The sequence below is a fragment of the Ctenopharyngodon idella genome, chromosome 15, assembly GCF_019924925.1.
Source record: "Ctenopharyngodon idella isolate HZGC_01 chromosome 15, HZGC01, whole genome shotgun sequence".
Classification (NCBI taxonomy): Eukaryota; Metazoa; Chordata; class Actinopteri; order Cypriniformes; family Xenocyprididae; genus Ctenopharyngodon; species Ctenopharyngodon idella.
In genome coordinates, this window is record NC_067234.1 from 7,823,317 (window position 1) to 7,948,358 (window position 125,042).

Here is a 125,042-nt window from a genome sequence, read left to right on the forward strand (position 1 = left end):
GCTCCCTCACGCGCAGCAGCTGAGTCCCGCCACGGCTGCACCCCCTCCTGTGTCCACCGGCAACGGGACGGGGCTGCAGTTCGCTTGCTCGCGCCAGCCCGCAGAACTCTCCATGATGCACTGCTCGTACTGGGATCACGAGAGCAAACACTCCGCACTACACACGCGAATTGATATATAGCTCGGGCGTCACGAGACCGACGACAGACCAACATACTCGCTAAAAGACAGTAAAAACAAGGTCCAGCGATCTCAAAAACCACATAAAGGCATTTCATAAATTGTGCGTGGTCTAGGGACTTACAAGAAGGAAAAACTTTTACGGGAGCCTCAAATTATGGAAGCACGGTCATTCACGGCGAGTGCCTGATGCAGGGACTAAAGATTTCACATTTTTCTTCGCAGGCAGGAGACTCATGCATTTGTGTTCTGAATGTGTATAAACGGTTCAATCATAGCCAATAAGAAGATGGCCAGCAGATCGAAGAATCGCCATGGAATTACAAATTATGTTTACCTGAATCCGTTCATAACGTTCTGTCAATGACTTTGGAGTGAAGTAATGGGTTCTGAACCCTTTTTTCCCAAATTAATATTTTTTATTCTCTTTGCTTTTGAATGTTTAAGGATACAGTGGAGCTCTGGACAGGTAGATAAGCCGAAGTTCTGTGGAGACACAAACACAACCTGTACACACCTGTGTTTTGGCCTTTTGTTTCCGTGATTAAGGGTCTCATAGGGGTCAGATCACGTGACTGCCAGTTTGGACTGTTTTGTATGTACTTTGTAAAAAGTAAAAAAAAAAAAAAAAAAAAAAAAAAAATATTTTTAATGTCTATGACACATTGGGGCCATGTTTAACTAGCACTTTTCAATATTTTTTTAATTAGATCTACTTTTTATTCTTTAATAAACTCTTTGTCAACATGACACTGATTTTGGATTTTATAATTTATATAGGCTATATAATTCTGATATCATTATTATCATTATTATTATTATTATTATTATTATTATATAGCCTAACAAGATCATCTATTTGTATCGGAGTCCTGCAACTGTTTAGCCAACTACATTTCTGGCCTTCCACTAATATTGTAACGTGTGTAAGTAGCCTACTTCTAAATAAGTTACCGCATGAAAATAATTTCCAAATAGGACTGCGTCGAAAAAAAAACCTCTAAAATTATTCTACTTCTTAAGTTTTTCGTGTATTGTAAGCGATTCGTGATTCCTAAACCGATGAAAATAGTCAACTTTATGCGAGTACATATTAAGCAACATTGGGCCTGTATGGGGAGAAATTATTTAGATGAAACATTTAGCCCTGTCAAATCAATGTATTCATAACGATTGCCCGGATTTGGTGTTTTTAACATGAATTTGTACAACTTTTTAACAGGCTATATTAATAGTTTCGCCTTTTGTCGCTTTTTATTCCGTGTCCTTAAAACTCATTTTGCTAAAAGTACACGATTGCTTTAAAAATACAATGCAAGTGTATCTCTTTGCATTTCTTAATTATGAATCTGAAAAACGTGTCAAAATGCGAAAGTGATTTTTTTTACCAAAGCCCCATACTACAGTTAAATAAAATGCATATTTTTGCACGATTAATTTTACATAACATAAAGAAAAGTCTAAGCAAACATTAAAATACCCTCTTTAGATAACTGTCCTTAATAACATTAAGCTAAAGCTTAATAAATCATAGTTAATCTACTTAGCAATGCAGCCTTACGAAACTTTAGTAAATATATTTTACGATAATGTTTGTTAATGGTGTATTAAATAAAGTTATTATAAACCGACTTTTTCTGTTTGCGTGCCATAAAGCTGGAGCGTCGGGAGTGTGTCTGACACCTTCATCTTGTCAATGGAGAACTTCAGTGTTTCTGCCAAACATATTTTGTCGTGTAGGCCAATAACGTAAGTAAACAATGTTTTCAAGTTACCGGTTTAAATAATTATATTTTGCCTATAGTGGATTCGTTGAGTTAATGATAGCTAAAGGCCGTTATTTGAGTTTGGAGAGGAATTTACTGCACGAATATTTGAACATTTATATTAATAAAACACTGAAGACATAATTCATTTTTAAGAAAAAAGCAAAAACAACAATAATAGCCTGTAATAATAAGAAGAAGAAGAAGAAAAAGAAGAAGAAGAAGAAGAAAACGAAAAAAACATTATTATACTGAGAAGTTGGTTTTCATTGTTTGAATGTATCGGCCTATTCTTTATTTTTATTTATTTTTAAACATTAGAGATATAATCTTAAACATTTTGTTAGATATTTGGATGATCTGCTTCCATATTTATTAGGCTAATGACTGTTTATATTTTCCACACCCATCCGCCAGTCACTATACGGTCCTTTTCAGGTGCCAGGTGCGCGTCACATAATGCGCCCGCATGCAGGATGCTCAGGGCCAGTGGGAGTTAAAGGTGGGCCCCCTGGTAGTTTGTGTGTCCCAAAAAGCGCATCGGGGAATGTTGTCACAAAAGAACTTTTCCCCTCCTTAAATATATTTAATGGGGTTGTTCACAGCTGAATTGTTCACCCTTAAGGAAGTTCATCTACAGGACACATTCACGAAAAATGTTTTTCATTTAATTTAGTTTTGTTAGTTCATTTGGTTTCCTAGGCTATAATCTACTTTAGCCTTTCCTATATCTACAATAGCCTATCTTAGAAACCAATTATTATCCAGTTATATTCGAATAATACAACAACAATAATAATACTAATACAACAGGACTAATAATAATAATTGAGAGTCAACTTGAGAATCTCTGTCTGTTAATGAAGTGATGAATTGTTAATCGCTTTTCATTTTAACTTCATTGGGGCTTATACTTTTTGCTTAACGTTATAAATAGGCCTATTCATTTAAAGAAATGTTAAAGTTATTTTACTAGCCTATTTTAAACATTCATCCAAATGTTTAGCATAAATAGATTCGTGTGATTATTTCGTGCAGATTATAGCCTACTTTTACACAATCGTTGCTCGATTCATCTGAGCCGCGTTTCCCAAATGCATCGTATCAAAAGTAGTAGCCTACGTGATAATCGTCGTTGATCTACTAGCGCTTTGGAGTAATCGTAGACTGCGGAAGTGCATCGTAAGAAGATGGACACGTGCAGCCACCTGCAGGACAACTGCACAATTACATTTGACTATGTTAGAATATATGACGTGATTAGAAAATAGTTATTATTATTCTATTTAGATTTAAATAAATAATAAAAAATAATAATTCAGAAAAAAAAATACGACTAGATAAATTAATAGGCTATGAAATTGAGTAGCCTACACAGGTTAGGCTACACTGATTTCAGTGAACCTAGTTAGGCCACCACAAACTGGTATGATTGTTGCAGAACATGAAATTCAGAGTAAGTGGAAATCTTATATTTAAGGGGGAAATTATCCAAAATGGCTCTGCAGTCAAACATGTCAATGAACCCCGTCAAAGCAGTAGGCCTAGGCCTAATTGTGCAGGATAATCGTTCAGCACAGAAACAATAACACAATTATAGCCTAGTATGTAAAACTGGGTTGATTAATATTAGGCCTAGATATAGCCTATAATAATAATAATAATAATAATAATAATAATAATAAATTATTTAAAAAATAATAGGCCTTCTCCATCCAATAGCCTAAATGACAAGTAGCCTATTTAAATCCCGTTTCAGGACTTCCTGACAGTCAGTGACTCTTAACTAGAACCTCAAGCCAAAAACACATTGGCCTAAAAAAAAAATATATATATATATATAGCATCTCAATTCCCTACGAATTTCAGTTGTCTGCTTTGTTTGTAGCAACTTTGTCTCAAACGTGTAGGCCTAATTTATTTACTTATTAATTCATTTAGCCAATATAGGCTTATTCAAGATGACATTAAGTTAAATAGGCATAGGTACATAATGTATAATTGTGTGGTTGTGTTAGATTATGAGATGAACGAGGCTGCCTCCTTCCGTGTCCTTTGTCGCAGAATGAGCGGAGGTAAGCGGGCGTCTCTATGGGAGCTGAGCGACACACTCGCACGGGGGGATTGTGGGATTTGCTGCGGAGTCGAGCGGTAACGTTGTCAAAAAGTTAATAAATGCTTATATTTATGCTAAATTGGCGATAAACGCCGGACGGTCGGTAGTCAACCGCTGTGAGGTGCAGGCAGTGGTGTCTGTCCTGTTGTAGCGTTTCTGGTGGATTTATAGTACTAGGCTATACACATACATAACTGTTACATATTACTACTTCGAATTAAGATTTCAAATACAGCCTGGATGCTTTTATTGTGGATAAACTGTGGCTAGGTCAACAAAAGTGTAATAGGCCTATGAGTTCTTGCGCCCACAGTTTCGCGAATGTATGATGGTCCTGAGGTTTCCGCTGGCTGACCTGGCCTCTGGTGTCACAACACAGGTTGTCGGTTTCCCAGTGCTCGGGCACACAATTGAATTCCCAAGATTCTTGGGAGAGGTTTAAGCTGGACAGCAGTGGTTTTCACGAGCTCCCTCGCGCACCTCACCCCGCGCCCGCCTATTGAAAAAAAAAGAGGGGTCAGCTGTGTTTGCCATACACAGGAAAATAGCCAAAGATTTGATTTGCACAAAATCCGGCAATTGTTACGAAGCACATAATTTTTGTCTGAATCCAAAATAATTTGGTCAGTGGAGCTGAGTGATTTCATTTTATCATTTTCCTCCTTTTACATTTGGACATGAGTGAAGATTCACCCTACGTGATGTTTTCTGTTATTGGCTTTGATGAACAATAGATGATACTAAATAATCATCTCTATGCCAGAATTATTATTGGGGTGCATTATGATATACCACAGTCATTTATAAATAGGAAATGTACACAAAAGTTTGTATGGGCGACCTCTTGACCCGAGAAAGGACATGCAGATGTCCATAAATGAGGTTAAAAAATGGTCAGCTAAAAATAAGTGATGCGTAATTTTCCTTTAGATAATAATGAAAGCAAGAGATTCTTGCTAAATCACGCAGGGACCTCAGAATGACCTCGGGTTTCCAATGTCACTCAGATGTTATCATGCAATTGTATACTATTTAACAGCATGTTAATGCAATAATTATTATTTTTTTTTTAGAAAAACAGAAGAAATGTAATATAAACAATGACATCTTTAAATATATCTCTGTGTGCTTGTAGATAATCAAAGGTCATGCTGATCACAAGGCTGGTGTCTTTTGTCTTTTCAACTACATTTAGCGAAATAATTCAAATATGATAACTGACACAAATTCAAAATTATTCTTAGATAGCAGATTATGTTTATCCATAGTCAACGGCAAAATGAAAAAGCAAAAGGATTGTGATCCCATTAACATCCTATGAATTTGAATCAGCAAAACATCCCTCACATTTGACTTTTACATATTGAGCGGTTCAAATCTGCAGCAGACAACAAAACAAAATCCCTGACCCAAACCGCAAAAAAATCCAGGTGTATCAGCTGAAGGCGAATGCTATTGAAGGTCAATTGGGAAGATGTCATGCTCTTTATTTCAGCTTCTACCTTGTCTGTCTCTTTTCACTCTTAAATAAAGCAGTGAAAGTTTCAACAGCCTCCAGATTTTCTTCCAACTACCCACCTATAGTTTAGCACCTCAGCACCGCCCTTTCTGAGACTGAGATCTTAAAGTTTTGCTTCTAAATCTAATTTAGAAGCAAAAAATGCCCTTTCAAGCAATTACATACCTCTTGGCCCAGGTTCATAATTAAACAAATGATTATATTATGATATCCATAATTATACGCCTAGGCATGGGGGCTCCTTTCAAGTGTCATGTGTGTCTAGTTACAGCTGATGAGATCAGGAGTTAGGCTGGTTTGGATCCTGTTAACAGAATGCTTAATGGAATAAGAATGGAATGGGTGAATAATGGAAGCATGCTGTTTGCGGCTTCACTCCTTTAATGTGAACCAGTGTGTGGCACATTTCAGCCTAAAACTTTCAGACATTAACAACATAATAATAATACTATACTACATATGATCATTCCCTAAATAAATACCAAACACCTTCCTTCATGTATGTACAAGCACAACCACACACATGTATAGAGTCATCTGTGTAGATGACCAAAAGCGAGTTTGTGCTTTGAAACCTGATCTCATCCAACAGTACTATTCCTGCCTCTGCTCACCACAGGAATGACTGGAGAATGTTCTGGGAATGTTTGGAAATGCTTATCAGGAAAATTCAGATCTGATCATTTCTAACTGAAACATGACAGACAGTGACTGTATCAGTAAATCAGCCTGTAGGATTTAAATGACTTCAGCACCAGAAACACCATGATAAGCAGTAAGGATCTATTACTGCTGGCTATAAGGACCTTGGGACACGTCAAGATGATTGCAGAAACAGGGGAAATGCTGATCTCTGTAAATTGTTTCAGAATGAAAAGGTTATTTTTGAATGCTGGAAACTACACAGTAAAAAAATATTTTCATGATTTGTTATCACAACATTTTTTCTTTTAACTTAGATAATTAATGTGGTTCAGATAACATAATATTTTGAGTTTGTTGATTAAACCAATCTCCTTCATTGTATTAACTCAAATTTTTAATTTCAATGAACTCAAAATTTTAAGGCAACCAGGTAACTTACTTTTTTTTTTAAGTTCAAACCAACAATTCTTTTTTACAGTGTACTTAATAAAGTTATTTCATTCTGATATTTGTACATGAATCCAAAGACCAAATTTTTCACAAAAAACTACAACACTTCATATTGCCCGAATGCTTTAAAAATGCCATCTTACTTTTATGAGGGAAAGAATGAGGTTCTTTTCTCTACTACTGGCAACCCAGCCAGATTCTGTACCAAGAAGGACATGCTGTAAGATATGCTATCTGCCAAAGAGCTGCCTTACTCAGTTTGTCAAACGCTGCATTATTCATGTGTCAAGAGCTGAGTGAATGGTGATTGAAGCTGCCATTTTATGCCACTTTTATATTCCAGAGAAGAAAGAAAGTTATGCAGGTTTAGAACAACGTAAGGGTAAACAAATGACATTTTATTAGCCCAAAATGACACAGATGCTAACTTGTAATATCCGCCATCACCACTAGATGTCTGCAAATACCACTGAACTACACACTGGACCTCAAGCGTAACAGGTCCTTTATAAGGAACTAAATAAGGAAGGAAAACATGCATGGATTAAAATAACTGAGTGGAACTTTAGAGTAGTTTTCCCTCATAATAGTGTAATTTCCATTTCCCTCATAAATCTCCGGATCATTAAATCCCTTTTTTTTTTTCTTTTTTTTTTTTTTTTTTACAAAGTAGCCTATTGGCTATAAGTTATGAGTTAAATATAACCTATTAAATAACACTAGAAAAAGACAAAACCCTTAAAATCGCCGTGCCTTAACAAAATACGAGTGTTGTTAATAAAAACGGTGGAACAATTAGACCAAGCTAGTACATGTATGTATAGCGTTTACGTCCCGTAAACCCTCCTCATCCTAGTGGAATGCGTCAGTTGAGTGAGTGAGAGAGAGAGAGTCATGCATGCAGTTCGCCGGGCCTAGTCTGCGTGGAGATATTTACACGACGTTAAAAACATTCCAGACTGCCTAAGTTGTTGTTATCGTATTACATTATGTCTATTTCCGGGTGAAATCACGGCTCAGAAGTTCGGGTGTCTGTGAACTGTTGACAAAATAGCGGTTACGTGTGGAAAGGGAGGGAGTGCGAAACTGCAAACAGGGAAAAAAAAATCGAGCGATCGCTTGTTTCACTCAGCCTGCTGAAAGAAGCAGGAAGCGGACTAGAGCTGTTCACCTCTCGAATGAAAGACTGCATTGGACACTTGATGGAGAAGAACGCTCTGCTTTTGCCTTCTTACTGTGATTGAAACCTGCCCGGTGTTTTGGAGTTCAACCCGAGCCACATACAGTTAACTTTGAACATTCAGTTTCCGTGAATCCAACAGAACTGGCGTCGGACATTCCATTCCAGTGGAATAATCTGTTCTAAAGGTGAGCGTTTTGTTCTGTTAAATGTTTCGTTTTCGGTGATATGTGTTTTGCTGTGAGTGGCGTAGATTTTTGTTACATAGCATTGATCTTGGCCGACGGCTTTTCTGATCCCAGGCGCTGCCCGCCTCAATGTTATTTTTTGTTAATCATTTGCCGTTGAATAAATTGGATGGTACGCTTAGACTGCACAAATGACACATTCGTGGAGAAGTGCTTTAGTGCTCCAGAACGGTTCATTTATCATTTACTTCTTTTGACATAAAAACACAGAATTGCGTTTCTGTCTAAAAGTTTCAGACTTGTAAATTCATTCTTCACATTTGGAGTATCAAACCGAGGTGCTTGACTTTCAGTGTTATTCAGTTGGAACTGTTGATATCTATTTGGTTAATATTGAATGCTTTCACTTGCATTATTAAACAAGGCTCTTGAAGTGTTAAAGTTAGGAATCACAATTTTATCATCAAACAATCGTAATAGATCCATTACGGCCACTTGTTAAAATGTAGGACGGCTTGGATGACACTCGACCACAAGTTTACCTGACAGCACATAAAACGGTTGTTTATCGGACAAGGGAGGCACGACATTGGCTGTTTGTGTCGTAGACGGATGCGATGGCATAATACTGGACTAAACTGTGAGTCAAACCCCATACAGACGTGAGTAATGAAGGCTGAACACACTCAGCCTCAGGACACGCCCACAGGCCATTTACCAACTCTGATGTATATTGTACATAAAACTGAAAAGCACTTTCTGCATCTAGTTATGCGTTCCAGACAATTTAGAACTTGGAATTCTCAAAGCTCCCTCTTGAAAGTAAGCACCGTAGAGGCTCTCTGTCTCCAGGTTGGACATTCAACTTGGAAAAACAAGGCAGATCAGTCAACACCGTCTTCAGTTTGACGTCATCCCCAAGGTTGTGGTGACTAAATCAACATTCCACTAGTTATTTCCCATTAGAGAAGAGAAAATTATGATTTCGGTATTGTCTGGAATGCAACATAAGGTCAGAAGTGGGGCAAAATTTAAACCCAAATATTCCAACTTCCGGCTTCACCTGGAACACGGACAGAGTTTTTACAGTTTTTAGTCACAGATTTGGTCTTTTAAGCAACCTTAAATGGCATCTAATTGAAAAAATAAGTATAGGGTAAATAGCTAAGTATAACTTTTCACATGCGCACTAGCGTATGAATACAGTGCGCATGGTGTACATTTCATTATCAGCAGGGTACTCGCACGGTCCAATTTTTCTAACCATGTGTGCACTGTAAACATAATGGCCCGGTTTCACAGACAGGGCTTAGCCTAAGCCAGGATTAGGTCTTAGTTCAATTAGGATATTTAAGTAGCTTTTATAAACAGAAAAAAACATTACTGGTGTGCATCTTGAGACAAAACAATGGCAGTGACATTTTAAAATATGTCAGTACAAATTTCTTTCAGTTAAAACAGCTCAAACATGCACTTTAGTCTAGGACTAGCTTAAGCCTTGTCTGTGAGACCGGGGGAAGATGATCTTAGAAGAGTAGATGCAAGCTTTTCAACTGCCGCTTTTCCACTCTCAGATTAAACCATTCTCATTGCTTAACTGTTCGATTCCATGTCAATCCAGCCCAGCTGGTATGGATATGGTTTCATTAACGTTGCTGATAACAGAGCTGATTGGAATATTATAGACATTTGCTGCATCCGAAATCGAATACTTCCCTACTATGTATGTAGTATGCGAAACCACAACGCCAAAAGAGTAGTATGTGAAAACAGTGGGTGAAAAGTACCCGGATGACCTACTACTACTGCCGAGATTCTGAAGTGTGCATTCAATGGACACTTTACTATACCATGAGGCCATGGGAGAGGATTTATGAATGCTAGTGAGCTACACAACTGATGCTGGTAGGTCACGTGACAGTAACAACATGGCGAATGTAATAGTCTGAATTTCATTCATACTACCCGTATGCAATAAAATAAAATCAATAAAATGATCTTGAACATGCAACTGAATGTTATGTTTAATGTTTTCACATGAGCCATTAGTCATATTTTTATGCGCATTTTGGGATATCGCATAAAAAACACTGGATGGAAACACGTAAATGTGCATAAAAATTTCTGTGCTTGATTGAGGCAGATCATTTTTTATCTGATAAGAAAAGTGCTTAAACTACAATGAAAACACATTTACCGAATAAATCCCTCCATGCTGCTCAAAAACCTCAGGTGACTTTGCCTCAACAGATGATGTGATTGATAACTAGACTAACCAGCGAACCAATCGGATCACACAGCATCTCAAATGTTGGTTTGGTCATTTGGAAATGCCTGAGCCAAAGACCGTCATCAAAATGATTTGGTTTAATTCCCTTCTAGAAGCGTCTCACACGATTGCGTCCCCAAACACCAGCATTCAGACGCAAGATAACATGACAGCGTTTAATGTGTTTCGTCTGTGTGCTCTGAGACGCAAGTCATTTCTGATATAGGAAAAAGAACCTCAGTGGCTTCCCTGATTATAGCAATTTCCATTTTTATTACAGATATTTTCCCAGGAAGTGATGATTTTGATCTCCTTAACACATGAAATGTCATCTTTAGTCAGATATAGTATATTAGTGTGTGTAGACACGTGTTTTTTGTGAGTTGAGCTTCTTGGCCCTCACCCAAATACATGTGACCGGAGCTTCAGAGAGACTTCGGTGGCAGACTGTGATGTCATCAGTCAGGGGACACAAACACTTTGGGATGCCCACACACACTCGCTTATAGTCAGAAGAGAGGTCACTGTGGTGACAGGGGCCATGAATGGGCTGATTCTCTCAGTCATGTGAGAGCACAGTGTGTGTGTTTGTTTTAGAGGCGCAGGAAAACATTTTTCCTTAGAAATGGGGACAAACACACACATACACACCCCCAGGGCTGACTGTATGGTTTAAAGAGCAGATTATGTATCGGAGAGCCAGTTAGCATTGAGAATTAAGAATCTTTAATGTTGTAATGTTTTAGAAATAATAACAATATTGTTTTTTTTAATGTCAATAAAATTGACTCTTTTTACTTAGTACATGTTTGAGGTCATATTGTGCGTGTTATTGTAAAGAAAAAGGTTTGTCTTCGTACTCTTTCATCAAAATGTAATAACTTGATCTGCCTTTGAATCAAGTTACCTAGGCTGTGCAGGCTGTTAGATAATGGTAGGGTTTGTAGTCATTGAAGATAATGCAGCCTTTCTAAAATCTTGCCAATAGTTAGTAATTCAAAGCTGATTAACTGTAATGTAATACTGGAAGTGACCCAACTACACCTAGTCTATGTGTCCATGTCCAGTAATAGAAATAAAAACAAGATGGTAAAGATGAAGATAACTAAGTGACTCCTTTCAGCCCAATAGCCATAAAAGTGTAACCAGCTAATCTAAAACTCTAGATCACAGAAAGTGAACTACTGTCGTGACATGCATTTCATTTTATTTCTTAGTACATTAGCTCATAAATACTAAATAAAAATACGATGTAACAAACGTGCATTTGTTGTGAAACGTTCTCTTTTGTCACAAGAAGTGGACATAAACGCTACATAGGCAAGGTTCACTTTCCTGAAAGATTATGTAATTGTCAAAATGCAATAGGGTCATTCTGTGTCATCATTTTTTCATTTTGATTATTACTTTTCTGGTGAAAGACATGCAAAATGAAGACAAAAGCCAAAATATTAAATGTCATGGATGAATATTTACTAAGTAATCCAATATTTTGGGGGTGAAAATGACTTTAGAAATCTGTTGACTTTAGCATTCTTTGTTGCATTATATGGCAATGGTGATGGTTCAAAAATGGGAAAAAGAACGGGAATCTTTAAAACTTCTAGACTTACAGGCACGCATACTTGGGGAAAAAGAATACTTATGGCATTAAGACAGGAATGTTCTGTGCGATTGTTTTTAAGAGGGAAACAAGATACATTTCTAGTTTCAACATTATTTGTTCCTCAGACATTCCTCTTTAAAAAAAAAAAAAAAAGTATCAGCTGTATGCAAAGTGGCCCACATTTGGTTTTTGACCACTTAAAATGTGTACAATTTAACAATTTCTTAGGGCCAGAGCACCGATGGTGTGAGGACCCTATTGTAATTGCTCAGTCAATTCTTCTTCTTCTTCTCCGAAATGAATCACATTTTTGAGGGCCTAAACATGCTCAAACTCATGAAACTTTGCACACGCATCAGAAGTGGTGAAAATTTACGTCTGATATGGGTTTCAGAATTAGGTGTGGCAAAATGGCTCGATAGCGCCACCTACAAAATTTCAATTAAGCACCCTTCATGCTACGTTTCACGTACAGGTATGAAATTCGGTAGGCACATGTAATAGCCCAATACCTACAAAAAAGTCCTTGGGTGCAAAATCTGAAAACCCAACAGGAAGTGAGGTATTTTGAATTTTCTCTGCAAATCTTTTGCAGTTTTTGCCATTTCCAGATGTTGTAATTTAACAAACTCCTCCTAGAGCTTTAATTGGATCAACATCAGTCAGTCTAATCTAAAGGCCTTTGCGACATTAAATTGCGAAGATCTAGAGTTTTCGTTGAATGGTGTGTCCGTGGCGGCCTGACAAAATTCGATGTTTCGCCATGAAAGAGGAAGTTGTTGTAACTCGGGTATACAATGTCCGATCTGCCCCAAACCCACATTCGAGTCCTGGCCTGAAGACATCTACATGGCAATATTCAGTTACAGTCATAGCACCACCTGTGGGCAACAAGAAATGACATGTTTTACACTGTGATTAACTCCTCATAGAGACTTAACCAGATCAACATCATATTTGGTCAGTCTAATCTTAAGGCATTAACGATGTTAAATTGCAAAGATCTTGAGTTTTCGTTGAAGGGCGTGTCTGTGGTGGCCTGACAAAGTCTGATGTTACGCCTTGAAAGAGGAAGCTGTTGTAACTCAGGCATACAGTGTCCGATCTGCCCCAAAGTTCACATGTTTGATAAGAGTCCTGGCCTTAAGACATCTACATGCCACATTCAGTTAGTCATAGCTCCACCTGCTGGCAACAGGAAATGGCATGCTTTGCACTGTAATTCACTCCCAGAATCACATTTATACATGCCATGAAGTACCAAACATGCTAGAAACACGTTAAATCATGCAACACTTGGCTAAGTGCTAAAGTATGCGATTAACGCCACGAAACAGGAAGTTGTTGTAACTCAGGCATACAATGTCTGATCTGCTCCAAACTTCACTTCTTTTTTTTTTTCTTTTTTTTTTTATAATAGTCCTGGCCTAAAGACATCTACATGGCAATATTCAGTAATAGTCAAAGCACCACCTGTTGGCAGCGGGAAGTGTGGCACGTCGAAATGACTGCCATATTTCTCCTGTATTTACTCACTTACATGCATGTCACCCACTATTCACAGTTTTCCTAAGGCCACCGGGTGGCGGTGGCCCCAGGTGCGAGGGCACTTTTATCGCTGCTTGCAGCTTTAATTCACATTGAGATCCCCATGTCTTTGGAATTGAAGCATATAGAGCCTTCAAAAAGTAGATGCCAAAAAGAAAAGTTTAAGAACCAACATCTAAAAGGATATTAAATAACTTTAAATAAACTTTGGGGGAAAAAAACATAAACAGCTTTTTCCCATTTTTAAACTGTCACCATTGGCATATAATGCAACAAAGATTGCTAAAGTCAACAGATTTTACTAATAGACCTACCTATCTCTGTGTAAAAATAAAATAATGCTGCCATCTTTCTACAGACATTTTTTACCCCTCTGTAAAAAGTCACTCTTTGCTCTTGACTGAATAACTTTTCTAACTTTTAATTGTAAGCATTACCACTGTCAGACTCGCTGCTTGATGCTACTTTTTGACCGACTGTTTACTTGTCTTTTTTTTTTTTTTATATTTAGTTTAAAGTTTCAAACAAAGCCTCCCTGTGCTGTGTGCAAGCTATTGCAACAAAATGACCCAAAATTATCAAAAAATTATAATAATAATAAAACACTAGTTACTATTGGGTTGAATTAAGATGTCTTCAGTAGTCATAAATCCTCGATAGAAGTGTGTGTCACTGATGTTTCAGGAGGGGAGGTTTTCACAATCAATTGCAAATATATTCCGCTCTGGTCTAGTGTTTTTATCTGTTTCTTAATCTGTTTCAGTAAGAGCATGTGACTATAGATTTATTCAGCACATGGTTGTGGCTACCAGGTAGCCTAACATGGATCTTAGTTTTTTTTTTTTTTTTAATTCTACAGTGCTATCTTTTCTTAGAATGCCGTTTTACAGCCATTTGTGGAATGAAATATAGACATTTGTAGATGAACTTTATTTCTGTCATGACAACTCTCTGAGAGATTAGCATGGTAATGGATATGGCAATGTAATGTATTTGGACTTGGTGGAATAGATCTGCTACGCTGCTGCTGCAGAGCAAGTACAGAGACTTGCTACTGCCAATACATTCACAGACATTGCTGTGAGCGTGTAAGACATGCTGTTGATGCTGCACATATAACATGCATGATATAAACCCCGTAGCAAGGTGGAGGGTTTCTGAAAGCATGCTTCAGATTGCTAACAGCAAACAATACCAAGTATTTGAATGACTTAACAGCAAGCTCATTGGCTGCTGATAGCACAGCAACCAATCAGTTGCGCATTATGTAGATAATGATGTGATCACTATCAAATGAGTTAAGGACCTATCTAGAGTTTCATGCCAGAACTTTGTATTTGAACAAAAGCGCATGATTTTTACTTTTTTAGAAGTGTCTAAACATTTTTTCTATTCGAGTAATACAAGTGTCAGAAAGTGGTTAATGAGGAAAAAAAAAGAATCATGGTTCCTCTTTCTTTTTACATTGTCTCTGCACCAGTGTGTTTGTGACCATAATTTGATCAGTTAGTGTCAGGACAGTCAGTACAAGACATCTGCGCTCATTTCCTGTGGAAATGAACTGAGATGTATGATTGGCAGTTTTAATTGAGTCACACAAGCCTTCACACCACGCTTTCTTAAATTCGCACGCGGCCTCACATTTGCACAGTTGTCTCTTCTCTTTCATGCATTTACGTAATAGCTGAATTGCATTCTCATCTACAGACCTGATTTCCATGCATATGCATACTCAAACACCTGTATGCACACCTGCGCACTTGTGAGAGCTGTTACAGTGAACAGAGCACTAAGCGTGCCTGCACTTGGAATCCTGCATACGAGTCAGGACACGCCAAAGAATTCAGTATCGAGGAACAGGAAAGGAGGGAGTGAAACATTCCAAGAGAAATAGATGGATGAGAGGAAGAAAGTGAAGCAGGAAAACTGTGTTAGAGCAAATAGAATTGATTAACAAATTTACAAAGTCTTTAAATATGTTGAATTTATGAATATACATGAATATGTTCATATTTAGTCTGAAATGCTTTGGGAAGTGATTACAAGGGTGTGTGTTAAGGTGCTTTTGTAAATGCTTATTTTGCGTGTGTGTTTGAAGGATCAAGAGGCTGATCTTTGTAGCTTGACCAAGTGAGACATTTGAAAGTGTTCCAATACTTCACACACACTTGCATACTTTGCTAGCTATTTAAAACCCTGGTCAAACCCAATTTTTAAGCAATATAGGTATTATTACTTATTTACTGATTATATACTTATTTATTGGTTTGTTTTGACACAGGCTTACATAAGTTTAAAATATCCACTTAAATCAAGTTAATAATAAACTTTTAACCCTTTTTTAAATGGCTTGATGTTAGGGATGTCCTGATCAAGTTTTTGTGCCCCCCATCTGATCCTAGTCAATGAGTATTGAGTACATGTCGATATCAAGTTGTTCCTATTCCTAGTGCTTGGTGCACACTTCAAGTACATTAAAGTTATAAAAATCAATCCATTGTATACAGGGACGTACAGAGTTTGAGAGAATGTACAGAGAATGTAGTGGAATATATTTATAGGCCTATATTATACATGCATGCGGGACCAAATGTGGGACTAATGGTGTAAACTTCTTGTATTTTATATGTACAATAAGCAGAATAATTCCAAGAAGGGGGGGGAATTTAAGGTTAGAAAGCATGAAGCTTGCGGTATCAGAATGCCAGTCTGTCAGTCAAGTGAGACGCATCCCATAGCAGCGCGTTATGGCAATGACATCTCTCTTTCGAGTGATTCGTTATAAAAGTGCACATCAAATACGTGTGACACGCTAGAACAGACCTCGCGTATCACAAATGCACATTTGATCTTCTTCTTTTCTTTTTAATGACAGTTGCCAAACCCACTTGAAGGTGCACACCGACACCTGTGTGACAGCTGACGTAAAATAAAGGATCGGGCTTGGATAGCTGATAACGATCAGTTATAAAAATACTTAATCATCCCCGATACCGATCAATTTGATGTCCAAGTCCAATGTAAAATTTGAGTCCTCATGAAAAACCCAATAAAAAAGATGTGACACGTAATCGCACAAACAAACAGATTTCTCGAGAGTCTAAACTAAGTGAGAAACTGCACTGCAGTCATCAGAAGCGGTGTGACAGCTGCTTTCTCATTCACACTGTATCTTTTTGTCTCTCTCGCGTGTGTGTGCATGCGGTGAATTGTTAGTTAGTTTGTAAAGTCTATGCTTTCCATCTGTCAGCTCTTGCATAACTTTCTCATGTAGACGCATATCACAGCTTTATTCAGACATGCACATACAGTTAGTCGTACAGGAAGAGAGAGAGAGAGAGACACTTGTGTGCTCCACCCACAGCTAAAATGGGACCTTTGTTCAGTCAGGCCTCAGTAGGTAACTGATTAACGTCTTTTTTAGTATGTGCTTGTGTGTTTATTGACATTTTGCCACCGTGGCACAGCATTGAAAGGGCATCTGCACAATGGACTCTATATTTAGAGGTTAAAGGAATAGTTCACCCAAAAATAAACATTTTATCATCATTTACTTTCATTAAAAGTCACCATGAAATCAAAATTCACAAATCTTTTTTTAACAGAATGTTTCACTTTTTATTATAAATGATTTATCCATGCACTTTTTCTTTTTTTTTCAAAATTAATGTGCACCTTAATCAAAAAATGTTAACCTCCCCTCCCCCTCAAAACTCATTTTGACAGATTACACTGAGAATGATCTATTGTAACCTAACTGTAATTCCCCATCCCTGTCCAGTGTGGCAGCAGAACGCAGGTTCATCCTCCAAGATTAAAACTGCCACGAGAAGTAAAAGACGTAAAATGTAATGACAGTTGCCTCTGCTTCAGTCCTCCTTGATGCTTTTGATTACGCACAGACGAGCATCCAGTTTAAGATGATGTGGACCAGGAGGAAGATTTGAGTTCAGGCAGATACAGTGCATCGATTGAGTTTAGTTCTGTATATATTTTTTTTTTGTTTTGTTCATATTATAATCAGAATTGTATCTTGTAATATATTGTGTTGTTCATATTTGCTTGTTCAGGCACAAAAGGTTGTGTTTTAGTGGCCTCCGCTGTCACTGTATTGAAAAAACATTGTTCCTCCTGTTGTTCCAAACTCAAAAAACTTTCTTTCTTCCATGGAACACAAAGATGTTGATAATTTGAAGATTAGGTCTTTCAAGCTCCAAAAGTGTTTCATAAAAGAGGTCAGTATGATTTGTACACTATGTCCCAAGCCTTCTGAAGCCATACAGAAGCTTTTGTAAGAAACAGAAATTAAATTTAAGTCTGAAAATCTTGAAATTGACTCTTATCTTCTGCAATAAGCATTAAAGCCGAGACACACACTTGGTTGAACACACATTTTATAAAAGGGTGTGGATATTTAGCTGGTTGTGTTGTCCTGAGCTGTTACTGACTTGGGAAATGTAAGGAGGAGTGTGGCAGCTACAGCGCTCTTTGTTTATTATGAGGTTGTGGTAAATATTGTACAGATCCTTTTGGCCACCCCAACGTTAGCTGTTTTGTCAAAACACATTTAACATCATAATCACAAATTTAATAATGTTTGTGTCTCTTTGGAGGCTTTACATTTATAATTACAAGTGGCCAACTCTTGAGATCATCTTTAGTTCCTTTAAATTATAATGATGTCAATGGAAAACATGTTGATCATAATTATTATGAGCAAAGTGCGTTCCCCTTTTTTACGCCACTTGAGCTGAATGATGCAACCTTTGGTACAAATCCAGCCTATACTTGTACTATATTAAGTCATCCAAATGAGGTATGTCCTCTTTCCTGCTTCTTAGCTTGTGCCTCTTCATACTTATTAAAATGTGCCTTTTTCGCAAATGGATTAATGTCTTCTTCCAAAAAATACTGTGCTCCATTTAGTATACAGTGCTTGATGATGTCTTATTTTAAATCAGTTTTTCCTTCATAGTCAAGTTTCAAAAGCTTAATCAGCATCTTAGACATTGGGCTAGATTTACTTAACAGGGCAAATTAGCATCAGAACGTAATTCCATAAAAGCGCAGATGGGAGTGGAAAGTTCTGCGCATGATCTACTGACAACGCACAAATTGAAGAACACTGACACAGCCGGATCATTTCCATAATGACCAACGCAATCTACCAAGAGCAGCACAAATTAGTGTCTGGTTTAAGACGAGCTTTTTTGGGGGGCGGTAAGTAATGGCACAAATACCAGTAAATTGACTAGCGCAAACCTTAGTGGATCACACCATGCATGATTCAATTAAATACTCTCCTCCCATAAATTTTGCATCTGAAAGGGAAACTCCAACAAATGCATGTGCAATAAGATTAACTGCAAAACTTTTCAGCACTAATTTTTCACTGTGAGTCTTTAGTAAATTCTGACAGTAGTTTTTTTTTTAATGCTAAAAGAGGGTTTGCACTGATGCAAGCTGTTAGTAAAATCTGTCTCATTGTGCCTTTCTTATTTAATGAAATATGTGACCCTTAGTTTTAGGTCTGAGTGATCAGTGTTGATATTTACATGAAATCATTTAGCAGATGCTTTTATCCAAAGCAACTTACAAATGAGGAGAACAATAGAAGCAATCAAACCAACAGGACAACAATATGTAAGTGTTGTGACTTGTCCCAGTTAGTCTAGCACAGTACAGGTGTTGGTCATATAATTAGAATATCATCAAAAAGTTGATTTATTTCACTAATTCCATTCAAAAAGTGAAACTTGTATATTATATTCATTCATTACACACAGACTGATATATTTCAAATGTTTATTTCTTTTAATTTTGATGATTATAACTGACAACTAAGGAAAATCCCAAATTCAGTATCTCAGAAAATTAGAATATTGTGAAAAGGTTCAATATTAAAGACACCTGGTGCCACACTCTAATCGGCTAATTAACTCAAAACACCTGCAAAGGCCTTTAAATGGTCTCTCAGTCTAGTTCTGTAGGCTACACAATCATGGGGAAGACTGCTGACTTGACAGTTGTCCAAAAGACGACCATTGACACCTTGCACAAGGAGGGCAAGACACAAAAGGTCATTGCAAAAGAGGCTGGCTGTTCACAGAGCTCTGTGTCCAAGCACATTAATAGAGAGGCGAAGGGAAGGAAAAGATGTGGTATAAAAAAGTGTACAAGCAATAGGGATAACCGCACCCTGGAGAGGATTGTGAAACAAAACCCATCCAAAAATGTGGGGGAGATTCACAAAGAGTGGACTGCAGCTGGAGTCAGTGCTTCAAGAACCACTACGCACAGACGTATGCAAGACATGGGTTTCAGCTGTCGCATTCCTTGTGTCAAGCCACTCTTGAACAACAGACAGCGTCAGAAGCGTCTCGCCTGGGCTAAAGACAAAAAGGACTGGACTGCTGCTGAGTGGTCCAAAGTTATGTTCTCTGATGAAAGTACATTTTGCATTTCCTTTGGAAATCAGGGTCCCAGAGTCTGGAGGAAGAGAGGAGAGGCACACAATCCACGTTGCTTGAGGTCCAGTGTAAAGTTTCCACAGTCAGTGATGGTTTGGGGTGGGATGTCATCTGCTGGTGTTGGTCCACTGTGTTTTCTGAGGTCCAAGGTCAACGCAGCCGTATACCAGGAAGTTATAGAGCACTTCATGCTTCCTGCTGCTGACCAACTTTATGGAGATGCAGATTTCATTTTCCAACAAGACTTGGCACCTGCACACAGTGCCATTGCTACCAGTACCTGGTTTAAGGACCATGGTATCCCTGTTCTTAATTGGCCAGCAAACTCGCCTGAACTTAACCCCATAGAAAATCTATGGGGTATTGTGAAGAGGAAGATGTGATATGCCAGACCCAACAATGCAGAAGAGCTGAAGGCCACTATCAGAGCAACCTGGGCTCTTATAACACCTGAGCAGTGCCACAGACTGATCAACTCCATGCCACGCCGCATTGCTGCAGTAATTCAGGCAAAAGGAGCCCCAACTAAGTATTGAGTGCTGTACATGCTCATACTTTTCATGTTCATACTTTTCAGTTGGCCAAGATTTCTAAAAATCCTTTCTTTGTATTGGTCTTAAGTAATATTCTAATTTTCTGAGATACTGAATTTGGGATTTTCCTTAGTTGTCAGTTATAATCATCAAAATTAAAAGAAATAAACATTTGAAATATATCAGTCTGTGTGTAATGAATGAATATAATATACAAGTTTCACTTTTTGAATGGAATTAGTGAAATAAATCAACTTTTTGATGATATTCTAATTATATGACCAGCACCTGTACACATAGCAAGTTTTTTTTTTTTTTTTTTTTTAAATAATTTTACAGAATAGAATAGTAAGTGTCAGTATTAATGGTCTTTAGCCATTTATTGATATTTACCCATGATTTCCTTTTCAATCATGTTCCAAATCCAATCAAATTTAGTAATTTAGTTTCCTGAAGTGTCTTTTTTTATTATTATTTTTTTTAACTTGTTCTTACCTGATTTTTTTTTTCATGGTTGACAAAAGTCTTGAGCAAAGCCTGTGTGTGTTTGTGTGTGTGTGTGTTAGAACTGTTGTGAGGAGGAGGATGTAGTTCTATGTGGAATGTGGATTCCTGACATTCCAGTGTGAGAGCGGGAGGTAGATCAGGGCAGATGAGGAAAAGAGGAATACCTCCGGGTTGGAGGGCTGTAAGGTCTGGACCTCTAACTGTGCCTCTCTCTGTTTGTTCTGTGATAAGGACACAGTGGCTGGTCTGTGTAATGCCTGTACAAATAGTTATGCTCTCCTAGGGCTGCACCATAATGGTTAAATTGATAATCACAATTATTTTGCTCGTCATGCCGTTCAAAAGTTTGGGATCAGTAAGATTTTTACTGTTTTTAAAAGAAGTCTCTTATGCTCACCAAGGCTGCATGTATTTGATTAAAAATACAAAAAAAGTTATATTTTGAAATATTACAATTTAAAATAACTGTTTTCTATTTGAATATATTTTATTCCTGTAATGCAAACCTGAATTTTCAGCATCATTACTCCAGTCTTTTGTGTCACATGATCCTTTCCGAAATCATTCTAATATGCTGATTTGCTGCTCAAGAAACATTTATCAATGTTGAAAATAGTTGTGTACACTTTTTTTTATTTTTTTTTATTTTTATTTTTTACAAGATTCTTTAATGAATAGAAAGTTCAAAAGAACCGCATTTATTTGAAATAGAAAGCTTTTGTAACATGATCTCTACTGTTCAAAAAGGGTCAGTAAGAATTTTTTCAAATAGGATTTTATTCAAATAAATTCATCTTTGGTGAGCATAAGAGACTTCTTTTAAAAAAAAAAAAAAATCTTACCAATCCCAAACTTTTGAACGGCAACGTATTGCTTTGTAATTTGCCTTCACATTAGATATTTTATGAGAAGCAATTCAGTTGCAAATGAGACAAACCACAGATTCAGATCTCTCCACAAATGCAAATTTGTACAGACAGCCCATAAAGAACAATACTCGTCATCTTTTTTGTTTTAGCTATTTTCATCTTTGAAATGGTTAAACACTGCAAATAGATGGTGGCTATGTAGTTTTCAACTGCTTTACATTATGAAAACTGGTAAAATCTCAAAAGCTAAAACGTGAAAAGGTTAAGTTCCTAATATTATTTCCAATAATTCCAAATTATGTTAATTTACTTTGCATTGTAGCACAGAGTTTGCACATTAATGCCATTAGGTTAGCTAGAATAACCAGAGGTGCTGCTGAAATATTAGCTCCATGAGTTGCTCTCAGCTGATATGGGGACACTCGGTGTCCTTCTGTTCTGACTCTCTTCATCTCACATATTCTCACCTGAATTTTTTCTGTGTCTCTCTATCAGATGCAGCATCCTCTTCATCCCATCATGGAGCCGGCTGAGAAATAAGAGACTGCACAGACAGGAGGAGAAGGCACTCTGACAGACCAGAGTACAAGGACTCCACTGTAAGTAGTTGCAGCAGGCAATCATAATATTCTTATTCAGGGAAAAAAAAAAAGCTAAATGTCTTTTTAAAACCTTAGAGGAAAGTATCAGCAATTCCTTGAATTGGGTGATTGGTGTTCCATTGCGATTTTTAAAAATAACTAAATGCACAAATTCCATGCCTTTTGGATAGCATATTAGAATCAAGAAACCTGAGTGTTCCCACAACTGCAAAGCCTCCTTCTCCAGTATCCTGGAAGAGGCCCAGAAAAGGCATCTGTGCCTGTAAAAAGAGTCCCATGGCTAGGACATCAAATGTCTGCAGAATCCAGGGGTTAATTTGTGCCGGAACAAGACAGATACAGATCCGGCACCTCAGATTCTGATCTGACACCTCATTTGGCACCTCATGTGGGGGATCCCCCATCTCATACACCACTGAAAGATATTTATGTACAGATACCTGTGTACATATGTTCAGGAAAATTATGTATAAATAATGATAATGTTGTTAATAACTTGCTATGTTAAATGTATAAAAACAATTAAGAAGTGCATAATGCAGCTGCAAAGTGATCCATGCCATGTTTTGGCGACAATTTATTGTATTTGACCGCTATTCACATTTCCAGCTAATCACAGACATATCCGATGAGCGCTTCAATACAATGGCCAATCAGAGGTGTTTATGAATCCGCTCAACAGTGCTCAAAGCATCACATTTTTAAAAATTCAGTACCAACTTGGTACCGAAGTCAGTACTTTTGACAACTCTACTGACAATCGACATTTTGGCTGCGTGAGATTCTCCAGCTTTGTTATTGAGCAACCGAAGCGCGAGCTGTTAAAGCTCCGCTCTCTTCTGGAAAGCGGGCCGGGAGCAGCAGCACATTTGCATTTATGGGACACACAAAAATAGCATGTTTTCACTCACAAATAGGGGCACATTTGACAAGCTATAATAAATGATCTGTGGGGTATTTTGAGTTGAAACTTCAGACACATTCTGGGGAGAACAGAGGATACTATGTTTGTACACATAAATCCATCTCTGCACTTTTGATCTTAAGAACGACAAACAATTTGCATTGCTCTACACTGCACAAAACTCCACATTTGAACAGTCTATAGCAAGTACATCCACTTTCGGAAGGCCAATTAAAGTACTGCTTTTACTTTCGTATAGAAACACAGCGTCTCTGCGTCATGGTAGCGACAACACTACTACGATAACTGAAGCCACGCCTTGTTTATTTGCACATGCATTTTAGCGGCATTATGCAAATATTTCCACCTTGTGACAGATCATTGAGGGAGAATTGGATCGAGATGTTTTAGCTAGGTCTGGATCTGCCTTCTCTTAGATAGAATAAATCTTTTTGTGGGAGACTTTGAGCTTTGTAACTTTGCAGATCTTATACATGCACAAACAGCTAAATAACACACTGAAGAAAAAGGAAAACATGAAAACACATCATATGACCCTTTTAAAATTATTATCATTATTATTATTATTATTATTATTATTATTATTGTTTGATTATTTACAGCAGTTCAAAGTTACAAACTGTTTTATATGTGTGGAATATGTTTCACTCCCTTTTAAACACTATAGTTAGTCTTACGTGTATGCTAGCATTTACATAGGATGTGGTATCTGGGTTTAATTTAAAGTTCAGGAAGAGAGCTGGTTAACCCTTCAGCTGAGAGCCGTTTACTGTGGGGATTGTGGTGTGTTTCAGCAAAAACCAACCTTTTAGTGCTTTATATTTTGTCCAGGCTTTTTGACTGTAGAACTAAAAAAAAAAAAGGGAAGTGTTGATTACTTTGTATAATATTGCATTGTACAAAAGGTCATGTATGCACAGCAAAATGAAGGTCCCAGTAATTGCAGGAACACTCACAACCAAATTGTATTAAAAAATGGGAAACTGGTTCATCAATGTTGAAATACTCTTTTTCTATCACATTTTTTTTTGTACTAATACATTTCTAACTAAGTTAGTAAGTTTTTTACAACTCTTTTGAAACGTGTTCGCACTGTGGAACTTTCAAAACCTTGGTTGTTTTAGTAGTAACCTACTAACGTGGCAACCAGCTAGACATCATATAGCAGCAGCTAACCAGAACAGCCTAATAACAGGCAAGAATACCCAATTAATTCCTAGCAACGACAGTTCCTAGTTAGCATCTAGTAACCAGAGCGAGGGGCCCAACAACCCCTAACAACTAACCAGAAAACCCTGGCAACAATTAGTAACAAATCAAAATATGCCAGCAATACCTACTTAAACAATACAAATTAAAACACCCTAGCAATATCTAGTAGAACAGCCTGGCATAGTAGACTGTAAACATTGAAACTTTAAGTTTTTAAAGGGGACCTATTATGCCCCTTTATACAAGATGTAATTTAAGTCCCAGGTGTCCCCAGAATGTGTCTGTGAATTTTCAGCTTGAAATACCTCACAGATCATTTAATATACTATGTTGTAAATGCCCATTTCTTCATGTGCCTTTAAATGCAAATGAGCTGCTGCTTCCCGCACCCTTTCCACAATCACAGCTCCTGCATGCATCAGACACTGTGCCAGATACTAACAAGACATCTGCTTGGTTTTAATTATCATCTTGCGATCATGCTCACGGACAGTGCAGTTCTTCTTCATCATAAAAGTTTATTATTTCCATACGTTTTAAAGCAATATCATTTTAAACTTCTAATTTATCGCTTTCTGAGTGCACACATCTGAAGCACATGCACAGAAAGCTGGCTTTCAGATGGTACGTCTCGTGAGTATTAAACTAACTTCTTTCACTTTTTTTTGGTTTTGCTTAAACTGCCAAATACACACAAGGTTATGTCAAAAACACACAAAGTTCACAAACACGGTCGGTTATGTCTGTAAACATAATCAGCAGGGACAGAAATCGCATGTGTATATTAGATCTGTGGCGCATTTCCTTCAAAATAAAATTAATCCACTGCGTCTTCAGCGGCTCAGATGTCGGGAGTGAATGAAGACCGTTATGTTCACTCTTACATCCAACAACAAAACATCTCAATTGCTTACCGGACATTTTTGTCACTACAGCTGCTTCAGCGTCCAGACAATGGCGGACAGTGTACAACTCACTCAGAGTGGAAACTATGCTAATACGGCAGAGTCCGTCAGCAGTCATGGCCGGGGCCTGAGCAAAGTGACATCACATTGTTCAGAAAATGAAAACGACTTGTTCTGTGAGACTATTGAGGTTTTATGGGGATTAAAAAAAGAGTGGGTGTATTTTTATCATTATAAGGGCTGAAACGATTAGTAGACATTATAGTAGACAGAGCAAAGAGGACACAGACAGTGTGCCGACAGATAAGACAGAGCAGGTTACTTTTGATATAAAACAAGGTTTCAGCTTTTAAATTCTGTCAGTTTTACTAAGGAATTCAAAAAATATATGTGGTTTTGGCGCTCTTTAATGTGCCGTGACAGAATGCTGTAACATCTCAGGTCAGGCGGCACGTGAACCTATTATCTCTTTCTCTTTTCTACTTTTACAGCACAAAATAAACATAAATGAATATCAAAAAGTATGTTGAAAGATACAGAACAACTTACTGAAATTAATCCATCTCTAATGTAATCACTTAATCAGAGTTTCAACCCCAGAAAGACATCAATAAAACAGCTTGCAAACAATGTCACAAAACGTTGCATTTACCTAAGGAAAGCCATTCAATGACTTCATAAATTCGATAGTTAGTTAAAAAAAGAACTTTAGAGAGGAACATTTTTCAAAAAAATATGCACTATTACATATTCATATTTTTACTCTTATTAAAAAGTTATTATTACAATTCCCAGACTTAATAAAAACACAGTGCCACATTGTAATAGTTGGACTTTTGATGACTTCTAAGAAAAGAAAACCTAAAGGAGATTGGTCTATTTAGTTGGCTCGAAATTCATTAAAAATACATTTTCAAAAGCTGAAGTGATTTCTTTGTTTTATTTATTAATTAAAATAGGTATAACTCAATATTTTAACTAATTGCAAAAGTGGAATAATGGATCAAAGCCTACTGATTAACCAGTGAAATAATCAACGGTTAGTCGATCAATCATCCCAATAATCATTAGATTAATCGATTATCAAAATTATCATTTGTTGCTGCCCTAATCATTACAGGGTGGTTGTGTACACACACTGCCGACACACATTTATGTTCAAGCACCATATAAAAGTGAATTTTGTATAATAGGTCACAAACTGTTTTTAACTTTCTGATTAGTCTTTTTCTTTATTTACTAGTTTTGTAATATATAGATGTTTATGTAGTTATGCTATATTGTAGGAAGCAATAGATTCAGTGATGACTGATGCCCCCTTGTCAAGTCCATGAATCTGATCTCCTTGACAATAGTTTGTGCATATACAGTATTTGTATGTATGTGTGTGTGTGTTTACATGTTAGTTTTGCTTGTGTTTTCGACATGTAATTAGAGTGATATGTCTCTGGTTGTTTGTTTGTTTTTTTCTGAATGATGGAGTGATAGTGGGAGGGATGTGTAGAACAGCAGAGATTTGGGCATAGAGAATACGGGGTGTTGTCAAAGTGGCTTTATTAATAGATCCTGTTTCGTAGAATCAGAGTGAAATTTTCATGTGGTTTTCCCGTTTGCCTATGAGAGTGCGAAAGAGAGCCTGTAATTTTTTTTTTAATTGTGAATGTGTGAACTCTGTTGAACCCACCACTGTGTGTGTGTGTGTGTGTGTGTGTGTGTGTGTGTGTGTGTGTGTGTGTGTGTAAAGTGGTGTAAAGAGTGTGTAAAGAGATCTTTTGTTCCTCTGTGGTAAAGAAAATAACGCAAGTGTATTCTCTTTCTCTCAAAGAAGCAATTCATTTTCACAACATGATAACATGGGAGGTTTTATATTGCCTTAGCGTCACACTGCATCTGAAATAGAGGAAGTGTCACTTAACTGATATTCTGTTTGATTTCCTACTCTTGACATGGTGAAATAACAGTCATTTACAACAGAAAAACTTGAGGTAAAGTTTTAGATGCATTGTGTTACTAATTCAGTAATGGCTTGTGGTGGTGTCTGAAAGCATGTGTTTTAAACTCACAGGAATATAATAATGGGTTCATGCACAGAGTGCTGTTTTTGTGAGATTTTTTCCCCCCTTTTACTAGTGGCCCAAGCACAAAATGGTGGTATTTGGTCATATTTTTATGTCCCCAGATTCCTTGGCTCATTCTCTCATGTTTTAAGCCTAAGCTTTTTTGTTGTTGGTGGTGGTGGTGGTTTTGTTGTTTTCCCAGCATATCAATATTTTTTAAGACACTTAAGTTTTCAGTCTGATATTTTAACCCACCAATATTACCCTACATTATTGTATCCGTGTTATTCATTTAGATGCTGCTCGCAGCTGCACTGAATTGATTTACTTGTGCATGAAAAGTACTAGTAATACTGATAAAAGGATGAGCAGTTTTAACTGGTTAATAAGCTTGTAAGTTTATCTTTAAATGATGAACTAAATGGATAAATGGACACTGATAATTGCTTGCAGCTATATTAATGGGTTTGTTTTTGTGCTGCTGTAAATAATTTTACATGGCTCTCTGGTTACTTGATGCTGATTGGTCTATTGCTGCATTCTGTGGTCAAATATTTTTTATATAATGACCGACACGGATAATAGACCATTGATTCAGGCAACTGGTTTTCTATAACTCTGCTAGTTTCATGTTTCTCATATCACTTTGTGCCCTCTTTCTTCTCACATAAAATAATTTCTCAAATCAATCGTTCATGATAATGACCAATATATCATTCTGTTTCTTCTGTATTCTCTTTCCTTATTTGCCTATTTTCACTTAAACACATCCAAATTCTGCAGATCCATGTGATGGATCATGTGCTGACCAGGCCTGTATTAAGAGCACATAGGGCCCTGGGGCTATTACAAACCCAAGGGCCCCTTCATAGTAGCCTATCTTGGTGCCACAAAGTTTCCTACCACAGAAATAATTAGTATTTAAAAGATCATACAGAGTATCTATGAAATTTAAAAATATTCCAGGCTACAACACTTTAAAAAGCATAAATGCATTAACACTAGATATGAGGTCAAAGCAAACAGGTTTCCAGAAACGGCAACAACTTTTGTGCATACAACTGCTTTAAGGAGTTTACTTTAAATAGTTAGTTCTAATTAATCAGTAGATGGTCTTCTTTCTGGTTGTAGAAGATGAGAATCATCAGGGCTCAAATTCAGCCCATGCATCCGACCCACACGTTCCCCCATGAATGTTTTGCTGGGGTAAATTGGAATTAATAAATTTATGGGGACCTATTATGCAAAATTCACCTTTTCATGGTGTTTAAACATAAATGTGTGTCGACAGTGTGTGTACACAACCACCCTATAATGATAAAAATCCACCCACTCCTTTTTTATTCCCCATAAAACCTCAAAAGTCTCACTGAACAAGCTGTTTTCATTTACTGAACAATGTGATGTCACATTGCTCAGGCCACGCCCACGACTGCTGACGGACTCTGTTGTATTAGCATAGTTTCTACCCTGAGTGAGTTGTACACTGTCGATGCAGGCAGGAGCTGTGATCATGGAAAGGGGGCGGGAAGCAGCAGCTCATTTGCATTTAAAGGCACATGCATTAAAACAGCATGTTTTTGCAAGCACTCAGAAATGGGTCTTTACAACATGGTATAATAAATGATCTGAGATGTATTTTAAGCTGAAACTTCACAGACACATTCTGGGGACACCTGGGACTTAAATTACATCTTGTATAAAGGGGCATAATAGGTTCCCTTTAATGAATAAATAAAGGACAGAAATAAATAATAGATTTGTTTATGTACTGCTGCAAATGTGCTCAACAATATTAATATGGCATTATATCGCAAGGCTCTTAATTATTGAATTAATATTTTGCAGTTAAAGTTATTAGAACTGAACATAAAAAAGCTTCATCCTGAAAAATTACCATAGTTCTTGCATAGAATCTAGATATAAACTAAGATCATGACACAGGCAAAAACCAAGCTCCTCATTACCATGGTTTTATTGATTATTTAATAATAACAATAATATTACTAATAATAAACTGATATTTGTAATGAAAAACAGCTTAAACACTATAAAACAGACTCTATAAAACCTTTTTTTTGCCCTTATATTACCCAATATTTAATGTAAGGCTAATAATAGTAACATTAACAATAAATACTATCAATAATACTAACAATAAATAATGTCATATTTCTGCAGCTTTAGTAACTGCATGGTAATTTTACAGTGGTATTGTATGTATTGAAAAGCTTGTAATTACCATTGTGTACAGTTTGCCTCGACACTTCAGTTTACATGGAGCTATTCGCTCTGGTTTCAGCTATAGGTTCACCACAGAGCCTTTAATGTTTGCATATGCTGCGCTTGTGTCGAATTCAAATGAGTCAAGCAACTTGTTATCGCTTCAATAGAGCGGCAAAAGCGTCACGTGAGTTTGTCAGCACTGTGCGGGAGACGGTCCAACTGCTCATGGTCTGTGACTGCTGGGTGCACACGTGGTTTAATCAGGTACCCGTTCCATCGCTTGGCTTTTGGTCTTTAGTTCATAATATGACCCATCTTGAATAATATATGGGGGCCTGGTGGGATTTTGGCGATTTGCCCAACAGGAAATGTTCAGGTGCTCCCGATGGCCAGTCAGTCTACTCCACACAGCCAGTCACAGGCCCCCTCCTTGCTTGGGCCCTGGGACTTCAGCCCCGCCTAGCTCTTTTGTTAATGCAGCCCTGGTGCTGACGTGCATTAATATAAAATAATAAAGAACACTTTGACATCACAATTTGTTGACCAGCTGATGCCATAACAGGAGTCAATAAATCAGTTTAGTGCTGAAAGAGAGAGAGAGCTCTAAATCCAATATCCTGCTGAGAACTTTTACAGCTTAATGACCCCCACCCCCCATCTCTGTCTTTCTCTTCCAGGCTTTCTCACGCTACTGTTTTTTTTTTCTTCCTCATTGTATCTGACAAATGATTGCAGCATTGTGTATTTGGTGCCTTCACCATTCTTCAGATTAACACAAAATTGGTACAGTGGCATTACATTAATTGATACAGTAGCCCAAAAAGTATCTGGATGCCAAAGTCAGGGGTCTAGTGGTCATTTCACAAGTGTGGGAGGCAGACTGTTCAGTATAAGACCAGAAAAACTCTTCTTAAGGGTTTGTTTCTCCAATTTGTAGAAAATTGTCATAGAAAAAAAACAGAGAAAAGAGGCTGGTCTCTTCCTTTTTGCCAAATAGGTAGAAAAACTTCAATACCCACTGGGCATGGCCACTCCCAGTCTGTTTCTATTGGATAAGCTTGACCAGAGAACTTGAGTAGGAAACACTTCTTAGCAAACTTTCGGAAATCAGTGAACTTACATTTTAAGTATAGCATTTCACATAGAGCACTTTTTTAGTTTTTAAATGATAAAACAATAGATGTACTATAAAAAAAAAAGTATCGTTTTTTTTTTTTTTTTTTTTTTTCATGTTGCTTTGATTCCCTAAAACCATAAGAAAGAAGAAAAAAAAACTTATAAAAATAGAAGTTACTGAAAATATTCATAAAACACTTTTTACCAAGTTCTTTTAATGACAAGACCACACTTCACATCTACAAATGTTGAATCCTCAAATAAACAAATCATGTGACATTTTTTTTTAGTAAAGAATTAAGGTTACAGGATCATGGGCTTTTCAATCCATCCAAATAAGATTAACCAGCGGAGCTGTGACCATAGTTACGGCATCACTATCCGGAAATCTCCTGGATTCAGTGTTGCCCTTGTCTCCTGTACAGGAATGTAGAGTCAGGGCTTTTTAAACGTGTTTGCTGCACATTTGGTCCCTCAGTCTTTTGTTTTATTTATGCTGTAGCTTTGATCTGCTTTATGTGCTCATTCATCAGTGTTTTGATAAATGTGTTTTGTGTGAAGGGTGGGTGTGAACTCAGTCACTTCGGCAGAATTTTTTTTTAGCATTTGCGTGTGGCTGGGTCATAAGGTCTTCCATTAGTCATGGTACTTTTGAGAGAGAGACAGTGGTGTGTGTGTGTGTGTGTGTGTGTGTGTGTGTGTGTGTGTGTGTGTGTGTGTGTGTGTGTGAGCAAGTATATAGGGAGAGAGAACTTCCTTTTTTTGTGTGTGTGTTAAAAGATTAATCTACACTCCCTTTGTTTAATGTCCTTCATGTCTATCAGAAACAGATTAATAGAATTAAAAGAATTCACAACATTCTATTACAATAGTGCCCCTGTGAGATATATACTGTATATATTTGTAGAATATTTATAGAAATATTTTGGATGCACTTTCTCATTGACCAAAATGTTATTTTATATTGACTAAATTTATACCATTTTAGTCAGAGTAAAACTGACTTAAATTACTGAACAGCACATTATTGATGGATGATGAATGAACATTAATGATATTTAAAGGGGATTTTCCTTTCAGGTAAGGAAAAAAGATAAAATGACAAAGTTTAATTTTCTTTCCAAATATATCTGAAATCCAAAGCTTTAATTCTGTGTACAATTTAATTCTGAAGTAAAATTAGAGACGATGCATTTTATATATATAAAATGTGTGTGTATATATATATATAATATATATAATATGTATGTATGTATGTATGTATGTGCGTGTGTGTGTCTGTGTATGTGTGTTATTTCATGTCTCTTCTGCTTTGATTATAAAATGTTATTTAAAAAACAATGAAACACACAGTATACTCTGCTTTTCGGCTACTTTACTCAACTGTAATTTTGAACTAAACATTGTCTTCAATATTTAGCTGTATGAATTTGTTTTTAGCGGTGCATTTGAAACGTCAACAACAAAACAAACAGCCAAGTCTTTTTTCATAAAGGTTCTAAAGGTTCAACCAAACCACAGCTAAAGGTAAACTAAAAGGTAAACTAAAAGGCTAAAAGTAAACTTAAACATAGCCTGAATATTTTATTTAAAAAGATGGATGAGTCAGTCTATGTGGGAGGTGAGAGCCGAGTGCGGAGTCTATTCTAGAGAATACAGTTAAAGGGATAGTTCACCCAAAAATGAAAAATTCTGTCGTCATTTCTGTCACCCTCAAGTAGTTCCAAATCTGTATGAATTTCTTTGTTCTGCTGAACACAAATGAAGATATTTGGAAGAATGTTAGTAACCAAACAGATCTTGCCCCCCATTGACTAACACAGTATTTATTTTTCCTACTATGGTAGTAAATGGGGGACGAGATCTGTTGTGTGTACTAGCATTTCTGCAGTAGCGGTAGTACAGAGTATTTGCTGAAAAATGCTTTTGTTTGTGTTTGTTTGAGCACTCTCTGAGTATCAAATGTTTCTATTTACAGCCTGTTTTTTTATAAGCGTTAAGCGCTGTAGCCAATCACAATCATATCCGTTGAGGGCTTGAACGCACTGGCCAATCAGAGGTGCTAGTCAGTAAGTTAGTCAGAATCCGCTGAAAACGCACATTTTGTTCAACGCTTCGTGTGCTTGTGAATCCTTTCATTATAACCAACAAAGCATAAACATTATGTAAATAAAGATTCATTGTACAATTAAGACCGCTTTTTTATTATAACGGGGGTTTTCACAAGAGTGCAGAATTCAGCTTTAGAGATTGACACCCTTAGTGATTATAAAGGGAGGCTCTTCTCTTGCTTTCTGTTTATTACCCATTCACAATGTGAAGACAAGATTAGTTTTTTGTGCTGCTCAGTACACTGCAAAGTTTCTGGATTGACAAATGTTTTTAAATGCACAATTGATTCAGAAACTGCGATGATTGACAGTGATAACCAACAGACGCGACAAATTGGGATATACTTAATTCAACAGTTTTTGCTCTGATACCGAAATTGGTACCGAAAACTTTTACTAGTGTTGGTACCGAATACTGAAATGTTGGTACAGACCGTGATAAATCTACTCTGTTTTCTGCCTCTGACAGAGAAGAGATATTTTGCTGCCCATTACTCATTGTTTAAATCCAGATATTATTTCATTCGGCTTTATTTTTTTGTTTGTTCTCTCCTGTGATCTATGTACAGTAAATATCTCTTTGTAGATTCATAATTTCCTTTTAATCTAATAGATTGTTGTGGTGATTTGATATTGGGAGTGTTGTTTGTGAGCTGTAATACTAGCGGGCAGAGATGATGTTTCTGTGGATTCAGTTCTACTGAAACTACTGTAATTTAAGTGCATCCAGAATTTGAATGCTCTTTTTTTAATGTTTAATTTTAAATTTAGCGTTAGACAGTGTAGTTGTCATGCCACATGCATTATTGGGATTTTTTCTGTTGACATGAAGAAAACTTTTGCAGAACTCCTTGACCTTGTTAATGTTTGTCCCAACAATTATGGCTGCAATTACTAGGGGGAGCCCACACCTCATGTGGGGAGTATCACACTATCAAATATTTTTGTCCAAATTCTGATTGGAATATTTATTTTGAATAATTTCATTTAAATTGCATACTGTGAGCTTCCACAAATAGTCTCTTTATTGCCGAATTAAAGTTTCCAGAGGTGGATATAACCAAAAACCAGTCCAAATAAGTGTAAGGTGTGTTGAAGTGTAAAAGGTGGTGTAATCGGGGGTTCCCAAACTTTCATTACAGAACCCTCCTAGACAGGTATAGTCTAGTCTCATCCTCACGTCACGCCCATGGACCATTGGCTGAACGTCTGATGCATATAGCACACTTATCTGAAAACACTTCAGGAGTTTTGAAGGCGTCATCTGGTTGGTTGAATTCTACAGGATGTTCGGGAGATGTGTGTGTCGCGTTCTTTAACGGTCCACCTGGGAACAAATGCTGTGACGCATGCATGTGGAAGAAAGCCGTCGTGTTTACAACTGTGACGTACTAGCGCTTACCAGGATCAACTTGAACGCTGGATTTTCAAAAATATGTAAGGTTCGCGGCTCCATTGTTGCAGTAAACTTGCACAACGCTCTCTAGTGAATAATTTATAAGATGCTGGTCTGTTATTGTAGGGACATCGACTTTACATTTTCATGCCCCTAAACATGACGTGGAACAAAACGAACTGTGATTGGTTGCATTTAGGGCTGAACCAGAATATTCGAATATTCGTTTGGTAGGTTGGTATTCGATTTTCAATTTTGGGATTCGAATATTCGTGTTTTTTTTTTTTGTTTTTTGTTTTTTGCACGTCTGGCATACCCCTCGCGAAACGGTTCTCATTCGCGCTTGAATGTTTACAACACTACAAAATATGGCGAAATACAATACTCTTTTTTACAATTATCTTATATAGCCTAGCCGAATTAATATGATGGACAGTTTAAGGAACCCAACCTCGTTATACTTAATAAATATAAATTGTTTTCTTAGCCCTCTAATGTGTTCCCTGCAACTGGAGTATTCTGTCTGAAGCGCACAACCGAAGAGCTCGTATTTTAGGTTAAGCTGCGCTGCTTTGACATTGTGGAAAATAGAATAGAAACAAAATGTAATAGCCTTTTTACCCGTTATTATCAGTCTAAATGAATCTACTGCGAAGTATGGGAGCTTGTTAAAACTCAATTTTACTGGGACGGCGTGTTCTTTATTTATTACCGTTCGTTCATTTATTTATTACCGTTCGTTCATTTATTTTTCGTTCGTCTTTTATTTAAGCCTATCCTTTACTCTGTCAGTACTGTGCTGCTAATTTCTGATTTGGGAGCGATTTGTTTGTCAGAAAGATGTTAGCATACCTATTTAAAAGTATTGCTCTTAACAGACCTGTGTTTTATCACTAGTGCAGTGTCCGTTCTCGTAGCATTTAAGCCCTGCCCGCGTACGGCGCACCGCTTCCGGCTCGCGCTGTTCTGTAGTTTATTAAAAGTTTATTAATTCTGAACGTGTTCTCGACATAATCAAAATGCAAACAGGCAGACAGACACAAATATTTCTGCTGTTACGCGTTGTATACGAAGCAAATGGGGATAACGTTAGCTCACTTAGCTTGAGTTATTGATACCACACAGACTTGACAGAGGCAATTGACATTTCACAACTGGCGCTTTATTCCCTATGAAACACGTGTAAGTTGACTGTCCGTCGCAAATATTATGCCGTCTACAGCGTTACTTAATAAAGAAAATAACTTTAAATGAGCAACAGAAAAACAGAAATAACCCGCATACATGCGGTGCTCGAGTCGTTCGACACAGTTCAACCGGGAGCGCGCAGCTCTTAAAGGGGCCACACCATATTTCTACTCGTTACACATGCCTTTATTAGAGAGAAGAATATCTTCAGCCTCCTCCCGCCGAAGCTTCAAATATTCGGTGCTGATTACTACCGAGCTTCAAAGCTCAAAAAATGGTATTCGGATCAGCCCTAGTTGCATTACATGTCAGTCAAATGGCCTCTGGGCGGTCCTTGGCCAATGAAAGCTGCGTCCAGACCTTCTGCCGTCAGTCGAAGGTCTGGCTACACGAGACTAGGTATAATCTACCTCATGATCCACCAAAATATGGGAAGTATGGAGAGAGGGGGAAAAAAAACACACACATTTGTTATCTTTTTAGTAGAAAGCAGTTTTTATTTTCCTTGTCATATTATGAATGAAATATATAATAAATAATATATATAATAAATTTAATTGCAATACCAAAAGATAGTTTGAAATCTGTTAGAATTCTTTATTTTTCTGTTGACTTTTATGAAAAGATTTTTGAAGAAGTAAGGCCAGATTTAGTTTCAGAATTTTTACCTAAGATCAAATTTAAAAAAGTAATTTAATTTTTTTCCTTTTTAAAAAAACAAAATCTTGTTCTCGCCATGAATATAGCCGAGGTAGCTTGCATGATGTTAAATCATAAACAAACAATACCAAAAGATGTATGGCACACAGCTCACAAACAATAAGATATATAAAAAATATTATAAGCATTAAATGTCAAAACGGCAGCCTAATAGCTATGTTGAAATATTAATGATTTACTGAGACGCGCAGATTTGTTGAATCAAACTGGTTGATTCAAGGTCTGGTAACTTCTGATTCATAAGTGTTTTTTAAAACAACACATTGATACTAAATGCAACCCAGAATGGGACAGTCTTATGTATTTATTCATTATTTCAATTATTATTTTTCATTGCCATTATTTCATTTATATTTTATCATATTGTTTATATAATATTATTACAAAAAATCTGTTGCGAATATATTCATAAGACCAACCAGTCATTGATACTGACTAGTACGGTGAGCGCAGTACGCTGATTCCTGCTGTATTCAAGCATTTTCACAGAAGGCTGATGCTACAAAACACAAATGTTTAGTCCTTCTGTAGTTGAAATTCTTCTGCTTGATCACTGGCTCTTTAAGAGTGGTGGAAAGCTTTATGATAACTTGATCACATTCTACCAGAGCTCTAGTACATAAAGTGCTCTCTTAAAGGAAGAACTAACATGAAGTGATAAAAAAAACCCCTCAGAGCACAGTAGCTCTTAACAAACAGTGCCGTCAGCAGGGAGACGTCAGAGGTCTGACAACGTCAGTGATATTGAGCCGCGGTGGACGTGGAGGTTGGGCTTCCTGAAGCACTTCACGGCATAGAGTTATTGGAACCTCTTGATATGAGCTGTAATGGATGTGGTGCACTGTGGCCCCTCTAAAAGCAGACAAAGTGCACTTACAGCTGCATTGACACAGCAATTAACTCTTGTTGGTTTGGGTTTGTGTATATATAAATAAACAATAGTGTGCTTGTACAGTATGTGAAAATCTGTGTTCACAGATTGAAAAGCCACATCCTCTGTCCCCTAATGTGGGTATGTCTTTGTGTAACTTGCCATTTCTCACCAGCTTGTGTGGAAGTGAGCCGTGAACCACATCCCCCTCCTCCGACCCTGTGTCTCATCGATTGACATTGTGTGACTGAGTCTCCGCACCTGTCTGCTGGTCTGTGTGAGATGATGTAACGACTGAGACAAATCAGACACAATTATTTGTTATAGGTAACCAATAATTGTTTAAAGCACTCTGGGGCCTGTCCCCCATCCCCCGAGAAGTTCTCAGTTACAAGTTTTATTGCGCTAAAGAATGTGGTTGCCACATGAAAGAGCAGAGAAGAGACACAGAAACGTGCATCTTTCCTGCATTTTCCCCACAGAACACAGACTTTCCTGCATTAATTTATAGACAGACCGTTCTATAAATGAACATCCCTAGGAAATGGTATCCATTATTGCTGTTGTTGTATTGCACTCATTGTATTCGCATGTTTTATGATACATTTAAGGTAACTTCAATTATGCCATGTTTAGTGTCTATGGGTTCGTATCGAGAAGATTTAAATGCTTGTGTATGCGGTATGTCCATACCTGTGCAACACATCAGTATTACAAGAATCTTTAATAGTTCTTCTTCAAAACTCAGCCAGTAAATCTTGCTCGATCATAAAAGCCCTGACATGAGGCATGTTATCGCCCGGAAATACAACATCTTCATTGGTCCGGTCAACAACTAAGAGGTGTGACTTTGACCAGAGGTTAAAAGCCAGTGAACAATGCCACTCCCTCTCTTTCCTTGCTTCTTGGACGACTGAAGAGACCCCCTTCTTGCTGCAGGCCTGTAGGCCTAGGCCTGCAGGCCTCGGCCTACAACCCAGCCATGTGCTCATCTATAAGTTTTCATAGTACTTCATCTAACGCAGAAGATACTGGCAACAACTTCGGACCAAACCATCAAGATTACAACCCAGCCGGCAGATCCGATGCTCCTCAGCCTAAAGGCATCTTGCAAGTATCGTACATTTGAACACTAAACAGTGATTTTAGTATTGATTTGTAAAACTTACCTTTGTCAGCAAAGGTGTTTTATTACTGAGGAAACTGATGATTCTTTTCCAGATTGTCTATGACTTTTTCCTATAGCTCTATCAACAGTTCCACTTCCGGTTCAACTCTCATTATCATATCATTGCTCATTCTTACCAATGTATGTGTGTGACCTTCGTGTAATGTTATGTGTCTGTTAGTTTAGTTATGTGTTTGTGAGTTAGTTAATAAAGATTGTGCACAATACATGTTTGGTTCTGACTCCGTCTGCTAATAAATTGCCTCTTAAGTGATTTAGATCCTGACAACATGCTCTGAGTAGTACTGTACAATACGAATGTTGTTTTTCCATAACCTGGAAATGAACATTTCTTAGAATTAATAAACAATCAACACTGAGTGTTCACTGGACAAACAGGTTAATTGATTGTAATATTAATGTAGCTACATCCAGTTAATCTGATTAACTGATTTACATATTAATAATTAATCATAATTAATAATCATAATGAGTTATGAATAATTATTAATATTTCCCCCTTTGAGTTAATTCGCTACAATGATGTCCTGCTTATGAGGTTTTGAGTTCATTTGTAAGGTGAGAACAGAGATAAGCAGCATCATGTGGTTCAATGACTCATTGTTGTGCTCTTCAAGGAAAACACTGGCTGAAAATAGCAAGTGTTTGTTGTTGGACACACAAAGGGGATATTTTTTAATTGAGGCTATAGCACAGTGTAGTTTAGATATTGTTCACCCAAAAATTCTGTCATCATTTACTTACCCTTATGTCATTCTAAACCCATAAGACTTACATTCATCTTCAAACACAAATTAATTTATATCTAATATTCTCTCTAATATCTAATATATTTTTATAAGTCCATGCGAGCACAAATTTATTAAAGTTATATTAAAAAATATTCTGTCTCTTCCAAGCTTTATACTGGGAGTGAATAGTAATCAAGATTTTGAAGTCCAAAAAAGCACATCCATCCATCATAAAAGTAATCCATACGGCTGGATTTTTTAAAGAAAAATATCCATATTTATAACTTTATAGACTATAATCACTGGCATCCATACGCAAGTTGATTCTGGCGGATGAGTGAACTTTGACTTGACCTGACGCATGATGTATTGACAAACACGGAAACGCAGAGGAGAGAGTGAAACAAAACACTGGTCACGAATTAGAAGTCTAAAACGAGAATTTTTAAAGAGAAATGTCGGAGGAGCTTGAGTTTGTTTCCTAGCCCTATTTGTTTGAACCGCAAGAGGCATCTACTCTCACCTAAGCTTACACTACTCCTACGTCATACGCTGTAACTCGGGTCTCTAGAAACCTAGAGAGTTATAAATATGGATATTTTTCTTACAAAAACGCATCGCTTTGCTATGGATTACTTTTATGATGGATGTGCTTTTTATGGTCTTTAATATTGCAGTTACTATTCACTCCCATTATAAAGCTTGGAAGAGCCAGAATATTTTTTAATCTAACTCTGATTGTATTTGACTGAAAGATGAATATCGTACACTTGGCTTGAGGGGGAGTAAATTATAGGATAATTTTAATTTTTGGGTGAACTAACCATTTAAAGTGCTTTAATGTACTAAAACAGTGAAATTGAAAGATCAAATTCAGTATACACCTTATTGATGATGTATACTATATACAGGCGAGCAGATGAACCCAGAATATAAGCGCAACATGCTAAATGGTTGAAAATTAAATAATTTTAATTTACATTATATTACATTACATTCTATATTCTTGGTCCATCTGCTTGCCTGTACATTGTATGCATCATCAGTAAAGTTTACATTGAATTCAGTCTTTTAATGTCACTGTCTTTCTACATTAGTACTTAGTAGAAACCTGTTAAAAATGACTGGTGGGCAATGGAGGAAAGCCTTGTTTGGCCCTCCAGATTGGCATTCCTATAAGTCTGTGACGTCACATGAAACTATGATTAGCTCATATTTGAGCAAATCCCTCAAAATGACACCACAAATTGCTGAGGAGAAATGTGGCAGTCTGACAGGCGAGACCTGAGCCATTTCTGTCAACCGGAAATATCATACAGAATCCATTCAGCACACCTTTGCAACTGCTTAGTAATGCTTTTGCCATCTCTCAAGCTCAGCAGTGTTCAATTCTGCTCCAGGAAGGGCCAAGTTTTGCTCCAGCCTGCTACGACACACTTGCCTAGAAGTTTGTAGTGTTGTGGCTGAAATCGCTCCTATACCCTTAACCCTTATATGGTGCACTATTTGAGGGGACAGTTATTTGTAGTGGTGTGCGAAATGATAAATGATTATCGAGTGCACTCATTCGATTGTTCCACTGAGCTTGTCTAGGATTATTTGGAGTGCTTAAATAACGAGCCAGTGCGGTGGCAAAATCTGACTCCTCGCCAGATTATGACTCCCCTGCTTCTCCCTACCACACAGCAAAATGAGACATGACAGTGCACATTTGATGGAATTTTTATTAGGCAATTTAATTTCCCTTATGTCAGGTCAAGTCACCTTTATTTATATAGTGCTTTATACAATACAATAGGAAAATGATTAAGGGCCCACTGAAGTGCCTTGAAATGTGGAGCATTATTCAGTGTGTTGACGTAATTTCCACTGAAACAGGAAGACAGGGCATGATATATCAAATAGCTCCTCCCCTTTTTTTTAAAATAGCCAGTAGTGTTTTGTTTATATCACAGCTCAGCCAGAGCTGTTAAGCTTGGTAAAGTCGCAGTTTCCTCCTAATCTCTAACCTTTTCTCTTCCTAATTTCCTCCATCACTTTAAAATATGGCATTCTGTGCAGAATTTAAATGGGTCCGATACATTATGTGGTCTGTGCTATTGTGTTTCTGGAACGGAGCAGACTGTGTCAGTTTGCTTGACACTAACGTGAAACCAGACTTCATTCCCCTCAATGGAAAGCATATTTACACTCTCCGAATTGTTCCCTACCCCCTATATAGTGCACTATGTGCCATTCACCATATAGAAAAATAGTAAATGTGTGAACATGTTACCGATTTCAGCCACAGCTTCAGTCTCTATTTATAATGTAGGGGGCAGGATGCTTTAGATTCTAGAGAGCATTTGATTGGACAGAAAATCTGAAGCTGTAGTGCAAAGTGATGTCATCAAAATCATTGATCCATATTGGAGGAAGTGAGAGACTATAAGTTTTGAATGCTTATCTTCTAAACGCAAATTTTGTCGTTGTTTTGGAGCACACTAGCTTATAGATAACAGAAAGGCTAACATATTCATACTAAGTCAAAAAACTTCAATTTTGATTTCATGGGGACTTTAAATGATGCAGTTGATTTCAGCTGCAGCTCTAAAAGAAAATAGGGTCATTGTTCAGCTGAAGCCTTTTTCTTCATCTTTTTACTTTACCTTTTTGTTTTATTTAGTGGCTAATCTTTGTTTTGATGTGTTTTGAGGTTCCCATGGTTTGGCTCCAGCGTGCTCTCTGCCATGCCTCCCGCCAAGACAGATCAGCTGGACTTGTGGGCGGAGTCAGGGATGGATGGAGACGACCAGGTGATGGTGGACTTCCTGTTGCCCACTGGAATCTATATCCAGATGGAGGTTCCTCGCGAGAGCACCATCCAACACATCAAACTGGTGCGTATGTTTGTTTACAAGCAGATTCTCTCTTTCAGAGTAAGGAGTAACACTTCAGGTGTGAAAACTGGGCTTCAAATAACTATTAACAAAGATATTTTAGCAAACACAACGCATGCCCTGGGTTAACCACCAAAAACAAGCATTCTGGTGGAGTTTTCTATGTGTGAGCACCACACATTTTCTTCTGAAATTGTCATTCTTACCTTTAGATTTTAGTTTAACCATTACCAAGAAAGAATTCAAGGCACTTTAGATCTAAATATAGGGCCTGTCCAAATACTCAAACTTGCGGTCTTGGCCACTTGAAGTAAGACTGTCCCATGTCTTAAAAATGCCAAAGTGCAGTGGCCTTAACGCACACTAAACCCACACTATCTCAAATACTGCAATAAAGCTCTGTAAACACTTGCATTTTTGCAACACTATAAGTGTGTCCCATCGGTTAATCAAAAGTTCTACACACCACTTGTGATCTTCACACCCACTTGAACACTTGAGCCAACTACAGGAAATACGTCATGTAAGTAGACAAGTGGTCAAGTGCAAAGACCGCAAGTGTGGTATTTGGACAGGCCCATAGACTTTAGTCTATAGCAGAGCACTCAGCTTCAGTCCTGGAGGGACAGTGTCCTGCTTAGTTCAGCACAAAGTCCCTCTAAGATGAGTAATTCTCAGTGGCCATCTTTGAAGCACCTCTCGGTGCAGCCTTTTCAGCCATGCAAGTACAGCTCCTATCTCTTTGAATGGGGAAACATCAAATTCTCCCAAGCTGTTCACCAAGCTTACGATTAAGTTTCATATTTGAAATCACCAATGAAATCTGACAACAACTGTCTCATAAATTTTGTTTCTAAATGCTCATATCCATATCTTGACCCAAAAAAAAAAAAAAATTCAGGCTGGACCAGCCGATTGGCTCTTTTATTTAGAAGGCGTGACGTATTCCGCCCAACTGCACTTTGCACTTTCTCCCATTCATAGTAATATGATTGCACCGTCATGGGAGAGGATTTGTGAATGACAGTGAAGCGACGCAACTGATGCCGCAGGTCACGTTACAGTAACAACATGGAGGATGTAGTACGTCCGAATTTCATTCATACTATATCGAATGTACCTTTTAACGGCCGCAAAGTAAATTCAAATTCAAATATAGTACCTACTCAGACAGTATGTGATTAAAGACGCAGTGATGGTGTTCAGAATTACTTGCTAATCAGAGACAGGTGTGTTTAATTAGGGTTAGAATGGAAGTCTGCAAGACACCAGCCCTCCAGCACTGGAGCTGGAGAGCCCTGGTGTATAGTATAGATAGTATTGAGTATTGATATTTAACATGCAGTTTCGATTTATATTATTCACTCTCGACATCTTGTTTTTGTGTTGATGTAGCTGTTATGGAAGGAGGCGCAGACATACCCTCTCTTCTCATTGCTGGGGGAGATGGAGGGTCACATGTTCGAGTGTGTGAACCAGGCAGCAGTGCACGAGGAGCTGGAGGATGAGACCAGGCGTCTATGCGATGTGCGACCATTCCTGCCTGTCCTCAAACTGATCACACGCAACTGTGGACGTGCAGAGCGCCTACTAGACTCTAAGATCGGAGTCCTCATTGGGAAAGGTGACACATATGCATATAATCACATGCATAATGAGAGTTATACGTTTAGCTCATTATATCCATTAGTTAGGATGTGACCATCTGGGATTTTTCAGTGACACTTTCTGCAGGTTACATTTGATACCCCAGTGGGTGACGACAAGCAATGTATTTTTTGTATTATGAGAAGATCATTGAATCATTCAACTCAACCAATTTGTTCAAAAACTGTGATTAATTCAGGAATGAACTATCACTAAATCTTGCTCAGAGGCATGCAACAGTTGATTTCGCTTTGAGGTTTTGTAGGAATATTTTTTGTTTGCAGAGCAAAAATAGACCAAGCAACTAGCAATATTGTCTTAAACTCCATGTGCACATTACTCCATATTAACTTGTTTATTGAACTGATATTTAAAACAATATCACACTCACAATTGAGTTAAAGGATTAGTTCACTTTGAAATGAAAATTAGCCCAACCTTTACTCACCCTTAAGCCATCCTAGGTGTATATGACTTTCTTGTTTCTGACGAAGAAAATCTGAGAAATATTAATAAATATCCTGACGCAGCCGAGCTTTATAATGGCAGTGATAGGGTTCAGTGAGCATGAGCTGAACAAAGTGCTTCCATCCACATCCATCCATCATAAACGTGTACTCCACACAGCTCTGGAGTGTTAACAAAGGCCTTCTGAAGTGAAGCGATGCGTTTGTGTAAAAAAAATATCCATACTTAAACAAGTTATGAAGTCGAATATCGAGCTTCCGCCAGACCACCTTCCGTATTCAACGTACGCAGAAAGTGTAAACCTCTTGCAGTTCACAAAGCTTACGGTACATCATGTGCCTTCCCTATTAAACTTACGGAAAAAGTGTAATTGACGCGACGCCAGTTTACACTTTCTTCGCAACTTGTATACGGAAGGCGGTCTGGTGGAATCTCCATATTTGACTTCATAACTTGTTAAATATGGATATTTATTTTACACAAACACATCGTTTCGCTTCAGAAGGCCTTTATTAACACTCTGGAGCCGTGTGGAGCACACATTTATGATGGATGGATGTGGATGGAAGCACTTTGTTCAGCTCATACTCATTGAACCCTATCACTGCCATTATAAAGCTCAGATGCGTCAGGATGTTTATTAATATTTCTGCAATTATGTTCATCAGAAAGAAGAAAGTCATATACACCTAGGATGGCTTGAGGGTGAGGAAAGGTTGGGCTAATTTTCATTTCAAAGTGAACTAATCCTTTACGGACTGTGTGATGACCTATGGCAAAATCACAGCTGTGCTGATACTAGGAAAAACAACACTTTTGCTTTTGTCTTACAGCTTTTTAAAAATGTGGTAATACCTGAAAATTTTATTTTATATTTAGTGTTTTTAATGTACAATATATAATATATATTTATATCACTGTGCTTTGTTTTGAAAATATTGGCATTAAAAATTAAAACACTTGAGTTGGGCGATTTTTTTTGGAATTGCACTAGTATATAATTAGTTTTTTAAGAGAGAAATCAAATATATATCATATAAGAGCTCTTTGTACCGTTAAAACATCCTGAAAGTTTCATAGCTTAAAACGTCCTTCTCATTATAAAAAAAAAAAAAAACATTTATTTAATCAAGCTCCAAAAATTTCTCATTCTGATATTGAAATCTGTGATGTCACATGGGCAAATTCATTTGCATATGCCTGCCTCCAGAGCAAGTCATCAACGAATAGTTCTACCACAGGCCCCGCCCACTGGCTTTCAGTTGCTTAACGGCTGACACTTGCCTACACTGGATTTCAGTGTTGCGTCACATCAAAAGCAAATAGAACCCATTATAATCACAGACATTGTCTACACTGGATACAGTAAACAGGTGTGCGTTCAGTTTCTGACATACTCCACGCGCTCTATCGACAACAGGACAGATGGAAGAGTGAAAGAACATTCACTTCGATGCCAGTTTAAACAGGTAGTTTGCATCTCTGTACAGACTTCAGAAGAATCCCAGCATCAGAAACAAGTGGATGGTTTAGTCCTGGATCACGTCGTGCAGTAGCGAGTGGCCATTGATACTGTTTCCTATGCCAGTGGTTCTCAAACTTTTTAGAGTGGAGTACCCCCTGAAGCAATTAACATCTTTCTGCGTACCCCCTCTCTTCCACTTGGACTGCAGTCGCACCTTTTCCATTAAGGGACAATAGTTGCCCCCTTAAATTGATTTTCCAGTGTATTTTTTTACCTTTATAAGTACCTTTTTAAAATAAATAATGTTTTAAATAAAGAAGGTTCAATAGAGAAATATGCAATGATGGTAAAAACAAAGTGATACTTTTAAATATTAAACTAAAACCATGAGTAGGTGGCGGTAAGTCACTGTCTTAGTGAGTGAGTCATTGAGTCATTTATTCATTCATTCAGTAACGAAGTAAGTAGCTGCATTTATGAATGGATCATTGAATCATTTATTCTTACAATTCGCTCAGAGCCGCAGATTCATTCACGAAACACCACTGCGTGTTGCAGTTCTTCTGTGGCTTTCATTGGAACTATTATTTCATTGCAAAATTGAGCCACAACACTGACAATTGAGCCACAACGCTGACAATACTCCATTTAAAAATGTTTATCACTTAATATTACCTTTTTTTTTGTTGAACTGTTATATAAAATCAATGTCACATTTGCAATCGTGTGGATATTTGGGGAAAAAATTGCATTTTTGCACGTATAATTTATTATCAACATTAAAAACAAGAGCTCACAGAGTTTTTGTATCGAAGAGAGTTTGGGTCTTATATCGATCTCTATGCACAGCCTGTGTTTATAGGCTATTTGTTTTAAGTGCTAAATCCCCACTTTTACAAAGGTACATTGTCGAGAATGGCAATAATGTAGTGCGATTTGCTAAGACAGCATCTGCACGCAACACATTTGCATGCTGCTTATATGGATGCAGTCAGTTTTGACCGCAAAAGATTGGATGCCATGTATTTATGAAATTTTGCCTCTTAGAAATACGTGCTCGGGTTTAATGTACTTTTATTGTGAGGTAGAATTAAATGAATGGCAAAACTCAGCATTTTGTTTGCGTACCCCCTCGTGTCACCTCACGTACCCTGAGGGGTACGTGTACCCCGGTTTGAGAACCACTGTCCTATGCAATGAAGTTAGCCAATCATAACAGTGGCTGTTTACTGACAAGCCTTAAAGGAGACGCCCCTTAAAAATGGATTGTTTCAGACAGAGAGTCAGAATGAGGGTTGAAAATAGTTTTTCTGCATTTATATTTGTTTTTGTTTTTTTGTGACAAAACTGCAAAACTTTATTAAGATTATAAGTGAATTTTAAGGAACATATTAAAATAATAAAAACAATCCATGTCATGAGCCCTTTAATTTTGTGATCTTTGGCACACTCTTTTGTCTGTTCTTTGGCACACACTTTTGGTGCCAGTAATTGTGCTTGAGACTCAGCAAAGACAGATATGAGAGTGATGCTGATTGTCTGTTTATATGTATGCAAGTATTAATCATCATAAGACTATGATGAGATGTCAGGCACTAAACTTCCCTTGCTCATTCACTGGCTCTGAAACATACACACACATGCAATATGGGTAGTATCTCTTAGTGGAGAGGATCAAATGAATTTTTAATGCTCTTTAAATGTCATCATGTGTGTTATCAGGAAGCCATTTGAAACCTTTCCCTCAGAGCTCTGTCTCACAGCAAAACACACTGATGTCATTCAGCAGAAACAGACACTCATTGAAGGAATAGTTCAGTTAAAAATGAAAATCATTTTCTCATCTTTAAATTTGCAGATCTTAATATTTTTATTTTTTCAGTGAAACATAAAAGGAGAAATCTTGATCCTGAAAGATGAAATCTTGTTTTTTCAATGGAATTACATACAGTGTTCTATATTGCAAGCCTGTTTTAATTCAGTAGTTCACTAGTTTATGTGAGGAACAAACAGAAATTTAAGTGGCCTTATTTTCTGCTTGTTCCACACACAAACCTGGCCAGTGCATAGCTTCACAACTCACAGACTTTAATACAGTGCACATTTCTCTTAACTATTTCTTTGTCTTATCACACACTGTTTTTACTCTTTTATAAAACTTAAAAAAGACTTGATTTTGGACCAGTGTTAAAGTGTGTTGGGGAAGCAAGCATGATTTTGAAGCAGAAATTCACAGCATCATATATGCATAGGTGTTAAAACAACATTTTATCTGTGACAGAGTGGTTCACACTCAGCTGAGTTCACATGATTTTAATTCAGATTCTGTGTTATTCATTGCATCCATGTCTGTCGTGGATGTTGTCGATATTGTGAGAGTGTAAAGTCACTGAACATTATGCCACATGGCACAGGTCTTCACGAGTTGGACGCCCTGCAAGACCAGGAAGTGAAGGACTTTCGTTCCAAAATGAAGCGAATCAGCGAAGAGAAAATGCACCAAATGCAGATGATGTCGTGGGGGGAGTGGCTTCGGAGCTGTTACTCACCTCAGCTGGAGACAGGGTTATTGGAGAATTTGTTTGAAAAGCATGAGGGCGTCATCAAAATTACCATGCACTACGACCAGTCACAGGTGTGTGTAGTGATTTTAGTGTATGGTATTTTGCGTAATTCTACATTAAATGAATTATCAGACTTATCCTCGTATTTCTATCTTTCTTTGTAGGACACAGCTAGCCTGAAAGTGTCATTGCATTGTACAGTATCTGAACTAATGGACCAGGCTCTAAAGAAATGGCAGACCACTCATGGCCCAGAGGAAGATATTGGTGCCCGTAGCGATTATGTGCTGCGTGTCAGCAGCAAACTTGAGTTCCTCTTTGAAGATCACCCTCTTAATCAGTACAAAGTAAGATACAATGGCAGAAATGGCTTTGAAAGGTCAAACTGCATTTTCCAATGTACATTGTTGTTGATATGGCAAAGTATATTTTGTTTAAAGTCAGAAAGCATGATGTTTATGACACCCCCACCCCCACACACACACACACACACACACTGGTTTGACCTACATTAAGGACCAAATTATATTGTGGTGTGTATTCAGGTTTTAGGTCACGCCCCCTATATTATGAGGACGTGCCGATGTCCTCATAACTCAAATCGCTAAATAAACTAAACAATTAAAAAATGTAAAAATGTTTTCTGTGAGGGTTATGTTTAGGTTTAACACGTGTTTGACTCACTGTTCTATATAAATGACATTTAGTGGTTTGACCTCGTAATTTTTAATCAAAACGCTGGTAACATGCCTTAAAATGAATGGGGCCAATAGTCCTAGTGACAAGTGTGCTATGCTCCAAGTCTTCTGGAACTGTAAATAAAAAGAATTACATAATTTGCTAATCACTGAACATCTTGTAACTAAAATATTTGTGTGAACTGTATTACTTTACATAAAGTGGAGCTGGAACATTGGAAGTGAGCACACCGAAGATTACAAGTAATGATTGTTATTAAAATATTTCTTGGGTTCTTGGATTGGGTTCTCCATTTGGACCTGAATTATTTGATCTGTTCTTTGATTGATTTGTGCATTTGTGCTCACATTTAAAATTCAACATGCATCAAATTACCACCGTGAGCTTCAGTGTTGTTCATTGGCATTTTTACTATGCAAAAACTTCCTGAGAATGAGATATACAGTAACGCCCCAGTTGTTTTTCCAAAAAACAATGAAAAGAATTCCGCTTAGTGAAGTGTGTCTAACTGGTAGGTCATGTTCAGACATCAAACAAAAGAGTGTGTGCTTTACTTTAAATTTTGTGTACATAATAGTTCACTTCCATCATGAGCATAAAACCAGTCAGGTGAGTGATCAGTGACAGCAGTCCATTAAAGACACATGTTTGGATCATAAGTGCCGTGTTGTTCCAGGAAATGCATAAAAACTCAAGCCATGCAGACACACAAACACACACTCAGTTGCTCACACAGTTATCAGAAATCACTTTACAACCAAAATTACAAAAAAGAAGCTGTATTATTTTGGGTAGTATCATGGTATTCTTTGAGGTACTTGGTGCCATTTGTAGGGACAGAAGTATGATCAATATTTTCTGTATGAAAACACTAATATAAATGTTTGTTTGTTTGTGTGTATGTAGTACATTAGGGCTTGTTTGTTGGCAAATGAGAACCCTCATCTGACAATGGTTCACTGTAGCGTTGTGAAGGCCATGTTTGAGAAGGAAATCAGCACCATTGGATCAGTGCTTGCGCGGAAGACTTCGAACCCTCCTCTACCACTGCCCCCGAAGAAGAGACAGCCAACGGTAAGGACTTGTCTGTGTCTTTCATTTCAGCTAATCAAAGGTTGTCTTAGTTTTGCGCCTTTAGCAGCACCAAAACAGCCCTGCAAAAATAATGATTTTTTGGAAACGGGTTTCCCAAACACTCCTATCACATCTCCACCTCGCATCTCGTCTGCCATTGCCAGTCCCACCCAAAATGTGCACCTTTGGTTGAGGCAGTTGACAAGTTGTACTGCTTAAACAAACAGAGCATTGTTTTGAAATCGCCGTAGGGTCACAGTGTTTATACTCTTCGGTAAATCTAACTGAATGAGATGCTTGTGGTGCTTTTTGCACATTAAACTGGAATAAGAGAAAGTAGAGGCAATTAGCTGAATAATTGGAATGCATTTATCACAGCAGGCGTTGTATAAATGCATGTGCATACACACACAAGTGCAAGACAGTAGGAAACATGCTACTTGGTGAAACTTGGTGTTTTTCGTTTTCTCTTGTTGTGCAGGTTGCTTACAGTCTTGTGATAAATGTTTATTTGGCTGGTATGTTTTAGCTGATGTTTGCTGCTGTCTGGATGAGTAGTGTTTGTGTATGTATGCGTGTCTGACAGATATATCATGTAAATTGTAATCATGTAGTGTCCAGTGCACAGTACAGTTTTTCTTCACACATGGTTTTGGGCCAGTGAGTTTCAAAAATGTGTTCCAGGAAGTGAGTCAGGCATGTGTGTGTTAGCACTGATCATGTGAGTTATTTTGCAGATGTCAGATTGCTGACCATGTCAAAACTGCTGGTGTTAAACCAAACCCCTAAAGGGAATGTATATGTGCTTTTGTGTGAGTGTGTATGTGTGTTTGTCTATGAGGTCACAGTGTCAAAGGTATAGTAATTTGGGTCCCACTTTATATTAAGTCTTTAACTGCTATGTAGTGTTGTAGTCAAGACCAGCTAAACTGAGACCAGGTCAAGATCAAGTCCAGTGTGTGTTGAGACCAAGACAAGAACGAGACCAAATTCAGGGCAAAACGGAGTCGAGACCAGACTAACACATTTACTGCCTGAGAAATGTCTTATATATTTAATTAATAAATACATTTTAAGACACTGTAGGGCTGTTACCAATCAAATGAAATCACTAACAGCAAAATTCATCTTTGCACTGCAGAGGTGGCAAAAGAGTTGAATCTAAATTAGTACAATTACAACTGCATAAATAATGTTGAGATTAATGTTTTAAAAATACAATTTTGAATATAGGAATATGATAGAAAATTAAAATGATTATTTTAAATGTGAAAATAAAACCGCCTGTAGGTGGCTGCAGATCATTTAATGAATGAGTCACAGAATCATTTATTCAACCAATTCGTTCAAAGCAGCTGATTCATTCAGTAATGAAATACCGCTGTGTGTGTTGCTCAGAAACGCACAACAGCAGTATTTGTTTAGAGTTATTTTTGATGCCAAAATAACCTTGTTCAAAATTGTCTAAAATCTAAGTCACTTAAAATTTAACTTCTTGTTTATTTAACGTGTATATAAAATCAATATCACGTTTGCAGTCATGCTCATATTCATGAAAACAGCTCTCTTACTCTTGTGATATTGCTTAATTAGATAAATCATATGTTATAATATAAAGAACAAGATCTTGTACAAGTAGCTACTTTTTTGCAGTCTTGAATTTTTTGGGCATTTGTATTCATTTTGGTGATATTTTGACACAGTTCCCTGTTCATTTCTGACCCGGCTCAACAATAACAAAAGGAATCAAATTACAAACAAGTTATTGATTGCATTTGAGTTTTACATCAAGTCACGGTAATGATGTTAACAAATAAATCAGACAATGCACTGGCAATTTACCGATATCCCTGGAGTTGTGGTCTTGACCGGTCTTGAAATGAAATAAAATCCTGAGTCCTCTTTGTCTGAAACTAGACCGAGATCTTCAAAAAATGGTCTCAAGACGGGACTCAAGTACTACAACACTACTAATATGTACTAACGTTTAAATTACCTTACTTTTAAATTCCCTTACGCTTAAACCCCCCTTAAACCTGCACATACCACCAAACCTGTCCCTTACCCTACTACTATCCCGCATCAGTAGCAGCAATTGTGTTATGCAACACAACATGTATTAACAACATTGCAATACAAAAAAATCTCATACAGTAGAATACATACATTGTACCTAACAAGAACCATATGCAAAGAAATGGTGCTCAAATGAACTTTTAAAAGATGACTTAATGAATCGTTTTAGAGGATGTCATGTTCATACAAGTGTCCCAGTAGAGAAACCACATATATAATTCATCACATTAACTGTAGGTATGTTCCACTGGCGTTTGACAACCAAAACATGTCCGGCATTTTCTACATTTTGATGTTAAAATCTAATTAAGACATGTAAAATGTTTTGCTTAAACTCACATTTAAAGTTAATGCCACTTGGTTTCATATTTTGTTACCTAATACACTTAAAATACAGTATGTATATGTAACCATAATTTCATAATTTATTTATTTTTATAATTTACTTACATTCTCCTTTTATCTTTCTCTCTCCTCAGCAGTTACATACGTGTGTTTGGAAGGTTCATTCTTTGTTCAAAATTAACCTTGTGAAAGGTAACAAGGTGAACGCTGACGATGCTGCTAAGGTAAACATTGTCAATACCTCTGAATTCAGAATTATCTCACTAACACTAACCTTTATCTGCCTCCTGGTGGCCCAGAATCAGTATTACATTAAAATGAGAACGTTTATTTAAAGGTGCAGTGTGTCTTTGTTCCATTCCAAAGTAATGACAATTTCCAAACATACAAAAGCAGACCTTTAGGGACAGTAAGTGTGAAAGTTCTAGCATGCAACCTTTTACCTCAATCAGTAACGCATCCAGATGTCAGCAAGAAAAGTAGTCCCACCTCTAAACTTACAAATATTAATAAATATACAAATAGCCAAAAACACACATTGTTTTACTGAAGAATTCATGTAAGTGTTTTAACAAAAATCAAACTTATAATTACTGACTTTTAAACCCTCCTGCAAGATTGGCTGCTAGGCATTCCATTGTAATTAAGTTGGATACCTGGAATATTTAAGCTCATCTTTACTTCACATGTTGATCTAAAACTACCCTTTACTTTTTTGACAAACTTTTATATCAATGCTAAATGCATTTTCAGTCAGACAAAGCAAATTAAACACTAACAATAATGTCCGTCAAGTCAGGTCACCTCTATTAATATAGCGCTTTATACAATACAGAATGTTTCAAAGCAGCTTTACAGTGATTAACAGGAAAGCAATGATAGCATTTGAACATGCATTTGATTAATCAAATCCAAGAACAGTTATATGTCATGATGATTTATTTGTGTAACTTGTGTACGTGTAGATCCAGGTTCGAGCAGGGCTGTTTCACGGTACAGAGCTGTTGTGCAAGACAGCGGTCAGCAGTGAGAGCAGCAGTCGATCTGAACATGTGTGGAACAAAACACTGGAGTTTGACATTGCTGTTTGTGACTTGCCGCGGATGGCCCGCCTCTGTTTCGCCATTTACGCCGTCATGGACAAAGTGAAGAAACAGAGATCCACCAAGAACCCCCAGAGCAAATACCAGACTATCCGCAAGGCAGGGAAAGTGGTGAGGTCACCACGCACACACATTATTCATAGCACACATTCTTAAGCAATCACATACCAGTCCTCGAATTTACTTTCCTCTGGGTTATGGGTGGTTGCCAAAACAATCATTGAGGATCCTACACCACCCCCTCACCCCCGATTCTATTTTTTTTTTTTTTTTTTTTTTATCCCACACCCCTCAATTAGAGCACACATACAGACAAAACTAATCATCTGTTTTGTTTGTTATATTTTCTATCTAGCACTACCCAATAGCATGGGTGAACACGATGGTGTTTGACTACAGAGGGCAGCTGAAAACTGGTGACATTATCCTTCACTGCTGGTCCTCTTTCCCTGGTGAGAAAACACACACACACAGACACACATATTCATAGGCACCAAAAATGGCCGAGCACACAAGGAAAACCAATAACCAATCAAAAAATCGATTGAAATTCGGGAACCATTCTTGTTGTTGGATCTTACATTGGGTCCTGACGGGACGTAATACTCACAGTTCTACTGTTATATTTAGTGTTACAACATAACAACCTGACACAAAAGCTTGTGCTTTGTGTTTTTCGCACAATGATAAAAAGGGGTCATGACCTGTATTGTTTTATTGTTTTATAATATTTCCTGGGGTGCACTTATAATGTTAGTATGATTTTTACATCAAAAATGGTCATAATTTAGAAATAAAAGGCATTTTTCCTACCCTGAATTTAGCCCTCTGATTTGAACGTTCTGTTTTAAGGGGCGTGTCTGCTGTGAGACTTCAGTGTAAACGCCCACTGCTGTGATTGGCTAACATCTTTGTATAATATGAAATAGATAAGTATTACATGTGGAAGTCTCTCTCAAACTTTTAGCACGTTTTTACTATTAGAGCTCTCAAGACTAACTAATTGGGAAAAGTGTTGATTATAGCATTACATGTAGATCTGTGGCATTATATTTAGATCGTGACATGAAAGGTTGCAGTGATGAACCGATTACAGACATGTTGTTGAGCTCATGAATGCAGCAACCTCATCATTGCAACTCGATTTCTGCACACTAACGAATGCTTTAATCATAACTAACAATGCAAGCACACTCTAAATAAGAGATTAATTGGTTATTAAAGGAGTTTTGGCATAGGTCCAGAACTCAGTTGCTAATAAACCCTCGCTGTTTGATTGACAGCTGCAGCAATTGTAAAGGGAACATTCTTTGATTGCTTTCTATATATAATTTAATCACAGTTTAAATAACAGATTGTTTTCATCCTACTAAGAGAAACAACTTGAAGTTGACCGTTTAGTCACTGGTTTGATTTACTGGCACATAGACAAAGAACATCTGTCTGTACATGAATCATCACGTATCAGAAATCACTGTCGTCGCATTACTGTCGAGTCCATATTGTAAAAGTCTGTTTGCAAAGCCTGTGCCCAAATTGCGACTGATTTACCAAAGAGTCCACAGTAAAATGTACCGATTACAAATAAATAATGCTCAACTGAGACATTCACATTGTTGAAAATAAATAACCATATTCCTATCCTTTGAAAGGTAATGTTATTTTTAGTCCTGTATCCTGATCCTCTTCTCTCCTAGTCATCTCACTAACACGCCAGTGGGCGGAACTAACGTTGCAATGATGAAGTGGGCCATGGTTTTCAGGTTTGCAGAGGTGGTCTGTCATAGATAGTCACTTTCCACAAGTCATTATCTGGGCTTGGTGACAATAAAAGCTGTTTTTGGACTAACGAGGAAGTTTTCAGTTTTCAGTTACAGGATATTTTTATAGTATTATGATCTCTTATTATTCGCAGTTTGTGTGTTTCTCTTCGCAAATAACTTTTGTGTAATGAATTCATCAAGCCGCACCATCGTACGGAGAAAACTGGGGTGTGATTGTGACTATGTGGTTGTGTAAACTGCTATGTAGATGTGTCATAGGGTGTGTGTGTCTCTAGAGTTAGAAAAACTCTGTGCTAGTTATCAATTCATCTGTGAGTAGTACTTCATTTTGTGTAAGGTTGTGCACTGATGTCTTGTAAAGGAAGGAAATGTGTTCAGGAAATGCCTTTTTTTTTTCTGTTTGTTGCAGATGAGCTGGAAGAGATGTTGAATCCTATTGGGACGATTCAGACCAATCCATACACAGAGAATGCCACAGAACTACATATAAGCTTTCCAGAATACTCAACACAACCAGTTGTATTTCCCGCTTTTGACAAGGTATCCATATCTCCCATATCACACTCACATGTGAGCATGACTAATTACACACATACTGTTTACCCACACATGTGCACATGACTGGTTGCACACATTATTCTTATGTACTTATTATTTTATAGACAGAACTTTGAAAACCCAATATACTGTTTTAGCGTGTATATCTAGTAACTAGTTTACTAGATATTACTAGTTTATAGCCCCATTTACATTATATTTACTGAATAAAATAGCAGAGCTATCAGAAAGATTGGCGTCTACACAGTTTCTGAGACTTAAGATGCACTTAGTCTCTCATAGTCAGGAAAGGACTGACACTTTTGACTTAATGGCTCTAGTCCATAACGCAGCATACTTTTTCATTATTTTTTCCCGCTTAGAAAAAGCTGTCTGAGCATGTATAAACAAAAGTATTTTCACTGGAGTTTTTAATATTGCTTTATAAAACAATATTAAAAACTTCTGTGCATTTTCACTGGCCACAATTTTGACATTGATACCATGGGGAAAAACTGCCATATAGATATTTTTAATATTATCTCATAATTTGGCAGCAGGTATATTAGGCTGTCACTTTAAATTATTAGTTCACCCAAAAATGAAAATTCTGTCATTAATTACTCACCCTCATGTCGTTTTACACCAGTAAGACCTTCATTTATTTTTGGAAATTAAATTTTTTTTTGATGAAATCCAAGAGGTTTCTGTCTCGTCCATAGACAGCAATATATATAATCACCACTTTCAAGGTCCAGAAAGGTACAAGTGCGCATAAAAAGCATTCTCATCGCTTCATAAAATTAAGGTTGAACAACTGTAATCACATGGCCTATTTTAACAATGTCTTTAGTACCTTTCTGGACCTTGAAAAAATGGGGGTTAAATTGCTGTCTATGGATGAGTCGGATACCTCTCGGATTACATCAAAAATATCTTAATTTGTGTTCCGAAGATGAACAAAGGTCTTACGGGTGTGGAACAACACGAGGGTGAGTAATTAATGACAGAGTTTTCATTTTTGTTTGAACTAACCCTTTAAGACCACACACACGGATCCTGTTACTTTTTATTTTTTGGCTGAAAACTGAAAAGCCATTTTATAAGTTGCCAAAATGTTGCCAAAAAGTTACCAGATGTTACCAAATGTTTCAAACAAAAAAATATTGCGCACTCACACCCAAAAAAGCAAGTGTTTACCATTTTTGTGTGTAACATGCATTAGTCAGATAATGGTCCGTGGATGTACACACATACATAATCAAACATGAGGCAACACTTGTCATGTTCTGATATTTTTTTTTCCCCATAGATCCTGGAAAAAGCTGCAGAAATAGCAGGATCCAGTGATTCAATGACAATGGTAAAATGGTGTCATCCATAAACATTCAACATCCAAGGTTATATAAAGTTTAAATAATGCCCCAGCTTCTTGTTTTAATGTAGCCTAATTTTGGATTCTAGTTTTATCAAATCCATTGATGCATTAATGTCATAACCTCCACATAAATACTGTTGTTTCTATGAGATAATCTTACTAATGAATTGAAATCAATGTCTGTAGGGTCGTGGGGGTAAGAAGTTTTACATAGAGCTGAAGGAGATCATGGAAAGGGATCCTCTCTCTCAGCTGTGTGAGAATGAGAAAGATCTGATCTGGACGCTTCGCTACGACTGCAGAGAAAACTTTCCTCAGTCTCTCCCCAAACTGCTGCTGTCTGTCAAATGGAGCAAACATGAAGACATGGCTCAGGTATACGCACAAACATACACAGGCTTATAGGCCCTGTAGATGTGTTCAAACAGTGTTTTTCAAAATTCTCTCTCTTGTACTGCAGCTACAGGCTTTGCTGCAGATTTGGCCCAAGCTAAGCCCTCGAGATGCTTTAGAACTCCTGGACTTCAACTACCCCGACCAGTATGTCAGGGAATTTGCGGTCAACTGCCTTAGAGATATGAGGTGAGGAGTTCAGAGCACCCTGCCATGTCAAAGAAACCTCATGAGAAATGCTGAAATCCTGAATGTTTGTTTTTTGTGTGTGTTAGTGATGATGAGCTGTTGCAGTATTTGCTGCAGCTTGTGCAGGTGTTGCGCTATGAGCCTTACTACGACTGCGCCCTCAGCCGTTTCCTCCTGGAGCGCGCTCAGACCAGCCGCAAAATCGGGCATTTCCTATTCTGGCATCTCAGGCAAGTGTGTGCATGTGAAGAAACCTGAATATGTAAATACTTCAGTTCACCTGGTATTTCAGTATGCTTATGCAGAACTAAAGTTTATGATTGTGTGTGTTGGACGTTACAGGTCTGAAATGTACATGCCAGCGGTATCGGTTCATTTTGCTCTGATTTTGGAAGCATACTGCCGAGGCTGCATCCCACACATAGAAGTTCTCAAAAAACAGGTCCTGTTTTTTCAAGTATTATCTGTTTCAGTCAGAGATAGCATTTGTTCTGTTTAATATAAAATCAGATTGCAAAAATTTAAGAAAAAAAATACAATTGTTGTTTTGCACTGGAGAATCTCTGCTTCATTGATCAAAACTTTGCAGTTCTGATTTCTTTCCTTAATTATAGATTTTCTTAGTTATTATCGCCCCTACGAGTGGAATTTGATTAATTGAGATTGAGATTTTTTAGGTGTTCAAGTGTACCAGTTTTTGTTTGAACATTGTGTCTATAAGATATACAGTGCTGTGAAAAAGTTGTAGTGACGGCTACTGTACAAAGTTTTAAGTCATATTAAAGTTGATTACAAATGAGCGGTTATATAGGACATTTAAAGTGCCCCTATTATGCTTTTTCATATTACCGTTCATGCAGTGTGTAATATAGCTGTTTGTGAGGGTAAAAGGTCTGCAAAGTTTCAAAGATCATAGTGCACGACAAATAAATGTATTGTCTCCTACAAGGAGGAATCGATTCTGAACTGCCAAAAACGAGTTGCCAGTAATTTCAGTCTTACTTCCTGTTACATACTTGCGTAACAATTTAACAAATTTGTATAATGCTTGGCTGCCTGAGAACAACATCTACTTTGACCCTCAAACACTGTAACTGTAGCTGAGACTGGAAGAGTTTGGTTTGTGTTGTTGACATGTGGAGAAGACTCTGCTTTATGCACTGCACTTTATAAGGATCACACTGTAATTGATAAGGAAACAATGACACCATTGTTCATATCCCTGTGCATCAAGCACCAGGGAAAATCCAGAGCTGAGATTCCTGACATGGTAATAGGCATTTGGCTTCCGACACATGCTGTAAGTTGTTGACCAATCACAACAGACTGGGCCATCTGACCAATCAGAGCAAAGCAGCGGCTTAAAAGGCTGAATATTTGAACTAACCTTTTTCAGACTCTTTGAGGTGATATACAATGTATATTATGAGAAAATTTAAAGTGTTTTTGACCTTGAATGCATGAAAACCTATTGTAGGAGACTTCCGAAACAAAATTAGGAACCTTTAAAATAACATAATAGAGGCACTTTAATAATTAGCATTATGAGGAGTGAGTTAAAGCAACATGAGTAACAAGTGGTCAGCTATTGGTCACAATTTTTTTTTAAATGTGTTAAAGGAAACAGTGTCAAAAATAACAAGTGCAAATGCCAGACATGGACAAACTGTATCAGTGAAGAGGAACAGTACTTAACCATCAAGGCTTGCCAGAAATGACAGCTGGACATTTCAAAATTAAATCAAAAGTCACCTCTTCTGTGACGCACTGTCAATAAATGCTGCTACAAAATATTTGATGTTTAATGTGCAGTTAAATCAATGAGATTTCCACCTTCCTGCAGAGTTTGGCCCCAACCTGCTCAAACCTGTCTGGAAGCTTCTAGTAATCTTGCAGAGTTGTGTACTGTCAGAGTATGTGTTACATTTGATGAAGAACTTTGTTAAAAATATATATTCTGTATAGTATGGATGTATTTAATAGTATGGATGCAATCCAGACGTACCTCATCCGTGATGTTGTCGTTGTCATGTGCAGTGTTCACACATTAAAGGTAACGCGAGTTACGTAATCAAATTACTTTAAGTAACTAGTAAAGTAATGCATTACTTTTAAATTTACAACAAAATATCTGAGTTAAATAAGTAACTCAAGTTACTTTGTTTTCCCATTTATTGACTGACAGCTATCCTGTCTCCATGTTGAGAGAAATCATAAGTGCAGAGGTCTTGTGTGCACTGTGTGAACATGATGGTTATTGTAGTTCTAGACTAAATGTGAGTATTTACTCATCTCACTTGCACAAAAACAGATTCAGTATTCCACAAAATAAATGAAAACAGTGAAGTGCAAACTCAGAATATTACTCAAACCTGCAATAATTAAATGTGGTAAGTAATACAAATATACTTTATGTATTTAATCTCACTTTATTAACCAATGTCTTTGCTGCTGACCTTTGATGATCCATTAGAGAATCTCACCGGAAGTAGAAGGTCATCCGGGTACTTTTCACCTACTGTTTTATGAATACTGTAAATTTGAACAAACTGCTCATTTCACGTACTGCTTTTCACCCTGAATAGTAGGCATATTCAGACACAAGACCTGATAAGGTTGTTTTGTTACGTTCGATTAAGGTTGGATCTAAACTCTGCAAGGTGGCCGTTACCAATTGGACGCTCCTGATTTTACATGGAAGATATTAACTTTTTTTAAGCACTTGTTACTTTATGAGACTTTGTTGGATGAATCACTTTTGTTATTGTATTTTTCATTTGTAATTCGCTTTGGATAAAAGCATCTCTTGAGCGATTAAATGTAAATGCGTTAAAAAAAATTCAAGTCAGCAGCCTCTTAACTTTTACATCTAAATATCATTAAACATTTATGGAATTAAGTTCTAGAGTGCGAAGTGTGCGGATGTGCCCAAGAGCAACCAAATGACCAAAGTAACATTTAAGAAGCCATGCAAAGATATTGCTATGCTGCTGACATATTCTCTGTTTAGCGCATTATTCAGTCACATGACTTGTTTAGGCATCAAAACATGATATTGTTTTGATGTGAATCAAGGAATTTTTTCATTCAGGTCAAGTCACCTTTGTTTATATTGCGCTTTATACAATACAGGTTATTTTAAAGCAGCTTTACATTGATAAACAGGAAAATAATGATTAAATGATGCAAACAGAGTTCAATACTGCTGTAAAGCAGATCTGAAAAGACAATAGTGTCGTTGATCAGCTGAGGTCAGTTTAGTGTTGATTCAGTTCAGTTCAATAACTGTGTAAAGTTCATCAATTATAAGATGAGTTTAATTCATCTATAAAGCAGCTCTGGAGAAAACGTCATCATCCAGTTCAGTTCAGTTCTCATCCAATAGTGTCAGTGCAGTCAAGTCAATAATATTTCTGAATATTAAATGTCCCAAACTAAGCAAACCAGAGTCAACAGTGGCAAGGAACCCAAACTTCAAAGTGGCAGAATAGAGAAAAATTCATTAAATGCATTTGCATCATTGTTTTTTGTGCATTTACTTCCTATTTCTGAATAAAATGATCCGTTCTACATGAGTGTATAAGTTTTTATGCACATTAGATTTTACTTGCATCTTGTTGTTTCCATTGCATTTTGTGTGCGTGTGTGTGTGTGTGTGTGTGTGTGCGTGCGTGCGCGTGTGCACGTGTGTGTGTGTGCGCCCGTGTTTTTGTGACACAAGGACACAAATTTGTATAATGACATGGGTATGACATAGGTATTACAAGGAGAAGGTGACTTATGAGGACATTACCCCATGTCCCCATTTTTCAAAAGGCTTATAAATCATACAGAAGTGAGTGTTTCTGAGAAAGTAAAAATGTGCACAGTTTTCTGTGATGGGTAGGTTTAGATGTAGGGTTGGTGTGGGGCGACAGAAAATACGGTTTGTCCCTACTGTCCCTCTTCACACAGTTCAGGATGTTTTAAAGCAGTCTGTTGGACTGAAGCAGTTTTGAAGGCGGGATTGTATGGCCATACAATCTGGAGCTTAACATTATTATGTGTTGTAATTATTTTGTAGGTTGAAGCTCTCAGTAAGCTGAAAGCTGTAAATGAGCTGATTAAATTGGCCACCATAAAAACGAAGGCAAAACAAGCTCATCTTAAAGAAGCCATGATGACATGCCTTCGACAGACGGGATTCATCGAAACTCTTTCCGACCTGCATTCACCTCTCAACCCCAACTTATTGCTCGCTGGAGTCAAGTAAGATTTGTGTGTTTCGTTTTATGCAAACAGTGTTTTCAAAGTTCACTGCACATCAGTTGAATTTTATGGGGCTAATGAACTATATTAGTTGGTGAAGGAATTGTTTATTTTCATTATTATTATTAAAGTAAACATGCAAATGACTTTTTACTTCCAAATGATCAGGTTATGATAAGTTGTCTCTGTATGATGGGTGGCTGGGGGAAGGAGTTGAGAAATAAGTAGGGTTGGTGATGTCAGCTGAAAATAAAAGTGGTTTTAATGACTAATTTTGATGGAAGATTATATACAGTAGTCAAACCATTTTGATGTGTTGAGTGTTCAAATTGTCATTGTCATCATTTTAGAAAAATACCGCATACTAAGAATTTTTCTCCTTCTCTGCCAGTGTTGAGAGGTGCAAATACATGGACTCTAAGATGAAACCTCTGTGGATTGTTTACAATAACAAGCTGTTGGGAGGAGACACAGTGGACATAATCTTCAAAAATGGAGATGGTGAGGGACAGATGGCTGGGATGATAGACAAAAGGCTGTCACAGAATGACATTACAATACTTTTAAAAATCTGTCTTTTTCAGACCTGAGGCAGGACATGTTGACTCTACAGATCTTGAGGTTGATGGATCTGCTATGGAAGGAGGCCAACCTGGACCTCAGGTAGATGGGGAGAGAGAGAGAGAGAGAGAGAGAGTGCGTGTGTCTCTAGTGGGGGGGAAAGGTGAGACTGAGGAAAGGGGCCCAGAGCTATGGCAGCCCCATAGCGATTCCCCCCAAGGGCCCCTGCTATTTCTACAGAAGGGCAGTATGAGTGCAGAGTAGAATTTGATTTACATGTGGTTAAAAGGTTGAATGTTACAGAATGTCAGAAGACACACTCATGTTCGGTACTTCCTTTTACACTGAACGCATTGTTTTTTTAGGTGCTTGTAAATGCTTCTGGACACAAGCCAATCAAAATATTATTGAGTCAATCTTTGATATTTGTTTTTTCAATCTTTGAAACTAGATTTTGACAAGAACACTATCACCTAACCTGTCATTGAATTGTTGTACTTAAATGCCTGTCAACATTGGAAACGGCTTCCTCTAGTGTTCAGAGTTATCTTAGGCCATGAACACACAATTTTGGGAATGTTAACTGTAACTGTAACAGTAGCGAATCCCATAAAAATTATTACATGTTTGTAATATTGTAGTTACTCCCTAAACTGCAATGATTGACAATAATAGTAAAGTTTTTAATAGTTTCAGCCATAAACTAGAAACATGAATGTCAAGAGTTTAATCTGTTTGATTGAGCTGTTTTTCAGTATTATTCTTGACCAGAGACATTTCATCATCCAGCCATTATTAGTAATTTGCAGCGGGCAGAGGCTTTATGGGAGGTGTTCATTAAAATCTGTTGGAGTACCTCTATTTTTGAGGACAAACCACAAAAATTACATATTCAAACTCAGTTCCTGAGCCCTTTGAGGAACAGAAATATGTGGTGTCTTTTAAAAGAAGATAGTTGGGACTTCATTAAAAATAAATAAATCCTTTAAATACTTTCTCCTGGCGTGTGCCCGAGCATCAAACTTTTTTAGACATTTTACCTGCGACAGCTGATCATATTTTTATTAAAGGGTTAGTTCACCCAAAAATTAAATTTCTGTCATTAATTATTCACCCTCATGTCGTTCCAAACCCATAAGACCTTCGTTCAACTTCAGAACACAAATTAAGATATTTTTGATGAAATCCAAGAGCTTTCTGAACCACAAATAGGCAGCAACGTCATTGCACATTTCAAGGCCCAGAGAGGTAGTAAAGACATCGTTAAAATAGTCCACGTGACAACAGTGTTTCATCCTTAATGTTATGAAGCGACGTGAATACTTTTTGTGCACAAAAACAAAACAAAAATAACAACTTAATTCAACAATTTTTTCTCTTCTCTGTCAGTCTCCTACACTGTTCACTGTTGTAAACACAGTGCAGCGCTTCCAGGTTCTACATCAGAACACCGGCTCATAATGCGCTGCACTGTGTTTACAGCGTCGTGGAATTGTGAGAAAATCTTGATCTCTATTTTTTTTTTTTTTTTTTTTTTTAAATAGTAATTCTCCCATTTATCCAGAATTGTGCAGCTCTAATACTCAGTAAATTTAAACCCATCGTAAACAGAGATGTCAGGCTTATGCACGGGGGTTAAAGAGATTCAACAGCTGTTTTTAAACAACTGCTCGCTCTGGACTGTTATTTATAGGTTTCCCTGAAAGAGCAGTTCTGGTGAAGAGAGACATTATCAAAATTTGTTAGATGAGTTAAGACTGTTAACACCATTTCAGTTTTTTTCTAGCATCTATAACGACAACAACTGCCAGTGTCCAAAAAAGTGTGATGTTACTGAATTAAAGGGATAGTTCACCCAAAAATGAAAATTTGATGTTTATCTACTTACCCCCAGGGCATCCAAGATGTAGGTGACTTTGTTTCTTCAGTAGAACACAAATGATAATTTTTAACTCCAACCGTTGCGGTCTGTCAGTCGTATAATGCTTGTCAATGGTAACTCCATCTATAAGAGTCAAAAAAACAAGCACAGACAAATCCAAATTAAACCCTGCGGCTTGTGACGACACATTGATGTCCTAAAACACGAAACGATCGGTTTGTGTGAGAAACCGAACAGTATTTATATCATTTTTCACCTCTAAAACACCACTATGTCCAACTCCCTTGCGCATCCGGTTGGTGAGGTCTGAACGCGCTCTGACAATGGAAGTGATGTCTCGCACTCATTGAAGTATAAGCGCGAGACATCACTTCCGTCATCAGAACGCGCGTTCAGACCTCACCAACCGGATGCACAAGGCAGTTGGACATAGTGGTGTTTTAGAGGTGAAAAATGATATAAATACTGTTCGGTTTCTCGCACAAACCGATCGTTTCGTGTCTTAGGACATCAATGTGTCGTCACGAGCCGCAGGGTTTAATTTGGATTTGTCTGTGCTTCTTTTTTTTACTCTTATAGATGGAGTTACCATTGACAAGCATTATACGACTGACAGACTGCAACGGTTGGAGTTAAAAATCTTCATTTGTGTTCTACTGAAGAAACAAAGTCACCTACATCTTGGATGCCCTGGGGGTAAGCAGATAAACATCAAATTTTCATTTTTGGGTGAACTATCCTTTTAAAACTTGTTCAGTTTGGTTCTATACACATTACACACATTTGTATAAATGTGGTTCTCATTACCTGGAGTGCATTCGGTTGGCACTCCCAAAAGTACTGTATGTGTATATATCACGATTAAGCACAAGGAGTGACTGCTGTATTTAGTTGCAGTTAATGGCTTTAGAGATCATTTCAAATTATGTTTTTTGTTTTTGTTTTTGTCTCATAGAATTGTGCCTTATGGCTGCTTGGCGACAGGAGATCACTCTGGTCTGATTGAGGTTGTTTCTTCAGCTGATACCATTGCGAACATCCAAAAAACAAGCAGCAACATGGCCGCTGCTGCCGCTTTCAATAAAGATGCGCTGCTGAACTGGCTTAAAGACAAGAACTCTGGGTGAGTTATACCTGTCTACTACAGTTATACTTCTAATATCTCTTATTAACAGTATTTGATTATTTCAATACATTTGGTTTTCTTGATTCGAAAGCCTTTGGGTATTGAAATTTACATTGTTTAGGGCCCTGTGATTTCTACTAAAATCAAAAAATCCAATCATCCTGAAAACCAGTCAATCATAAAAATGGAATTTACAGTATAGAGCAGATTGTCACAGAATTTGGCAAATATCAGGTGAATGAATCAAAAGTGGGGCTGTATACTTAAACACTTAATCAAATCGTGATGTAGATTAGAGATCTGCACGGGCTTTAAACTGAAGCCTGAACAGTACCCAAGATTGTTTAACCCAACCCGACCGGTACAGTTAAGCTGCCTTTCCACTGCACACGGCAAACAACAGCCAATGGACCAGAAGTCATTTGCTTGCTATGGAGAGTCACACAGGGGCTGCTTGGGGTGCCGATCATCTGTAGATCCAGGATGTTCGGATCCATTTTGAGCTTTGGATGCATTAAAACATTTGAACTTTTGCGACTACACTGTATGTGACACACCGACCAGATGTGATGTATTCCAATCAGAACGGAGAAATATTAGTACTTTTTGTTCAACTTTATCAAAACACTTGATACATTTAAAAACTTTTAAAAATGCATGGTAATAAATAAGTCATTAATTATTAATTTTATATTTATATTTTTTAATGTTGTCTGGCACCGTATTTTCACTCAAATTATTGGCAGTTATTTGTCCTATATGCATAGCTGTTTATTGTTTGCATTCACTTATTCATTCCACAATGGTGAGAGTTTGGAGGATAAAGGTTCTTGCTTTTGCATTCCTTTACTAGAGATGCAAAATGAAACTACCTGGCTCGAGTATTACCATTTAGTGCAAGAGATGCACCTTAACGGGGAAGATTTCCAAGACAGCGACAGTTTACCCATGTTGCCACACATGATCATAATGAAAGTTAATTTTGTCCGCCACTAGGGGACAAATTCTGACAGTCGTGTCCAAATGTTGTGTGTATTGGAAAAACACTTTCATTTTGAGCCCGAACAGCAAATACCTTCTTGCAATATGCTGTATTTTAGGATTGCATGCAACGATCAGATTGCTAACTACCATTTCATAATACATTTGTATTAAATCAAAATTAAAGAAAAATTAAAACCAACTAAAAAAAATAAAACATTTCATAGGGCCCTGTTATTGTATAAAAAAAATAAATAAAAAAAATAAAAATAGGTATTTTGTTATAGCTTCATTATTTTAATTAATTCGACATACTTTTTGATTACTAAAATTTAATTTAAACATTAATATAGAATCCAGAAAAAAATTAAAACATAAAAACGGAATCTGGGTAAAAATTTAAAAAAAATTGGCAAAAAATGAAATGGATTTCATAGGGACCTAATTGTTGTTGTGTTTTTGCTATTATTTGGCATCTTGAGATTATCGATTATTGATAGATTAACAGAAGGGGGTAGCGCCCCCTTCTGTCATTTCCGAAATCTACATGACACAGTTTTTGTCAATGAATAATACACATTTTTTGTTTTAAAATATTTTTGAGTTGAGTAAATGTGTAAAACTCCTTATATTTTACAATTTTGTGTAAGTCTGATTTGCTTTAATTTTTGCACAATACTGACCTCCAAACCTTTTGATTAGCAGCCTACACTTGATTATCATCTCTTATTGTGAATAGTTTTTTTTTTTTTTTTTTTTTTTAATTCTGTCTTTTTTGATGCAATAATGCTGTCTGTGTCAAAACTGACTGGTGATATGATGTGTTGACATAGAGATGCTTTGGACAAAGCCATTGAGGAGTTCACTCTATCGTGTGCTGGTTATTGTGTTGCCACCTACGTCTTGGGCATTGGTGATCGTCATAGCGACAACATCATGGTTCGCAGTACAGGGCAGGTAGGTTGGGAAACCGTTCTACACATGAACCCATGTGAATGTATCATGTTCCCACAGAATGTATGCTCCTTTAAAATACTATTTTATAGTCCGTTCTATTGATTAAAATGGTAATGAAGTTTGGTTGATTTTAGATTGACAGGATATTTACAAACTGTGTGTGTGTGTGTGTGTGTGTGTGTGTGTGTGTGTGTGTGTGTGTGTGTGTGTGCGTGCGCGTGTGTGCGTGCGTGTGTGTGTGTGTGTATTTCAGCTCTTCCACATAGACTTTGGTCATATCCTAGGAAACTTTAAGTCCAAGTTTGGGATCAAGCGTGAGCGTGTTCCTTTCATCCTCACACATGACTTCATCCATGTGATTCAACAGGGAAAAACAGGCAACACTGAGAAATTTGGAAAGTTAGTGACTGACTTCTTTGTCTAATTCGCTTTATCTCCCTCCCTCTTAATGCACAATTCCATTTCTCTTTTTCATCATTTTTAATGATATAGGACACTAATCTAACATAGTGCTTTGTATATATGTGTAGTTTTAGGCAATACTGTGAGGAAGCATATCTGATTCTGAGGAAGAATGGAAATCTGTTCATCACACTCTTTGCTCTGATGCTCACAGCAGGCCTGCCAGAGCTTACGTCTGTCAAAGATATCCAGTATTTAAAGGTAAACAGACACGTACAGCACAGAATTCCCTCCAAGGATCTCCTTCAAGGGAAAGTACATCCAAAAATGAAAATTGTCATTTATTCATTCTCAAACTGCTCAAAACCCATATGAAATGGTAAGCGAATAAAAATGGGGCTGTCAAGCTCCAACAAGACTGACAAGCACCATAAAAATAATCCACATGAAGTCATACTATAGATTTGTTGGAGGAAAAGAAATTTAACAAGTTCACTGAAAATCTTGGCTTCCACCCTAGCATCCTTGTGCATTATTTATATACATAAAGAAGAAACTTCATTGCTTGTTATGCGTATTGTGAATGCGCCAGATTTAAACAAGTAAACTGTATTTGAGAGCTATGGCAAAAAGAAAGATTTTCTGAAAATAATTACGTTGTCAGTTGTTCACACAAAGCTATTGTATAGCCTCAGAAGAATTGGAAGTCTTATATATCTGCTTGTTAAGTCCTGACGTATTGAATACGGTTTCTGGACACCAATAACGATTCAGAAAATACTGTTTGGCCTACTGAGTTTTAGTATGGAGATAAATGTTAGGATTATGATTTTTCGGTAGTACCACAAGCGCACCATGATTGTATATTAGGACCATTTGTTGTTTGCTTTTGGAAACAGTGGTATGAGACTTAAAAAACTGGATTTATATGGCATTTTTAGGGTACTGCTACAGTATATCCTTTATGGACCTGGGAAACCACTGGTATCCTTCCACTTTTTGTATGCAGGGCCAGACTTACCTCATATTGTGATGTAGACAAAAGACATTTTTAATACATTTAGCTGTGTTGCTATGTGTCATCAGTAAGCAACTGATTAGGCTGAACACACTGTCTAGAGCAAACACAAGCATCTTGCTTATAATAAGCATATCCAACGTTTCTGCACCAGCTGACGTCATGTGGCACAACTGTTTAAGGCTGTCTACACTGGACATATCAAAGTAAACTGTTTATAAACTGGTACATTTGTCTTTGAGGGGGTGCATGATGATATATTGAAGCGTCCATTGTAATGTATGTATATGTACACTAGTCAAGTCAAGTCACCTTTATTTATATAGCGCTTTATACAATACAGATTGATTCAAAGCAGCTTTATAGTGATAATTATGCATTTTGGCTGTTGTTCAGCTGAAGTCAGTTCAGTGTTGATTCAGATGTGATTATGATTCAGACTGCATCAAAAGTCCGAATTCAGATCACGATCAGTAGCATTCAGATATTCATCCAGTTCCTTTTGCTTGAAGATCGGATTCATCACGCCTGTATGGAGGCAAAGCTGTCTATAAGGGTCTGTGCGGAGGACCTGTCTGGTTCTTGTGGTCTTTGCTGAGGATCTGTGCTGATGGCTGTCATGTCGATGAGGCCTTCACAGGGGATTGTCTAGTAGACACTGTCTCTGCTGACATTCATTGCTGCGTGGTCATGTATAGGTGCAAGTCCACCATCTGATCCGGTTATGGACCGGATCCAGCTAACTATGTTAACCTCGGGATACGGATGAGACTGACAGACTAATATTAGCATGTTCTTGGTTCCGGTTGACCTAATTTATGCAGCCTAGCAATCATTTAACTGATTTGAATAATAGAAATTGATGTGTTATGTGTATGCCAGGTTAAAGAGATGTGTTTTTAGTCTTGATTTAAACTGACAGAGTGTGCCTGCTTCCCGAACAAGGCTAGGAAGTCTATTGCAGAGTTTGGGTGCTAAATAGGAAAAGGATCTACCACCTGCAGTTGATTTTGATATTCTAGGTATTATCAACTGGCTAGAATTTTGAGATCCCAATAGACGTGAAGGTCTATAATGTGTTAAGAGCTTGCTCAAGTACTGGGGAGCTAAACCATTTAGTGCTTTGTAAGTAATTAGCAAGATTTTAAAATCTATATGATGTTTAATAGGGTGACAATGCCATGTTGACAGAACCAGGCTAATGTGGTCATATTTCCTGGTTCTATTAAGAACTCTAGCTGCTGCGTTTTGGACCAGTTGGAGTTTGTTCATTAGGCGTGCAGGGCAACCACCGAGTAGAGCATTACAGTAATCTAGCCTTGAAGTCATGAACGCATGAACTAACTTTTCTGCTTTTGTCATTGAGAGCATTTGTCATAATTTAGATATATTTCTAAGATAAAAGAATGCGGTTTTACAGATGCTAGAAATGTGGCTTTCAAATGAAAGATTGGGATCAAAGAGCACACCCAGGTTCTTAACTGACGACGAAGACTTAACAGAGTGTTAGACAGTATTCTAGGTTATTATGTACGGAAGTTTTTGGTTGAATAATTAAAATCTCTGTTTGTTTGTTTGTTTGTTTTTGTTTTTCCCCAAAATTAAGCATAAGGAAATTACTAGTCATCCAATTTTTTGTATCAACTATGCATTCCGTTAATTTTGTGAATTGGTATGTTTCGTCAGGGTGCGAAGAAATGTAGAGCTAAGTATCATCAGCGTAACCGTGAAAACTAACACCATGCTTCCTAATGATATCTCCCAAGGGTAGCACGTACAGAGTGAAAAGCAATGGTCCTAGTACTGAGCCTTGCGGTACTCCATACTGAACTTGTGATCGGTAGGACATCTCTTCATTTACTACTACAAATCGGTAACAGTCAGATAAGTATGATTTGAACCATGCCAATGCAATTCCACTAATGCCAACGTAATTTTTGCGTCTAATCAAAAGAATGTTGTGGTTGAAATTATCAAATACAGCACTAAGATCCAGTAACACTAATAGAGAGATACAACCATGAACAGATGATAAGAGTAAGTCATTTGTAACTCTAATGAGAGCAGTCTCAGTACTATGATATGGTCTAAATCCTGACTGGAAATCCTCGCAGATACTAATTGCAGATGCCACACTACCATTCAAAAGTTTTCGGTAAGATTTTTTTTAATGTTTTTTTAAAGAAGTCTCTTCTGCTCACCAATACTGCATTTATTTGATTGTTTTCTATTTGAATATATTTTAAAATGTAATTTATTCCTGTTGGCAAAGCTTAATTTTCAGCATCATTACTCCAGTCTTCAGTGTCACATGATCCTTCAGAAATTATTCTAATATGCTGATTTGCTGCTCAAGAAACATTTATTATTATTATCAGTGTTGAAAACGGATGTATACCATTTTTTTCAGGGTTCTTTGAATAGAACATCATTTATCTGAAATAGAAAGCTTTTGTGAGATTATACACTACCATTCAAAATTTGTTTTTTTTTGTTTTTTTGAAAGAAATTAATACTTTTATTCTGCAAGGGTGCCTTAAATTGATCAAAAGTGACATTAAAGACATGTATAATGTTACAAAAGATTAGAACAACATTAACTGCTTTGTGGCAATTGGCAAATTAATAAAATTTACCAAGTCATGATCTCAAACCACACATCGTCTCACTCTTGTGGCATAACCCTGACTGGAATATCAACAAATCACCACTTACTATTCTCAGATATCCCAGGTATTACACAATAATCCACTAATGATAAATTCATTACATTCTCACAATTAAGACAGAAATATAAATTAGGTAATGAAACAATATTATTTACAGTAGTTTACAATTACTATTATTTACAAATTAAAATTTCCATTAAAGATGCAATTAAAGGTAGGATTTTAGAACAACCACCACTTTTAGAAAATTAAAAATGTCACATTCATTAAAATTCAGACAAAATTATACAATTTCATCCATACTACTTCAGTATCAGTGAAACAATGCCAAAAGTATCTTAACATCATCAAGAATTCTGGAAACTAGTCTGCAGAAAAACATTCAACATAACTACAAATGCAAACATACAACTGATCCAGTAAATCTCTTACACTGAACACATTACACAACACAAGATGTTTAAAATGGGACTAGCAAGTCGCACTGAATACAAATGCACTCACTGAAACCTTAACATACTGTTAATCAATTTTAGAACAATAGTACCAATAAAAGTTATCAGATTCGCATGTTTTTCTTTTAAAAGACATCTCTCAAATTAATCTCTCTTCAGAACTCACAGTTCCCCTCCTTCTAACTCTGGCAATCGGCAAGAAAACAATATTACTCAATTGAAAAAATTGGCAATCAGCAAGAAAACAATATTACTCAATTGAAAAAAAAGACAGAGTCTCAGTCATACAATGGCTTCACATTAGGAGAGATATGCAGCTGGATTTATGTTACAAAGACATACTCAAACATTCACTCCTCTGATCCTTAAATATTAACCAAAGCTAGAATCAAATTCATGCCTCACATATGCATTTGTATATTAAAAACTTTCAAACACCAGTATGTAAATTCCATTAATCATAAATACAACTAGTATTATTTATGAGATTTGTTTTTTCTCCTTTTCTTCCTCTTGTCTCTTGCTGTCCTTAGTATTATTATTGTTGTTGTTCTTGTTGAAATTATTTATTATTATCGTCCTTCACTTCCTGGCTGTCTCTGGGAGGTTGGGAGGGAGAAGAGATAGAGAGTAGAAGGAGGTAGGGGAGTAAGAAGAAAAGGGGTAAAGAGAGGTGGAGGAAGAAGTGAAGAAGCTAAAAAATGTAAGACTATTGTCCATAAATCTTAAAATGCCTTATCATTTATATTTAATATGCTACTATGTTGATCTGTCTTTGTTTTTATATACCTGTCATGTGAAATAATGTGAAAAAATAAAGATAAGAACATCACACAAAACAGAATTATAACATCAAATTAGGTCAATGCGTTAACTGTGTTAAATGAGATGCTATTTTAAATAAACAAATAAATATGAAGTGACACCAGCTGTATGTTTGTTTTCCAGGACTCTCTGGCATTAGGTAAAACCGATGAGGAGGCCCTCAAACAGTTCCGGCAGAAGTTTGATGAAGCTCTGCGAGAGAGTTGGACCACCAAAGTCAACTGGATGGCCCACATTGTGGCTCACCCTTCATAAACACTAACATCTGGCCAAACAAACATCTCTCTAAACTGAAGTCAGGGTTCACCATAAAGCACCATTAAACTGTCTACTACAGTCAAACCAGCTTATTTATGATCTCAGAAAACTGATGGCCGAATCGCATGGATCTAAATGATCTTCAGAGGTCTAGAGTCTGCAGGTATAAACAAAAAACTCAGCTTCTGCCCCTTTTTGTTGTGTTGAATATCAACTGCCTTTGACCATAGTAGAGCCATGCAAAACCCTGACTTGACATTGGATGTAAAAGCAAGAACTTCAGCATTTTCTTCCTCCACTGAAAAGTCAATAAACAATGAACAACTCCAGTGTGTCCTTCCAGAGAGAAAGAGAAGTTGCCGAACCTTGAAACAACAAGGCAGGTTTTGGCCATCCAGAAATGAGATTTTTTTTTTTTTTGTACAGCCGTGTTTACGTATCGGGACTTTTGAAAATGGACCAATCAGAGCACAAGCTCAGAGGAAGTGCATCTTATCAGACCAAAAGGTATACATGTGCCTCTCTGCACAAGAAACTTTGTTTGTATTTGCTTTTGAATTTTTTTAAACTGTATGTGCCAGACTACTTTATTATGAGAAATAGTCTTAAAAACACTGGAATCATGTTATAGGTATAAATATTTTATGAGTTTTAAACGTTGTAATAGTAAAGCACTGTACCTATATCCCACAGTACTACTTGTACAGTATAGCAGAAATTGCTGTAAAATTGAAGAGGCTTCACACACACATATTTCATTGATCACTTTGAACAAACACTGTGAAGATCGAGGGCCTTCCCCAACATCCCTCCTCTCATGTAGTTTGTTCTGTGGTGCTAGCCATAAAATATATTCCTCATCTAAATGTAAGCACAGCATTGTAGCCAAACCTGTTGTTTAATGGTACATCCCTGAAAATTTCTCATTCTTGATGCCTGTTATTTTGAGAGTAATTCACAGATATAAACGGGCTTACTACTGTATATGCCTGCATATCGAAACTCAAGATTTCAGTGGCCTATTTAGTCAAAATATCTGCACAAAAGACTTAGTAGACCAAAAAGGGTAGCTGTCATGACGGAGACGGTCTACTGACAGCTCAGACAGTAGTAATCACTGATTAATGCCTATATTTTAAAGCACAGACAGTAATTATCAATGTTTTTACTATTGATAACCTGCTGTCTCTAGTGCTGCTTTTCTTGTTGGCTGTGTGACTAGAGATGTATAGATGCACTGAGCATGTTATTTTTACACTGAATATGCGTATGTGTGAATGGGAGGAAATACTGTGTACTGTGATATAGTGAGATTATTAAGAGCAATGCAGAGAGTATAGGACCAACATTCCAGAGAATTATACGTTCATTTCCTGCGCTGTCATGGTATATGAGAGAATAAGAGTTAAGATTTGTGTCTATCAAATAAATTACAATTTATACTAGAGCAGGTTGTACTCTAATGGCCATCTATTAGGGGTGTTTTGATGCCTTGGTGCAATATGCAAATGTAAATGTGCAACTGTAAACCTATTATGAGAGTGTATGCGTGTGCGCTCGTGCTGCTGTATGTTACACTGATGACTTTTGATTTCACTGAAACGTTTAATACAGGCTTTCTGCTCTGTCTTGCCCATTTCATAGGAATAAAAGTTGTTTTCATTGAACTCTCTTTATAATTTCAGTTTAACAATGAAAAAAAAAAACAAAAGAAGAAGAAAAAAGGTGACATCCAAAATCCAGTCTGATGACTTATACCAGTGCAGCTGTGTAAGGTATATGTGCAGCTGTAAAGTATTATGGAATTATTTTTCCTTACCTAATGCAGGTCTTGGATTACCTGCTCTTCACTATGCCAACTAATTGTGAAGCTACGGATTTGAGGATCGTCCTCTGCTACTCATACTGAAATTAATACCTATACATGCACCTTTTTTCTTTTTTCTTTTTTTTCTTTTTTGCCTTTAAATTAAATATTAACATTCTCCATGGCGTCGTTTGCAGGGAAGAGAAGCTATATTAGTGCACTGCATGATTTATGTGATCTTTTCACTGTAGTTTTGCAGAATTCCGTTCACTGGTTACCATGAAAACAGACGCTGCTGCTTCAGCCCTCACACGGTAGAAATAAAAATGTTCAGCAAGCTGAAAGAAGTCGATCCATTTCTTTGTTGGTAACGTTTAAATAACTGATGTTTTATTGTTGTCATTGTAAATATTGTTTCCCATGACCATCTACGGAGGGGAATCAGAGTCTGCCTGTGACAGCAACACCAGGATGAGCTTCGAAGAACCTGACAGTGCTGGATCGTGTCAAATCGTCAACAGTAAAGTCTGAGTAATCCACGTATGAAGAACGCGCCTCCGTCTTGGCCATTAATTAACTAGTAAATGCATATTTATGCTCAAATATAAGGAGAGTTCTCTGCATGAAAGACCCACGACTGGTAGATCAATGTGCTGCTACTTTCATCTGTAATACGGTATAGGAAATTAAATTAAATGTGGACGGTAACTGCGAGAAGATGATTGACAGGCCAGTTTATGGTGACCGGATGCACGGAGATACTCGACAAAGCGTCTGTTAAAGACGCCATTTAATGACTTGTCTCTTCTGCAACACACTTAAAAAATAAGTATGTACTTTTTCTTCACAAAAACTGTATTTTTCAGTAGTATAAGTAGGCGGATTGGGACGCAGATAGTCTTGTGTATGTGTGGGTGTGTCTCATCACTGCCGTTATACAACAATGAATGTGTGCCAAACTACGAAATCGTGTAATAGTAGAAATATGCATCCACAGTTCACTCAAATTCAAAGTGTGTCAGTAAAGAAAGCAGCATAAAACGTGCATCATAAAAATGTATTATTTTTATATAAGGTAGAAACAGTACAGTTGTCTTGAAATGTATATGGTTACTCTACTTTCCGCGATCATAACATCAGCATGGGATTCCACGTGCGGCGCCTTGACAATTTATATAAAGAGACTGGCGGAGCCATACACCAATGAACGCGGATTGACGTCACTCAGTAGTGTTTTCCATGGGAACTCTTGTGCGGCAGCCAATAGGAAGTAGATGGGGAGGGGCCAAGATTGAGGTCAGCGCGTGAGCCACTGCCTTTCGAGTTGATCGGGACCGGTGATGGAGTATTGTACAGTATGCTAGGATTCTTAGGATTCTTGTCTCACTCTGACAGAAGTAACCCGGGAAAACATTGATACTACCAAATAACTGGGATAAAACGTGGATAAAGCGTGCTTTTGCAGGTTTGTGACTTTAGACTACTTCCTTTTATAATATATAGGCGTTCAAAAAAAATGTTGCATAACCTTTCGCGTACTGCGCATGCGCGAACATTTTCTTATCGTTGTTTTATGTAGTATTTCTATATTTTTAAGTTGTAATGATTATAATACGCTATATATACAATATTATATGCGTGAAATGTTCCGTATTACTGCGTGTATGTCAATTAAAAACATCTTGAAACGAATTGTATCGGTGGTAGCACGACTTTTACATCACTGTGTCAGTGTACCGTGCAGTGCATTGCAGGTCAACGTGTGCGAGTGTAGAGAGGCGGACAGGAGGAGTAGTTTTTAGCTGAAAATAAACCAAATGCATTTAAATCTATAAAACCATATTCACAACGGTGCTAATGTTTTTATATTGTCTTTATCTACATTATATTTGCATTGGTATATTAATCATATTAATATAATTCTTTAGTCAAGTCAAGTCACCTTTATATAGCGCTTTTTACAATGCAGATTGTGTCAAAGCAGCTTTACAGTGATAACTGGTATATAATTTTGGCTGCACAGCAGCTCTTAAAGAAAATGGTGTCATTGTCCATCTTAAGTAAATTTAGTATTGATTCATTCGGTTGTAAGAATCAATAGTTATTAATTTAGTTAATTTATCTATACCAGCACTGGAGTGAACAGTGATGTCATCATCCAGCTCAGTTCAGTTCGCATACAATGGTGTCAATGCAGGCAGATCAAAACACTGTTGAATATCAAATGTCAAGTGTTCCTAACTAAGCAAGCCAAAAGGCGACAGCGGCAAGGAACCCAAACTCCAACAGGTGACATCAGGTGGCAAACAGGTGTTAAAATGGAGAAAAAAAACCTTGGGAGAAACCAGGCTCAGTCAGGGGGCCAGTTCTCCTCTGGCCAACAGCGAACAGTGCTTTATTATGATTCAGGCAGCTATCATGAGTCCGATTGGGATCGCAACAGGCAAAGTATTTATTCCAGTTCCATCCAGTTAAGGATCGTATTCATCATGCCGGTATGGACGACAGACCTTTAGTCCACGTACATTGCGGTCTATATCTGAACACAACACAGATAAAGAATACATGCACAAAAATAGTATTATTTTTTAGTTTTACATTCTTACGGGAAAAAGTACAAATATGAGCCCCAAAATAAAGTGAGCAATAGAGTGTTATAGACAACAATGTATCAAATGGAGGTTTGTCAGAGGTTTGTCTTATTACTAGCTACATAAGCCCTAAGAATATGAAATGAAGTTGCATGTTTGTTTATGGTAAAATATCTACCTTGTTGAAATTAATATGTAGTGTTTGCCCTGAAAATGCAAATTAATAATTTTGCTGAAGCTGTACTATTTCGTGTATCCATCAGAAACATTTGTCTGCCATTGTTATACACCACTCAACTTTTTTCCTGATTACCTACATGAAAAACCTGTACATGTGAGCAATAGCCTTTATAACATCATGAATGCTTGACCAGCATTCATTTTTTTATGGTGAGACTATATAGGTCATAATGAACATTGTACATCATACATAAAAAGGTTATTTCATAGTATCAGGTAGGGGAGAACAGAGGCAATTGCTTTTTGTTGTTGTTGTTCTTTGTTTGTTTGTTTTATACTTTTTAAAAGTTTCAAACATCTTTTTTTATTGCAAGATTTTCTTATTAAAGAGTCATGAACCCCCTTTGATAAACTTCGAAATGTCTACTTTTTCTTTAGACACAATACTAACACAACTATCATGAATAAATTAAATACATTTTGATAAACTACATTTACAAGTATTAACAAATGAGCATTTTAATATTTCAGAGATATGAAAAGTAATTCTACAAGTGGTCTTATTAAATAATTGGGGGACCCATCATGTCTTTCACAATATATCACTTTTATGAGCACTACAGACTCTGAACAAATGACATACGTTTAAGCATGAAGTATAAATCCAGTGAGAATTTTCTGTCCATTCTGTCTAAAGAACTAAAGAATTTTAGAGTTTTTGGAACTTTCTAGCAGCTCTTCATTAATTAATACAGTCATGAGGGTCTGTATCACCCTGACATTAACTCATTTTAATTGAAAATTGAATAACTTGCTCATTATAAAAGCGGTGTATTCAAGCCATTGTTTGCATGGATTGAATTTAATGTATTTTTGAATAAATGTATTGATTCAGACAGAAAAATGAACATCAGTTTATTGACTTGCATGCAGATGGACGTGTATTTCAGTTTTATTAGCCAAAGATAACGTTATGAGATTAATTAATGACTTCCATAATCAATAAATATAATTGCTTTTTTTTTTTAAAAAAGAGCGTTCATTCATTTACCTTATCTTACCATATGTCTTTTTCACAGCTACAACAATATGATGGGACCAGGAACCTTTGACCTGAAATGTAAAGCTTGACCTTCTCCATATCAGGTGAGACAGAGCCAAAGCCTTACATGTACAGGGGACCATCTGAGGAGGGGGAGCCGGAGTCCCCGTGTGGCTCCATGTCTCACCTGCACCGCATGGGCGGGGCCTCTGAGGGGAGTGACAGCAGTCATGACCAACCCACGTCTCCCAGACCTCAAACACAGATGCATGAGGACATGGAGATGGGTGGAAATGGCTCCAGTGGAAGTGGCACAGAATCTCACAGTAACGAGTCGCACAGTAATGAATCCCACGGAAATGAGTCTGTGGGGAGTTCCAGTGGAAACGGAAAAGATTATGCCATCATGGCATCATCAGGGAGTAACAAGAGGTGAGATTCATTTAGTGTTAAAGTTTTAAAGGTACAGTAAGCGATTTATGAGAAAGACTGGATATTTGAAATTGACACCCAAACAAACACACCCCTCCTTTCATTGCTCCGCCCCAAAACAGCGAACACACTATGCAACACAGGCGACAACTAACAGCTGGTGCATCGGACAGCTCTCTTAAGTATGGATGAATCCGCTGTGATCCAACAACAGCAGCATACAACCACGTATCTTGGTTCTGTGAAACATCGCAAAAACCAATGTTACTATCGTATCGAGCAGAAACAAAGCAACTTCCTTTTTCAGGCCTTCCCGCTCTCTAACATCTCTCCAGCACTGGAAAGCTTTTCCAACGTTAACACAGGTCCCAAAGCTCTTGCCTGATCACCTAACCTTTCTTTTTCCAGTGATATTCCTCTGACCTGTCCTCTTTATCGCAGCTTTCTCTCTTTCTACAGTCTTTCTTCAAATCTCCCTCTTGCAAACTCTCTCTCCTCCCCCATCATGAGCGGATATGCCCCCTACTGCTGATTGGCTACTAGAGTGTTCTGTTGCTCGGTGGATCGGTCTGAGCCACTTTGTGTTTTCTCCTTTTTACACAACCAGGACTATGTACAAACACAATGTTTTTTTAATTATTATTTCAGCTCACACATAGAACAGACATCAAAGCAAATATTCACAAAATTGTTTGTTTAGGTGTTGATTTAAATTTTCAACAGCGTTTTTTCAGAAACTGACTGAGTCATAGTAAAATGGCAAGGACTGCAAAGCTGAAACTAAAAATTAAGTGGGACCTAATTATTGAATTTTTAGGCAGTGAATCAAAATTGATAGAAAAACAGTACACAACAAAGATATTCTGCTGATGGCCAGAAGGTTGTTGTCAAAAAATACATTCCGACAGGGTGGTCAGGGATAATGTACAATGATCTCATCTATTGCACGGCTTCTCACCAAATAAATTACTATATGTGGACATGCAATACTGATTTAATTTGAAATTGTTTTCAGATCTGAGCTGTATATTACCGTAAAGCATTCTGCTAACAAGACAAACACTACAACGATTACAGTAATATTTCGGGCTTAACAACTAGGACTGCCCAATGCCTCAAGGCGAATGAACCAGTACTGCATCAATTCAGTACTCACACACTGACAGCTGGCTTTCAAAGCGTGTTTCAGGTGCATGAGCCACCTCTCAGTGTGCGCCTTATCACACCTGAACAGACATCAGCATGCTTGCTTGAGTCATATTTCATAATATAATAATTATAATTTCATATAAAACAATAGTCATCTTCATTTATGTAGCGCTTTTTACAATACATATTGTTTCAAAGCAGCTTCACAGTGATAATAGGAAGATTAATGGACAGTTTTGGCTTTACAGCAGCTCTAGGAAAAAGTTATTATCGAGCTAAAACAATATAAAATTGTATCATTATTATTACATTTTTACTATACAATTGTAAAATATTTATATCACAATTTTATTAATACCATGCATCCACTTAAACCAAAGTGAGTGAAGCCTTGAGTTTTGGTTTGTATTTGACAATATAACAAATGAGATGCTAATGTGATTCAAACTGTCATGCAACACTAGTGCTTCTCGTCCTCTCTGGTTGTCTAGAATACAAGTTTACTCTACAAGTTTACTCTAATATTTGTTATTGCTGATCTAAACCTATTTCAGACTCTTTGGCTACAAGAACAAAAACACACAAATGTAGACCCATGCATTGGTCAGTAAGTATGTTTACATGCACAGTTAAAATTGAGCTATAGTGGGTTGTTGTGCAGTCAAGCTGCAGTCCAAGTACACAATGTCAAAATATTTTAATCAACTCTCAGCCCTAATACTAATATATATATAGATATATACACTGATGAGCCAAAACATTATGGCCAGTAACAGGTTTCTTATTATCAACGTGTTAGATGCAGGAGAAATGGACAGGAATAAATATCTGAGCGACTTTGACAAGGGCCAGACTGTTATGGCAAGGCGTCTGGGTCCGAGTATCTCTGAAACGGCAGGGCTTGTTGCTCCCGGTCAGCAGTGATGAGAATTTACCAACAGTGTTCAAGGAGGGACAAACTACAAACCGGCGACAGGGTGTTGGGCTCATTGATGCATGAGAGCAACGAAGGCTATCCCATCTGGTCTGAGCCAACAGAAGGTCTACTGTGGCACAAGTCACACAAAAGTTTAATGATGTAATGGGAAGAATGTGTCACAAAACACAGTGCATCACACTCTGCTGCATATGGGGCTGCAGACCAATCAGAGTGTCTGTAATGAACCCTTTCCACCGTCGAAAGCATGCGAATGTCGGAACTGGACCTTGGAGCAGTGGAAGAAGTTTGTCTGGTCTGATGAGTCACATTTTCTTTTACATCACATGGACCGCCATGTACGTATGCATCGTTCACCTGGGAAAGTGATGGCACCAGGATGCACTATGGGACGACGATGAGCCGGTGGAGGGAGGGTGTAATGCTCTGGACACTGTTCTGCTGGGAAACCCTGAGTCCGGCCATTCATGTGGATGTAAATATGACATGTGCTACCTAACTAAACACTGTTGTAGATCAGGTACACCCCTTCATGACAATGGTGTTCCCTGGTAGAAGTGCCTCTTTCAGCAGGATTATCCCCCTGCCATACTGCACACATTGTTCAGGAATTGTTTGAGGAACATGATGAAGAGTTCAGGGTGTTTCCCCAGCCTCCAAATTCCCCAGATCTCAATTGAGATCCAGTTGAACATCTGTGGGATGTGCTGCACCAACAAGTTCGATCCACGGCGGTTCCACCTCGCAACCTACAGGACTTGAAGGATCTGCTGATCCTTAATGATGTTTAGGTGCCAAATACCACAGGACACCTTCAGGGGTCTTGTCGAGTCCATGCCTTGGCGGGACTATACACAGAGGACCAACAGCTTATTAGGCAGGTGGTAATGTTCTGGCTCACTACTTGCAGAATATGCAAAACTGTTAATCATTTTAACAAAATAAGAAGGATCATGAAAATTGCATGTTATTTTTTATTTAGTACTGTCCTGAATAAACTATTTCACATAACAGATGTTTACATAAAGTCCATAAGACAAAAAAAATGGCTGAATTTATAAAAATGACCCCGTTCAAAATTTACATACCCTTGATTCTTAATACTTTGTGTCGTTACCTGGATGATCCATTCTTTGATTTTCCAGCATCTTCTGCATACTTGAACTCTTTCCAACGATGACTGTATGATTTTGAGATCCATCTTTTCACACTGAGAACAACTGAGGGACTCAAACACAACTATTAAAAAAGCTGCAAACATTCACTGATGGAACGATTTCAGACAGACAAAAACGTTTACAGGAATTTTAACAAAACAAATTATTGTTTTAGTCCAGCTGAATTTGGATTTTTTAATTCCTTGAAAAAGCATAAAAAATGTCATTGTTTAACATTATTTTAAATGCCACATCTAATTTTGCATTCATTTAGGGTCAATGAACTCTTTCTGTCTGTCTTCTATATGAGAGCTCTTTTTATCATTTTTTTTACATTTCAAAGCTTATTTTACACATTAATTTTCTTGCTAAATAAGTAAGCATAGCTTCAGTGACAAAAATGGCATGAATTATTTTTAATTGAAAAAAGCACAAATATTAATCACAGAAGTGAACACTCTATATACTACTTTATAAAAACACTTTTTTGTTAAATAAATACAATTTATTCTAGTATACTTTATATTATATAGGCACAGTGATTTTTTTTGTGTATATTTCAAACAAGATAACAAAAAAGGTAGAAAAGTGAAGGACTGTTTTTATGTCCTTATGTAAACCTGAGGTTGTTTGTCTGTTCTCTCTGTCTAATCACCTCCCCTTTAGTTTGAGATCCTGAAAAAACAAGCAGTCTAATATAGAATAAAGCATTATGTAATATCATGATAATAATGCCCTCTTGTCATAAATTCTTCAGTCGTTTTGTGTGTGCCTCACTTATATTTGTTATTCTCTTCACCTCTTATTTTTCTTCTGTAGCTCAAACTCTCAAAGTCTTTCCCCTCCCAGTAGCAACAATGCTTTCAGCCTGGTCAGTTCAGAGCAAGACAACCCGTCAACCAGCGGCTGCAGGTAACACAACCACAGTCATTAAATAGATATAATACAATATATACAACCACTTAAAGGGTTAGTTCACCCAAAAATGAAAATTATGTCATTAGTTACTCACCATCATGTCGATCCACACCCGTAAGACCTTCTTTCATCTTCGGAACACAAATTAAGATATTTTTGATAAAATACGATGGCTCAGTGAGGCCTCCATTGACAGTAAGTTAATTTGCACTTTAGTGTCCAGAAAGGTACTAAAAACATACTTAAGACAGTCCATGTGATTACAGTGGTTCAACCTTAATGTTATGAAGCGAGGAGAATACTTTTTGTGTGCCAAAAAAACTTAATTCAGCAATTTCCTCTCTTTCGTATCAGTCTCCGACGTACGTCCACGAGAGCACCACAACGCATGCGTGTAGTGATACGAGATACATGTGTCATCTCACCATCTGAATTATCCAAACTTTCAAGCTGTGGCATGACAATATCACAAACAATGCAGCACACGTTCTCCTGTTCAGTAGGCATCGCTTGGCACTGACATCTACACCACCAGCTCTCCATTGCTCTCTGTCTTTCAAAACCTTGTGGCTGTGGTTGTGTTGCAGCCTCTTCCATCTCTTTTAGTTCGTTCTCTGTATATTCTGGTTTGAATAAGTAAGGTTGTGCAAAAAAATGCAGCTTATCCTCTGTGTCGAAATCTACAGACTTAGTTATGAACTGTTTTATGTTGAGTGTACGTCTTCTTCTGTTTGTAAATACAGCCCTGTGTTTCCGGGTCATATGTCAGAATGCCAGCTCCTGCATCATCACCACACGTATGCGTCGTGGTGCACTCGTGAATGTGCATCGGAGACTGATACGGAAGAGAGGAAATTGTTTTTTGGTGCACAAAAAGTATTCTCATCACTTCATAACATTAAGGTTGAACCACTGTAGTCACATGGACTGTTTTAAATGTCTTTAGTACCTTTCTGGGCATTGAAAGGGTAAATTAAATTAAATTGCTGTCAATGGAGGCCTCACTGAGCCATCGGATTTTATCAAAAATATCTAAATTTGTGTTCTGAAGATGAACAAAGGTCTTACGGGTGTACAACAACATGAGGGTGAGTAATGACAAAATTTTCATTTTTGGGTGAACCAACCCTTTAAGTCAATCAGCTCCTCTTTTTGGAGTCTCAATTCTTGTTTTACATTGTAAAACATGCAATTACCCCTGTAAGTATCACAGTAGGTACAGTGGGATTAATAGTTCTGTCATTTTGTATGTGTGTTGTCTCTGCAGTAGTGAACAGTCAGCAAAGGCTAAGACTCAAAAGGAGCTTTTTAAGACCCTAAAAGAGCTGAAATATCACCTCCCTCCCGACAAGCGCAGCAAGGGCCGAGCGAGCACACTTCACACTCTCAGATACGCCATGCGCTGCATCAAACAAGTCAAAGGTAAGACAACCACAAACAAATTCATTTATGCAGTTTTTTCGTGTTTGTGAATGCAAATGTGTAAGACTGACATGTTTTTCTTTGTTTTTACAGCCAATGAAGAGTACTATCAGATGCTTATGATCAATGACAGTCAACCTTCAGGTCTGGACGTGTCCTCATACACTATTGAAGAAATCAACAGTATTACCTCAGAATATACCCTCAAAAATGCTGTGAGTTGCACACACAAACACACACAAGCCTTTAAATGGTTCTAACTTAAGTGCTCAGAAACTCTCAGTGAAAACATATCTTTAAAGCTGTGTCATTGTCAAAATCAATTAAAACACAATAAACATCTTTACATAGCCTTAGACTACATGTGATGGACTGCATATGCAGAACCCAGATCCCAGATTAACAAACAGCAATGTTCTTACTCTAAAATAAGACTTGTTGAGAAGTATTGTATAATTCCTATTCAATAATATTTATTAAAAAGAAATTGGATTCATGTTTTTAATCCATCATAAAACAGAGGTTTTTGCATATTGGTGGTTTGACTTGAACTTGATGGCTGAACATAAACACAGTTTAGTTCCTCACCTCATTATGTGACAGAAGAACATAAAGGAAGTGTCTGAAACTGTTTTGCTGTTTTTGTGTGTGAAGGATATTTTTGCAGTTGCGGTGTCCCTGATTACGGGGAAGATTGTGTACATTTCGGAACAGGCTGCAGGAATCTTGAACTGCAGAAAGGATGAGTTCAAAGACAGAAAGTTTGTGGAGTTTCTGGCACCTCGTGACGTCAGTGTGTTCTACAGTTTTACAACACCATACAGACTTCCATCTTGGAGCATGTGCACCGGAACAGGTCAGTCTGTCAATTCACTGAACTGATTTATTTAAACTACTGTAGTGCTGTCAATGGATTAAAAAAATAAACAAATTAATCACACATTTTCTGTAATTAATAGCAATTGATTGCATCTAACATTACATTTTTTCATATATTTCTATATTGTAATACATAATTTCACATTGAATCTCCAAATCAATGTCAGTGAATAAATACATAGATTCACATTTAATATTCGTGTGTCCTAATGGTCTGGTGGTAGAATATTTCTTATGCTTGCCAGAGGATCGGGGTTCTAATCTGCCCTGGTATACTTTACACCTATGCAACTTCTGCTACTGATATCTCTTTAAAAAAAATTCTCAATTTCTGGGGATGAAATGAGTAGTTATAGCCATTCAACATTACAGTATAAATTGAAAGCCATATTTTTAACATTTAATAGCTTTAAATAAATAATATAACATCTTATAATTTAAGTGAACTTTTTATGAACCAATGAACCAATTATGATAAATGGTACATTTAGCTGTGCCTAATAGAGCAGGGCTCAAAGCTAAAGATTTTTTTTTTCTACTAGCTTAGTCTTAGGTCTAACAGTAGTATTCAGGTACGAAATCCTACAGAAATTGAATAATCAAATGTAAAATAACACTGCATAGTCTTTACTGTTTTAATGTAATATAGATTAATCCTTATTAAAGATACAAAAGTTGATCAGTCAAGAGCAGTGAGCGATTTTCTTGATTAAGATTAATGACAGACAGCAGCAGGTATAGTAGGCTGCTGTCACTTTAAGACCTGATGCGGATCTGACACGCATCCGAAAGTCTTTACGTACGTATAATATTTTTTAACTAATTCAAGACTGTGCTTACAAAAATACTCACTAAACAGGCATTTTGACATAATTTTTGACATAAATAATTTCGTCTGTTCAAGCACAATAAGATGCAAAAGAGAATTTAATTCAGTACTGGCACACTCTCTGAGAGGCGGCTCTCTGTGCGCACACACACCTGAAATGCGCGCACAGAGAGCCGCCTCTCAGACAAAACATTAAAACAAATACATAAAAAATATATATGTGTGCATAGCCAGTGACAAAAAATATATTGTAATGGAGGGAGATTTTCTCATTTATTCACTGTCCTTATCTCTCTCCATTTCTTTCACATTCATTCTGCTAACATTCATCTCTTTCATTTTCACTGTTTTTTAGAGTCATCATCCACTGAGTTCATGCAGGAGAAATCCTTTTTCTGTCGCATCAGGTCAGAGGCATTTATGTTCAGTGTTCATAATTCTAAGTGCAAAAGTAATGTTTCACACTGTCATTATTCAATAGAATTATTACATGCATAGACATAGTGTGATAGGTTTGAAATATATTTTGACATTTACAGGCTGTATGATGCATATTGCACACTACACTGTGGCTGGTAAGAGCTGGACAATAATATTTCAATATGACTGGCTGGCTAGTATGTTAAGAATTGGGTTGCACATGTTTTTATTACTGCACCAGGAAACAAAGTTCTACTGCTAAGTTACTGCTACAATAAGAGCTTTAAAAGAAAGAGTCACTGAATATCATGATGTTTGTAAAATTTGGCCCTTCAAAGAAATTAAATATTAAAAGGATTAAGGGAATAAATAAAAGTAAGACTTGTAAAATAAGTTCTACTGCAGTTGTGAAGTAGGCCCAATCAATTTAAACTGTGTGCAAATAATATTTTGTTTTAAAATATGCACAAGTTCACTCTTATGCACAAGTTCACTGATATCTGAGATGTCGACTCGAAAACGCAAAACGTTTCTTGTCTCGTCACATTCAATTATGAGTTACGTGAATCAAATGTAAATTATACCATATTTTACTTTAAAGACAGTGAAACTTTTTAAAAAGTTGTGTAAGGGTGGACCTCCTACAGGGGTTCAGGCTGTAGGGTTGCCGAGCGACTAAAGAAACGTTATCAGCAAGATGGTAGAAAACCGTACATTTCTTTTCAATTACCACCCACTGCAACTTATACCAACGACAGAAATAAGCGCAGTTACAATAGCAAAATATGTGGGAGAGCGTTGCTATAGTGTGACAATATTGTATTGCAATATGGAGCACATTAATGTTAATACTAAATCAAAACTAGTTAGCGCATCATTTGTAAATGAAAGAGTTTAATGACAATATCTGGTTATGGTTACACTTAACATAGTTACAAAATAGATTTATGAGATGATAAAATCATATACCATTAATCGTACCCAGCATGTATGTCAAAAGTTACCAGAGAAATAGAGAGACAGAGAGTGAAAGAGAAAGAGAGAGAAAGAGAGAGAGGGGGCCAGAGAGAGTGCCCAAGAAAAGCCAAGAATCAAAGACCCAGAGCAACAGTTACAATCCTCTTTTATCCCTTCCTTGACCATGTGACTGAAACCAAAATATGAGACATTCAAACTGACCAATCAGGAAATTAAAACTTCCCCCACTGTACTAAAGGTGTGACCATTTGTAGACCCCCGATGTATACACATCTTGGCCTACAGGGCTTGATCACTGTCAACACCTATTGAGCCTTCCAAATGGCCCTTGTAGCAAGAGAGAGGGGGTTGAGACAGTAAAGCAAATGTCTTTGTTCATTTTAAAATATCTTTAGATATTTTCAATTCTTACAGTTGAGTTGCTTGCATCCCTGGATATTACTCTTGGGCGTTCAGCATTCCTCTCGTAAAACAGTTAAATATTAATGTTAATATTAATATTAACTGCTACTTTCCATGCACTTTTTCAGAGATAAAACTAAATCGTTGTACATACTCGTCTTCTATAAGACCCGCCTTCGGTCTGGCTAATTTGATTAGCCCTCTAACTTATTTTGACATTGACATTTGACATTGACGAGCGCTGTTAGACTATTGAGACAGAGCAACTTAAAAATTTTTAAAACTTTTTTCCTCCAAATAACAAACAGAGCTGCGGATAATGAAGTGCAGTAGAGCAGCATCAAGAATATCAAATATTGAGGGACAATTTGGTAATTTCTCATTTTTGGGGAGTCCCTCTAAATGTCTATGGTGGCTATATATCTAACATATACTCTACATGTCATACAGTAACATGTATCATATCTTCTACATTTAAAATTTATAATGAACGACTGCTATACAAAGAGTCAAAAAACATCTTAGGCCTAACTTACCTAATTCAGAGGAAGCCGCTTCTTTTCCGAGTTAGAGCCCTCTCTCCTTTAGTTGTGGGTTTATTTTAAAAAACGATGAATAAAAAAGTACCACCGCGATATGATTTGCGAGTTGGGACTTGAGAGAGAATGGGTTTTTTAGTATAGTATTTAAAAATGATTTAGCCCTAATTTACTCATTCTACTCACTAAAATAATAGGATAAGACAAATAAAATGAGAAAATGTGAATTCTATAATTTATTTTTATTTTATTCATGGATCCCACCCATTTTTGGGTGAACTATCCCTTTTAAGCTGTAAAGTAGACCAGTCTTATTATGCTGCTAGTCAAAAGTCTGGTGATGCAAGACTAGGTTTGAAATTATCTTTAAAATATGCTTATATGTTTGTTTGTTTGTTTGTTTGTTTGTTTGTGTGTGTGTGTGTGTGTGTGTGTGTGTGTGTGTGTGTGTGTGTGTGTGTGTGTGTGTGTAGTGGTGGTAAAGAGAAGGAAGGAGATCTGCAGTACTATCCCTTCAGGATGACTCCATATCTGATGAAGGTTCAAGACTCTGAGCTCTCTGAGGAACATTTTTGCTGCCTCATACTGGCTGAGAGAGTTCACTCTGGATACGAAGGTAATTACACACAGTGTTGCCCGTGCCCTCATGAGCTTACGTTTCCAACTCTTTTCGGTGGATTAACAAAGATCAATTTGATAAGCATGAATCAAATATTATGATAAAAAAATAAGTTGTCTTTTCATGTGTTTTTCTGATATGCAGCACCAAGAATTCCACCTGATAAGAGAATCTTCACCACAACACACACACCAAACTGTGTGTTTCAGGATGTTGATGAAAGGTTTGAGTCTATATTAACTATGACTGAAGAAAATAGTAGGCTGTGGTAGTTTGTTGTCTGTTCTTTTTATCACCTGCAAGTACTATATCATGCATCATGTAAGACTGATTAAATTGCAACAATAAGGCAATATGTAAATTTGTCAATACATATTTTCATTTTTCCAACTAAAACAAATCCTCTATAGGACACACTTCATGGCCTTGTGGTTGGCAACTTTTGTCAGATGGTGTAATGCAGGGGTGGCGTTTACGTATGGCAGAGTTTGGCAGTTGCCATACCCTGGCATTCAGGGGAAATAAACAGCTCACGATGCTGCTTGTTAGTTCTGTTGCTTGAGTTGGCCTTTGGCAGAAACTGCCTTTTTGAAAAGCAAATTTAGACAGCCTAACAATGTGTCCATTGTTAGGCTGTCTAACAATGTTTGAACATAGTTGTTTCCTTTAATTTATTTTATCCTTTAATTTATTTGATCAAGATCTGAGGTGAATTAGCCTATCCATTGTTGCTTTCAAGGTCACGAAAAATGATGTTCAAACTCAAATTAAATTCTTTTCACATTAAATAAAGCATATAATCAGCGCCTGAGATTATCATTGTCATACTTTGGATGTTGTTCCAGCCGCAATGCCACAGAAATAGAAACTGTTTGTAAAATAGAATAGTTGCAAATCACCCTTACAGGTGGTTAGTAAAAAAAAACTCTGATTAACATGCAAAAGATACATTTTCTTTGTCTGGTTAGGACACGGTGTAGGCTTATAGGGCTGTTTCAGAACTTGCATTGATTTCATATTGTTGTTAAGTAAGTGCATGTCTGTGAACATCCATTCTTTTAGTATGGTGGATTTTTGTCTACATTTTGTTTAGATATTATATGATTACTTGGGAATGTCATTGTTGTATGGTCTGATGGAATCATGCCATACCCTAGGTTCTTGTGAAACGCTGCCACTGGTGTAATTGTACGTTTTTAAATCTCAAGCAATTAAAGAAGCAATTGCCTCAGTTCCAGCAAACCACTGTTTGGGGAAAGGAGGTAACTTGAGAGAGTCAAACAGTATAGGTATTTGGGTACTATTTTAGATAACTGTTTTCTCCAAATACCAAAGTTCTGTCTAACAGGGGACAACGAAGACTGAGATAGCTTTTGTCATTTAATGTGGATAAAGCACTGATGTAAAAATCTTATATGTGATGGATTTTATCTTTTTTCCTTTCTATGTTGGTATCCTGGCATAGATGTTAAGGATAAGGACTGTAAATCAGGGTAGAAGAAAAGCAAAAAGCATAGCTAATACCTGTTTGCATTGCAGGGCGGTGCCTCTGTTAGGGTATCTGCCTCAGGACCTGATTGGAACACCTCTTCTGTTACACCTGCATCCCAGTGACAGACCTATAATGCTGGCGGTGCACCGGAAAAGTAAGGATGCAAAGTCATATGTGTTTATTTTGTTAAAATGTTCTTTTCCTGGTCTTCCACCTGACACCCAGACAATTCTTTTTTGAGCTACATTCATATAATTTTTGTCATGCTATGCACTACACATTCATTTTGTTTGCTTTGAGAGATACATTTTAGTATCAAGTCAAGTCACCTTTATTTATATAGTGCTTTTTACAATGCAGATTGTGTCAAAGCAGCTTTACAGTGATAACTGGTATATAATTTTGGCTGCACAGCAGCTCTTAAAGAAAATGGTGTCAATGCAGGCAGATCAGAGCACTGTTGAATATCAAATGTCAGGTGTCCCCAACTAAGCAAGCCAAAGGCAACAGCGGCAAGGAACCGGTGACATCAGGTGGCAAACTAGTACCACTATGTACTACCTATAAGTGGAATTATGCTGCCCACAGCCAATCATACCCAATATTGTACTTGCTTTCCTAATTGTCTCTCCTGCAGTTCTGCAGTATGTTGGGCAGCCATTTGATCACTCGTCTATCCGATTCTGTGTGAGAAATGGAGAATATGTTACTCTAGATACAAGCTGGTGTAGCTTTGTGAACCCGTGGAGCCGCAAGGTGTCCTTTGTTATTGGACGGCACAAAGTTTGCATGTGAGTTTTCACCAGTGCTTATGTATACAAGAAAGGTCTTTTATTTACTCTAGATCAGTGTTTCCCAACCTTTTTCTTGCCACGGCACAGTTTTGATAAATAAAAAAATCTCATGGCACACCACTAAGCAGTAAAATAACAAAATTGCAAAAACATGCATTGCTTCAAATGGCATATTAAAATTGGATATTATATTAAACTAGTACTCTTTTAAGTTGAAACTTGAGCTTAAGTCAAGTAGGAACACGATAAGGTCATATAGGTAGCTATGTGATGTTGGTGATGATAAAACAACAAATTTACAAATCGTCATTGTCGGGTGGAAACCTTGTATATTAAAATAATTAAACCATGTCGTCAAAGTCTGTATTTTGGCTTTATACTGTATATGGTCAGACACTGGCATGTGTCATTATAATATTAACATTTTATGAAAATCAAGCTCACATGGAGTTGCAAGGTTTTTGACCAGCGAATGACAGAGATTTGTGTTTAGTCTGTCATTAGAACATTCTGGTTTCTTCAACTTACAGTTTATAAAGTTTATTGTAGCTATATGGGCACTCAGTTTTTCTTGTTGTTGAATACATTTGGCCAAAATCTCATGATATAAAAGATAAAGCACTATGCACATGATATATAAAACAGTATATTGGCTACAACTAGATAGCAAATACCTATAAGACTTCTCTCTCCAAATACAAAAAAAAAAAGGAAAACATTAGCTTTTATAGACATAGTGTTTTTGTTGTGTCAAAAAAATGCTGTACTTATTCAAACATTAGTTCTTTAGTTACCTTTGCATTGCAAACAAGCAGCAACAGTCTAAACTGCGTGTAGCACTTCATCCACAATAGAGGTGGGTGGAGTTATGAGGTTTCGCCGACAGTTTGAGGAGCCAATGGAGTTAAGTGGTTTAGTCACAAGCTCTTTTTAATACTTTTCGTTGGTTAATTTTTGTAAAACCCACATACAGGCTAAAGGATGACCAATGGCATTAACTTTTTAAAAATAAAATAAAACAAAAATGACTAAATATAGAGATATGAGGTTTCCGCCCGACAGTGACAATATATTCCTAATTGTAGCATTTATTTTCATTTAATGTGTACGTTTTTGTTTTTGTTTTGTTTATTTTTTGAATTTGATATTCCTCTACTGCACACCTGACAACCTGCTGCAGCACACTAGTTGGGAAACACTGCTCGAGATAACATATTAATATAACATCAATTTTTATTTTTGTGATATAGTTTTTGATATATAGTTTGTGTGTGTATGTGCAGGGGTCCGATGAATGAGAATGTGTTTTCAGCTCCAGCTTTAACAGAGGACAAGATCATTGATTCAGATATACAGGAAATCACTGAACAGATTCACAGACTTCTTCTACAGGTGAAAACTCTGTATTTCACACACATAAACACATAACATGCACACTCTCTCTCTTTCACTCACTAGTAGCATACTGCAAACGAGGATGTCATGCATAAGCGTTTATATGGAGGTTGTAAAATTATTGCATAATGGAGAAAGAGTAATGGTATTTTGGACAACTAAGCTTTCTCTTTGATTTTTTTCTCTTCTTTGGCCTTTTGATTTCTGTCACTTTTGGTAGTTTAAATTTGATGGGTACAGCAAATCAGGTTTAAATGTTCACAAATGCCCTCACATTCTCCACAAACACTTATTGGTAATCGTACCTAAACCAACACTTCCACCACATGCCTCACACTTCCAAACATGACATTTGGAAGTGTTACCAAGCAAATCCACTTTGGCTTATCTGTCCTGTTCCTGTTTCTAATGTCAGTGTTGAATAGCAAACGTCAGTCTTACCTTTACATTCTTTTTTAAAAACCATGTAGATCAGATTTGTCTCTTTCTATTGGTTGACTGGTACACATGCACATTGACTAGTTGCCAGAGTTAGTTGCTAGTTTCAGTTTAAAATCTACAATTAAATACACTGTGTAAATCTGTCTCGTAGCCGGTCCACAGCGTGGGGTCCAGTGGTTATGGCAGTCATGGCAGCAATGGTTCCCATGAGCACCTGCTGAGCATAGCGTCCTCTAGTGACAGTAATGGAAATGCAGCAAACAGTGGTGGGAACAGGAGCAATGGAAATAGCAGAAAGGAAGAGGGGACCAAAAGCAAACCGGTAATTCTCTTTCTCAACATACAGTACACACACTCATCCAAAACTCCCACTCATTTAATGAAGAATTTCCAAAATAGCTGATATTTCTGAAAGAACAAACTGTTTTATGGTCATTTTTGATTTAGCATATTCATTACAGTGGTTTATCATGATTAAGTGGTGTTATTAGGAACTTGAAATGCAGTGCTAAAACCCTCTTAAACAGAGACAAAAATATTGATATATAAAATAGTGATTATTTTTTCTTCCCTGAATACTGTTCTCCTATGCACTGACTTTTAACATATTTTTTCATCTAAAAACTTGTTTTTCAGAGGTCATTTCAAGAGATTTGTAAAGGGGTTCACATGTTGAAGGCTCAGGAACAGCAAGGCTCCTCTTCCAAACCAGAACAGAAAAAGAACTTGGATAGTGAGTATGTGTTTGTGTGTGTGTGTGTGTGTGTGTGTGTGTGTGTGTGTGTGTGTGTGTGTGTGTGTGTGTGTGTGTTTGTGTGTGTACAGTACAGTGCAGCAGGGGCTCTTAACCTTTTTGAACCCTTATGAACTGAATTATTTTCAATTATTCAAATATTTAATTATTATTCAAAAGGGATTTACATAAATCCAGTGTGCTTGAAAAATCCTGACTTGTTTTGGATCCACATATGTATTTGAAAGTACTTTCTCTGTAAGGGAATAATAAAGTCAAAGCAACATTCTCATCTAACTGACAGACATTTGACAGACTGTTCTAAGAGCAGCTACCGGTGAGCAACAGTTGTACCTGAAATTACTTGTGAAAAGAATGCCGACTATGAATAGGACTTCTTAAAGTTTATATGCTCAAGAATGTTTTTCTTTTTCATTTTAAGATTTTTATTATATACTCTTGAGTATGAATGTAATTTTTTGCATTAAGAATATAGAAAGACAAACTATCAATCCACTTTTTTGTTGAAAGGCAGAATAATTTCTTTTTTTATTTTAATTTTAATGAAACTTTAAATTGTACCACCATTAAAGGACTAGCAAGACTTAGCTTGGTAATAACTGCATTTGTAAACTTATGATGTAAGTTGTAATTTGTGGCTCTTTGTATTTTATGTGGATTAAATGTGGCCCTCTTGGCCTCTGAACTTGAGGTCCCCTGCCCTAGAATAACACTTATTTTACAGTATTACAAGGTGTAAATGTTCATGTGATTATGTTTCTGAGTATTTTCTGTGTGTCTTTAGCAGGGCTCAGGTTTCCTGTTGTAAAGCAGAAAGACTCTGCACTGCTGGTCAGAGATGGACCTGCCACAGTGGAGGAACTCAAGGACCAAACAATGTACTCATACCAGCAAATCAGCTGTCTGGACAGTGTCATCAGGTGGGTGTGGACATGTGTGTTGCATGCTCATTGATTTATATTGTCTGGAAGAGAGAAGACATTTCAGATATAAGCATAGTACTGTTTGAATATGTAGGCAATAGTGAATTGTGTATCTTACAGATATTTGGAGAGCTGTAACATCCCAAACACAGTAAAACGAAAGTACCAGTTCTCCTCGAACACCACCTCCTCAAACTCAGACGAGGACAAAAAAGCCTTTGATGCCACTCTTTGGCAAACTGATGGTACAGTCTCATATTTTGTCTTTGTTTTTTTAAACAAAATTGTAAGGCAAATGTTTTGATAAAAATTAAACAAAGATACTTCTTTCGGACCATATTTTCATTTTTCTTTTTTCTTTTTAGATTCTCTAGGTGTAGAGGAGACATCGTCTATGTCTATGTCTAAGACCAATGAAAAGCCTCCGTCGGGTCCTGCCCCAGGTCGTGTTGTGGGAGGGCCTTTATCTCCTTTGGACCTGCCCAGCAAAGCAGACAGTGTGGTGTCTCAGTGTTCCTACAGTAGCACAATTGTACATGTGGGGGACAAGAAAACACAGCTAGAATCAGGTACTAACGCATCACAAAATAATAAATATCTCTAATTAATGATTATTCCTACATAATTGATTTATTCCATTTAAAGGAATAGTTTACCTAAAAATTAAAATTTCTTGAATCTTTACTCACCCCCAAGATGTATATGACTTTCTTTTCTCAGCTGAGAAAACAAGATTTTTGAGGAAAACATTCCAAGACTTTTCTCTATCTCTTAGGCAGCTTCAAAATAATCCACATGACATCACGATGACTGATCATTTCACTAGAGAAGACCCTTATTTGATGGCTGGAGTCGTGTGGATTACTTTGAAGCTGCCTTGGACAACGGACAACTGTGAGCCCCGTTCACTTGCATTACATGGAGAAAAATCCAGGAATGTTTTCTTCAAAAAACTTAATTTCTCTTCAGTTGAAGAAAGAAATTTATAAACATCTTAGATGGCCTTGGTGTGAGTAAAGAATCAGAAAATTTTTGGGTGAAGTATTCCTTTAAGTGGGATATTATAGATTTATTGACATAGCAACAGCTTTCTTCCACAAGCTCAGCTTGCAAATATTTATTGAAATAATAAATAGTAAAGTCTCATTGCAGTGACCCTCTGCAGGCATTGTCACGAACGAATTGTTAGACTTCTGCAAGTAATGACAATATATGGGGAGCCTCTATTGTTCTTTCCATCACAGCAGTGCAGGTGTTGAGAGGAAGATCAAATAATTTTGTGTTAAAATTGTCTGGACGGTGTCATTAGTGTCAGCTAGATGTCATTTGACTGTTATTTGCAGAGATCATTGAAGATGCTGCAGAAAGCCCAGCCCCTTCTGCACCTGTTAGTGTGGTTTCCCCACCCACAGTGGAGCAGGAAGCCTATAAGAAGCTGGGACTCACAAAACAGGTACTGGCGGCACACACACAGAAGGAAGAGCAAGCATTTCTCAGTCGCTGCAGGAAACTCCGAAATGGTCAGGCCCTACAAAAGGATTGCCCACCTAGCACACGAAGAACTCGAGAACAGGCTACCGAGGGTATGTAAACATTAAAACACAAGCATGTTATCACTGGCTGTGATAAAACACATCAGGATCTGCAGTGGATCTTTACTTCTGACAGTTATAACTGATCATGACTGTATAATACCAGATACTATATTTACTAATCAAAGAATCCTGAAAAAATGTATCACGTGTCCACAAAAATAATAAGCACCTCAGCTATTTTCAACATTGATAATAGTCAATAATCAAATAATCAATTAAGATCATGTGACACTAAAGGCCGGAGTAATGGCATCAGGGCTTGACATTAAAGAGTTAGTTCACCCAAAAATGAAATTTCTGTCATTAAGTACTCACCCTCGTGTCGTGTCTTCAGAACACACATTAAGATATTTTTGATGAAATCCAAGGGTTTTTTTTTATCCCAAGCAACGTAATTACTGTCATTCAAGGTCCAGAAAAGTAGTAAAGACATCGTTAAAATAGTCAACGTGACTACAGTGGTTCAACCTTAATGTTGTGAAGCAATGAGAATGCTTTTTAGTGTGCAAAAACAAAACAAAAATAACAACTTTATTCAACAATTTCTTCTCAACCTTCTCAGTCTCCTACACTGTTGACGTAGTGAACGCAGTTCAGTGCTTCCATGTTTACGTACAAACGTCAGCTCAGTATTGGCCGACTCTGTGTCACCATCACACGCATGCGTTGTGGTGCTCACGTGAGTATATTAAGCCGGCATTCAGACGTAAGCACCTAAAATACCTGCTGCCACATTATGAGATAATAATAAAAATATCTATATGGCAGTTTTTCCCCATGGTATCGATGTCAAAATTGTGGCCAGTGAAAATGCTGAGTGGCTAGTAACTTTGGAAAACCACTAGCCACAGTGGCTGGTGAGCAAAAAAGTTAATATTAAGCCCTGAATGGCATCACAGAAAAAAAAATACATATTTTTTTAGAATACGCATATTTTTTAGAAACAGCCCATAGAATATTCTCTACATTACACTAATTTTGCACTCTTTCTTGGTCTCTTTCTCTGCCTCTTCAGCGGCTTCAGGTGCTCATGGATCCAAAGCAGGAACAGGTGCCCCTGTTACAGAGGCAAAAACCAAGAAAAGCTGCCGCACCAAAAAATCGAAGAAACCACGCACAAAACATCCTAATTCATCAGATAATGCTGCGTCCCAACACAGACCTCTCCCACCCTTGCAGGGTTTAAACCAGACCTCTTGGTCCCCCTCCGAGACATCCCAGTCTGGGCTTTCGGTTCCATTTCCCACGGTGGTTCCAGGGTACCCTCTCTACCCTGTAGTTCCCTCTATGGCCCCGGCCCAAGCCCCTACAGGAGCAGCAGAGTCCCAGAGCACTCAGGCCACGCCTCCTGCGGCTGCATATCCTGCCCCATTGGTCACGCCAGTTGTAGCATTTGTTTTGCCCAGTTTTATGTTGCCACAGATGGGCACAGCACCTCGCCCTCCATTCTGTGCTGACACTCAGCAAGCCTACAGTGCTCTCTTTCAAACCCAGCAAGCCTACAGTGGCCAACAGCCCTTTCAGCCCCAGCAATCCTACAATATCCAGCAACCCTTGCGGTCTCAAGTCTATACCGGCCAACAAGCATTTCAGCCACAACAAGTCTATACCAACACACAACACCTTCAAAACACTCAAGGCTGCAATAATCACCAGGGCTTTCAGACCCACACCTCCTTTACTTCCCAGCAGCCTGTGTTTACACCCCAGACACATTTCCAGTATGGATTGACATCTGACCCCAAACCCTCCGTCATTGAGTCTACCGAGTGTCCTTCTCCTTTGCCACCCCCTCACTCCCCTCCACTGTTTGAATCCCGCTGTAGTTCTCCATTGCAGCTGGACCTGCTTCAATTGGAGGAGAAGCAGGACTCTCATACCCAGGGTAACTGCAGTTCAGTACAGGACAAAAACAACACATCCATCAATAGCATTTCTGCAATGGATGACTTACAGCAGGTAAAGAGCTACAAACATATGAACATTTTAGAACACACGCTCTTTGCAAATCATGAACTTAAAGAATTACACCCTTTGCCTGATTTTCTCCGGCTACTCTTCCAGGCATGTTGTTCAGGTAACGGTGGCCCCTGTGGTGACCACTCCTCATCCAGCAGCGTGTTGGAACTGTTGTTGCAGGAAGACTCTCATTCCGGCACAGGTTCTGCCATGTCAGCATCTACTGGCTCCACATCAAATGACTGCAACACCTCCAACAGTGGAACAGGTCACTGCAAATTAAAGCTTCACATTCAACTATTTAACTATTTAAAAAATACTACACACATGCAGGCTGTGATACATTATATAAAAGGAATAATTAACAGTGGACCACTGATTTGACACTAAGTGGTCAGTCTGGACCATTATTCTTTTGTTGTTACCTCTCAAGACATTTTCAGAACTAAAGCACTTGTGTGTAAAACTATTTTCTTATACCAGTGATGAAGTATATTGCTTAATGTGTGGCTTCATTGACCACTAGAGGGCAACAACTATTGATAGGCGAGACCTTAAAGGTTTAGTTCACCCCAAAATGAAAATTCTGTCATTAACTACTCACCCTCATGTCGTTCCACACCCGTAAGACTTTCATTCATCTTCGGAACACAAAGATCTTTTTGATGACAGAATGCTGTCAGATTTCCTTCCATTGACTGCCTTTGTAACTTCCACTTTGATGCTTCAAAAACTTCATAAAGAGATTGGAAAACTAATCCATATGAAACTTACTTAAAGCCTTTATGTATAATGCGTTATAAAGGTATTTATAATGTAAATTATAATGCATTATATATTTTCATAATTAATTGTAACCAAAAACCAAATGCATTATAATATTTGCACAATTCTTGTTACATCTGAAAATGGTTGTTTGTCATGTTTTAATGCATTATACTTTCTAAATGTGTGTTCAATGAATAGATAAGTATTATAATGTGTTATAAATGTGGTTACAATTATTCATAGTCCATACAATGCATTATTAAGGTGCATTACAAGGCATAATAATAACTGCATTAAAAATACTTTTATAATGTATTTAAGGCTTTAAGTAAAGTGTTACCAAATACTATAACCCAAGCCTGTAATACTATAATATTACTCTCTAAATGTAAAAATCTGGGTTGTTTACTATGCATAATTTTGCTCATAGAGACAGCAATAAAGCTTAGAAAAACAATGATTGGAGAATGTCATAAATGACAGTATTCATAGAGCTACAGGCTGGAACATTATTTTCATTTTTTCTTGTGTTGCAGGGAGCAACACAAGCAAGTATTTTGGCAGTGTGGACTCCTCAGAGAACAATCACAAGAGCAAAGAAATAATGAAGGAACAGGAGCAGAATTTTGCCAAGTATGTTCTTCACGAGCCTGAATGGAGACGTATGGAAGATGATGATGACTGTGTCATGATGACCTATCAAGTGCCATCAAGGTATACAAGAAAGCCTATGTCAATTCTGTCTGCTTTTGGGAGAAGAGGGAATTGGTGTTTAAAGGTATAGAAGACCCAAAACTGAAAATTCTGTCATTTACTCACCCTCAAGTCATTTCAAATTCACAAGACTTTCATTCGTGTCAAGTCAAGTCAAGTCAAGTCAAGTCATCTTCATTTATATAGCGCTTTTTACAATACAGATTGTTTCAAAGCAGCTTCACAGTGATAATAGGAAAATTAATGGACAGAGATTGTTTTGGCTTTACAGCAGCTCTAGGAAAAAGTTATTACCGAGCTAAAGTAAGTTTTTGTTTGAATCACTTCCGTTGTAAAAATCGCTAATTATTAACTTAGGGGCCACTTAAATAACACCTTTTTAACTGAAAACAGAAGACTTTTAATGCATTCTTGCCATTCATTTACGTGTTTAGTTTATAAGTATGCGCATTTGAATGTGTCTGTGCGCAGACGCTTAGTCTTTTTTACAAAGTGACATTGCCAAATTACTTGTCTGGTCCGCATAATACAGAATTATTAGTCGCTTCCGCAGATCCATGCGAACTAAAATCATTTTGATAACATTTTATCTATACATAGGGAAAGGAAAGGGAAGGAGACCTTCGCAGGGGATAGTTTAGTTGACACTTTAGGGCTGCATTGTAGTTGTGTCTAGGTGCATCTCCTTCATCTCATCTGGATACGGCCTGGATCTGGCAGACTACAGTAAACCTAGGAATAAACAGAGAGAGACTAATATTAGCATAGACGCCATTCTTCTTATGATGTAGTGAGTACATCAGGTGTTATGGGAAGTGTTCCCGGTTCCAGCTGACCTAATTTAAGCAGCCTAACAATTTACATGATTTGAATTATAGAAGCAGATAATGTGTTATGGGTATGCCAGGTTAAAGAAATGTGTTTTTAGTCTAGATTTAAACTGACAGAGTGTGTCTTCTTCTCGAACAATGCTAGAAAGACTGTTCCAAAGTTTAGGTGCTAAAAAAGAAAAGGATCTACAGTCTGCGGTTGATTTTGATATTCTAGGTATTATCAGCTGGCCAGAATTTTGAGATCGCAATAGACGTAAAGGACTATAATGTGTTAAGAGCTCGCTCAAGTACTGGGGAGCTAAACCATTTAATGCTTTGTAAGTAATTAGCAAGATTTTAAAATGTATACAATGTTTAATAGGGAGACAATGCAGTGTTGACAGAACCGGGCTAATACATTCATGCTTCCTGGTTCTAGTAAGAACTCTAGCTGCTGCGTTTTGTACCAGCTGGGGGCGTGCAGGGCAACCACCGAATAGAGCATTACAATAATCTAGCCTTGAGGTCATGAACGCATGAACTAACTGTTCCGCATTTGTTATTGAGAGCATATGTTGTAATTTAGATATATTTTTAAGATGGAAAAAATGCGGTTTTATAGATGCTAGAAATGTGGCTTTCAAATGAAAAATTGGTATCAAAGAGCACACCCAGGTTCCTAACTGACGATGAAGACAGTGTTCCAGGTTATTACATGCAGAGGTTTTTTGTCCAATAATTAGAATCTGTGTTTTTTCAGAATTAAGTAGTAGGAAATTACTAGTCATCCAGTTTTTTATATCAGCTATGCATTCCATTATTTTGTAAATTGGTAAGATTCGTCATGGCGCGAAGAAATATAGAGCTGAGTATCATCAGCATAACAGTGAAAACTAATGCCATGCTTCCTAACGATATCTCACAAGGGTAGCATGTACAAAGTGAACAGCAACAGTCCTAGTACTGAGCCTTGTGGTACTCCATATTCAACTTGTGATCAAGATCAACTTGTACATCTCTTCGCTTACTACTACAAACTGATAACGGTCAGATAAGTATGATTTTAACCATGCCAATGCAATTCCACTAATGACAACATAATTTTCGAGTCTACTCAAAAGAATGTTGTGGTCGATAGTGTCAAATACAGCACTAAGATCCAGTAAAACTAATAGAGTTTAATAATAGCCAGCTTAAAGGTTTTCGGTTTGTATCCAAATGACAAAGATGAATTAATGATATTAAGAAGAGGATCTATGACCTCTGGAAGCATCTCTTTCAGTAGCTTAGTCTGTATAGGGTCTAACATACATGTTGTTGACTTGATTTAACGAGTTTAGACAATTCTTCCTCTCCTATAGCAATGAATGAATGGTGTTTTTCCTCAGGGACACTACAATGCACTGTCTGATATGATACTGTAGTAGATGGTTACATGGTTATAATTTTCTCTCTAATATTATCAATCTCGTTCATCTTTAAAAAAAAATTTAATGAAACCTAAGAGATTTCTCTCTCTCCATTGAAAGTCCATAAATGGTCAAACTTCCTAAAGTTCATAAAGTTATTGTAAAAGTAATCCATATGAATCAAGTGGTTTAATCTATTCTTCTGAAAAGACACGTTATATGAAGAACAGTTTTAAAGGGGTCATATGTTCAAAGTTACAAAGCACATAGTCTCCCACAAAGGGATTTATTCTATCTAACAGAGAACACTGATCCAGACCTGTTAGCATAAATTCCTGCCCAAAGGCATACGCAAAAAAAAAAAAAATGCAGTGCTGTCGCCATGTCGCGGAGACGCTGTGTGTTTCAATGCAAAAATAAAACCGCTTTGTTTGGCCTTTCGAAAATGGATTAAATTAGGAATCAGTGGTTAAGATTTATTTATAAAGCTGTTCCTGAGCAATACAACCCAAAAGTTTGCTTGTGTACAGCGCATTTTACAGAGGAGAGCTTCCTGACCCTGGGAGTGTACAACACTGGCTGTACACAATGGCAAAACAAAAACAAAAACGTTCTGCTCAAGTCGGGCTCGAACCTGTATGGTAATAACGACAACATTATTAACTGTGGTCTTACAATTGCATAGAAGTCTTGGATGCTGAAGCTTACAATTATGGTAAGGGGCGTTACATTTCTGACACACGCTTGAGGTGTTCGGCCAATCACAACGCACTGGGTCAGCTAGCCAATCAGAGCACTCTAGGCTTTTCTGAAGAAAAAGCGGTAGAAATCAGCACATTTCAGGCAGACTGGGAATAGAGGTGCTGCAGTAATGTACAGTATGCGAAAAGTTTTTGAACTTTAAAGCATGTTAACCTATCCTAGTACACCCAACAAACAAAATAATGAACATCATAATTTAGGCTTTTATTCACATATGAACATTGATTAATGCACATACATAGAGCACATCAAATATGGCATCTAGAGGTCTGCGCGGGACTGTTTTTTTTCGTCCCGCCCGCTCCCGCAATGGTTCTATTCCGCACACATCTGCTCCCGCCTAAAATTCACTCTGTGTTCACCCGCTATCCGCATATAGTGATTTTCTTCCCGACCCGACGGGTCCCGCTAAAGATCGTTTCCAGATCTCGCGTTTAAACTTCCCCTAAAGAAAGAGTGATTGGGGATAACAAATATAAAATGTTGCATATACAAGATTTGTATTTGTTATTTGTCTATGATGCTGTCAACACCCTAAAAAATGTCAGAAAAAATGTCACAAAGAATAATAGGCTAAATATCACAGAGAAAAATAGGCTAAATTAAATAGCCTACAACATGACCCTCAAAGCTATAGGCTAAGCCAAAAATACATACAAAAACTGTTGGCTTACTAGTTATACTGCAAAATTAAATCTTTTTTAACATCCACACAAGAACAGAATGACGCTGACTGACGACCGTTTCAGAACGTCTCTTCTCCAAAATCCGATCACAAAGGTTGAATGTTCTCTGAAGGCGCACTCGCGCAGACCTCTAATGCAAAGAACATATCTTGCCAGGTTTCTCAGGACAGGGAACTGGGGACTGTGTGAACGCCACCACTGCAGAAAGTTTTGTTCACTTCAAGTTCAAGCACAGATGCGCTGATTGTCAAACCGCCCGCTCCCGCCTAAAGTACACTATAGTTTACGACCGCAATCCGCCTTTCATTCAAAATTTAATCCCGCGCAGCAAGAAATCTTATCGGGTCCCGCGGTTCCCGCGGGAGAGCTGCGGGAATGCAGACCTATATCTTGATGTGTGCGAGAACAAATGTCATTGGTCCTTGTTGAAACATGCTAAGAACATCAGAACTTCCTTTTATCATATATGATGTGCTCTATGTATGTGCATTAATAAGGTTTTATTAACTTATCAACTGAAGCTTGAAATTTTTGGTGGAATGGACTTTCAGTGAAGGGCAAAAAAAATTTTCACTGAGCTCATCGTAACTGAGATGATCATTCAGTAATAAATGATGACAGAATTTTCATTTTGGGGTGAACTATTCCTTAAAGTGTATTTACTCATCAGAAAAGCTCTGTCGTAAGAGTGTTGGTGTTCTGGGACAGGGACATGGAGAAGGTTCTGGGGGAAGATCGGGAGCGTTTAAGGCGTATGCAGAAGAACCAGCCCCGTTTCTCCTCAGAACAGCGTCGAGAACTGATTGATCAGCACCCCTGGATGAGGAGAGGAAGCTTACCCAATGCCATCAACGTCATGGTATGTGACTCTAAGATTGAGCGACATGGAAAAATATTGTATCACAATATTTGTTCATGCAGTATCTCAATCCACAATCTTATAAAGATTGTTTTGGTTTCATGTTGGTTTTAAGACTATTTTGCAACTTACTGAGCAGTACAGTCTAACTAATTTTCCTGTTTAAAATTTCTGAAGGACAGACCATATAGGCCAAAGTAGGGGTGGACGATATGACCAAAATCTTGGTACATTTCACTTTATTTCATTATTTTATCTTAGTTATTAAAAAAAATGTCAGATAAAATATAACAAAGATACAAAGATTAAATAAACTAAGAATTAAGGCTGTTGATTTAACATGTTAATTTAATTAATTAGTTATGGGGAAAAATAACTTATTAAAATTATTAACACCTTTAACGAACCTGCCCCAGACCTAGTTCATCTTACATTTCATATAGTTGATTGCTGATAAGCATGAAGCAGGGCAACAACTCACTGCGTGATGAAGCCTATGGAATGCAGTTAGAATGACCCTAAAATTAAAGAAATCAGGGCAAAAATGCCACTGTATGAGTTATTGTCTTATATTTATGTCATGATATAGTATCACACGAGTAATGAGCGCAATATCACTGTTCTGTTTTTGTCCTGAATAGCACGAAGTGCAAATGTGATATTGATTTTATACAACAGTTCAATAAATATTTAGTTAATATTGTGTTATATTTTAGACACAATAGTGTCTGCTTTTGCTCAATTTTGCCAACAGAAATATTACCTAGTGCATACGCAGAACTGTTGTGTGTCTCCGAGCAACACGCGTTTTGAGCGGATCAGTCAGATGAACCAATGATTCAATGACCCATTCATAAAGAGAGCCATTATTTACTTAATTCCTGAATGAATCAGCCGTTTGAGTGAATCAGCCTTTTGAACGAATCGAATGAATTGAATGAATGACTCAATGACTTACTTATTTAGGCATTTGCAGTTTTATTTTCTTATTTAAAGTATCATTTCATTTAAAAAAAAATAATTTAATATTTCCATATTTAAAAAAAAAAATACATTAAAGGTATAGTTGACCCAAAAATAAATAATTAATTTGCCACTTAACAGATTAATTAATTGCCACATTGTCTAAATAATCAGATTAAAAATTTTAACTGTTTGACAGCCCTATTTTAAATGTTTAAGGTTCAGCAGGTCTATTTCACAGCAGCATTCAAATAAGATATTGAATTGTCCAATGTAAAAATAAAATACTAAGTACCGAATAAACTAAACATAAAACAGTTTTTATTAAAGCTACAAAAGACTCAAGAAGTAAGTGATTGTCTGTTTTCTTGTGAAGCTTGTGTGTTTTTGACAGTAAGACGCAAAAGAGAACTCGCGCTGTACAGCAGTCGGCTTTATGTGCGCACGCTTCGAGTGTGTGTGTGTGTGTGCGTGTGCATTCAAAATACCATATGTCAGCAAGTAAAATCATTTGAAAGTGGCAAAGCTCTTTAAAACACATGCATATAATAAACTTTTGTGATGACAATGAACATTATTGTCAAATGAACGTAACTGCGATGGAGACGATAATCAAAAAAACAGCCATAGAACTGCAACTGATATACATTGTACCGTGATACTTACAATCGATACTTATAAAGATAAAGGCATCGTGGAGACTTTGTTTCAAGCTGCCCTATAAGTATATACAAGTGTGCTGCTTTCTAAGATGATTCATTTTGGTCAAAATGTAAAGCAGCATTGCATGTGACTTTTGATAAGAATGCATTAAGATGACCTCAGAGAAGAGTGTTTTGGTAGATAGATGGGAAGCCTTGATTATAAATATTGATCAGAAATCTTAATTAGTACTGAAAAGTATCGACAAACAATATTTCACCCAATATGTGCATATAGAGCACCACATTGTTAGTTGGTAGTTGAGTTGGTAGAAGTGGTAAGAATAACTCTTGCATGTGTTTGTGTAGGATTGTATGTACTGCGAGAATGATGTCTCTGCTCTGCTAGAAGAAGACCTAACTGATATGGAGGTGGGAATTTTGGGAAGAGTACAAGATGGAGGAGGATCTCATTCACAGGAAGAGAAGGAGCAACCAAGTGGATAATCTGTGTCTTGACATTGCACTAATCTCAACCAGCAGAGGGCAACAGGTTCACACCTGTAATACACACTGAGTAAAATTAGATGTCATTTGTTAAAGATTATGAATGTGTTTATTTATGCGTGTATGTGTGTGTAAAGACAAAAGTATGCCAGATAGCTGACTGTTTAACCCAAAGATGCTGTTCAAGTGTGCACTCTGATTGGCTGGAACTACTGTCACATGACCCTCTGAGCACACTCTGTGGTTCTGTCTCTTTATAGTTTTCTCCAGTTCTCTTGTACTGTTTTAATATGTAGCTACAGTAATGTTTTCCTCTGTGGAATGATGCTCTGTGCACATATCAGAACATACGCATATTACCAGACTACGTTTGTACCAGCTGACATTGGAATGAGGTGTAGAGCATTTATTCTATAGTGTTTATAAATGAAAAAGAGTAACAGACTTATTATGAACACAACAGTATATGGGCCAATACTAATGTATTGTCATGCATCAAGCCAGTAATCAAAACCAGGAAATGAAACACCACCATACTGTGAGTTTGGGGACCATTCCAGCCAAATAAGCTGCTGCCAACAATATACATGACCAGTCTATTCCACTTACAGGGCGCTCGTGTCTTTTTGTGAACATGCACAGGAAGTCTTTGTTGTGGGTGTTCAGGGACGTGCAATTATGGGAACTAATATTTTTGTAGACATGTTTTGTAGGTCATAAAGAAATTGTCCAAGAAATTTAAATTTCTACCTTTCATCTCTTCTTTTGTCGTTTGGCTATACAAATGTTCTGTTCACACTGCAGTTGTCCAACAGTGAACCAGTGACAGAAATCCTGTAAACTGTCTGAGCACCTGCACCTGAAAAACTCTGCTTCTATTCTCTGACATTTCAAGTACCGTCGAGTGTACTTCGTGGCCATAGTGCTGAAGTTTGAATACTGGAACTGGCTCTCTACATCTCAGTTTCTGATTAGTGAAGTATTGAAGCAAATGACTGTGCGACAAGCTGAAAAAGAGCCATAAGGATGTGACGACTGCTTAAACAGTTGCAGTCAATGAACATTAGTTTATTCAAATTTGTTTGATAGTTTTTATGAGCATGTCATTAGGTTTGTGGCTGTTTTTTCATCTTTCATTTTTCATAAATGTAGTTAAACAAACATGTCTCATTATTCCTACTTTGTAATAAAAAGATACTTCTAGTTCTCTGTCAGCAGTTTTAATTGATTAAGGATAACCACATAAAAGCCTGTGACAACCAAATAATCTATTGATCTAAAATAAAATTGGTAATATGTTTTAAGGGGAAATGTTGGCATCCATGGTTCCATTCCGTTTACCATTTGACGGATTGTTAGTGCATGAAGCAACACCACTTTATAATTGTCATAAAAATAACAATTAAATAAATAGTTTAGAGGTTAAGTATATGCATCCCACATAAAACTGCTTGGTCTCAAGGGATCTGTTTTCATCACCATCTGTTCTCTCAACAGACACACAGTTAACTGACCCCTCACCCGACTCAATTTATTCTTAAACATCTGTTAATGCATCCGATTGCTTCTTCAAATGGTGAATGAGCTTTATTTTTGTTTTAAATGAATTAAATTACAATGAATTCTGTAACAATTAAAATCTCTTTTCAATGTTATCCATTCTCTGAACTCTAAGGATTATTAAAATGTTCTGGACTTCCTCTAGTTTCTTCGACTTAGGAAACCATTAAGAATCTCAGCACTTTATCTGCAATCTTACTGATCACATCTCACTGTAAGTCACTGGTATACATAAATATTTGAAGCATTTTATTGACCCTCTATGGCCCAATGAACAGTGTTGGGGATAACGCATTACAAGTAACGCAAATTACGTAATCAGATACTTTTTTCAAGTAACTAGTAAAGTATCACATTTTACATTTACAACCCAGATGCGGCAGTTCTGCAATACTATGATCTAAAAACCATGAACTGACAATTATAGTACAATTAAATTATATTTTTTGTTATTTATAATCCCTAAAGCACATAATCGATATTAAAAACATACTGTATGACTACTACACAGGGCCATAGACTTAATCTACTCAACAGTCTCTAAATGTGACTTTTATTGTTTTTAACTAGGTCTACAAAAACAAAACAAATCTTTCTCCCTACTAAAACAAAGCATTTTCTCATTTGTCTCTATTTAAGTCATTACGGTTCTTAAGGCAATTCAGTCTAAAAATTCACTTCTAAAAAGGCTTTTATAGTCATCTTGTTTCTGAAGAAAAACTCAAGTTTGAAAAACATCCGAAAATATCGCCCTGTATTCCAAACTGTTCCGTATGAAATGTATGGAAATATCCCGCCATATCAACCTGCATGTGTGTATATAAATCCTCTATAAAAACCTCTAGCCATTTCCTCATGAGAATCTGCATCATGACAAAAGAATTCCAGCATGCTCCAATACAGGATTAGGTGGATTATGAAGTTAGATTTATGGTCTGTCAAGAAGTGCTTCTACCATGGCCTCCACATAAACTTAGAGTGTGTGATGATGGAGGAGTTCAGGCTGTCCTCAGCTGATGATGAGCTTGCTTCGGTCTCTGTCTCCTCCAGGTCGGAGCACAGATCCTCACTGGAAGGGTTGGACGGGGATGGGGACAATGCTGAGGACAGGTCGGACACACTGCGGCCTCCTGGACTCAGCGCCTCTCTGGCTGGCCATGATCCACTGGAGGGGGAAGGCTCTGATATGAGATCCATGATCATCTCCTGAAGGTGATCCTCATTTAATGGCATGCACTCTAGCAGGTGGTTGAGCAGCTCTGCAGCCACCATGGCATCGATCCCCGGGCATGTGGACACGAAGGTGTGCACCTCATGCATGCACTGGATGTAACCTGCTGCGAATCTCTCACTGGCCTCTTGACTCACAGCTTTAGCCTCTGGAAGTCCAGACACACAAGCTTTAAATAATTTTCACTGCAACCAATTCCTCTATGTATACTGCAACTGAGGTTGGGTCATCTTACCCTGAGAACGGTTCTGTAGGATGTTCTCGACTCGTTTCACTGTTAGTTCAAGAACCTCTGCGTTCTCCATCTTTGTGTGCAACTGAAGGAAAAGTGAGATAAATATGTATAAACATCTATAATATTGTTTATAAAGTGAGATGAATATCTATCTATCTATCTATCTATCTATCTATCTATCTGTCTACTGACTGTCAGTGATAGAGGTAGTAAAGAGGAGATCAACTTACATCGTTATCTGTGAGCAGTGCCCTGAGATCCTGCAGGCTTTCATTAATGCGCGCTCGCCTCTTTTTCTCTACTATAGGTTTTCGCGTCTAAAGAGAAAAACATGCAATACATGTGTGTTTAAGCCTACCACAGACTTCCATATCCTTTTTGGCATTAAATGACAACGCAAAATGGTCTTACCTTTCTGTCACCTTTTGTGGCATAAAATTCGTCCTCCTCCACCCCGAAATCGTTTCTGAGTCTAGCCGCGGGGGCCATTCCAACCAGGTGCTTGGTCAGTGCTCCGCCGTCCGGAACCGTTCGGTCCGTAAAATAAAGCAGAGTAGCCTAAAGATACAATATTTGATCTCCTTTATTGTGTTTTGTGTATGAATCAAACGAGACTGGTATATTATCGATGTGAAGCTAGAGTAAGGGTTTTATAGTAGCTCATTTGCATATGAATGAAACATTCGCGTGCTCGCACCAGCCAATCGGCGCGCGCGCTTTTGTCTCTGTCTCCGAGAACACACATAAGCGAAGCTGCCGAATTTAATTCTTTTTGTTTATGTTTATAGGTAGGCTATATTTTCTCTTCAGCAAACGCTTATATGAGTCTTGTTAACATGACTGTAGGATACAATTAATCCATTATATAGCCTATATGTATCCATTATATGTGTATTGCACGCACCACATTTTATACACACACACACACTCTTCCTTTATTTTCCTGAAAACCTTTTTTAAAAGTTCTCAATATGCTGGGCACTTGTTGGCTGAGTTTCCTTCAAACATAGTTCAACTCATTTGTTTAAATAATAGGCTAATAATTGAATTGTTTTAGTTTAGAAAATGAAAACAAAGTTCATATTAAAGGAAGCACAATTCATATTTTATGCACAAGACTTCAGATAAAAAGGTTTTTAAGATCATGAGAAATCTGTTCAAAATTGAGTTGTGCTCACAGGTCGAGGGGTCGTGCGGGTGTAACCTAATGCCGTCAGTTGGCAGCTGCACGCCGGCAGTCAGGGCTGAATAGAATAGAGCATGGAGAGGGAGAGGGAGGGGTGGGTGAGCGACAGGTGTCCAACTGTTCCTCTGGCGCCCGATGGTGCTCTCGACTGACTACAGAACAGACAACATTCAACATTCATGACTATAACGAAAACATGTCCAGGTAACATTTCATTCCAAAATCCAAATAAAAATAAAAATACGAAACAACATTATAAAGAAAACTAAAGAAAAGCCTGTATAGGACCATAAAGATTTTTGGGATTGTTACATTATTCTTCTGACAATTAAGCACAATTGTCCCGCCAAATTCTCATTAATGCGTGTGTAGCCTACTTTAGCAATGCTGCAATGCATTTATCCTGGTTCGAACATTCAATTTACAGTTTTTCTCAAACGATTTGACACATTTCTCCAAATGAATATAGTTGCTCTCAAAACAATTAACACAGCAAACTAAACACACTCTTATGTTGGCAAAACAGTTTAGTATTCACTGCATAATGAAGCACTGCATTTTATTCTAGTAATGCAAATGCAATTGATTTGATAACAAATTCAGCTGTAGATACACAAATACATGAATGAAATTACATGTTTTTCTTGTTTTGTTTTGTTTTTGTTTGTTTTTTTTACAGTTTTTGTTCCGTTGCTAACAAGCATTGTTCAATACTGAAGCCACATTTTCAAAACTCTTCATACAGTCTGCATTACCAAGATGAATCTTGGCCAAACAGTTAATCTTACCTCCAAAACTCACCCTGACCAACAAAACACTTCATATATGTCTCAAGATAGGCCTAAGTTCATTCCACCATAACACTGGCAACAATTCTCAGTCATTCATAACACACTGACCAAAACAAAAAAAAAAAAAACCCTAACAACAGGGAGCATTACATAAATGATGAACTTTGATCTTTGAAGTTTAAATGATTTTCACATAAATCAGTATTTCATTATAGAATAAGATCTTTTCATGGTACTGTCTGTATTACAGCATAAAGAATAAATGAGAAATGCAGTAATTAGTTTTTTTTCTGTATCTTTACACAGTAATTTACTTTAAAAAGTTCAAACAACAAAAAAATCCTGAAGCAATAATTACAAAAACAAACAAACAAACAAAGAACTATCAAAAACAAGTATAGTATAATGACGTATGTGCAGTATTGGAGTCCCAGGTGTGCCAGGAGGCCTTTCTGTTTGGAGTTTGTATGTTTTCTCCATCTTGACGTTGGTTTCCTCTGCAGAGGGTTTACCCATGGGTTTAGCCCACAGTCCAAACACATATAGGACAGGTGAATTGGATACTGTAAGTTTGCCCATAAGTGTTTGTCTGTGGTGGACTGGCCATCTGTCAAGGGTGTTTTCCTGCCTATGACCCGAGACGCTGGGAAAGACTCCAGCCTCCCCACGGCCCTACATAGAACAAGCTCTTTGGAAAATGGATGGAATGGATGGATGGATGTATAGTACTGTGAGGGTTCTAGTCCTCCCTTTCTCTGCCACTGTTCTTTCCCCACCACTGTGTCTTCCTTGATCCATGTTTCCAAAAAAAAAAATAAATAATAATCATTCTGAAGCCAATCCCCCAATTTACCAAAAAAATTACTTAAAAAAAATTAACTACTGTAAGAGAGACTAAAATAAGACATGGGTTGTCTTTCAGCTGAAATTGTAATTAGTTGTTTTTGGATAAAAATTATTATTTACAGTTTTTTTGTTGTTGTTGTGGTTTTTTCCAATTGCTAACAAGCATTGTTCAATACTGAAGCCACATTTTTAAAACTCTTCATAGGGTTGCCAACATGAATCTTGGCCAAACAATTAATCTCACCTCCAAAACTCACTCTGACCAACAAAACACTTCATATATGTCTCAAAATAAGCTCGTTCCACCATAACACTGGCAACAATTCTAATTCAGAAAAAATACATGTCATTCATAACACACTGATCTAAAAAACACTAACAGGGAACATTACGTAAATGATCAAATTTGATCTTTTAAGTTTGAATGATTTTTCACATAAATCATTATTTCATTATAGGAGAAGAATAACATCGTTTCTTTTACTGACTGTATTACTGCACAAAGAATGAATGAGAAATGCAGCAATTTTTTTTCTATATCTTTACATAGAAATTTACTTGCAAAAAATAAAAAGTTGAAATAAAAAAAACAAAATAAAAACAAACAAACAAACAAACAAACAAAAAAACATCAACAACATGTAATGACATATGACATATGTGCCAGAAGGCCTTTCTGTGTGGAGTTTGTATGTTCTGTCCATATTGACATTGGTTTCCTCTGGGTCTCGCCCACAATCCAGACACATACAGGACAGGTGAATTGAAGAATGTAAGTTTGCCTGTAGGTGTGAGTGTGAATATGAATGGGTGCAAGTGTGTCATCCCTGTGATGGACCAGCCATCTGCTGGTGACAGAAAGGTAAGACCATTTTGCGTTGTCATTTAATGCCAGGGTGTTTTCCTGCCGACGACCGGAGACGCTGGGAAAGGCTCCGGCCTCCCCACGACCCTATAGGACAAGTGGTTTGGAAAATGGATGGATGTACAGTACTGTGAGGGTTCTAGTCCTCCCTCTCTCTAACACTCTTCTTTCCCCACCAATGTGGCTTCCTTGATCCATGTTTCCAAACAAAGTCCTTCTGAAGATTTACTAAAAGATGCCTGAAAAAATGTACTACTGTAATAGAGACTAGAAATAGGACACCTGGGTCTGCTTTCAGCTGAAATCGTAACTATTTGTTTTTGGAATAATTATTATTTAATTTCATTGAAAATATTCTGCTAAGATTTTATATTTCAACATAATTCCTGCAGAAATGCACAGAGTTTGCCATCATTCTGGTTTGAATGTGCAGATCAGTTTGAAAGCAGTGTGTTAGCATTCGATAAATGTGCTGCAAATATATAGTGTTTTGCAGATAGTGAAGTATGAATGACAAAAGTGTTCATGGATTTTGGAAAATGTTGTCACTGAATGCATTTTGTGTGAAAGCAATGAAAAATTTTTCACAGTTTGGTCCGCAAAGACTTCTGTTTCGCTGAATGTGTGAAGAGATTTGAAAATGTGGCTTCAGTATGGTCAAAGAATTTCATCAACATCACAGCATATATTTTCACGAATCATGCATTGTGGGGAAAAAAGCAATGAATGCTGTATCCATCCTTGTGCCTCAACTTCTCCACAAGCCTCTTCCATCACTTGAAGAAGACTTACATGGTTGTAGGGGTTGCGATTATATACTTTCCATCTCCAAGAGAAGAATTTGCTGGAAGGAACACCATCCTGAAATGTGGGTGATGCTCAAACCACTCTTGCACCAGTGCTGAATGGTGAAATTGAACATTGTCTCACACAACTATACGCAATTTCGCTCAGTTTGCTCCAGATAACCATGCGGAAAGTGGATTTCATTGAGTGAGTTTAAAAATTTAGGAGCCTTTCTGTGTTGTGCAGCCCAGTGGACACCAATGGATTGCAGCACTCGTCCAGGGACATTGACTGTGGTACAATGTTTATATTGGTCTGAACTCTCTCCAGCTTCTCTCAAAGACCATAATTCATGACATGGTCAATTAGGGTGGCTCTGATTTCATTTGAAACCTGTCTGTACCCTATCCTTCTACCTCTCATCCCTCCTCTTACACCTTTCTTTCCCTTTACCCTTTGTCCATGTCTTATATTTTCTTCTCTTGTTCTTTCCACATTGCCCTCCACTCTACTATCTGTTCTCCCTCTACTCCTCCCTCTTCTCCTCTTCCTACATCCTCAGCTTTTCTTGCTTCTCCTACATCCTCAGCTCTTCTTGGTCCATCTCCTCTTCCTGGGGCCTGTACCATGATGGTAGTTGAACAAACTCAGGGTTATAGGATTAGTTTCGAGTTGACAAAACCAAACCACTCCAATCCGGCTTTGTTGGTACCATGATGCCGATCATCAACTTTCTTTGTCAACTCAGGCTTTGATCCTGGGTTTGTGGAGCGTGTGCACATGAATGCGTGACATCAGTGGTGAACAGCTAATCACATGCCTTGCAACAGAGAGAAACTCTGATTCACTTCTCGTGAGAGAGCCAGCGTGATTCAAAACTCTTTTGCTGAAGGTTAAGAGATTGAAGAAAATGAAGAATTTAAACGCATTTACACTAAAGAAAATACTTGTCCATGAAAGAGGAAAAATAAAAGAAATGATCTTGCTCTATCAGTGCAAGTGAAACTTGTGAAGTTAGTTTATATAGTTGCTTGATAATAAAACCCAGGACTGGTGCAAACTAATCTGAAACTTACCTGGTTAGCCAGTGAATCCGGCTTCATGGTACAAGCCCCTGTACAATCTATTCCTTTCCCCTCATCTCTTTCTACCTCTTCCACTGTTCCTCTCCCTCTCAATATTACCCTTCCTCTATCCTCTTCCTCTTTTGTTGTTGTTGTTGTTGTTGTTGTTTTTCTTTTCTATTTTTATAGTTTTTGTAATTGAGATAGCTGTGTAAACAATTAAGAAATTTGCATTTTCTGTGTTGTGTGTATTAGTAACTTGGCAGATATCTATTTGGGGCAAATTGAGAACATCCAAGTGCGGGGAAGGAAGGTGTGTGTACAGGTTTGGTGTGATGGAATTTTTTAATCATAACTAGCAGACACAGTCTCCTTGCAGGAATAACATTTATATGCTTTTGAAACTTAAATGTTCTCAAACCTTGGGCCTTGGGTCAGTGTGTTTCTGAATCATGTCCAAAAATAAGAAAAGTGGAAATGACACTTAGGGATAGCTAGACAACCATCTAAATATAATAGCCCCATGATATTGAGTAACCAACAAACTAATAAACACATGATTTGGGCAGATCTTGCTTTAACTAGTAACATGAGGGTTTGGCATATGAAGAACCAATCATATTGTAGAATGCTTTACCATGCTCCTATCCTATATAAACTGTTGTATTCTTCTTGCTGGTGGGATTCTCTGTGATTGATACGAGGTCCTCCGGCCGTGATTAAAGCATATTCTAAGGTATATTCATTAAGTGAAGCATATTCATTGAGTGAGTTTAAAAATTTAGGAGCCTTTCTGCCTTTCTGTGTCTGTTTGGTTTTTAGGCTGCGCAGCAGACTAGGCACTAGAGATTTTACTTCTATACTCAAGTGATAGTGTTTTGTTGAGGAGCACTAAAGAGCTTATTACCAGGTGATAGTGCTCAAACAGGCCGAGATGTCGGCTGACTCGAACAGGTATTGAAGTACGCTTAGTAGAGTATAAATTCATAGGTGTCTGGGATATCCGGTTTAACTTAAGTCAGGTGCGTAGGGGAAAATCTACCGACACTGACTTGTCACCAGGCCTAACTAATAGGCTCCAAAAGTGTCATAATTGGCCCACATGATATATCTCTTTAAATCTAGTGATGTGCACAGGTTTGTGTGATGGTTAAGGTTATGTGTAGGATTAGGAGATAATATTAAATGTATGAAAATATATTTACTTGTTATTGGTTTGTCTTCTGTGAAGTACATCATAGGTAACCAATCAATCCAAACAAGTGAAAAGAAACTTTCATCTTTTGACAGTATCGATTAAATCCAAACTATGCATACAGGACAATATGGAGAGGAGGATGACATTGCTCTACACATTGGTAAGTAGATGTTATGGAATGGGGCTCTCTATATGTTAATAATGGTCTATATAAAATATATATAATCAGTCCGTTTATGATGCTGTTGTTTAGTTGATTTGACAAGTGCCGTGTTGGTGATTGGAGTCATTAATAATCAAACTATTTTCATATATCAGAGGGAATGAGTAGATCAGTGATTTTAAGGCTGGGCAGCACAACAGAAGAAGAGGACTCTCCAATTCCAACATCTCAATATACAAAAATCAAACCCACAGCAATATTTTATTGGTTTGATATTGATTTACATACTGTATCAGTCTCCCCAAAACATGTCATGTCAAATATTTACATAATTGTATGTGAATAGGTAAATATAAAAAAAGAAATTACTGTGTATATGTTGCAAACCACTCCTTTATTAATAATTGTTAAAAACTGTACATAGAAGTGAATCAAATGCTACCCAGTATTAGTAGATAAAGAATGTATTTAATTTAAAAAGGATTCTAACACTGAAAATTCTTTTATTAAATATATAGTGTTAATTAAATAAATAAAAATTATTAATAGGGGCCTTCTACAATGCAGGCTACAGTAGCTTTACTTCAGAGAGGAAGTAGAGAGGGTCTGAAATGGGAGCTATTCTGGACTAGATCCACCTCACACACATGCGTGCAGTGAAACATATCTATAAGATACATATTAGAGGAGGGTCTACCACAGTCAGCAAATACTGTCTGTATACAGCACTGCACTGTGTGTGAACACATAGACTGGCAGCATACATCACACATATACATTCTTGGTCGACATATGTACAAAGCGGTATATACAATTGTCCAAGTAAGTCATGTGCACTACCTAAACATATATATATATATGCAAACACCACTGTTAAAATGAAAGGTATTTCACCAGGGCCTCCACATCTCTAGAACTGAGAGATCATGTGGCATTCTCACAGGAGTAGAACACTGATTCTGAGACTGGGCGGCTCTCTCGTACAAGACAGGAGAAGGAGGGCAGGTTTTTGGACTCTTTAACTCATCACTATGCTTGGAAGAAACACTTGTCAGGGAGTTCTTGGGGAGCTGAGGGCAGTCCTTAGCTGATCGAGGTAGAGATTTGAGCAAGTGGTTGAGCAGGCGGGACCCCAGGGTTTTATCCATCCAGTCGCAGGAAAGTAGCAGGTTGTGAACTTCCTGCATGCACTGGATATACCCAGTACTGTACTTCTGTTGGGCCTCTGCATCCAAGGCAGGGTCTGAATGTATGGGAAAATATTTTTAATTGTTAATCTGGACATCACCAATGAATTGAATGTATCAGTGAAATTGTTCTTGTGGATTTGGAGTTCTATACTAAGACTTTTTCCTTAACAGTAATCCAAAAAAGGCCAAAGTTTCAATTGGAATTGGAAAACTTCACTTTTCATTTTCAATGCAATAAAACTAAACATATAGTGCAAACTAAAACACTGCTGAATAACTATGGCTATTGCAAATTTTGTACAAAACCCACTTTGCTAAACGACATTTACTTACCAGAATCTCTATTGCTCTGGATGTTCTGCAGATGTTTCACCGTCATCTCAAGAATATCAGCCTTCTCTAACTTAGACTGCTGTTTGTTTAAAAACAAAATAAGTTTATGATGAGTCTAGTGTTACTGACGTAAGATTGCCTGGTTTAAATACCGTGTGACAAACATCTTTAGATTTTTCAATACTGTAAATCTGTAACATGTAAAAATGTAATGAACTTTAAAACACTTACATCAAGCCTAAAAGCACCAACTACTGTCTCTCTCAGCTGATCTAGACAGTGATTTATTCTTTCCCTTCTCTTTCTCTCAATGAGGGGTTTCCGTAGCTGAACAAAAGTCAAAGGACAAAAGGAAAGTAGGTTAAGTCTATGCATTTTATATGCTCAAGAACATTTCGTAGTGATTTCGTATAATACCTTTCTCTCCTCTTTGGCGCTGATGTGCCTTTGGCCTGCATTCTGTTGGAGGTTAGCAGCAGTCATCTCCAGTGGCTTCCGTGCAGTATAGACTGTTTCACTCACTCCTGTCTCAGTGCTGGGTGTTTCTAAGGCCCTCCGCGCTGCGCATGCCCTTTATTTATAGGAGGGACATTAGCATCTCAATGCACAAGCTCTTTGCCTGAGATATTTTCCCACACGCTCGCTCCCATCACTCACAAATGACAGGTCACTGCCTCTATTCAATGCATGAGCCCCCAAACACACACACACATAGGCCTACTCAAAGCAAACAACAGATGTCCAGCCTAGAGGCGTTCCACACACAGAAACTACACGCTTTGTGTGTCACATGAAAACCCAAGATGGTTTTCCAAGGTGGCTCGGCATTCCCAGGATTTGTGTTCTGTTACAGTCAACCACCTGAGACCTGAAGTGTATTCATGTCCTGTCCTTAATAGACCCAAACGAAACCAAACCAATCCCAGAGGTATACAGAGCCAGCACTCTGAACCATTGTGGTTCAGAACCATATGGCTGAAACAAATAATAGACATTGTTTTGGCAAAGACATAGTCTAATTAATGAACTGTATAAAATTACAAAATATAAAACATGAGACAACTTTAATACATGCATTAATATAGCAGTCTAAGAGAAGTCTTAGAAAAAAGATCTAGGTAGATTAATAGCCATAAGTTGTATCGCTATCCTCCAGCAGAGAATGTGAGCAGATGTCAGAGGGCTTTGACCACGGGCAGATGTTTGTGAATTAGTCTCTGATCTGTTTGACTAGAGCCACGCGACTGCCAGCAGAGCACACAGACGTGGGAAACTCCACCGGACAAAACCGCTCATTGATCCACGGCTAATGAGAGTGACCCGGTGCGAGAAGGAGGGGGAAGCGGGAATTGGGAAGTGCTCAGCTCAGAGCTGTAGGCAGGTGCACACAGTTTTCTCTGTGTGAAAATGCAGTGTAGCCTACATTGGCAGAACCTACGTTAACGCAGCAGCACGTCTGTCGGTGCTATTTTAGAATGCTAAATACGATTCCCACCCCAGATTTATCCCAGTATAAAATTTAAATGTAAGCAGAGTTTTCTGTACCGCATTTTAGCTGCTGCAGGCTAGTCTAAATGACAAAAAAATATGTACAGCGAAAAATACGTCTGCTGAACGGCTGCTCTCGCTGTTCAACTTTATTAAGAGATATAGATTTTGGATTTAAAAAAAAAATATATATATATATATATATATATAGGTTTTTTTTTGTTTGTTTGTTTGTTTTTGTTTTTTTTAAAAAAAACGTTAGGCTATATATTTTGTTGACTGGTGTACTTAGGCTACATTATCCCAAATGTTTCCAACAATGTTTAAATCCAGAGAAATCAGCTATTTTAACCAGTGTAATGGTGTCATTGCGTCGCCTGTCAATTGTCATATCTGCACCCATGGAAACGCCAAAGACACTTTACAGTTTTTTTCAATTGCTTACACACTAAAATTAAAACTTTCCCACAATTAGCAAAACCTTATACTCAAGGAGCAAAACACCAGCCTAGATTTGCACAACTGTAAGCACAGCTTCGCACTTTTTGCAAAACATTACACACAGTGATTTACAAAACACTAAACACACCTGTATGCATTTGACACAGAAATTTATCATGATGTCATTTTCTTGCAATTTCAAAGCAAAGGCTTTCAAATGAACACACCCCATGAACCAATTGGTTAAACACAGCCACCAGGTGTGCACACACACTGGTGCTTAATTGTAGACACACCAATCAGGTTTAAGCACTATAAAAAGGCAACAGGTAAGTTCACCTGTCTTCAACAAAAATGGACGGTGTCAGAGGAAAAGGGAGAGTGCGGATGAGAGGGGGAATCCGAAGAGGAAGAGGAAGAGGAAGAGGGAGAGGAAGACCTGGAGGAGGAGTAGGACATGCACAACGAAGAAGACAACCAAACCTGTGTAACGAAATTTGTGCTACAATTGTGGACCATGTAATAAACCACGGACTAACACTGAGGGAGGCTGGACTGAGAGTACAGCCTAACCTAAGCGGGTACACAGTGGCATCAATAGTTCGGACATTTCATCAAGAGCACAGGTGAGAAACTTGTCTTCTGTCAACAGAAAATCCATAGCTTACTGCATGCACTATATCAACAGTTTTGGTATGTATTCGTGTATCATTTTACAGTAAGTTACATGTATTTTGTTTGGCCAACATAGGATTGAACGTCGAGAACACCGAGGAAGGGGCCCCATATTCACACAGGAGCAAGAGAGAGAGAGATCATAAACCTTGTTTTGGCCAATAATGCAATCAGACTTAGAGAAATTCAAGCCCATATTGTCAATGAGCACCAACTTTTCAATAATGTCCAACAGGTCTCTCTGTCAACAATAGCCCGTATCCTTAAAAAACATCAAGTTCTGATGAAACAACTGTATAAAGTGCCGTTTGAAAGAAATTCAGACAGGGTGAAAGTCCTGCGGCGTGAATATGTGGTGGTACGTTTTGTTCACTGACTGTAGTATTGTATGTGTACTGCACACATAACCTTTTTACTGTACATGTAATTTTACTGTATAGCAGACCTACAGTATATTGAGCTACACAAGGTGATATCTTGCTGTATTTCAGAGAGTTTTGCAAATGGATGCGGAGGAAGTCCCGCATGAGTTTATATACATTGATGAGGCTGGATTTAACCTGACAACAGTGAAAAGAAGGGTGAGAAACATCATTGGCCACAGGGCTATTGTCAATGTACCAGGGCAACGTGGGGGTATACACAATATTATCACAGCAGCAAACCAAAGGGACCAGATGCAATACATTGTCATCTGGGACAATGTAGCTTTCATGGTCCAAAACTGGTTTCATCAACACCCACAATTTACAGTTCAATACCTTCCACCATACTCCCCCTTCCTAAACCCCATCGAGGAATTCTTCTTAGCATGGCGGTGGAAGGTTTATGATCTCCGGCCCTATGTCCAGATGGACCTCATTCAAGCTATGGAGGAAGCATGTGATCAAATTGAAGTAGCATCCATACAAGGGTGGATTCGTCACTCCAAAAGATTCTTCCCACGTTGCCTTGCAAATGAAAATATAGCCTGTGATGTTGACGAGGACCTGTGGCCAGGTCCATCTAGGCGGAGAGATGTTTAGGTTTTTATTTTTATTTTTATTCGGTACTGAACTGGATATGTAACTTGTTACAGTATTACTGTAAGCTTACAGTACAATGGTACGTTCAGTAATACTGTATGAAAACTGGAAAATGTTTTGTTATGAATGTTTTGTTGAAATGTTCAGTATTGACTGACTTGAGTACATGAAAAGAAATAAATATTTTCTAATAATATAGTCTGCACAATTGGTGTCATGTGGTGTTGGTGAATTTATTTTTACACTTTCTCTGTGTAAATGCTAAAAGTGTTTTAGGTTGAGCACAGGAGTCTTTAACTGATTCAAACAGAATCAGACCATATGATGGTTGTGTTTGTGTTATGACAACAAAATAAGGTTTTATTTCATTGTATAGTTTTGACAAGTGTTCCATTTTGCAAATTATCTGAGATGTTGTGCTACTTTGGTGTAGTGTTGTGCTAATTGTGTGAAGGGTTTTGAAAAACCGGGCCCTGTTTTCAAAATTTTGCTTAAGCAATTGAAAAAAAACTGTAATATGTTATGCGTTTTATTAGACAGGTGAGCAATACTTTTATCGACCGAAAACTTATCATTGTTGTATAGTTCAACACAGTTAGTCTTATTGTTTGAATCTCGATTTCTTGATTTAACCCAGGTAACATGTTTGTACCATGCCTAAGAGACAATGCTATTTTGTTAAGTGGCTAACATAGCATAATCAGAAAGAGCTTTATTTGTAGTAACAGTAATACAGCATTTTTTTTCCACAATACAATATATTTTAAAATTAATTGCATTCCATTTAGCAACACAAGTCATTCAGCTTTATTAGTCTCTGTGTTGGGATTTATCTGACTTCTGTGACATGAGACAGCTAGCAGATGGCAGTCTGTCTGCGTCCTGACCTGGGCCCCAGTTAGTCAAGGTTCACATCTAAGATTACTGCTGTCACCCCTGTTCTTAAAAAGCATGGTCTTGATCCTTCGTCTCTAAGTAGCTACAGGCCCATTTCAAACCTTTCTTTTCTCTCTAAAATATTGGAAAAAGTTGTTGCTTCCCAGTTACAGGCCCATCTAACAGCACATACCTTTATGAGCCTTTCCAGTCTGGCTTTCGTACACTACACAGTACTGAAACAGCCCTGGTTAAGGTTCTTAATGATCTCCTCATAGCTTCTGATTCTGGTTCTCTTAGCACTCTCCTTCTGTTAGACCTCCGCTCAGCTTTTGACACTGTAAATCACAAGATACTCCTATCACGGCTACAGCAATTCCTGGTTATTTATCAGGGAGGCAACAATTTGTTGTATACCAGAAGCATAAGTCATCCACCAAATCTATCAGTTCTGGTGTACCTCAAGGTTCTGTTTTGGGCCCTCTTCTTTTCACCATTTATATGCTACCAGTTGGACAATTATCAAACGCTATGGGTTTAACTTTCACTGCTATGCTGATGACATTCAGATTTATTTTAGCATACCTCCCACCTCAGTGTTTCTACCACCTACATTAACAACCTGTATCAAGGAACTCAAGCATTGGCTTGAGGGAAATTGCCTTAAATTCAGATAAAACCGAGGTAATATTGATCGGCTCTAAATCAGTTGTTTCTAATATCTCCGGTCAACAGATAAATTTGGATGGTGACTTGATAATGCCTTCTATGACTGTTCATCTTGGTTTTCTCATTGATTCCACTCTTTCATTTAATGACCACATTAGTAAAGTGGTAAGACAGCTTTTTTTCACCTACATAATATATCTCGCATTACACACACACACATTTGGAAGAAAACTGAAGCAGAATAAAGAAAAGCTTTAGGTTTTGGCAGTTTTTGAAATTCTATAGCAACAGTAGGGTGCTTGCGAAGCAAGGTAGATGAAAGACTGAGATGGAGCCAGGGAGCCTGGAAACCAAGCTGGAGAACCTAAGAACTGGGGTGATGCCACTGAGAGGGCAGAGGTGGAGGATTTGAGGACCAAGGTGGAGTTGGGGGCTGGGAAGACTGAGATGGAGCCAGAGGCAGCAAGAATGATGGTGGAACAAGGTGCAACCTTTACATACTTTGATCAGTTCAAGAATAGTTTATGCAATTTTATATTATTTATTGGAAAATTAAAAGAGCAGATTTCATGTCTATCCTTGTATTGTTCTGGTCCGTTCTGGTCCCTGGTCAAGGTCGATATGGGATTTAGAAAGTAATTAGTAATAAGTAATGCAGTACTTTTTAGAGTACTTAGTACAGTAATCTAATTACACTCTTGAAGATGTAATTAGTTTAATTAACTAATTAATTAATTACTTTTTTACTGACAATCTTAGCTTATAGCATTTACAGTAGTACACATACAAGAATGCTCCACTTTGTATCCTGCAAGATGATGTTACTGCCACCACACTGATCAGACATACCTACATTAAAACCACCAACAGGTGGAATAACATTGAATAACATTGATTATATTGTTGCAATTGCACCTGTCAAGTCTTATGGAGTGTTCCCGGTATGCAGTAGTATACTTTTGGTACTAACCTACCAAAAGTGGTGCAAGAAAGGACAACTGATGCACCGGCATCAGGGTCATGGGAGCCCAAGGTTCAGTGATGCAAGTAAGGAGCAAATGCTAGCCCATCTGGTGCGATCACACAGATACTGTAGCTCATATTGCTGAAAAATGTAATGCTGCCAATGATAGAAAGGTGTCAGAACACACAAAGTATCACAGTTTGCTGTGTATGGGGCTGGGTAGCCACAGACCGGTCAGAGTGCCCATGATGACCCCCATCCACCACCGAAAGCACCTACAATAGGCACCCGAGCGTCAGAACTCAACATCGATCAACGGAAGAAGGTCGCATGGTCTGAAGAATCACATCTTTTAGATCAGGTGGATGGCCAGATGTGTGAACATTATTTACCTGAGGAAGATATGGCAGCAGGATGTGCTATGGGAAGAAGGCAGACTGGTGAAGGCAGTATCTTTGGGCGACGTTCTGCTAGGAAACCTTGGGTTCCGGCGTTCATGTGGACGTTACTTTGACAAGTACCACTAATTAAAGATTGTTGCAGACCACATACACTCCTTCATGAAAAGGGTGTCCCTGATGGCAGTGATCTCTTTCAGTAAAA

At 37.5% G+C, this 125,042-nt stretch overlaps 5 protein-coding genes across 9 annotated transcripts in view; 3 read left to right on the top strand and 2 right to left on the bottom strand.

The window, feature by feature from the left end:
- The window catches only part of foxl2a (forkhead box L2a), a 2,300-nt gene extending 489 nt beyond the window's left edge, over positions 1-1,811 (top strand). The window contains 1 exon segment of the mRNA XM_051863824.1: positions 1-1,811. This exon segment is cut by the window's left edge and continues 459 nt beyond it. Coding sequence (XP_051719784.1) covers positions 1-181 — 181 coding nt within the window. The 3' untranslated portion in view covers positions 182-1,811.
- A 5,711-nt stretch (positions 1,812-7,522) lies between these two features.
- pik3cb (phosphatidylinositol-4,5-bisphosphate 3-kinase, catalytic subunit beta) lies at positions 7,523-74,745 on the top strand. Of its 2 annotated transcripts, none has more exons than XM_051863953.1 (24): positions 7,523-8,044; positions 22,342-22,445; positions 41,791-41,974; positions 43,370-43,598; positions 47,969-48,189; positions 48,283-48,465; positions 49,724-49,891; positions 52,450-52,536; positions 53,278-53,526; positions 53,771-53,867; positions 55,609-55,739; positions 57,049-57,099; positions 57,301-57,489; positions 57,575-57,696; positions 57,783-57,926; positions 58,039-58,138; positions 61,760-61,944; positions 62,336-62,445; positions 62,529-62,607; positions 65,343-65,510; positions 67,328-67,451; positions 67,705-67,850; positions 67,982-68,114; positions 72,944-74,745. In XM_051863953.1, exons 3-24 carry the CDS (start codon positions 41,825-41,827, stop codon positions 73,073-73,075), a joined length of 3,198 nt encoding a protein of 1,065 aa, XP_051719913.1. In that variant the 5' UTR covers positions 7,523-8,044; positions 22,342-22,445; positions 41,791-41,824; the 3' UTR covers positions 73,076-74,745. The 2 variants fall into 2 exon arrangements, with proteins under 2 accessions (XP_051719913.1, XP_051719910.1); XM_051863950.1 differs by having other exon boundaries at positions 7,524-8,044; positions 52,447-52,536.
- Positions 74,746-76,151: 1,406 nt separating this feature from the next.
- Positions 76,152-108,056, top strand: LOC127496215 (period circadian protein homolog 2-like). 4 transcript variants are annotated; one of them, XM_051863946.1, is made up of 23 exons: positions 76,152-76,350; positions 78,736-79,130; positions 83,193-83,285; positions 84,559-84,713; positions 84,807-84,928; positions 85,368-85,569; positions 86,777-86,828; positions 89,234-89,376; positions 89,524-89,602; positions 90,919-91,025; positions 91,509-91,662; positions 92,949-93,057; positions 93,653-93,823; positions 94,138-94,234; positions 95,040-95,175; positions 95,299-95,423; positions 95,544-95,747; positions 96,522-96,761; positions 97,789-98,732; positions 98,838-99,000; positions 100,037-100,214; positions 104,592-104,742; positions 106,716-108,056. In XM_051863946.1, the coding sequence occupies exons 2-23, from the start codon at positions 78,826-78,828 to the stop codon at positions 106,851-106,853; spliced, it is 4,068 nt and encodes a 1,355-aa protein (XP_051719906.1). In that variant the 5' UTR covers positions 76,152-76,350; positions 78,736-78,825; the 3' UTR covers positions 106,854-108,056. The 4 variants fall into 4 exon arrangements, with proteins under 4 accessions (XP_051719906.1, XP_051719907.1, XP_051719908.1 ...); XM_051863947.1 differs by having other exon boundaries at positions 95,043-95,175; XM_051863948.1 differs by lacking the exon at positions 106,716-108,056 and having other exon boundaries at positions 104,554-104,742.
- her13 (hairy-related 13) lies at positions 106,973-116,443 on the bottom strand. The gene is made up of 4 exons (XM_051863954.1): positions 110,291-116,443; positions 110,110-110,196; positions 109,880-109,961; positions 106,973-109,792 (listed from the first exon to the last, which is right to left on the bottom strand). Exons 1-4 carry the CDS (start codon positions 110,366-110,368, stop codon positions 109,365-109,367), a joined length of 675 nt encoding a protein of 224 aa, XP_051719914.1. The 5' UTR covers positions 110,369-116,443; the 3' UTR covers positions 106,973-109,364.
- A 94-nt stretch (positions 116,444-116,537) lies between these two features.
- Positions 116,538-118,870, bottom strand: her8.2 (hairy-related 8.2). Its single transcript, XM_051862420.1, has 4 exons — positions 118,719-118,870; positions 118,533-118,628; positions 118,302-118,380; positions 116,538-118,021 (listed from the first exon to the last, which is right to left on the bottom strand). The coding sequence occupies exons 1-4, from the start codon at positions 118,782-118,784 to the stop codon at positions 117,669-117,671; spliced, it is 594 nt and encodes a 197-aa protein (XP_051718380.1). The 5' UTR covers positions 118,785-118,870; the 3' UTR covers positions 116,538-117,668.
- Between the last annotated feature and the right edge of the window lie 6,172 nt (positions 118,871-125,042).

Coding starts and splice junctions, on each gene's coding strand:
- pik3cb (XM_051863950.1), top strand. CDS start 41,825: ATGCCTCCCGCCAAGACAGATCAGCTGGACTTGTGGGCGGAGTCAGGG. Junction 53,868..55,608: donor CTGCTGGTCCTCTTTCCCTG/GTGAGAAAACAC, acceptor TGTTTGTTGCAG/ATGAGCTGGAAGAGATGTTG. Junction 61,945..62,335: donor TTATTGCTCGCTGGAGTCAA/GTAAGATTTGTG, acceptor CTTCTCTGCCAG/TGTTGAGAGGTGCAAATACA.
- LOC127496215 (XM_051863946.1), top strand. CDS start 78,826: ATGTACAGGGGACCATCTGAGGAGGGGGAGCCGGAGTCCCCGTGTGGC. Junction 89,603..90,918: donor TTTCAGGATGTTGATGAAAG/GTTTGAGTCTAT, acceptor TTTGCATTGCAG/GGCGGTGCCTCTGTTAGGGT. Junction 93,058..93,652: donor TTCACAGACTTCTTCTACAG/GTGAAAACTCTG, acceptor TCTGTCTCGTAG/CCGGTCCACAGCGTGGGGTC.
- her13 (XM_051863954.1), bottom strand. CDS start 110,368: ATGGCCCCCGCGGCTAGACTCAGAAACGATTTCGGGGTGGAGGAGGAC. Junction 110,197..110,290: donor CCACAAAAGGTGACAGAAAG/GTAAGACCATTT, acceptor TTTTCTCTTTAG/ACGCGAAAACCTATAGTAGA. Junction 109,793..109,879: donor CCTACAGAACCGTTCTCAGG/GTAAGATGACCC, acceptor CTGGACTTCCAG/AGGCTAAAGCTGTGAGTCAA.
- her8.2 (XM_051862420.1), bottom strand. CDS start 118,784: ATGACTGCTGCTAACCTCCAACAGAATGCAGGCCAAAGGCACATCAGC. Junction 118,629..118,718: donor GCGCCAAAGAGGAGAGAAAG/GTATTATACGAA, acceptor ACTTTTGTTCAG/CTACGGAAACCCCTCATTGA. Junction 118,381..118,532: donor TTGGTGCTTTTAGGCTTGAT/GTAAGTGTTTTA, acceptor TTAAACAAACAG/CAGTCTAAGTTAGAGAAGGC.